General features: G+C 42.7%; 1 protein-coding gene and 3 long non-coding RNA genes across 12 annotated transcripts; 3 read left to right on the top strand and 1 right to left on the bottom strand.

Moving 5' to 3' along the window:
- Window positions 1-25723: 25723 nt before the first annotated feature.
- On the top strand, window positions 25724-37808 carry LOC308189318. Of its 2 annotated transcripts, XR_013946277.1 has the most exons (3): window positions 25724-25828; window positions 26475-26771; window positions 31882-37808. It is a non-coding gene; the product is annotated as an uncharacterized lncRNA (long non-coding RNA). The 2 variants fall into 2 exon arrangements; XR_013946278.1 differs by lacking the exon at window positions 31882-37808 and having other exon boundaries at window positions 26475-27993.
- LOC308189319 lies at window positions 25822-95400 on the bottom strand. Its single transcript, XR_013946279.1, has 3 exons — window positions 95124-95400; window positions 91151-91363; window positions 25822-26195 (listed from the first exon to the last, which is right to left on the bottom strand). It is a non-coding gene; the product is annotated as an uncharacterized lncRNA (long non-coding RNA).
- Window positions 60862-91365, top strand: LOC308189320. 7 transcript variants are annotated; one of them, XR_013946281.1, is made up of 5 exons: window positions 60862-61521; window positions 66329-73989; window positions 76446-76563; window positions 88128-88210; window positions 89334-91365. It is a non-coding gene; the product is annotated as an uncharacterized lncRNA (long non-coding RNA). The 7 variants fall into 7 exon arrangements; XR_013946280.1 differs by lacking the exon at window positions 88128-88210; XR_013946282.1 differs by lacking the exons at window positions 88128-88210; window positions 89334-91365 and adding an exon at window positions 82168-83011.
- Window positions 95401-109478: 14078 nt separating the features above from the next.
- Window positions 109479-118533, top strand: STMND1 (stathmin domain containing 1). Of its 2 annotated transcripts, none has more exons than XM_080579237.1 (4): window positions 109479-109883; window positions 110740-110920; window positions 113067-113221; window positions 117355-118533. In XM_080579237.1, the coding sequence occupies exons 1-4, from the start codon at window positions 109800-109802 to the stop codon at window positions 117625-117627; spliced, it is 693 nt and encodes a 230-aa protein (XP_080435363.1). In that variant the 5' UTR covers window positions 109479-109799; the 3' UTR covers window positions 117628-118533. The 2 variants fall into 2 exon arrangements, with proteins under 2 accessions (XP_080435363.1, XP_080435364.1); XM_080579238.1 differs by having other exon boundaries at window positions 116797-117473.
- Window positions 118534-132332: the final 13799 nt, after the last annotated feature.

Here is a 132332-nt window from a genome sequence, read left to right as displayed (position 1 = left end):
TGTGAGCCATTGCTCACCTCCCTTTCGACTTGATGGATATTGGTTGCATAACAGGCGGTAGAGATAAGGGGACTGTACCTCCACCGACATTGCCCGACACCCAGGATGTGCTACCATGTCTCAAGGTGTCACTGTGCCTCTGCAGTTCCCCTACTGAGGGCAGACACTGGGGCTCAAAATAGTCCCTCCATGGTGAATACCACAAAATTTGGAAGCGCTGGTGAAGGTACAGAAGCTGAGAAACAGCACCTGAATGTGATCTTTGCTGAACAGCCAGCACAAAGTCCCTTATTGTCCATTAAGGCAGTGCAGCCTATTGACCAAGAAGTGCAGAACTAAGCCAGAAGAAAAAGTCATCTGCAGCGGAAATGAGACGTGATTACAGACCAGGGCAGTTCAGACAACATGAATGGAGAGAGGCAGTACGGAGAGGGGCTCCAACACCTCGGTGGTGAGTGGGCCACAAGAAGCCCTGCCACCCGAGTGTTTTTATCTACTGCCGGTGCCCTGCTGAGACTGGTATGACTCCCAGCTGAATACCCTCTTGACCAAAAGATAGTCATCAATTTGACATGCAAGATGCACACTGTCTAGAAGAAACCATCTTTCAATACACCAGTTGTAGTGTCATCTACATGCATGTATTATGCAGTTAACAGTATCTGTGAAAAACGGGAGAATAAGAGGCATAAGAAGGTGGATTTTTTTTAACGTTCACATTCAGGGAAATCCGGTGATTGATGACGTATTGCGTGTGAAAAGTAATTTTACAATTATCGATTATTGCAGTCTAAGTCTTCAGTTTGTCATAAAATGACATTGTTGGTCTCATTACAGCCTCTAGTGGACAGTAGTAATCCACTTCACAGATCTGTCATACAGTTTGCTCAGATGACAAGCGTTATCAAGGTGGAGATTTCTCTGAAAGAGCACAAATGTGCCATCATTCCCATCCCATGGCAAGAAGGATTTTTCAATACAGTCAAAGGTTTGCTGGCATTGCTCTTAAGGTGCCTTGCTTTATGCTTCAGGTATTAATACTGGCTTGTAAAGAAACAGAGAACTACTGCTATTCATTTCAGTTTCAGACAGCTTTCATAAAAACTAAATTCATCTCAAATATTTTTATAACAGAAAATATTGGTTGCCATGTTTTTGGCTTAAGTAAGATGTTTTTATTCCAACTCAGAATCTGCCGACTGTCCAATCCACCTCCTGTCTATTTATAGCCTGCTAGCATTCAGATAATTTTTGCTAATGCAGTTATTTTCATTATTATTTCAGACATAGGCAGTTGATTTAAGGTATTTTAACAGCTTTAGCAAATGAGAAACTATAATTTGGATTACAGCTGGCTAATTAAGGTACGCTTTCCTCCGAGAAGTTAAACATGTACACGATCTGAACAATAACATATTTAGAATGTATTCTTTAACTTGAAGTGCCACTTGTGCGAACATAATAAGATATGACTAACATCTTTATTTTTTGTGAATTCACTTAGAAATTAGTGTATACCCTGTCAGAACAGGGATGTTGATGATGTTCTCCAGAATTCTTAACTGTGATTGTTTTCAGATGGAAGGAAATTAGAGTGGTAGGCACGGAGAACCAATGCTGTCTCTTTAAAGCCACAAATATCTCATGCAAATTAACATTTAGTGAAATGAGAGCAAAGCATTCATGAAGACTAAGCAAGTATGTAGTACTACACTGCGACTCAGACAACTCTACGGTCTAATATGCTGAGGTCCTTTGCAAGTGAATTCAAAGGAAAGGCTGCTGTTAATTTCTTTATTTTACCACACTGTGCCTAGGTATGGGTTGTGAGGTCACTGAACAAACCATAGTTTGCAGTTCCTTATCATATAGGTAATGGGATATTTACGTAAAAAAAACGTGTACCTCATCATTGTCTTGTTTTTTAAAAATAAGTACTTGAGTTGCTCTTTAAATAACAATGGCTTCAATAACTTTAAAATAACAATAGCTCCTTAGATGCAGATCTGAAATAAGATTTTTTTTTAGTTTGTTTGTTTTAAACAAGGAAAGCAATTCACCAAGGGATTAAAAAAAAAAAAAAAGACTCCTATAAAGTCTTAAAATCAGGACTGACTGACTTAGCGTTTTGAATATGTTGTCCATCAGCCCACTGACCTGGAAGGAAAAGCAGCTAACCTACCAGTGGCAGCCCTGGGATGGACCACAGCCACACCTAGCCCCAGAAGTTGTTCCAGCTATGACCAGTGAAGAATAAAAGTGCTAAGCCCTTCTCTAGAGGTGCTTAGTTGGCCTACACACCTCTCAAGTAATAACTGTTATGAGTTGTTAGGTGCTTTGTGGTCTATGGTGTCAAGATGTCTGGGGCCTCCATCCATGTCCTGGCCTCCACATAATTCCTCTGGCACTGCACTTACCCCTACAGGTGGCATGCGCAGAAGGGCCAAGTGGGAATGGAAACTCAGCTGCCGTCTTATTCCTAGAAGTGATCGCTTCATATTGGGGTCAAAGTACACCGGCAGAGAACAGAGGGGAGGCTCCATCGCGTGCAAAATTCTTGGCTTCCAGGGCTGTCAAGGCAGCGCTGTTAACGAGGATTAACATTCAACCAAAATGACGGTGAAGAACTAACGAGAATTCACCAGCCACTTTCTGGGAGAGGGCTCTTGGCTTCTGGCAGGGAGCAGCCAGAGTCCACATGGGTTGTCCCTTTAAACCATACCTGACACAGAGACTTATCTGGGAGTTCACTTGCCATTTTTTTTGGTCTGTTACAGGCGTTATGGCCTAGACAGATTAGATTAGCATCTATCATGTTAACACTGGATTGGGAAGTAACTCTTGAACTTTCTTAAGTGTCTTACCTGACTAGCTGATCAATGCTATACGTATATTGATAAGCACAGTGAGTTTTCATGGGAGGAGAAGAAGGGGCTAGAATGAGCTACCTGTTTGAACAGACCTAAGAATTGAAAACATGGGTTTTTGACACCTCAGTACTTTAATGGCCCCAACAGAGCTGTTCCAGTCTATTGAACAAATCCTTCCTACCTCATGGATCATTGACCTAACAGACCTTCAGAGCCAATAAGCTCAATCCTGCTGCCAAGCCTGCACATTTTGTCCACGCGCTAAAAATCTTTACAACATCTTTTATTGAGAAAAGGTGCAGCATATGAATAACAGCTATTTTCTGCCCTCACTGCCTCTACCTCTTCACAAAATATAACACACAAGGGCCTCGGCCTCAAAGCCCTCATGAAAATTTGGAACTGAAGTTTACCAAATTTAGCCAATATAGGCAGATCTGGGCTCCTACCTTGGTTTCAAGACAGTGATAAGTGTAAGTTGCCGTACATCCAAGACTAGAGTTATTTTGTACCTATCTTCCCACTGCACTGTCAAAAGGAGAACTAATAACTAATATAGTAGTAACCAGAAGTAGAGCGATAGTTCCAAAATATTAGTACCTTGTACACAGCAAAGGATGTTGTTTCTTCATATGTTTGTTTTTTTTGAAAAGGTATTGTATGCCACAAATGGAGACTTTGAACAGCGCATAAACTTCAAAGATTTAAGTGGGATAAATTGGGGATGAATGAATTGCTATATCCCCTTAGATTTGATCCATAGTCATGGTCAACAGGAAAATCTTCAGGCAGAGGACTGCAGACATGACAGGACAGAGAATTTTCTGGAGAGTAGGAAGTTTTCGGCCTGCAAGCCTTTGACAAACAACATAGTAAACTTATCTTTCATCCAACTACAAGGAGTATTTTATGTGTTTCTTCTGCAGGGTCATGGAGATGTGTATCCTAAGAAGCCTGAAACTTCATAATTAAAAAAAAAATTAAAAAATTGTCCTGGAAAGGCTGTGGTAGGATATCACATTAAATCAGATTTATTTCAGTGTATGTAGACTGGTTCAAAACTAGACCGGCATTGCTTTGACTTCTTATAGTCTGAGGGCAACATCTTGACCTCAGAGATCTTCCAGATCCCCCTGTTCTTTCTGTACCGTTCAGCACATGCCTTTCTACTAATGTCAATAATTGTTTCCATCTTGGATGAAATGCCTTATCATGTCTCTCTCTTTCTCCCTGCCTACTTTTTCCACAGGAGATTTTCCACCTGCCTTCCTACCTTGCATCTGCTCTCATATTGTCCTCATATGACATCATTTATTTATTTACACTTAAGGTAGTGAAAGATACCCATGCAAAGCTCTAGAGATCCTGGCACATAGCAATTACAAGAAAAATACAGCAGTGTGAAAGCAGTTTTCTCAAAAGGAACTGAGTTGGACATCCCGGTACAGGAGAAACACCTGCCTGCTGAAAGCACATCTTCAGCCTTACCTCAAAGTTTGTGTCTTTTGCCATGGGGCTTCTCCCAAAATCAAAAAAAATTAAAGCCCTTGTGAAGTGTATATACTATCACAGGGACAGACTTGCTCTTACAAGGATTTTTCTGCCATGTGGGGTCAAGAACAGCTGCGAGAGTGGTGTGGACACCTGAGGGCAGAACCATCTCTTTGCAAGCTATTTCCACACAAGAGATGCTAGTTCTGAAATGGTTCCTCACTATAGATTTATCACAGCTCATATTCTCATTTTCTTGGCACAGAAGGACCTAAGAATGGCTATACAGAGTCTATAAGACAACAGTGGTCATAAGGAGATGCTTCAGGAGGCATGGGCACCCATATACTACTTCCTCCACATACTCTCCAGCCTCTTGCTATTTTCAACTCAAGGGACATCTTGAGCAGGATGTGGTTTCTTCCTGCTTAGTAACCCTCAGTGGATTTCTCTCTCAAGACATGCAGTCTTCCCCTGAGCAGGTGTAAACTTCACATATCCACTATCTCTTACGTCACATTGCCCAGGTCGAGTCCTTGGTGCGAGATTTGTCTCTTTCTATTTGCTTCATCCAATGTTCCTGGTTCTTGCACTGAGTCAGTGGCCAGTCTCTACCCATACACTCCACGCTACCCAGAACTTCGCAGATATCTCTCATATTCCCCCTAAACCGCCCTTCCAAGAAGGAAAAGGTCTAGCCTATGCCACTGTAACACAAACTGCTCTGTTAAAGACTTCACTGCTTCTGCCGCAAATCTAACCTGGTTTTGACTCCCTCTGTCTTGGTCTTAGTCCTGTCACATGCTCACTGACTCCATTCTTCCGCCTATAGAAAAGGAATAGTAAAAATTAACCTTTTATCTTGCAAAACAGTGATGATACAGTAGAGTACAAGTATTATTACTACTAAAGCAATATAGAATACTCCCTTTTCCCAAGGCTTAGCCAAGGACTTAGAAAAGCAACAATTCCACGAATCAAGGACAACACAAAACAGTATTAATGTAAACAAAAATAAAACCATGATACTATCTACATTTTTTTCATACTTATGTAGCAACACAGGCTAAAACCCTTTCCTTTTCATAAACTACCCCTGTCAACCAACCTACTTTGGTATTAAAAATCTGAAGTGATAGGACATCTCCCACCAACCTCAGGAGATTATTTCACACACTGATATGCAGATCAGGTCTGAAAAATCTGAAATGCTACAGAAGTTGGATTACATGGTGGTTTTCCTGCCATTTAATCTGTCTCCCCTTTCTTTCCACGATAAATCCCATTTGTTAGGACAGAAACATCACGTCATTTCTCTCCCTCGTTTAGACTATCGTCAGCTAGGTGTATAAACGTGGTGTCTGCTTTAAGGCGTACAAGTTGTCCCATTGCCTCAATGATTCTGAATCACACATATAAAGTTAGCTATGTGCTTGAGGGTATGCCTTTGTGAGCAAGTTAAGGTGAGGCAATCAAGGGTGTGGATTTACAGGACACCAGCTACTCTGCAATAATTGCAGGGATAAACACCCTTTGCCTGCCAGTAAAAGCAGTGTAGGTTAGCCCAGAGACAGTCCCAGCCGAGGTCCCCTCTGCCGCCCCACAAGCACTTTGGCTGCTGTTCTCTAGCACTGCTCCTTTTGTCAGTTGCTCCCCAGCAGTAATACCATGCCCAGAAGTAACCAAGATAGCTGCATATGGACAGGAGCTGCCACTGCCCTCACTTCCAAAGTGACCCACCTGCAGGCACACTTTGTTTAATACACCACTATAATCTTGCAAACTGAAGTCCTATTTGTCTTGCTTTGCCTCCCTTGCTGTATTATGGCTCCAGCCCTTTTTTATGTTTATGTAGCCTGGTATAGTCTTTGCAGAGCTTTCATCATTTATCATATCCAAGTCCTCTAATTTTTGAACCCCTCTGTTTCCCTCTGCTGGTTAAAAATGTAAAGGGGGGTGGGTAGGGAGGGTGGGAAACAGCAAGCAATTTCTCAGATAATTCACGCATCCAAACTGTGTGTGCCCAATGTGGCAGGAGGGGGCAGCGGGGACAGCGCTCACCGCTACTGTACACCCGCGTACACCCCAAAGATGCTTCCGAGAGCCTGTAGGTGTTTTCACAAAACATGTATTCCTCACAGGGTCCTGGGCAGAGCTTATCAGCTGTACAGAAATTCCTGCACAGTTTACAATCTGGGCAAGCGTCCCAGCCCCAGTGTTGTCTCTCACTAGAGTCTCTTCAGAGTATCAGAGGTTCCCAGGAATGCTCCCAGAAGCTTTTAGCTCAGCCTGAGTCACTGCCAAGTTGATCGGTTCCTCGGAGCCGCCTGTAGCGATCATCCTGAAAACTGCAGGGGGAGAGCTTGCAGGCTCTGGAAGAGTCCCTAAAAAGCTCAACTTGTACAGGAGTCACGGTTTGGCCTCCAAAAACTGTTATCTGAACTGAGACATATTTATCACAACCTTTCACACATTTAAGGTCTCTCCAGTGCGATCACAAAATCTGCACAATTTATGTAGCTTGAAATGAAAGCCTTTTCATGGAAGTTACTCTTCTGTGATTTCCTAAGATCATTGTTTATATTCAAATAATCCCTCAGATCTATAAATGAGGATCAACGCCCCTTTCCTGTTTTAACTAGATGCTCAAATCTGTTATATGAGGCCAAGCTTCCTCCCCAGGCAGCTGACAGTACAGGCACACAGGTTATGTTGCCTGCAGTGAATGACACAGTCAAACACTCCATTATTTGGCATACCTCTTGCAACAGTTCTGTCTTGAGAAAAGATTGGACTTTTTAGAACAGCTGATTTTTCAGAAATGGCATATGATCAGTGGGGCAAAAAGGCAGATTTCTCCAGTGGTGAAATAGCGATGTTATTTTAACATATAAAATTACGATTTCCTGAAAACAAACGAAGAAATCCCAGGAACAGCAATGAATCCACTTTTGTTCATCCGCTGAAGAACCTGATATTCCTTACGTACTGTGCTTTCTTAGGATTCACCTATCTTCTTACACGTTAGCATTTTTAATGCTTTTTTACCAGACAAAATGTTCATCAAGTTTCTTAAGTTCCTTCCTCTGAATCTATTCTTGTATCTGTACTTTCCTTGAATAGCATGTTGAATTCATGTAGTTTACAGTCAACAGTTCCTATGTTCCTTATAGCTCAAAACTTCACTGAACAGAAAGGTAAGCTGGCAGCACTTACCAGCTTGAAATCTCCACTATCTGGACAACAGACCAGAAAAAAAAATAAAAAAGGGGGGGTGGGGTGGGATATGTCCTTTATTTCAGGACCTAAAACCCTGGCTGTATAACTAAAGTCTAGACTGTTAAAATGTATTGAAAATACATTTACCATGGAAATGTTTCAGCTATTAGTTATTGCACTTCACACTCTTCAAACTGTGCGGTGTTACTATTTTGTTTTGTTTTGATTTTTGTTCCTTTTAAACTAACGCCAAAGAATTTCACTCTCACCCATCGTGGTTATCAAGCTGTAATTTGCCAGCCGTGCAACTATTCATGATGTGCAACACTCTCTTCTGCTCTTCTAGGCTCCTTATCTCCGGTACACATCGATCAATAGCCCTTCTATGCTGATATTCCTGTTCGGAGCATTAGCTCACCCTCGTCAGGAATGCCCGCGTAACCTCCATCCCCTGGTGACAGTGCTCCTGCTCTGTTCCTCAAACTCCTCTACACAGACACTTGGTATGTAAATACTCCCCTTAATCTTCATCTTTTGTCTCAAGGATAACACAAAACCAAACAATAACAAAACCTCCTCTGTTTTGCATGCAGGGAGCACATGCCATTAATATTAATTAATTTATTTATTTAAAGCCGGTAAAAGAATTTGCTCTTAGGCTGGGAATGTGACTGCCAAGTTTCCTGCCTGCAATTTGTTACGGCTCAGTAGTAAACTACTCCTGAAAATAGGAATCTGAAATGGAAATACTGACGGGCCTTTTAACTACACTATAATAAGCAGGGCGCTTTACCCCGCACGCTGCACGCTGTTACACAATGGCAGCCTATCATAAGGCGCACGGAAAACAAACAGGGCCTCTCTGCATCGCGCTCCTGCCTGCAACCGGGCAGACACAGGAAGCGAAAGGGGCCGAAAGACAAAAGCCCAGAAGGTCAAGCACACCACGCCTGAGCCCGAGCCCTTCTGCTGCGCAGCCGAGCACCGGGATCCTGCAGAACTTGCACTTGAATAACTTCCCTTTGATCAGCTTGCCATGAAAAAAGAGGTGTAGCCTGCTACGTTGCTAATGGGGGTAAAGAATGAGACTTTCCCATAAGGCTTAAGCTGCAAATTAATGTACCCAGGCTTGTCCTGTTAGGCAGAACAAAGCTCCCAAAAGTGTCTGTTGCAAACGCTTCTTATCTGCTTAGAAGTGTACATTCCTTGTAATTCTCCAGATGTAAAACACACGGATGCTGAAGCCGGTTTGCATGCCATCTTTCGAGTGCCGGTTGAAAAATGTTATTTTTCACAGTTGCTGAACATTTGGAGTCCCAACAAAAGTCAGCCGAGTGCCTCCAGATTTACACCTGTGGAAGCGACAGTACCTTTGCATCTCCGTGGAAATAAAATATTGCTGTTATTTTTCACAGGGTATTTGGCAGCGAGGAAAATTACTGAATCGTACGCATGCAACAGAATCTCTGGGACCTGAACCTCACACTTCTGGTTTGTAGGACACATGCTTAAATGCCATATATTGAACTGCCACATCATGTCTATTTTTACTAATTGAGTTTACTTACTTGTGTTTGGGCACCGTACCAGCTACTCAGCAAGTCCAGGAGATTAATGTAAAAGCCTCTCTCCATTTAGAAAGTATAGGCACTCTAGATTTACAGCTGCTTATTTTGAGGGTGGCTGACTGCTGATCCCGATGTCTTTGAGTAACAGATGGTTTTCTGAGCTGCACTGATAATGAAAATGATATAATTTGCCACTTAACATTAAAATAAAGCAGAGAGGCAGAACAGAAGAAAAAGCAATGTATTCACCTTCTACAAATGGCATACCCGAGAAGAAGGAAAAAAAAAAAGCCCAGGGAAACCTGAAGGCTATCAATAGTCTTGGATATTCACATGAGGAAAAACTTGCATAAAATAACCTGGCCTGATCTGGACTGTGAAAGCATTGGCCCCTGTGATGTTAGAATTTATAGCTTTAATCTTCTTAAGAGCCGCATGGCTCTTCTCACATGCGGGGAAAACAGATTTGATGTTTCTGAGATTAAAACTACTGAGCTGAACTTTGCTTGTTATTGGCTAAAAGCATTTGGAAACCTAATAAAGCATTCCATTAAAATCTTGGCATTTTAGTAATACAAAAGATAGGCTCCTCAAAATGCAAGTCTAGGTCAAAAGAATACTTTTGAGGGGGAGATTCCAGAATTTGGATTTTAACAAAGTTTGCGATGACTTAAAAATAGATCAAGGGAAATGGAGGGTAGAATGGAACAATAAATGCTTGATGTAACTAGCAATGTGAAATGCTTTGTTATTTAAACTTTATGATATTTAAAGACATTTTTTTCATGTTCTTATACTTTTGTGAGGCCATGAATAGCTGGAAAAAGTACAACACACATCACTGACTAGCTGTGTGGTCTTTAACAGGTAACACAAGGCCTGATTTTTCAAAATGATGAGAATCCACAACCACAGCTGTGATAAATGTGAGCTTGTGAGCTGCTAGTATTCTGGGCTGTAGATGATCAGCTTTACTCTGGGAGGAAAAAAAAAAGAAAAAAAAAAAAAGCTCTGTCAAGGCTTGCTAGGCTACAATTTTAGCTGCATAGGAAGCCCACGCAGAACACAGTTAACCACCTCTATGTCAGCGCATGATTTGGTTTGATCTATGAGGATGCAAGTAACGTTTCTGCAGAAAGAAGCATAATAATCATAGCGGTGGTACAATGCTATGAGTTTAAAGCTGTAGCACGACTGAAAATGGGTGGTCTTGCCTTGCCAGAAGCGGTACAAGCTTGGGCAGTACCGTTTGGGCAAATGAGATGCAAGTGGCCTGGTGGCAGCTGCACTGCTCTGAGCCCTTGGTTTCCTCCTCCACCAAGGCAGAATGAAGAGGAGCCTCATTAACTACTGTTTTTACTGTGCTCTGCAGGAAAACAAACAAACAAGGAGAAATAAAGCCTCATAACCAAGCATAAAAGAAATAAAGGTTCATAACCAGCCCTAAAAAATGACAGGTTTCTTGCTAGGGTTTATTGAAGGGGTTTGGTTTTTTGTCACAAGGTAAACAACATTAATTCCAGCCTGCTTTGAAATGGCTTGTTCCTGTCTGTACTGGCAAAGACAACTATGCCAGAGTTTGCCTGCACATGGTTATATCTAATTCAGATCTTCTAATTGCAGTCTACTTGTAACTTGTACTGGACAAGCTGAAAGTACATAGGCTATCTTCTGGAAAGCTCCTGGCATGCCTATAGTGATGGGTGATAGAGACAATCGAAAGTCCTGAGGCAAATTTTAACCTGGATTTTATCCCACTCAGGGAACCACTGTGTTGAACCTGGATCACACAACCTGTGCAATGAATCTTACACAGGTAACACAAGCTCACACAACTGCAAATGACCCCGCAGAGTTCAATTATGCAAACCCATTTTCTGTCCTTTCTAGAGAAATTTCCCTTTACACCATTGAACATTGCAAGGTGCTCATAAAACTGGCTGGTACTGTGGCTGGTTTGCTTTATTTTTTGTGGCACTGACATATGATGAGCTAGCTACTGTAACAGATGCTATTTGACAGTGCAAAATAAAAGCGCTCAGACTTAAACTGTAAATTATAAACAATCCCTCTAACTACAAAATAAAGACTCAGAATGGGGAGCCTTGTCAACTAAGGTATTAGCAAATCAAGTTGAGGAAGACAAATTATTCACTAAAGCTAAAGTAGCTAAAATTTTATTTGGTTAACACTACTGTCATTAGAGTTCGCCTGTTCTTTGCTGTAATTAGTAGATACGAAACAGTGATTATGAGCAACACAGAGTAAAATCAGTTTTCTTGCTGTGTAAAAGCAACAGAAAGTGTTTCTATTCTTCTGTTTTACTAATTCATATTGGTAGAAGAGATGCTGTGTAAATACTTCTGGTAGGATGCCTGGCCACATCAAGACAGCCATTTCCCAAGGGATTTGATAATTATGTTTTCCCCACCAAACCACATACAGAGCCATGAATCAAAAGTGACCTTGTTGGCCCACTGGTGCTGCTGCCATGTATTTGATTACAAACTTACTGGTGCCAGTGCCAAGAAGGGGAGTTACAACATAAGCTGAAAATGAGTTCAAGCGCAGCTTTCCTCACAGAGTGTCCCTGGTAATGTGGCTGCAGAAGGCATTCAACACACAAAGATGATTTTTTTTTTAACCTTTAAACCAGATGCATTCCTTTGGTCCTCCCTATCTGTTCATGAAATCCCAATGCAAAGTTCTCCAGAAAGGTGTGTTGGGCGAGTACCCTAGGTTACAAGGTCTGCAGGAACAGCTGGAGAACTTGTAGCATTTCAAACCTAAGTCTTCTTCAGAAAAGAGGTGGAAGGCAGGCAGAGAACATGAGCAGGGGGGTCTATGCAACGCCTAGCATTGGGGCATAAGCCCGTAATTAGGTCTTGTATGTGTTAATATAAGCAAAAAAAACCTGGTTACTTTTGGACTGAGTGCAGGTCTAGACTTAAGGACACTGGATTCACGAGGGGAAGGGAGAGGAGAATGCAGTCCTACTATCAGCACCATCTGCTGCGATGACAGCTCGGTGCGTCAGTGCAGCCCTGCACTCACACCGGCGCTGACTCCTGGCGAGGCGCGGGGCTGAGCCACAGCAGGGAAGGACAGGAGAAGTGGTGGCACCTCACAGAAACCCTGGCACAAACCCGCTGGACACGGCTGCTGCATAGCATGGTGGTTCCTGCCCTAGGCAGGACTCTCAAAGTCCTCTGCACGACAAAGGCAGCCAGGTTTTAGCCCACGTGCTTACACTGCCCGCATCTCCTGCAGCACCTGGTGCTAGATCCAAGGAAAGACTCCAGTGCCAGCACCAAGCAAATGGGCACAAAGCTGAGGGAGGACTACACTGGGATGTAGACAGTTGAAGTTGCCCTTCCTAGGTCTTGACTGTACGTGTTAAGGAAGCAGGACTAACCGAACAGCTCTCCTCTGCGAGACTAATTTACCTTCTTCCTCCTCGCCAGACTGAGCGGCGATGCAGGCACCAGCCCCAGTAGCCTTGTCAGTACTGGGCTAGTTTGGGGCACACCCAGCTCAGGTGCCTGAAGAACCTCCCAGCAGTGAAATACTTAGCTCAGGAAACACAAAGGGCCAGGACCTGCCCTCCGGAGCCTGACAAAAGGGTTTCTGTGTACACCGAGGAATGGGGCTTCTCCAGCTGCATGCAGCTGGCTCAGTGGCCTTTTCCCATTTCTCTACAGAACCAGGGTACTTGTGTGCAAGTTATGAGGAAACCAGCAGCCCAGCTAGCCTGCTAGGAGACCGCAGTGAGATTGCTTTAGGTAACACAGTGAAAGGACCCCTTTCCCTGGCTGCTTCCTGGCCCCCCCAAACTGCCAAGCACCCCCACCTGGCATCCATTCGCGGAGCCTCCACGTAGCTGCCACGTGCTTGTGCTCCCCCCGGGACACCACAGGGCAGGAAGGTCCCTTAGTCCCCGCTCCTTGGAGCTGACAAGCGAGGTGAACCCGTTAGTCTCATTTTAATGCACGTGGCAAATTCACCATGCAAATCGAACGTGACTGGTGTTTGCGCCCATGATGCAAGCTAAACCCAAAACAGCAGAAGGGTCATAAAGCAGGGATTAAAGTTCAACAAGGAAGCTGATAATGAAGAAGCCTGCCCAGACTATGCCCTATTCTAGCCAGCATTACATTATCTTCTAATTTTAGAACAGCTGATTTTTTTTTTTTTCCCAGACCAGAAGTTGACAAGAGGCTGAGCAGCGCCGATGCTGTTAAATCTTTGTTTTCAGACGCCGTGTTTTCTCCACACTGCAAGAAGTTGTTTCAGCGTGTGAAATTTTACAGGAAGGCACACGCTGTTGGTGGATGCCCATACAGGGAGCTATGTAATATGTTGAAACCATCTGGCATTTTGCGGTTTTACTCTATCAGTCAGACGCACTGTCTGGAAACACAGGGCTCAAACCCAGAGTCCTTGATTCAGGTCAGATACCTGCAGATGCCCGTGGAAGTTTGGCCGGACTAAGAGCTGCAGAATAAAGCACTTAATTAGGCAGCTGAAGTTTACGATTGATTTCAAGGGCAGCTGAGTTGGAAGCCTATTACTGCTTAGGAAGTTTTAGCACATGTAATTATTACCGCATGTTTGATATAACACATGGTCTCTGTGAAATGCTCCAAAATATCATTTTAAAGACTTTTTCTGTTGCTGTTATGCTTTGTACCTTCCGACTAAGGAACAGGCTAGTTGGATCTCGATGTGAAGCTTACTGAAAACTACCACTAAAATTAATAGAGCATAGTTACAGAAGAGTATTTTATATAGAATTACTTTCTCCGGAGTCTGAACAGTGCTGCTGAAAGCAGACTCTGGGTTACGTTATTCCTGTGATCCAAATTTTTTTAACCAGCTGATGTCACTAGGGAGATTTAAAGTCTTTATAATTACAGCTCGAGGCCTGGAGGAAGAGGGGAGCAAAGACAATGAAATTATGTTTCATATGTTGATTCAGAGAGTAACCTGCAGTGGCCTGTTAACTTGCTTCATCTATCAGGAAAAGCAAATTAATTCTGTATCCAGTCGGCTTTATGAGTGGCAGCTCAATTTACTTCCCTAGTTAAGAAGGGAAGAAAGTGGCCTTTTGTCACAAACAATCGCTTCCTGCAATGCTGCCGAATAAGATGTAAAATAGGAAAAGAGCTTCCAACGTCCTACTAAGAAGTAAAATTTGTTTCTTTCATGTTCCCTCAGAGAAGGAATTCAGGTTATGCTCTGCGCTAAATTAAAGTGTTCTGCTCAGTTATGTACATGCACAGCTTTGAAAACTGTTCCTGCTTCTGGGTCAAGGGCTCTCCCTGTGGCCGGGTGCCAGCTTTATCCCTGGACTCCCATAATCCCTTGAAATAAATCAACTTTCCATTGAAATCCTCTGCCAGTTCCACTTCAGAGTAAAATGTGCTGTCTGTAGCATGATGCTCTTTTATACTTTTGTGGAAAAAAAGAAGGGAAACAATGTGGTCATTGTATACTGGACACAGTTTGACGTAATCCGCGTTGTGTATATTAAAGGCTATCTTTGTATGTTGCACTAGCCCCAGATTTCAGCGTTTATTATTAGAACTGAGAAAAATACCTTCGACCGAAGGAATGATTTGACTGCTTGAAAAGGATCCCAGCCTGCGTGCGTGTGTGCGCGCGTGCATGTGTGTGCGTGTTCCTCGTTGCTACTCTGCTCACGTGGGCTCAAGTTTGTGGATGCATTATACTACTATGACACTACTTCCTGGCCTGGGCAAATGAAGCCCTCAAAGATTTTTTTCTGTTTCCTTGTGTTTTTTTTTTTTCTCCCCCCTCTAATATCAATTTTCTTCTCTCTGTGTTATAAATGAACCTGAATACATTCACACGTTCCTGTGGAAGACTAAAAGCTGTCACTTCATTTCGGGGAACCAGGCGGCTTTAAACTCAGCTGCAAGAAAGCCCAGATGCTACTACATCTCCGGGGGAAACTTATCTATTCAGAGAGGGAGAAACTTCTGAACAATGACAACAAAATATAGCTTCAAGATGCTGCTGCCATTCTGCCGGTGCCGGGGTCAGTCCTTTGGAGAATGGGTGCCAGCCAGAAGCAGCAGCACCCTCCTTAGAAGACTGACGTTTCTGAAAAGCTCTGCTTCTCCCCACATCTCAGCAACTTTAAATGGTCTGCCAGTTAAATCAGAACAGCCTGGTGTAAAGCTTCCAATTTTCTGACAACCTTTATATTCTCTTGGCTCCTACAAGGCCCTAAAGCTGATCGTGTATAATCCTGAACTGAATGTAAAATAAATATGAAAACCTGTCATGATTTTACAGTTTTCCAAAGGATATTTCACTAAATAAAAAGAGCTGTACTTCTGGCACGCAAACGCTCCATATAAAAATCACAGTTAGTTCTTTAAAATAAAGTTATGCAGGCCGGTGCCAGACTCTGCCCTCTACGGCTCCCCTCCGAGAATGGGGCTGGGTGCTCCCATTGAGGCTGGACGGGCCAGGCAAACCCAAGCGATGGCTCTGGACCGAGCCAGGCCAGCCCCGAGGGTCCCTGCAGCCGGCCAGGGAGTGAGGAAGGTCCCAGCCCTCTCCATGCCGGGGCCCAGCCCACGCAGGCTGGCTGAAACCCGCACCAGCAATCGGTCCCGGGCACAGGGTGCAGGTATACCTCGAGCAGACTGCAGCCCAGAGCTGAGGCACTCACCCAGCCTTCATGCCCTTGCTGAGGAGAACCACAACTGCCTGTAGAAACCTCTTCTGCTAAGCCCGTATTATTTAGCTATCTACCTTAACTGAGTGTGAAGGCGTGCACTATAAGCTGCAGTGTCCGCAGCACTAGAGCACGGAAAAGAGTTTCAATCATTGACAAACTAGAGCTGATTTCAAGCTCCGCTGGCTTTTCAAGCTTCAGAAAGACTTGCACATCCAGAGCATCGCTAAAAGTCCAGACAGAGACACGTAGGTCTAGCAAAGTAGGACCCAAACACAGCAACCTGGACAGTGGACATGAGGTGCATGCAGACTAACCTGGTATCTCTTTGCCAGGTGGTAGGAAAACTAAAAGACCAGTCCTGTACGTCCTGGGATACGTCGCAGTTAAAATCACTGCGAGTTTTGTTTGCGCAGCACTGTTTGGATGAAGGAGTGTTGGGAAGGAAGAAATGGAGGAAGGGCAAGGAAACTCAAAAAGGGAAAATTTGCATCATCACTCACATGGTTTCCAGGTTTGTGTGCAGACATCTTCTGTCCAAGCCACCTTGCAGGTGTTTAGCATTACACACCTGCCTCTCTTATATTCTCCTTCTGGAACAGAGCACAGGGAGTTGCAATGAGTATAAAAACCACAGTAAGCCATACAGCCAGGCCTTTAATTTTGAATCAGACTGAGTGAAACTATCTGGTTTTCCCCTAGAAGCCCTCAGTGGATAGTTTCTTCAGTTAGCTTCACCACTTTCAGGCCTTCCCTTTAAATGGAGTGCAGCTGAACCCAAAAATTCAAAGCAAAACTCAATTGAAACCATTATGTTTCATCTGGTTACAAGTCAAAACCTCAAACCTCGTGTACACAGGGCTCAAATTATAAACCCATCAGGCTGAACCCCAAAGCTGGGCCCAGGTTTGCCCTGAGAGCCTGCAAATCTTTCAGAGAAGCTGATTCACGTTTCAAGCTCATAATGAAACGCAAACCCAAGATGGTTAGGGGACTTTTCCAAGGTCAAACAGCGAGCTAGAAGGAGAGCTAAGAGGAGAACCGCAGCCTTGGCCACTTCACTCTGCTACCAACAGAGGTAGAAACTCACTCTGCTTGAACTTCATTTTGTATAGCCTTAGCCAAGCCACTCAAAATAACCACTTTTTTTGCCTGTTAATTGTTTTAATAAGTCACATGGCGATGAATGACTAAACACTACATCATCCCTCTAAGGATTCAGCTGTGGAAAAAGCATCCATTTAGCTGCAGGGTAGTTATTACTGCATAGCTTTGATTTTGCTACACAATGCACACCCTGTTTATTGAAATGCTTATATACTGCTCTGGGTGAAATCATCATCACTTACAGGTATACTCTGAAGCTAAAAGGATGAGCTCAGACCCACTCATTTAGACCCTAAATGAGCCCTGTCCAATTGTCTGGATCTCCAGAACTCTCTGAGTTTTGGTTAATGCCCCTTTGGACATTTTTTCGTACTACCCAAATCTCTGCATCTAAAACATGGAAACAAAACTTCACGTTGAGAACACAAGTGCAGTTAAAATATCTGCCCCTCCCTGTAACTTTGCCATGGCACAAGGCTCACTTCAGAGCACCAGAATGATCTGAAGTTCAAGGCATAATTTGATGTACTCCTTTTGGACTCTAGGCCATTATGCACTGGTCACCCACTTGCGTTTTTCATATCAATAATATCAAAGCTTTAATGTGGAAGACATTTGGCAGTACAGCAAGCAACTGTTCCAGGATCTAGGCTTAATGCTGAAATACCATCAGGGCTGAGAATGTCTACATATTGCTTTCTAATAGTCCCTGCTGTTTGACACCTGGAATGGCATTAAGGAGTTCTGGCTCTGTGTGCAGAGCTTCCCAACCAGCAACTGAAACTGCTTCTACAAGATAGGAAGAAGGAGAGAGGGATTAGTGTTCAACGATTGCATCTATTTATAGCATTAAAAACATTTTTGTGGGGTGAAGGGTCAGCACTTGAAAAGTAAGGTATGGTTTACATATACACAGTAAAAAACTGAGATTCCAATACATACCTTTTTTCCACTTCAGGTTAATTACTAGTTTCCTGTACTTGCAGCTAGTTTTGCTTGCAGGCAAATTTCTCTTGAGCTCAGCAGCCAGGACTGTATCTAGGGCTAAGCTTTCCCACCATATCAGTCCAATATTAAAAGAATTTCTCTGGCTTCCTGTTAAACCAGGCACTGATTACAAAATTCTTTTGCTTACTTAGGGCCAGATTCAATAAAAATTCTGTCCAGCTTCCTCATCATGGAAGGCCACAAAAGCCTTGAAATATTTTGGTTTTGAAGCTTTCGTGGGCTCCCATAGTTTGGATACTGGGTAATGGTTCCAGTGAATGTGGTCCTCATAAAGCTTTTCAAGGTCCCACTCCATATGGACCTAACGATTTCTCTTTATTCTCTCCAGTGTGGATTACAATCCACTTCGGAGAATCTCTGATTTATGCCTCTAGCTACAAGCTAAATCCTAGAGGAATAGGTCCTTTTCCTATCAGGACACATCCTCTGCAGAACACTGACAGAGAAATTAGTGTTTCTGAAAAGAAAGCACCACTTACAAAAATCTGGTATGTTTTGCATGGAAGAACTTTATATGAATATAAGCAAATGGTAAAATCTAAAAGGAAATTCAATAAACTACTCATTATCTATATTCATATGACTAAGCTACACATGGAACGTAGCTTTTATCCTCCATAAAAAATGTACAGATGTTCTATAGAAAACTGTATGAACAAACTTTAACCTCACGACTGCTATTATTTTGTAATAAAAGGCTTACAGCATAATGTGAGCTTTTTTTAGAATGTAAGTTCCATGTGAGTAGTGTGTTGTTAATTTAATATTAATGCAATGCACCAGGAAGAAGTCTGCACAGAATCTAAAATAGAGAGAATCAGAGTGCTGCAGACAGGAGATTTGTGGCATGGATTTTATTTGTTTCAGCACTCAGCACAAAATTCATTGACCAGGATTCCCACTGTCACAGGGCATAGGATTTAACTATAGATATTTTCACATACTCGGGCACGAAGATTTTGCTGCAGCATTCCCACTGCTGTCCTGGGAATCATGTGGTTAAGTCACCTTGCGCTGCACTGAAAATTTACCTCTCGCTGTCAAGTGCATATGAATGAGCTTCTTTTTTGGTAACTGCAAAAGGAAAAAAAAATCCACTGAATAAACTTTTGAATTCCTTTTGCTGAACCATCCTTCAGGTAGCAGGTGTGAATGCCTTCACCAAATTCTTCCAGACTGCAAATGCAGTGCCTGCTTTGCTTGTGCTGCAAAGGAGTTTAAATGGGGGAGCAGAAGAGATCTCCAGTTTCATCCATACAATCTCTCTCTCCCATGTGAGCGAGTCCTCTCCTCTGCAGCGTCTGCCATTCAGAATACCTATCCTGTATTTCTCCAAGGAGTCAGTTCACTGTGAAGTGGTGAAGTAATTTATGACTTCCATTATTACAATCGCTTAGCTGCTCCCAAGCGTGTAAAAATAGCAACAATGATCTCTCCCACTTTTCCTTCCTTACCACCCCATAGGAGAAAGAGCTTGATCAATTCTGTAGGGATTACACGCGCACTTGGGTGTTTCTATAACTTGCAGGTGGAGTTTGACACTTTCTGAAAGCGATGAAGTCTACAGACATCTTATTCATTGCAGAAATACACTACCTCGTCTAGATACAACTTCTGGGAAAGCTGTGTTTCCAGAAGCTTCCTTCTCTAGCTTGACAGTTTCATTGCTCCTGTGAAGTGTACTTGCGTGCGATCATGGTCATAAAGGAACGCCCAACCTCAGAAACAGCGAAGGCCACTTCCTTGGAAGCCTTCCAGGGTCAAAACTGAAAACTTACCCTGGACTCCACATAGTGGAGCAGAGTCTCCATGCAGAGCAGAGAGAAGAAATTGGGGAAACATTCGTAAACACCAGGCCTATGTTATTCATAAACAACAGGCCTATGGCAACATGCGTGGTAAACTGGCAGACTGCTCCCATTTGTTCCAGTTTTCTAAGCATGTGATTTTAAATGCAGTTATCGCATTTTACGTGGACCGTCACAGCTGCACTGTACCCAGGAGAGCATAGAGAACAGTCTGGTCCCTGCAAAACAGATGGATCTTCCCTGTTTCTGTGCATACTCTGTGGACAGATACTAAAGCCCAAAAGTTCACAGAGGTGCAACAAACTTCAGAGGCCCTCTGCATCTGGAATATCTACAGAAGTCAAAATTTCAAAATACCCCTCTACTGTTACAGTCATCACCCAGGTCTAAACTCCTAGGAAAATTTACATGAGTTTCTCTAGAGTCATCACTTAAAATCCATTTTAGTTGAACTGACAAGAGAGACAGAGTGGACATTTTCATGCTTCAATATTAAATCGTGCCTGTTTTGGTTTAAGGGTAAGTCAGTTGAGGAGCTGATTTGGTGCTTGCAACCAAACTGGTCTTAAGCTGGTGCGATCCGTTTGGTTTACGTGTGATGCTCAGTAATGCAGCTGTTTAGTACAACTGAGACCTTAGACTTGACTGGTTTACTTCTGGCCACTTGCTCTGCAGTGCAGTGCCAACTTCACGCAGTCACTGAGACAGGGGATGGCAGTACTTACGCTTGCAATAAGGAATATGAAAACCTAGATATCATCTGTATAAAGGCAGGCCCTTTAGCTCACCATGTGATCCCCTCCCCAGCTCTCAAATGGTTCCACATACATACGGTACAAGCCTCGTCAGCTTCCAGAGAGGAGGAGTTTGGAAAGAGGAAAGCAACTCCTTGTGTCTCATCTGGCTCTGTCTTAGGAGAAAGACCAGAATGATTTCATGGAGCTTCCACTGATATGCATAGCTTCTTCACACAGGTTAGCAGCATTTGATGATCAACAGTATCGAATATCAGGAGTGATCCAACAAGTAATTGTGCACTCAAAATCGTTCTCACTGGCCAAAGTTACAAGGACAGTCTCAGTACGCTGTGCTATCCTGAAACCTCCATGATCAAGTTACTGGCTGCCTCACAGCTGATGTTAGAGATTAATTTTTGTCAACTTGATTAGCAGAGGACAGTTAGGGTTGGGGTGGTAGCTTGCAGGATCTCACTCTTTGAAAGACAGCTGTACGACTGAATCTTACCAGAGCAGATATTAACTGTGATGGAAGATTCAAATCGACGCGGAAGGACATCATCTCCATTTGCGTGTGCTCCAAATACCTTGCTTCTATACCTATTTGCCCAAATCCGGAAAGACAGCGTTACATTTCTTCTTCTGATTTATATTAAGCACTTGGGATTTTTCAGTAGAGGGTGTGCAATAAGACACCTCACACAGGAGATGTGACAAGATGAGTAGCGTCAACTGAGGTTTATAAAGCAACACTAGGGTCCTTCTGTAACGTCAGAGAATTAGGCAGCTGGCAGGGGCAAGTTCTGCGGCAGTACTTTGTGTCCATGCCTGTGTCAGGCAACATTTCTGCCACCAGCACTCATGGGATGTCTTCCTCTTCTGCTCAAGTCTTCCCTCATTTCTCAGAGGGGCTGAGGGCAGACAGAAGAGCAGGAGCTGGTGGCTAAGCATGCCTAGCAGTACTTGCATCTCCCTCTCCTCACTATGTTTTGTTGCTCCAAAGTGCTTTCTAAAACCAGAGGCAACAGAAAAGAGAAAAGAAACGTTGGGCTGGCTGGTTTTGTGCTGCTCCAACCACATCCCCTCTTTGTGATCTGCTCATTCACTGCTGATTGCTTCGAGAAGCTGATGCATCGGGTCAGTCAGTCAGACTAAGAGGGCTTATCAGGGAGGGGAAGGATTTGCCGCCTCCCTGCATCAGTGGCTGGTTCTTCCAATGCAAATAATTGCAAAAATGTCTTGAGGAGAAATATTTCCTGCGCAGTTGATGTTACCATCCATAACATGGGTACACCACGTAGGCCCAGAACTCCTCCACTCGCAGCCCTGTAACAGGGACTGGCACTGGGAATGCTCTGTTGGCTTCAGTTCCCCCAGCTGCCATCACATCTTGCATGGTCACAGGGAACAATGCAAGCGACAAGGACACCGTGCATTTTTCAGAGTCCTGCTCCCACCTTTTAAATGGGGAGATACCACATGCCCCAGAAAGCCCTGTGTATGCTATTAAAAGAAAACAGCCACCACTAAAAACAACTCAGTGCCTTCAACACCAGAAATAACAACTCATGGGGAAGCTATTTGTCTATTAACATTTTTCATTAAAGCGATCACTCCCAGCTGAGACTTATGAAAGATCCTGCCTGGCCAAAATGTCAGCCTGGTTACGGTATTTATTATCATGACTGCCAGGCCAGAAGGGCTCACTGCAGAGGATCCGGCCAGCGTGCTCAGACAGGAGCTCCTGCCTATGGGCCAGCCGCTGCACGAACAGGACTGGCAAGTGTCAGATGTCAAGTTCTTGTTTCACGGCCTGCCCTCTTCCCCTTTGACCACCCTGGATCACTGCTGCCGTTCAGCAACTGGCAAAGACCATATCAGGCAGGGTAAGCATCAGTGTTGTCCTGCTTTTAGAGCTGATAAAGGTCTTTGTCTCAGCTTTCCCTATTTTTAAACTACTCTAGCGTGGCTTTGCAGTCTCATGGCTGTCAGTCAGCAGGGGAGGGACAAGCTGGAGGATGAGGTGCACTTTCCTCAAGGTGGTCGTTGCTCCCTGTAGCCACGTGCTTCAGGAGAGGCGGCCGAAGGCATCCATAAGCTGCAAGTCTGTGATCAGGAGTCACGGGCTGGTCCTGGTGCAAAGGCAGGCTTGCACTTGGGTTTCATAATGGAGTTCATGGAAGTCAGTGGAAATTGAACTGCAGCCAAGGTGGAGAGCCATGTAGAACAGATGTCTTTACAGAGGATAAAACAAACAAAAAGAAATACTCAGAGCCCAAGTTGGAACTCTTGGCCCACAGTAAATCTGTAAAAAGCCCCAAAGTGCTCAAGAGGGAGGCTGTCCGACACACTTAAATTCCACATGTATAAAGTAAAACACATTTGCATTGCTAATTTAATAAAGGACTTCTTGACCCAAAGTCAAATGCTAGCGCAAGTCTTCTGCGTGGAACAGCTCTGATAAGCATGCTCTTTAACTCTCTCTGTGAACGCTCAGCAATGCTGCTTTTTAAAAGTTCATATGCTTTTCCTGGTGTCTGATGCTAATTATCTTATCAGATAACAGGCAGCCCTTGCTAAGTAGGTATGTAATATATTAGCCTTGGGGAGAAAAAAAAAAAAAAAAGACTTATCTTTCAAGTAGATTTGAAACTGCATATGATCTTCTGAGTCTGTGGAAACTTTCCTCTGCAGTACAGAGCTTATGTAAGGAAGGGAAAGAAGAAAAAAATCAAACCCGTACAGCTTTCAGGCTGCAGCTCTCCAGGCAGCTCCTTTCTGTTGAATTCTCTCCTCTATCAGTATTTTGGAATGACATACAGGTTAAACCATTCATCTGGCATGGAAAGCAGGTTTGGTAATTGCAAGTTTACATTACACTATAAACGGGCAGATTATAGTAAACAGATGAACTGTGTAAATAAAGCATCACCGCCTAGCCCTCCTTTGTGACTTGTATTCTGATACCACTACTGCTGCTTTTACTACAACTACTACTACTACAGCGAGGCTCCAGCTGACAGCTCCGCCTGAAACCCTTTATTCATCTCTGTTACTACTTCAGCTGCTCGGGGAGCAAAAAGGCACGGAGGGCTGATTGGCCAGAGGCTCTCTAACCTCGCGGGCCTGCCCGGGAAATCAGTATGCCGCACTCGAGAGCACAAAGATGAATTGTGAAGCCGGGGCTGGCGAAAGAACGCGCGCTGCATCTGGGAGGACGTGGAGACAGCCGGTTTTGCTCTGACAGCAGCCTCCCAGCCCGCGCATGTTTGCACACCAGCCTCGTGGCATCCTTCCAAGACAATTTGTGAACCTTGGTTCACACCATTTTCAAAGTAGGTCATACGCAGTAATCTCAGCTGAGGAGAGATACACTGTCAGCAGCAGGCACTGCAAGGAGGGTGATAGCTGTGGCCAATGAGCGGGCTGGCGCAAACGGGGAGCGTGAGAGCTACGAAAGCGCGGGGTCTGCGGCCAGCTGCAGCAAGGTGCTCGCCTTGTTCAAACAGCCGGCGGGCGAGCTCGAACAGACCCAGCCTCTTACCGTTTAGAGCTGTAAAAGGACCGACTGTTCTCCTGGACACACCACCAGCGCGGCTTAAATATTAATCTGAATGAAAATACAGTGGGAGAGGAAATCTAACCTTTACTTAGCTCTGTGTTCCTGACAGCAGGAATCGCAGCTAATTCAGAATTATGGGACTTAAATTTACCACGAGCCTTGGATTATTGCTTCCTAACACGCTCCCCTCACCTTCCCCTGCGTTGACAGACAAAATGCAGGCTCAAAGGCAGATGTATTCTTTGCAGAAAGGACTCCTAAAGCACTTTAATTTTCCTGCATTTTCCTGTATCCCTTGCTCGAGCTGTTTTAGGGGCACAGGATTAGAAGCGGGCATGTTGAAAGGTACATTTTGAAAGGTGATGTTCAGGAAAATAAATGCAAAAATGAGTATGCATACTTGTTCCCACACTGTAATGATAAAAAGATCGTCAGAGAGTCACCAGTTTAAAGCAAAAGCACGAAACTTCTCGGGCATAGGAGCTGTTAGGAATGTGTTGCCTTGCCTTTAAGCACAGCCTGCACATCATCAGAGATGACTTAACGCTAGAAAGCTGAAGGATTGCCTGAAGAGTGTGTTACAGCATTATGCAATTTAAGGAAAAAAAAAAAAAAGGTTAATTTTTAACCAGGCTCCATTTAACCTTGCTTCTGGTCAATAGTTATATGAATCTCAATGAATATGCACACCCTGAATAACTCTAATATAACACATGTGCATCATTTTTAGCACTGAAATCAACAGTGAAACAGCAGAGCTGGGCAAGCATTTGCTTTTTTTGAATCTGACAAGGAAAAGGACTGACTTTCCTCCGTTTGAAAAGTGGTGCTTTTTCCTTCTTTTCTTTCTTCCACTGTAATGCAGTAGGCTGGAAGTCTTAAATGGAAAGCAGCAAGTGATTTCTAAAGTTATCGTGCTCTGTGCAAAGAGAGAGGAGAGAGACAGCTCGTTGTGGAGTAGCAACAAAGCTTATCTCCCATCCAAGAGAGCACAGAATGACTTTCTCCTTCCTTAGGAGCGAGTTACCTGATCAATAGCTTGTCCAGGGAGTTGTGAGACATGCAGAAACATGCAACAAGGTGCTAGTTTTTATCAGGTAAAAAGGTGCTGTAATGACTTCCTATGCAAATATATAGAAAAATCCATAAATCCAGAAAGGGCTACCTCTTGGTACATAATCAAGGGAACAACTCATTCTCTAATGCAGAACACGATAATTTCCTGCCAAAATCATATTGCTTGCCCGTTATCACAAAGCTTTGACAGAAAATTAACCCACAAAAATCCCTTCTGCCATTGCCTTCCCAAAAGAAAATCCCTTTAAGAAAAATCGCAACAAAGAAAACCCCCAGACACTTCACAGTTTTTTTTTCCAAAATGACAATGAAATCTAGCTGTGGTTAGAACGGGCTCGGTTTTGTACAGTTTCACATCATGTGAGTTTTATTATTTTGCAGACTAACTTTAGCATTTTCCTAGCCAGCTGCTGGCAGTTGTCTTCTTAGGACTGAGAGCAAACTACTTCGGAAACAAATTTGGTCAAAAACCTTTTTAAAATGATACAGAAAAAAAATCTTTTGTGTTCTTTTTCTTTTCAGCTTGGATGTTACCTCTTTTTCTTTTTTTTTCCAGTCTTTGAAAGGAATGAGTCTGAAATGCTAAACAGGTCACAGAGTAATTATGCATCCACCTGAAAATTAAACACACATTCAAAGGCTTAACTAACAGCACATGCTAATTCCTAACAGGTACGTGTCACTCATTTTTTTCCATGGTTGGTCATTAGGATGTAAGCAAAACTGGATCCCATCAAACCCTGAGAAGAAATGCTGTAGTCTTTCCATGGTGTTAAAGGGAGACAGACCCCAGCAAGGCAGTGCTGTGCTCATGAAGCTGGTGGGATGCTGCAGGGCAGCCACAGCGTGTGCTGTGTCTGCCATATCCTGGTGTAGAGGCTGGGGAGGGCCTCCGAGGTTGCTGAGAGGACGACCAGCCCAGTCCAGAGGCCTGACGGAGTTCGTGTGCCTGGTCAGGTCAGCAGAGCCGCTCCTCACCTGTGTCAACCCCAGCTCAAACCCGGACAGCTGCTTTCAATGTTGTAAACCCGTGTCTCAGCTGAAAAGACAGACAAAAATGTTGGCAAATCATTTTCTGTTCAGTCCAGCGCCAAATTTATATCCTGGGACGTGCACATCTTCTTGCTCTGGCGTTACTGGATATTTTTTGTTCTCTCACTGCTTGTTGTCCCTGACCTTTCATAGCACAGGTTTGGCAGCAGTATCTCAGATGCACAAAAGGAACTGAATTTATATTTCCTTCGCAGAATTTTGTTTGGGTTAGTCATGTTTCTATGACAGTTTTCCGCGTGGTAAAAAGCATTTTTCTTTGACCTAGAGAGGGGAATGCACAGTGCTGGCAGAGGCGAAGGGACTTCAGCACAGCCTTTACGGAGGTGTGCGGTGGCACAGGAGAACAGTGAATGAACATCGCTGGTCTGTATGTGACCTGCCCACCTCCAGCTGAGGACTTGCTGTGAGCGAGCTTGAGATTTTTGGAGCAAGAGCTGCAGTACTTCAATGAACTGGCACTGGTTAAAGGAGATCTTTGGCCAACACTGAGACTGAAGATGGATTAAAGGTGGCTTAGTTCAACCTTTGCTTCCTTATGCTGAATTTCATGATATCAGCACAGGTAAGGACTGAGTGCTAAGCTATTATTTACTGCCTTTTGGATCTGCTGCTACAGTAAGTTCAAAGAGTAGCATGACCTGGCTCTTCCCAACTACCTTTGCACTTAGTAAAAGCTCAGGCTTCACAGTATGCCAAATACGTGTGGCATCAGGGAAAGAAACCCCATACATCACCTCCCAGGTGATTTTTAAATTGTGCTAAGGCTTTGCTCCTGTTTAAAAACTCAACTTTTTTTTCAAAGCTATTATTTCTGGAACACTCTAGTTGAAGTTGGAGGACTTCACGTGGTCTCTTCTGTCTATGACCAGCAGATAGCTACACAGGAGAAGATATAAAAACCAGGACTGTCACCACTGCGTGTTCTGCAGCACACGCATTTCCATCCAAGAGAAGGTTTTCCCTAACAACACCTCAATTGCACTGATGCTACTGCAGAAGTCTTAGGTGTTACCGCTTATTTCTTGTGGCTTCACAGTTCCTGTTGGCCAGAAGGAGCACCCTCTTCCAGGCCAAATGATTGAAACACATGAAAGGGAGCATCCAGTGTACACAGTAAAATTGCAGGATGCGTCCTTGTTCCATTCACCTCTTTCTCCTCTCTTCTGTCCCCTCCATTCTGCCTCTGGGAGCATTGGAATAGGCCTGATGTGGGAAGTCCAGGGAAGTCAGTGGATTTATACAGATGTAACTGAGAGCAGAAGGTAGCTAAGTGGCTTTTAGAGTCCTCTATTTCCAATTCCTAAATGTCCACTGACATTTCTGACCAACTTGCTTAGCCGACCACCAGATTAGCAGCCTTAGTTTGGTGTTTTACACCTCCTACACTCAGAATGTCAAATTATGTCATCCCACTCATGAGCCAAAAGAGCATGTCCCTCCATCCCATTCATTTGGGAGACAGGTAGCACAATGGCTGGCTCAGCCTGAAGTGCTCCATGCCTCAGGGCCATGAGTGTACCTGGACTTTTTACATCATGATCCTCTTCACCTCAACCTAACACTGCCCAGGTGTATGTACCCTTCAGTTTAAAGCACATGAGGTGTTCTTGTGTTGGCACTGAACAAAATTACATGCTAATCCTTCTGGTATTAGTCAAATGGGGCTTAAAAATTGGCTCAGATGCTTTTAAGTTGCAAGATTTCCCTGGCAAATGTGGACACTGGTCTCAGTCATGAATTCCCACAGAATCTAAGTTTTCGTTGAGAAAAAAAAAAGAAGAAAATTAAGATTTATGGCAGCAAAAATAACCTTTCCAAGCTTGAAACTGATGCAAACTGATAGAACATTGGCTTCCTGAATCTGCAGAGAAACAGCTCCCGTGCTTGTGCTGCTCCTCCATCCCCGTGCTGCCAGCCAGCACCCGCCGAGTGAGATGACCAAGGCATCGTCCCAGTCTCCTGCGGGCCCCCCACGCCACGCAGGGAAGTCCAGCAGCCCCCTGACTTCATGCTGAAGCTTGCAAAAGCTAGAACCGGGGCCAGGAACGGGCACTGGAATGATTCACGAGAGATAACGATCCTGAAGAAAGGAGGCTGGAGGAAAGGATGAGTAACAGAAATAGCTTGCTGGCTTCCTCTTCAGAGAAGCAAGGAGGGCGAGGGATGCTGAAATGAGAACACACTTTTTTTTTCCCCCCGTGGCTACCAGGAAGTTGACAGGAAAAGAAAAGCCTGCTCTGGTTCAACAGCTAGAAATGGGAGCTTCACCCTGAACAGGCACACGCTGGCTATAAAATGAACTGAATAACTGTATCTCCAAGCAGGGCCGTGCAGTCACTTCCTTGCAGGAATCCCCCAAACCCCAAGAGCTGGTAGGAGCAAGGGGCTGAGCTTTTCAGGAGGATGCTAATAGCAGCTTGTGACAGAGGTTGTTCTGCCTTCCTTGAGTGGGGGTACCTAAATCAGTCTTGCAGGTATAACTACATTTCTTGAGAACTTTTTACAGATCTAAAATCGCACCAATTCCCATATACTTGTCCAGTGAAACGGTGAACATCAGCTTGGTGATTGTTCCGCCATGTTATGCTTTTTCAATGAAAACAAGTATTATAAAAGAATAGAAAATTGATTGTTGGGATGCATTGTTATATTATTTTTTTTCATATCCTGAATACCACACATTTGACTAAATCAGGGTGCTCTACTTGCTCTTCTCTTGACCACTGTCTATTTTTTATTCACCTTAGTCAACAGGACAGGTATCTCAGCAGTCACTGGGACTCCCACAATCATTCAGAGACTTTCCTCAATGTAAATAATGTAAATTAATCCTTTTTTTTTTGATTCTATTTGATTTGGCTTAAGCCACATAATGCAGAATTCTGTCCCATCTGTCCCACTTAATTACAATAATTGCAGAACCTAAATTTGCTTCCAAACATCATTAATTAATATTATACTACAGGCTGGGTGGGTAAGGGGAGGAACTCCTCTATTTCCGATTCCTAAAAACCCCCAGCCAAACCAAAACAAGGTCTGGAAGATTTTACATTATTTTTCAATGTCAGTGTTGAAGACTTAATAACCACAGAATGTGCTCTGTGGTCTTTATTAATTTCGTATCATCAGCAAACACTGTTTGCTGGCAAACATTTTTGCTAAAAACATCTTAACTTGAATTTTCCTCCGTGCCAATGTACAGGAGACTTTGCTCCAAGTAGGAAAATCTACATCACGGGATACATAAACCCTGCATGCAGTATTTAATTAGAAATTTTTGACCAAAATTTACCAGTTACCAGTGTCTGAATTAAGCCACAGATAACATTGCTTTAGACAGAGCAATCTGAACCAAACAAATGTAACCCTATCAGGTCGCAGGCAGGGGGGAAAAAGCCATCTAGTGGACAAAAATGCAACCATACAACAGAAAATATTTTCACACACGAAGCTTTTGCTGGAGTTTTTTTTTTTCCATACTTCATCTGCAATACCACTTATCTAGGAATCCTCCAGAAGTTTCTGGGAAATCAGAGCTTACTGGAGAGCAACGACGTATTCTAAGCACGGGTTTTTGGCAGATTCTGTGATTTGCAATTGTCATAAAACTTCTCAGTGGTTTTGCTCCTCCTACCCCTCACATCGAAATTTATCAGCATATTTCTTCTTTCAATGCCGTGAGGGCCATCACTCGGCTGAATATCTTATCACTAGATTCAACACTATGTGCCAAGCAGACTGGCATTGCACAGGGTTTAAATAGCTGAGCTAATATTTAAACTTTTGTCCCCTCTGATCCCTGCAAAATAATGAGAAGAGACTTTGTGACTCTGTAAACAGACGAGCTGGACGGTGCTCGGGGAGGCTCGCGCTAAAATTATCCTGGAGGTCTGCAGGACGCGAGGTGTGGGGAGCACCACGCGGACGCTACCCCTCCAGCATCATCTCCTTTTTAACCTAAAAAGCAGTCAGAAGGGAACAAACTCTCCTCCCGACGTCGTTTGCAGCACTCACTGGCCTTTGCTGAAACGCTGCCTACCAGGGCCGTGGTGGCCTGTGCAGTGAGTTAAGCACCTGAATGTATCCCCAGCAAACCAGCCTAGCTGTGCTCGGCTCTCCTCTGCTTTCTTTTGCGCTGGTGGCCACGGGGGAACAAACGTACCAGCTTTTTAACGTAATATTCTTGGAGGCCCAGCCCCCAGGTTCACCCTCCTCTACCACAAAGTTCACAGCGTTTAGCCAGGCACTTTCAGCTAATCTTGAAGAGCAGATAATGATCAGTCATGCCCAGGCAAGCCAAAGTATTGAAGCCAAAGTATAATTTCTGTGGGATTACAGCAACCCAAACCACCATCATCAGAGACTATCCTGGGATGATGCAAGCAAACATCTGTAACTCCTGCTGCTCCAGGCGAAATACTGCAGCGGGATTAGTGACCTGGTCTAATGCTCAAACAGCAGGTTTTGTTCCCCTTCCCGCACCCCTTTTGTCTGAGCTAATATATAACCCCAGAAACCCTGGCCTTTCATTAAAAAGGAGATTAAAAAGATAATCTTTCTCCACAGCTGGTTTCAGGAGCATCCCATGCAATGACTTCTACCCAAGTCGCCTTTGCCGGGGTGAGCATTTACCAGGAGGCCATTAACCCTGCACACGCATTGGATACACCGCGTAAGCAGCAGCCACCTCCTCACGCTGCTCCTGTGTCTGCCCCAGCGTGAGGAACATCTCATGCATCACTTTTGAAGGAGCCACCTCGCCGTGCCCAGATGACCCCCGTGTCGCTGGGTCATGAGACAAGGCAACGGCAGCTCCCAAACTACCTTCCACAGACCTTCTCCGCCGCCTCTTATTCATCCCCTTCCTAATGAATCACAGCCCTTTCTCTCTCCTCTTAATAACCAAATAAGGATTTCAGGGCTTGGCCCATTCAATGCATTCTGTGTTTTAATACAGACAGGAACAGAATACAAAATACTGCCAAAAGTTAAGCAGCAGGGGCAACCTTTCTGCTATTTGCATGTCTACAGTTCCCGATTCAACAATGCCGACTTGCTGTTATGCACGACCGCAAGGCAAGGAATTCATAAACAATAATAATAACTCTCCAACTAGCCATGCAGAACTGCAGGACTGGCGCAGAGCAGGAAAAAAAAAATGCTGCTTTGCTCCTTTACAAAGCTTGCAATATAAACTTTGCACTGTCAGTTTAAAAGTTTGGCATCTGCGTCTGCAAATGGGGAGGAACCCATTTTCAGATACTTGTGAAACATAAACTTCAGCTGTTGCCAAGCTCAGAGATAGATTTGCTCCTTTTTATTTTTAAGTTTCCTGAATATGTGAAGAAACCCACAAAGCCATTTTAGAGTTGTGTAGCTATGAAAAATGTACACGCTTCTGTTTTTTTTTTTTTAAGCAGCATGCTCAATCATTGTAATTATTCCTTGAGAATGCTTTTTAAAAAACAGAACCGTGGCTATTTTTCACAGCTACAAAACCCTAAAACAGCTCTAGAGTTTTCTGTGAAACTTAACAAAAAAATTGCCTTTCAGCTAAGAACAGTAAAAATAGATCAAAAACCAATTAGCTGGCCCACATGGCAGAAGACAGGTGTGCTTTGGATGTGGTATTTATACAGAATCCAGATAATCATTTTTTCCCTTTCATACAGATTCCTGAGGACTATAAATATCACAAACATCTTTTTGCCAATGCCCGTCACATCCAGTTAAAACACTGTCCACTCGAAGAATAACCTTAGGACGCAGCCTGAAACATTTCATCCTGCCTCCTACCGAGCTCTGAAACTGAATTAACATTAAAAGCAGCAGACTGATGGGTGAATTATGGTAACAAGCCTTCAAAAGCAAAACCCAGTAAACTCCTTTAGAAAGCGCAGCCAGAGAGAAGGCTGGGAACGCTGAAACCAATTACAACTGCTTTAGTGTTACACCTGTTTAAATGAATGCCAAATCCAGCCCAGAATTATTTACATTATGTTATTAACAAAGGGACGTATGAGTAATGGGAAAACAGAAGTGGTTTATGCAAAACAGGCTCTACTGAAACCAGCTAAAAACTCCAGGTACTTGCGGCAGAAAACAAAGGCTGGGGTCAGGCGTGCTGCTCTGCCTGTCCCGGGGTCAGGCAAAGAGACTCCTGCACCTTGAGCCCCCACGGGCTGCTTGTCCCTGTGTGCCTGCCAGGGTGAATACGCACCTAACTGCCCCGTGTGCAACTCAGTTGGGATGATCTTCCTTCCCCATCTTCGATACTTGTAACAGAGGTTATTTTTTACAACTACATTGCTCAAGCAGAAACAGATTTAGGGGCTGATCAGACAAGGAAACTGTGCCAGGAGATCTGAAGCAGGATAGCCCTTTGCAGGCATACGGTGGGTGATGAGGAAATAAGGAGGCTGAGAGCATCCTTAGTAGTCTTACTAAAAAAGGAGAGATCACACCATTCTTCCAGTAACTTACAGCCCCTTCCTGCCTGCTTTCTAACATTTAAGTACCTACGTATGAGGTGGTTCCTGCTGTATAAAACACTTCATGTATGAAATCTTATGACAAGCAAGCAAAGGATGTATTTCTAAACAAATCAAACGCAAGGCTGGGAGCTAGAAGCAACTGAAGGAATTGGTCAAAATTGCAGGGATACCTGCTGGTCCTGGAGGCCTCTCCACAGCTCTTCTCGAATACCCCGACTTCACCTTGCCTTTAAATCTTGTCCAGTTCCTGAAGGTCCTGGCCAGTGGCCACTGATGGAAACTGACAGATCATCCGCAGAAGTAGGTTTTCAAAACCACTTCCTCCTCCTCACTAATCCCATCCTCTCATTGAAAATGCCAGGCCACCTCGGACAAATGACTTCGGTCACGCTTTCCTGACACTTGGTTGGAACTAAAATCCCTTTCCTCTGGATTCAGCCTTTTGTGATGCATCTACTTTAACTAGTTCAGAAATTATTTCTCAACCCAGCCGAAATTCAAGCTGTCTCCTTTGCTTTCTGCAAGCACATTCAATGGATTTGACCTTGTGATAACTATTGTCCATTCCTGTCACAGCCAGAATACACATGATTCTCTTTGAGCATTTGTTCAACTCAGCAATGTGACAGAAAAAGACATCTCTGTATTTTACACCAAAAAAAAATTTTACTAAAGGGCCCATTCCTTACAAAGAAGGTACATAACAAAGAAGAGCAAGTTTTCACAGTTCTGCTCCAGTTTCACCAGAGCAGCAAAATGAAGTGGCTGTGCCCCATCCCCATACCTAACACAAACACTTTGCAGATCAGAAAAGCCAGGATTTACAATGAACTGGACAGACTGCTGCTCCACACTAAAGCTCTTGGGAAATTAAGAACAGAAATAAAAGTTGTACAGCAAGCAGCACAGCACTGAGCACAGAAAGGCACGGTTCAGTGTTGCATTCAACGCACATCTCAGAGGACTTCGCTGGATCCTCCCTGCATCCTACAGAAACGCTCATTCCAAGAGTGGTTGAACACCGCGGAGTGACCATGGGCTCCAACAGAAGTCTGGGAGTCTGTTCCCAAGAAGCTCCCAACTGTGCTTCAAAACCCACGATGACTGCCATTTAAGGCTCTCTAGGGCTGAAAGAGCTTACACATAAGATTTTCCTCTTGCAACCAAGAACATCAGGACCCAGAAAGAGTTCCAGCTGATTTTCCAAGTAGCGAGTGACTGGCTTTCTCAAATACAGCTGCTTTCTTCATTAAAAGACTAAAAATAGTTCTGCTCCTAGCAGGCTGACTTCCTCTTAAGCATTCTGCCGTGTCCATGTGTGTATTTCATTCAGGGTTTCTGCATGTCTACGCCACTGTGATTCTATTTCAGCCTTTAAGTACATTCAAGAAATTTTTCATTTCCCTCTCCCATATTCACTCCAGATGTCCTCAACTGTCCAAAACTGTTTCATGTTAGGAGAATTTGTAGGGATATTCTGGCATTCACACTGCTCCCATCTGCTTCAGTATTTTCAGGAAAGATCAACTTTCTTCCCCAACTGTTAGCAAATGCGGACGAGTCTACAGTTTTAAAACACCCATGATTAAAGGTAGATGCTTTACTTGTATCTTGTGTGGTAAGAATAGTTAAATATGACCAGATCAGGCTTTCAATTTTTCTTCTTTGATAGATGCTGGAGTGAGAAACCTGAAGAACTGAAATATTCCATACGTCTCGGGGAACATACTGCAACTGGCAGCACACACTTCATAGTGCTGTACCAGCATGCAAGAACCCAGTTTTGACAAGATATGCTGAGTGTGAGCTGGGGGACTGTGCAAGCACACGTTGCAGTGGTCCTTTGAACACCAGTCGCCTTGTTTTCCAGAGCACAGGAGAACTGTGTACTGCTGCTGTCTTCTAGCATGCAGGGCGGATGTGAAAATCACAGAGCGGACCTTGGAAGGGAAGGATGTACCCCTGTGACTTCCCTTAATATTAAGTTAGTATATGCTTGTGTCTGCGTAGCTCCAAAGCATTCTAGATATCCCAGTTTAGATCTAAAGTAAAAGGTTGTGGCACGCTCTGTCCTGAGTGAAAATGCCCAGTGTTGGACAAAGGGCATTGAAAATTAGACAGGCACGCTGCTCAGAGAGAAATGCATTTGCTTCTACCCCAGGAAAGCTTCAAAATAGAAATATCATACCCAGCCTCTGCTTAGTATTCCCAGAAGTCAATGGAAAAGAAGTTCTTCAGGCTATGGTAACAAGTTTGTGGATATCCCATTGAATTAAAATGATGAAGCCCTTGAGACAACATACAAATTTGCTTCCTCGGGCAGATCAGCAAGAGGGCCATTCGGGATCAACTCCACGGTGTCTGAGGACCTGAAGTTCAGCAGAGCTGAATTCCCCCACTCCCATGACGGCAAGGAATCTTCAGTCCATCCCAGAACTCTTTTCTCTTTATCCACTCAGCCTCATTTTCCACACCACTTTACAACTCTGAACAGCGTACTTGGTAATGACGGGAACACCGGTTAAACAAGCAGCTTAATTCCTAAAATTCTAATCTGGAATGTATTTACTTTTCCAAAGTTTTGATTCATAAATATGACGCACTTCACTGAATCTGTCCAGGATGTAGCTGAGAAACAATAGAAACAATAGTATCCTGGTACTCAGGATATTTCTGGATAAAAAGTATTTGCATAAACATGATGAAACATGGGTAGCATCTCTGCCCATCCTTAATCTTCTTGCAAACGTAGGTGTGTTATCTAATAAATGTAAGCAGGTACAACCTTTCTAGTACAGATAAGCTGGTTGCAAATTTTTATGCCAGGGAAGATAATTAAAAGAGAACTCCAAGTTTTATTTTTAATCTTGAGTTTCAGTGATGTGAACTGATAAATGTGCCTGAGAATGCAAAGGTATCCACAAACCCTTCTAACCCTATTTACTTCTAGAAGAGTTAAGGCTGGTCACACCTCACAGTCTCAGGTCAAAAGTTGTTCTGAGGATGGTAACTGCTTTTGACTTCTTGGAGAGGAAAGGGAGAATGGAAATATGCTGGTACCCAGGTAGCATGATTTGGTAAAAAAAATAAAAATTGATAAATGGCATCTAACGCCTCCCTCAAATGTATGCTAAGTAATTCCATACAGAATAAATAGTCTTGGCCATTTTCCATGTTGCTAAAAATGCAGGTTTCAGATCCTCTTTCTTCATAAATAGGAAATAATAATTCACAAGAAAGCCAATGCAAGTAGAAAGTAAATTAATATGGCCTTGTTTTGCTCTGAACTATGTTGCTGCAATTTTATGGCAATGCCGACCAAGAACAAAACTTGGCTTGCTGTATCTTTTCCCTCTAAATGTCTTATTCTGACCATACAACTATTCTATTTTCTGGTTAAACATTATCTGGAGTGTGTTAATTTCTGCTTCAGCTAATTTAGCTACACTAAATGCAAATGCTTCCTGTACTTATGAATACAATCTGTTCGTTCATAGTGAATAGTTTTCAAAATCTGGATGAGTTAAAACAGCAACAGTATCCATGTGGGACCAATCTTCCCTGGACAACTCTTGTACTTTGATTCATAAATTCTTTCCATAGGAAGTATCTGTGGAAAATCTCCAGCACATCCAGAAACGCACAACTCTGTTGTTTGAGTTATTAGGAGTTCTTAATACTTATTGCTTCTTTCTTTATTTTTTAATTTATATAAGCATTAACCCTTGGGTTCATATGAGAATTTTTATGCCTATTTTTTATTATTATAGAATGTGTGCTTTTAATAACTGCAGTAGTTTAACACTACCACCACATGAGCCTATTAAAAGGTGACTTTCAACTCTCTAAAACCTGATTTCTGCACCTCTTCACCTGCTGCTACCATTCTGTATGTTTGATTTTGTGGAATAAAGACGCAGTTGCTCGTTTATAAAACAAACATACCATTACTTGACCAAGAGAACAGAATTTCAGGAAATCCTGAAAAAACACTCAGTCTTGTGAGATGTGAGGGTCACAGCAGTGGGAGAGCAATGGTAAACCTGCAAGCAAATGACTGAGATCCACGGTATTCGTGGTCCAATGCCATGATCCAGCACAGAGGTAAGCGTGGCTGTGGGGATGTCAGAACATGCCCAGTATTTGTCACAGTCATGGGAGGCTGAAGGGTTTGTTTCCACCCCAACGTTTGGATGTGCACGTTTGCCCAGAATGGAAAGCTTAAGCATACCTGAGTGGTTTTTTGCTCATCTCTGGCAATAAGAGCGCATGCAATTTGTCTTGCATTTCTGCCAGCACTCCTGCCCTTTACCCTAGATGTTGCAGACTCCTGGGGAAGCCTCTGTCCTTCCAGCCTTTGGTGCAGCAGTGCCAGGTGTTGCCTTGGCATGAGGAGGAGCCCTCCAGCAGCTCAGTCTGGTTCCACCAGCCTTGCTTATAACATGGTCCCCCAAAGGGAGCCAAAAGTCTTTCCTGAATTAAGGCTTAAATAAACTTTAGAAGAACTTCAGGCAACTGACATCAAATTGCAGCTAGTCAAAAAGAAAAAAAAAAAACAAAGAGCACTTATGGTCATGAGGGCCCAGGAACAAAGTTCTTAAGTCACAATGGCACCTTATTAAAATCTCGTTGGCCAAAGTGAAGAGCAACAACTTAAGGCCTTTTCACAAAGCATTTGTCCTCTGCTGTTTGCCTCTGACAGTCTCCAGTGTATTCAGTATCTCCTTTCTCTTTTTTATTGTCTTCTTCCTTCAAATGTTTTCTCTTCCTCAGGTTTCCATTCCGCAACGAGGGAGGTTCAGGGATACAAGTTAGTGCCCAGTATATGTTGCAGTCCTCATTTCTGAGCAGCATTTCTCTCGTGCTTTCTCTCATGCTTTGTGCCACTCTTACCAGGCCACTCCACTCCAGGTCCAGTAATTGCAGATACAGAATCACAGAGAATCACAGGATGGTTGAGGTGGGAAGGGACCTTTGGAGGTCATCTGGTCCAAGCCCCTGCCCAAGCAAGGCCACCCTGAGCAGGCTTCCCAGGACCACATCCAGGCAGCTTTTGAAGACCTCCAAGAAGGGAGACTCCAGGGCCTCTCTGGGCAACCTGCTCCGGTGCTTCCCGATGTTTAGACAGAACTGATTTCTCACCTCCCAGACCAAGACAAAGTTGCAGGTCGTTCTTCCTCTTAGCAGGAATGCTGCAGCAGCAGAATTCTTCGGGTAAACGTTCTGTGGGTTTCTTTTAAAAACTGAATTAGTCATGTGCAGAGTATGTCTACAATGGAACAAGGCCAGAGATAGAAGTCCTTTTTCAGCTCTAGCTATGCCAGCTGAAGAAGATGATCTTTCCAGATACTTCTCCCCCTTGCCAGAGGTTACAGCAAGCTGACCTGCTAGAGCGAGTGTGTTTCAGGCAAAATGAGTGAACTCAAGATGCTTAAACATTTACTCTTTGCACAGGCGATTTATCCTGACTACAGCAGGTTTATGAGTGGTCCCCATGATGCTGAGCCATAGGTTAGAGAGGTCAGTAACCTCTGGTGTGGGTAATAAAGTCCTCAGGTAGAAGAGCGCTATTGGTAGTAACCTTTTTGGCTGGCTAGGCAATATGCAAGAAAGAACATGTACCCACAGCACTGGACTAATATAAATATTCTTTATCATCACTACAGCTTCTTCCTTTCCCTCATGGGATTGCCCTAGCAGTATAAGCAACTTCATGCAGTATCATCTGTTCTATGCTAGGGCTGAAAACAGATCAGCTTGCTCATGCAAATCAGGCCCAGGGTTATTTGCCAGCATTTCTGAGAACACGAATGTGTAAAGATAGCAGATACACGCTTTTTCTTAAAAAGCAATACTTGGATGGCTGAACTTTAATTCCTTACAGCTTATAAATAAATAAAAACATTTAAAATCCCTTTGTAACAATTGTTCGCTGTACTTAGTTCACGTGGCATTTTTCTATAACTCTCAGTAGATCCATAGTGTCTTAGCGCAATACGAGTAGCTTTGATTTCAGAGGTAAGGAAAACTGTTAAGAAATGTCTAAGGTTACCTTCCGTTGAGCTTGCCCGTTTGTAAACATGAAAGCACACACACACATGACATTTGACTATGCCCTATACTTGCGGGCCAGTCCAAGCAAAAAGCAGGTATGACGAGTGTCCTCATTTAAGTTGTAGTCATTACCTCATGCTTCATCCCTTCTGTTGATAGCAACCTTGTCATGCAGCCAAACAAACAACAACCAGCACAAACAAAAATCGATCACTCTTGTTCTTATAGTACAGAAATGTACATAATAAAACCCATCAATTCCCGCAGAGATGTATTTTAAAACAGTTAAATTGCAGCTACAAAAGAGAGACATAAAACAAAAATAGGCTAACAGCATCTCAAGCTATTCTGCTGAGATGCCTGCAGCTGTAAATGGGTTAGTTTGGCTTTTTGAGTTATAGTTTACAGACACATCTATACAAGATTACAGTTATGAGTTACTGGTATGTACGGTTTAATGGATTTTCCTGCATGCTGGTACTGCAAGTTCCTAGTCTGGAGCTCTGCTTCTTGACAGATCTAATCAACTAATACTATGTTTTACAATCTTTTCTTGTTAGCTACTAAATTCCTGATCCTTTGACCTGAGGATGAAGTAGGGAGCGTCATACGTTTGATTTATGCAAAAACTGTCCCTATTTTTATCTGTTTGTGCTATACAGATATTTGCCTTGTGAAAGTCAAGAGGCATATGTTTCCTCTGCATTTTAGATGGATATTTTAATATCCCGATTTACATGCAATTTAAAGCACAGCTGACTATCTTGTCCTAACTTTACACATTACTGCTTCCTTGGTAGCCCATACAGAGTTTCCATTAGCTCTACAGCCAGTCCAGGGCCCTATTTTACGACCCACTTTCATGCAAATAACCATTATCAAATGATAACATATGTGAACTCTACCTCCCACAGTGACTACTTAAATTGATACTAACATTGCAAAAATAATTGAAACAACACCTTTGAATAGCATCTGCTTTTATTACTGTTTTTTAGTTCCTTGCCACTCTTACTGAGTGTCTGGCGGGATCTGTTAGCACCTTTCACTTTCATCAAACTGGACTTTCAGCGACACTGGCTCTTTGAACTGGTGACATATCTTTGCTATGGCTCTGCTCATTCATCCGTAAGAGGTGGCTCTTGAAAGCTGTCGCTAACCTGAACTCAGATTTGAGACAGTAAAACAATACACTGAACATCGGCCATAGAAATCGCCAGGGGATGTTCCCTGTGCAGAGTTCACACAACCAGGCTCAACCTGAGAAAGATGGTTTGTATTGCAGCAGGAATTTAAGTAAATAATATCTACAGCATCAAAGCAGCTTGCACCAGTTCTGTGCAAGAATGGCAGTAATACAAAAGAATGAAAAGAGTCTGATTTGGAGTTTATGTGAGGTATAAAACCTATATGCTCAATAAACAGAGCTTTTGTGAGGCACGGTGGACTACTGGAAAAATCAGTGCGAAGGACGGAATTTCCAAGGGGAGCCGAGCAGCTCCTAGCAGGGACTGCAGATGAGCACCGCCGCGCGAGTCTGATGTGGTTTTCCTGGCAGTAACCGAAGACAGGCAAATACTAGCGCTGTGAAAATTTTATCCATCTTAGTAAGTCGGTTCCTCTTTGTGCTGCTTGTCTCTGAAAAGCGCACGTTAAAGTACTGCAGAAGGCAACACATGACACCGATCGGCTTCCAACATCTGCTGTGTAGAACATGGAAAAGCACGCTACAGGATTTCTAGGGAAAGCTGCCTTGTAAGCACACAGGAAAGCTTTGCTGATTCTCTTCTGTAGGGAATTGAATTCAACTTAAATAACAGCTTTTAAAAATTAGGAAGAAGTATGTATAGAAAGCAGGAAGCTATAGAAACTTTTTTTTCTCCCCTGTGCCTTTCTAAACAGAGGAGTATTTCCATTCAACGGCAAGCAGCTGCCTTCTCCACGGCCCCATCAATCTCCATACTCGGCCTGACGAGCACCTTCCAGCGACCCCTCTGCAAGCAGGGAGCCCGCAGGTGCTCCGTCCGACCGAGCAGGGCTGTGCGCCCCAAAATGCCACATGAAGGGAATTCAGGCACAGGGGACATGGGGCTGGGGAACGGGTGGCCGAGAGGAGAGCAGAGCCGGGTGGCTGCACTACTACAGGTTTCACCAGTCAGTGCGTCAGGTTACCGCATGGTTCGGGGCGAAGCTGCAAGCGGGATAAGGCTGGAAAGGTGATCACCCCGTCGCCGTTACAAACGGGAACCGCGATGTAAACGGAGGAGGGGACAACTGCATCGTGCACAAATGGCCAGGTGGCATCCGTAGCATAGGCAAACCCTGCGGGATCAGAATCTCGCTCCCTCTGCTGACCTTATCGCCGAAGGTAAACCAGTCAGCGGGCATAAGCCCGCATGACATTGGTCTCAGCTTCCCGGTCCAGATTTCCAGGGCAAGCCGTAAATACGAGCAAAACAGATGGCTATTCCTGGCAGCCAATATTTTGCAAAGGTTCTCGGCAGGGACATCTGCGAATTCCCTGCTCGGCCCGGCAATGCAGGGGTCAGCCAGGCCCCGGGCAGCACAGCTGCACAGCAGGGCCACCGCGCCGCATCCCGCCTGGTCCCCCCCGGCGTCTGAGCACCCGCACTTCTGCACCCGCATCGCGGCTAACGCAACCATTTCTTTCCTGATAAGCATTTGATATTTATATAAGCGGAGATGAGAGAGAGAGAGAGAGAGAGAAAGAAAAAATCTGTCAGAAATAGCTTTACAGATGAGTCTTCTCATTGTCTAACAAGCTTTTCATTGTTTTTAATTTTCATTTCTCTCCATGGTTCAGGGCACTTTGAAAAAAATCTATTCAGCAGTTTCCCACTCATAATTCAAGAAAGAGAGTCATGTATTATAATAGAGATAATTAGCTTTGACTGAAAATAATAAGCTTGGCACCAAATATCCCCCCACTACTGCACAGAATAACCATTTATCGTCTTATATACTCTCCATCAAGCCTAATTACTGCAACAGTAATTACTAACCTGTTGAAAGAACAAAAGAAAATGCAACTAGCTCTGCGCTGAAACAAGGAGTACATCGCTGCTTCTAATAAGAGGCTCTTGGTTGCCCCATTTCAGAGAACATTTCCATGCCACCACTGAGAACCTCTCTCCACATGTATGTTTGTAACCCCCCAAAAAAGAAAATACATCCACAAATAGTCTGACTGCAATGGCTAGGTCCCACCCATTTGGGCCAAATTTCTGTTCTGGTAGACTGAAGGAATTCCAGCGATTTCTGGATTTCTGGGAAGTTAAGAGAGCAGCGCCTGTCCTCAGCTGCCTGCTGCGATGCTGCAGACTTCCATATGCTGGACAGCTTTGCTTGCTTACTCTTCTGACCTGCCAAACCTCTCCCTGGCTGTTATTCTGTCTCTCCTCAACAGATATGCTGCCAATCACACCAAAGCGTGACAGTAAAAAATTCAAACAAATACAGCCTTCTACATTCAAAGTATAATGCATGTTTAAAGGGTTTGAAGTATAATATTTGTCATTTATGCAGAAACGTATGGTGTTCAGCATCACTTCCCTCCCTAGTTCCACCCTTCCACTGTTGCTCCTGTCTAAAGTTCACTCTTCGAGCTTCACCTCTGACAGCTGAGTGAGCCCTAGAAAAAAGCAGTGCGGGGACAGCTACCACTTTTGCTGCTCAGGGCGTTCCCCGTGCCATAAAAGAACCGGCATTTGGGAGAGCTGTACAGCCACCCAAGAAAAGAAGAGCGAAGTGTCACCAGCTTTCCTACCTGCTGGTCTGCCCAGGTCCCTAAGTGTGATCTGTCCCTCTGTCTTTGCCAAAGGGAGCTGAGGGAACCCAGTGCCTTCCAGACACCATCAGTGCTTTTCAAAATCCGGACTGCTGAAGTTGTTACACTCATTCAATCCAGGAACTGGAACAATGCCACACGGCATATGCAAGCATTCACAGCTAATCAACCCAGCTGAAATTTCGGATATTGAATATTCTCTGGGAAACTGTTCCCAATCAATCCACAGCATGTAAACAACACAACTCTCCCACCTCCAAAACCCCCAACAAGCTGTAAAGTAATTCACTGCATAAATACAACCCAAAAATACAACCTAGAAAACCTCAGAGCCAGCAGTCTTGAGCACTCAACAAGCATGAGTTACTCTGTGCCTCAAATAATGAGACTGGTTTAAATTAGGAGAGGTTTGGTTTTTTTTTTTTTTTTTGAGTTCTTGACTTTTGCTGCTTTCATTTTGAGGCTTTAGGGACATAACATTTCAGGGCTTTTTCAACAGAATTATGAGGCCTAGAAACATCCTTTAAAAAAAAAAAGAAAAAGAACAAACTTCTAAAATCATTGCTTTCCCCACCCCGAGTCACACAATCCCCAGTTGTATGAACTTTAGGGTGAATACAACAAAGACTCCAAGGACTGTCATGCAGTGAACATGCACTGCTCGATGACATTCAGGTAGCCAGAAGGGGGCTTCCCAAAATTATGAGAATACTAACAAATGCAGAAGCCATGACACTTGTGATTATCCTATGCACAGAGAGAGGGGCACAGCATATTTTTTTAAAAAAGGAAAATGTCATAGCCTAATGACTATGTCATGAGGGACTTGAAGTTCTAGTGCAGTAGGATAAAATCACCAATGTTTTCTACAGCCTTTGCTAGGCTATAAAAAATATGTCAGTAGGTTATTAATAAAAGTAAACACATTTTTCTTTTCCAAAACCCCATTCCCTAAATGTAATTCAATATTGTGTTTTAACATTTTGTTAGTAAATTTAAGAGATGCTTGCAGCAGGTTTGGAGACTAGTAGCTATGTAAATTGTAAATGATGAGGTAGAAATCAGTAATATTTTCTTGACGAAACAACTGAGAGGCACATCTGGTCACTATCTAACAATGAAAAGGCATGAAAAGAAATTTTAATATAGCATTCACCATTTAGAATAGCACAAAATCAGCTCAGGCATCAAAAGCTAATGAAATTACTCAATTCTCCATCTTGCCCAGCACTAAAACGTTCAGTTGTGGGGTTACTCTATGTGCCATAATAAATTTCCCCTGCTAGCTGAAAAAATACAAAATCACTTCAATGGGATTTTTTAAAAACTCCCAGTTTTCCCACCTTCCTAATTTACTTCTTGTTTAGCCACTGAATTGTGTTTCTCTCTGTTCTTTTGCAAGCAGCACTAATAGCAGCTGTTCTTTGCAACTTGCAATATATTCTCTAACTGGAGCACAAAAAAATATCAGTCGTAAGTTGTAGGCATTGCTCCATCTGGAGAACGGCTATATGGGTTTTAAAAGACAACAGACCTTTAGTATGCTTAGGATTTATATAATTTTTCTTGGTACTGTCCCGGAAGTCTGCCTTCACACACTCCAAGCTAGTTGCTTTATCCTGAATGAGTCAGAGTGAAAAAGCCCACTCAGGAAAAATATCCAAAGAAAATAGTAGCAAACTGGCTAGTTAGAAGTAGGACAGGCCTATGCCAAAACCAGAATGTCAAACATATCCGAACATGGGGAATATGGACCTTCGCTTCAACAATATTCCCCATGTCTACAAGTCTCAGAAGGCTTTCTAATTTCTGTAATTATTTCTACTTGCAATTATGTTGTTTGGTCACTAGTGCCTTTTGGCGGTTTTGATGCTTTCAGGAAAGGAAGTGGTTTACTGGAGACAAAGAAAAACGGAGCATAACTCATTCTGTTTGGAGTTGTTGCTTTCCTTACTAATAAATACTTCTTTAAGCACTTTGGAGAGCCCGACCACCCTGCTTCCCAGACAGACTCCAAAGAAGTAACAGAAACGACTGTGACCTATCTCTGTGTGCGTATAAATCTGGCTTTTTGCTGAAAAGAAGATGCAAGATCCAAGACATTAAACACATGAAAAACCATCAGATCTGCATGAATCCAAGCTTTCAGTGAAAGCCAGAAGAAACATACACAAAATACAGGTTTTGTTTTCAACATGAGCACCCTCAGCATCAGATCTTTCACCTGAATTTTCTTTTCAAGACTCACACTACTATCTCTATTAAACATCTCACAGTAACTCTTCAGAATAGGTGGATTAGTTTATCTGATGCAAAGAGTTTTTACAACAGTCCTATTTTGCAGAACGAGCCACACACATAGAGTATGCCCTCTTACATATTCTCATACAGAAAGGACTATTACATACTTTCAGGCTGAGCAGCTTTTTGACTTGTGCACAAATTCTTTCCCCCCTCTTTGGAAGACTTCATTAAGGATATAAGATCAGCTGCAAATAAACGCATTACAGATAACAAAATCTCTCCAAGATATAACTGCATACACAGCTGATTCAACAGGGCACACAGAACTGTGTATCAAGAGTAACACACATTTTGTTATAGATGGAAACGAAACTTCTGGCATTCTGAGTTAATACAGATCATTTTCAGAATATTTTTACATCTAGGCTCATTATTCAGTTTGGAACTTCTTAACGATCTCACCCTCATGTGGCTTTACAACATACCCCACATGAATAATGTAATGATGAGACATGTCTCTAGGATTTTATGTGCATTCCTTCAAAAAACTTTAAATGTGGTCAGAGGTATTGTCAAACTCTATGAACAAAGCCATCATCTGGTCTGGAACTTCTTAGTCATAATAAAAAAAATAAATAACCAAGTGAATTAACATTTGCCTTTGTTAGATTCTCTTCTACATGCAAATAATGCTCCACTGTCTTTCTCTATCAGATAGATCCGCACTGTGTATAGTTTGGCTTTGGCAATGCTCGGCTGCTGCCGACCACCTGATCTATACTCACTCACTCTCTTCCTCTCCTGAGGAAAAGGTCAAACATTGGTGTGTCCTTGTTCTGGTACTCACACCGGTGCATCTTTCTTGACCTAATACTGCAGCCTTACCAATGTTTTTTGCTCTAAGTGCTGGCATCTTAAAGCAAACACTGAATGTGAGAAAGAACTGACCAGTAGGTAAGAAAATGATGGTATCCTATCAGTTTCTCCAAAGAGCAAAATGCAGTTTTCTTCCATTCTGCTTTGCTGTTTTAACCATACAGTATTTTTTGCTGGAAGCACCAAAGGAGAAATAACTGCTGCTGTAAATAGTCTGCCCACACATTTGCTGGATTATTAAAGCTCTACCTCTGTTGCAATTCACAGAGGACTCCCCGGGCTCCATCCCTCCCTTCCTTCCTCCCTCCCTCCCTCCCAGTACCACCACCATCTCATGCTATGTCCTTTTTTGTTCTCTTTGCCCAGATAGGTCCACTTGGCCAAAACTCTTGAAATCACTGTCTGCTCCTTAGCACTAAAGGTATCTCCCACACAGAACGTCCCAGAGATTAACATCAACAGTACATGGAAGACAACCAGGTCTTTATGTTTCTCTGCTCTAAACAATACAACAGTAGTCTGTCACAGGTACAAGGTTTCCATTGTCCTCTGTGAAAACATGTAATACACTCCCTTCTCTCCTCCAAATGAGAAATCGTGTGTAGCTTGAAGTTTAACTAGTCATGCCCTAAAGCAAACATGTCTTCCTCGATTAATGCACCCATATCAGCCAAGAAAGCCTGGCTCCTTTCACTGGCACTTCTTGGCTTCCAGCTGTCCTGAATGAATCATCTTATTTCACTTCTGAGTCGTTATGGATCTGCAGCTCCTTCACCTTTAGCTGTCAGTTCAGACATAAGGTCAGCCCTGCACAAAATGACCAAAACTCCTGGGCCCATCAGGTTCACAGAAACACTTCAAAAATGCATGCATCTGGATCCTTTTCTCAGTGACCAACTAACTTTTACAATTACAGAGCAAGAAGTTCATTTCACCTGAACCTGGTACCTTCCCCCCCCCCCCCAAAAAAAAAACCAACAAAAAAAACATTGTCAATAGTATAACATCTAATTACAAGCCTGTAAGTTTCCATGGTTCAGTGTACACAGTGTCTTTGTTCAAAGCCTGGGCTGCTGTGGCACAGAAAATGAATTAACACCTCTTCTCCCATGACAGTGGTTGGTCCAGGCTAACACTGACCAACACTAAATACAGTCAAGTAGTGTAGCTTGTAGTGAGTAAATAACTTCACTACTGCCAGTCCTATGACTTTCCTATGTAGGAACATCCAGGAAAACTATTTTGTACCTCCTACAGATACCATTTTGAAGGAATGCACCACAATTATGCCAGAATATCCCAATCATACAGCAACACAGGTTTGTGTTATGAGAAAGCCCTATAGACTTTTCCACAGCTTTACCAAGGGTTTCTGAATTTAGAGTCTTAACAGGTATTAAAAACTGAGTGCATGAAGGAAGCACAAAGCAGAGAGAAGACCCAGAAGTGTGTGAGCTACAGCTGGTTTGCTACACGTGACATATGCACAACTCTACACAGCGATCCCTGGAGCTGAAGTTACCTGGAGCTACTTATCGAGCGTGCAGTATTCTTGAAAAATCAGATCTACTGTAGTAACAGGGATAAAAATTTAGCCTACCTTTTCCTGTCTTTGAGGCTTCAGTTCCAGTGTGCCTAGGTCATCTCTAAAAACAGAAATTCTGCAGCTGAATCACATGAATATGTTGGAAACTTTTCAGTGAGATCACCAAAGAGAGGCAATGATCTAAGACTCCCATGCACAGATTCTGGTCAGAAGGATGCCAACCCTGCCCTGGCTATAGTGACTTGTGTGATTTAGGTGAAAGAGGGAAGAAATGGGACATTTCTCCTCCTGGAGACGAGGCAACCCAAAACATAGCCCACCTTTCGATGGTTATGGGAGAGCCTGCGGCATGCTACTCCGAAGCCCACCCAGAAGACTCCTGATGGCACCACGCTGACCCCAAGCCCTGACTGTCCCTCTTGAAGCTAAGCACAGATACTGCTTTGGAATAGGATTTGTTCCATCCATGAAGTTGAAATAAACAGCATCAGAAAACAGGGCCATCTGGAAGTAAGAGAGCTGAAACATTGTTTTTGTGCTTTTCTTGATCCCCAGAGTATTTGGGACTCCAGATGCATCAAGAAAGAAACCGGATATTTTAAGCAACCTTTTTAACCCACCGGCTAGATAGTGAGGTGGGGAAGGGGGTCGAAATGGAAACTGCCTAAGAACAAAATCCGTGAACTCTGACCTTCTGTCTGAAGAAGAAAGCTGAGTTAGATGATTTTTCTATAGATGTCATTAAGGCAGCTTTTAAGGCTACCCTATCTGAACTCCAGCTTGTACTTCAGTACTGTAAACAACCGCCTGAGGGAGAGTTAAGTGAGTGGAAGTCCAAAAAAGTAAGAAGCGCTTTCAGCAGTGGAGAATATTGATCGTAGTGAGAAACCATTTATGCCCTGAAGGGCCATCGGCTGTCACAATTTGCCTGGCTCTGGAGCCATATTTAGGTGCCTCATAGGGGTTAATTAACATATTCATTAATAGGTGGGTGGAGCTGTGTCAGTCTCCACAGATAGGCAACACAGACATCAAAATAGGCTAATTAACATAATTTGAACCTGTCTAAACTCACAATTGGTAGTAAGCACAGGAAATGCAAACATTATATCAGAGAATTGGCACAGAATTCATTTAATTCAGTGTGCTTCTAACAAGTGGCCAGAAACCCCTGTGCAATGCTCCCTGAAGTGGTCAGCTAATGAATATGAACGGCACATAGGGACAGCAGCTAATCAATGAGAGGCTCGCTCCATTTTGAGCTCACGGTCCTCTCAAATATTTTAAATCATATCAAAAGCAGTTCTGGATAATCTTTTTGTCCTTAGAAGCAGCTGCGGATGGCTCATGGCAATGTGCTCCACAGGTTTAGCACGTATTATATAAGACTGCTTCGCTTGAATCAACTTCAAATCTCCTGCATTCAATCTTTGCCTCGTACAATTAGAAAAATGAATAGCTCCATTCAGTTCAGGTTTCCATACCATTCATTAATTCATCATCAAAAAGCTGAAATTTAGTTGCAGACATGGCCTAAATTCAGAAAGATTCCTAGTACTCTGCTCAGAGAGAGAGATCTACTTCTTCCCCTCGGCGGAGCTCCCAATTGCTTAATAATGCCCAAAGGATCTGCAGTTCTTACTGGAAACGTTTTGCTACAGCACATACCACATAATTTCATCTTGTAGTTCCACTGTTAGGATGGAGACTTTAGAAGAAATAAGAATTGAGCCCCAAACCAGCAATAAGCAACGAGGGAAAAAGCTGCTAGGATCAGATATTGGGGGGCGGGAGGCAGGGGGGAGATGGAAAGGAAAGGAGAGAGCAAATGGGCCCAAAGTCAGATCCTAGCAAATGGGAATAAAATCTCACTTTGTTGGCAGGCACTTCAGTAAACAGGTTGCGTACTATACTCTGCTTCCCCACCACGCTCCAATTCAAACGCTGCTCACATACGGAGTGTGAATGTTCTTGCTCAAATCCCATAAGGTTTTTATTTCCTTTGCTTATTGACAAAACAGTAAAAACACTATGTTGAACAATTTTGCTACAAGAAAACAGCAGTTTGTCAGAACGATCGAATAAGGCATCCCTCAATGGAAAAACCACAATGCTATTAGGCAGTGGAATGTAACAGAGATAGTTCATTATATGGATACTGAGAGATGGCATTATTTTCTCTTAAAAGGTAGCGTTTATAAAAGGTACACAGTATTACAGGCATATGAAAATTACTTGAAAAGGGAGTACAGAATGATGTTGAGAGGTTAAGTGGGGTGTTCCCCTTTATCTCCTCAGACAATACAAAGCAAGCTGATACTCAAGGAAGCTGAAAGGCAGTGAATTTACCAACTACAAAAGGAATTTTTTTATTGAGTGCATGATAAATAAGCTATGAAACTTGCAGTCTTGAGACATTATTAAAGCCAAGAGCTTATCGAGATTCAAAATGAGATTTTTATATATGTACACAATAGGAAAACTGGCAGTAGCTTAGAGAGGTAGGTTCTTTTGAAGATTTACAATGAGACCTAGAAGCTAAAGTTCCACCTTCAAAACTGATTTAAGCACACGGTGATTACACCCTCATGAATAAACTTTTGCTTCCGTAATTGACTTCATCATTCAAGACTGTGCTGGGGCTAAGAGCCTCTTAACTGGAACTTACCCTACTTACTCTTGTCTGCTGCTTTGGATGGTAAATCCAGCTAGCGTTCATGTCTGCTCCTGGTTTTCTACAAACGCACGATTTCTGGTGCCCAAATCTGCTGTAACCTCAAGGAGGATGACTGAGGTGGTTATTCACTAGTAAATTCTTCTCTAAGGTACAAGTCATAGTCTCCTAAAGAGGGCAGAAAGAACTGTGTCTAAAGGCAGAGTTTGGCCTCCTAGATGTGTTGGCAACAGTCTCTGCAGCTACAAAGAGCTTTAATGGCCATTCTGGATTCTCTCTTTAATTTTTAAACTGCTTTGACAGAGAAGGCAAAAACTTGCCATGCACAAAATCACCCATAAAGTGCAATGAGACTTGAAGTAGGCAGGGAATTCAGCAAGTAGCAAATTCAACAATGGATACAGCTTTTGTTATTCCAAAGAATTTGCAAATGTACACTGAGTTCATGAGCTAGTTCCAACTAGCAATGGATATTCTATTTCAGTAAACTATTCACAGAACTGTTACTGGTAACCACCCTATTTATCAACTATCCAAGCAACTAGGACAATTCATTTTTTTGATTAAGGAGATCAGATCCCACATTTGGGAGCATCTTTTCACCACTGTCCTACCAGCTGTTCCCACTGTGCTGGGATACTCTCAGAGTCTCCTCTTTACTTTGCACAAATAAGCATTCACTAGCACAGGAACCTAGGTGCTTCCCGCTTTCAGAGCCCTAACCATCAGGTTGGGTGTTTTTCTTATTCTCTCTCCACCAAATTCAGAAAATATAATGAACATGCCCCTTCAGCCAGTAATGCCTAATAGCTTGGTAGCAGTAGTAAAACAAACAAGCAAACAACAAAAACAAAACAAAACAGAAAACAGAATTTAAAGCTTCTTACAGAAAGAAGGAAAATCTGAACTCAGGTCTCTGTGATGAGATTATGGTTGGGACAAAGCTTCAAGGTGGATATGCCTAGGTCATCTTCTGCAAGCTTTCCCACAAAACGAGAAAGAACTTCAACCGAAAAATGACAGATTTTCATGAGATTACAAACTACAAAAGTTAAGGTTTTTTTTAAAAAAAGAAAACTCAAAGCAACTTACATAGCTCTCTACAGCCAGCCCACTGTGCACTTACAGGCAGATCCCTGGTGATGCTTAACTCCAGGACTTGCACTTTTGCAGCCTTAGGAACAGGAGCTCAGTGTGCAGTGTCCCTGGGCAATACTTTCACGTTCACTGCTTGCCTGATTCTGTATCATATACTCAGGGTCAAATAAAATGGTTCCATCTACTGTTGCTGCAGGAACAGATGTGTATTGCCTTGCAATTGGTCATAAAAGGACTTATTTTTCTATTATAGACAGAGTCTCTCATCCAGAAATAGTAAATAGCTCCTTGCTGTAACCACTGTTTCCCTCTGAAACGTCAACTGGGTCAGGAGAAAAGTGTTTAAGGACAGTGACAACCAAGCCTCTCTCCTCTTACTTGTTTCTTGAATAACTGTACCATACTTTTCACTTTACCAGAGGGAATGACCATTACTCCTCCATAACTGTACAGCCCTGAACATATTGTAAATGAAAGAACATCAATGGTTCTTCTATTATACGGTGTACGGAAACAAAAAGAAAACTCTCTATATAAACAAAAAAGACAGAAGTAGCAATAAGATGACAGAGATGCTTCTGTAGGAGAGTCAGTTTTGGGTCATCATCTTGCCAGTACAAAGGGAATTGTCAGAGCACGTACACAAAGAATTAGTCCACACGGCTAATGTACTATCAGCTTTCATCTGAGCGTCATGCATGCCAGCTTGCAAAGACAAACGCAAAGAAAATTCTCTGATCATCTCTCAACAAACAGGGAAAAAAAAAAGAACATACTTACCCAACTAAGAAGCCACTGGCCCTGCTAAAATCAAAGCTGAGAAGAATCTCTTTGTGCTGAGGCTAAGCTGGGGCCCTTTTCTCCATCAAAGTGAACACAGAAAACAGATTAATGCTACTTATTTGTATCCCAGTGCTGCTAATGGGCTTGATCAATTAATGTTCATGCATTGTTTTGAAGATGTAAGTATTCTTCTGAAAGTCTGTATTCATCCCTATTGGCAGACTATTTTCAGCACTAAGATCGCTTTAAAATTGCTATATGAAATTCAATGCAATAGAGACAGAAAAGTGAATGTGATTATCTGCTGAGTATACATACAAGGAGAGTAAATGGTTTAGACATAGGTACTTATGAGAAAGATTCCATTTGCTGTTCAGAATTATATCAAAGTTTTGGCAAAAACAGGGAGATTTGCCAGAAATGGTAGCAGCAATAATTTATTGTTTGGCATTTTTATACTATGCCTCTCCACTAAACAGGCTCGCCTTGACTGAATAACCTTTGATCTGCATTTATATTCTTGTATCTTTATCTATTATGCATTACATGCACATGAAGCCAAACCTCTGATCATACAGAGATGCTATTTAGAGTACACAAAACTTCCCTGGAGGGTTTCCATTTAGAGAAAGAAGCAGATTATCATAACTCTCATGCAATGGGAAAGAGAATACAAAAGGCACAGCTATTTCCACTGCAGAGTATCAATGTCATTCCTGTGCCCCTATTTTAATATATTCAAGTACAGCAGCAGTCCTCCACAAAGAATTGGGAACAGGTTTCCAAGAACATCAGGTAGGAAATAGCTTTTGTTCTCTCTCCTGCTGTTGTCCAATTTAAACAGCAAAGAACTTCAGACCAAAATTTACAATAGCCTGTTATTCAGCTCACCTGTAGTACTACAATTAGTGATTTCAGAAGGATACACGCTGCCTTTCATTTCCAGCACGCCTGGCCTGCACTGACGGATAAAAAAGGGCACTGCAATTAAATCATACGGTAATAATTGTACAGAGCAAAACAAAGGGGAGGAACTCAACTGAAGGAAAATTGTAAAAAACACTTCCATGTCAACTCATACTGTTCACCTGTTTCCCTCAGGACAGAAGAGCAAATCTTAACAAAACACAGGTAAGAGAGAAGTCATGCTGAAACACTTCTGAGTGGGTTTTGGCAAGGGATGGGGACCAGAAGGGAAGTAGTGGACAGGAGGAGGAAGGGAGAGTTTCTGAATTTTGCCAGGTCTTATCCTTTGACGGTTAATGCTGGGTCATTTATGGGAATGCCTTTCCATGTTAGATTCTCCCTATGGGCCAGATGGGAATCACTCCAAGGGGAGTTTGTTCCAGTAAGGAGAACACTCAGACTGAGTACCTGTCTGTATTCAGCCAGCTGGAAGCCCAACCCCAAGACTGCAGAGTTGCAATTCATCCCTCCTGGAATCCATTAATACCCCTGAAGTGACATCAAAGATAATTCCTTTTTTTTTTTTTTAATAAGCAGTAACTGCTTTGCCATAACATACTTAAAAGATGTACCACCTTAGTATTTTCTTGCATTTTCATTGGGTGCTGTTTACTTTCCTTCGAGGAAGTTTGCATTCACAGTTAGACACAATGCACACAATGCATCAAACTTGTCCACTCCTATCACTTTATTTGTAAGGGTACTTGTAAATTGATCTCTAGTGGTCAGTCTGACCGAAACGCGTTACCAGAGACACCTCATTCAAGCACTGATATTAAAAAAAAAACAACTTGTTAGTTCAACTGACAAGGATAAAATCTCTGTCCTGCAAGAACCTCCAAGTCTGTGACCATTTCTGCTAGCAATTCCACCGGAGGTCAAAGGCTGATGACACCACCCCAGGACTGCTCAGATAGCACAACACTGACCCAATATGAATTTGTCGATACGGTGACCTAAGTGATCAAAAGACCAGATTGCTCTGTCTCCTGACTCCTCCAGTTGATTCTTTCCCAGTTGCAGCCAAGCACTTATGTCCGCAAGAAGTTGGGAAAACAAAAATGATCAGTTACAGGTTCTGTGCCCATATATCATGGTCTGAACTTTTGGGTAGACCTGTGCGGTATCAAGAGTTGGACTTGATGATCCTTAAGGGTCCCTTCCAACTCAGGATATTCTATGATTCTATGATATTTAATGAATGTCACCGTAGAGTGGCTGACATTAACCCAGCCTCTTCTAGCTTTTGCTGCTATCTCCTCATATTTTTGCTAGGAGTTTCTCCCATGAGTAGAGCCACAGAGCAAGGTACAGTCCTTGCATATACACATTAAGACCTCAGTGCCCACTGAACCTTGGCTGCACCCCTCTGTGCTGATTAAGCACATTAAGCATCTCTTTGGGGTGCATCACCTCAGTGGTGTGGCTTGTGGGTTTGGGCCTGATGAGGTACTTCTGGAGCCATTTGCAAATGGCTGGGGGATTAGGACCTTGATGTGAAGAAGAGGGTGTACTGATACAATAGCGCCAGAAAACCCTACAGTGCTTTGGAAGGGCTTGCTTCCCTCTCCAAAGGCTATCTAGACTCCTCCTGTGACAGGTGGCCAAAATCAGAGGGTGCAAATAAACCCACCGTTCCTGTGCAAAACAGCATGTGGCAGGACAGTTTGTCATAAAGCTTACAAACAATTCCTCCATTTTACTCTCCTGTTACCGTCACCTTCCCTCTCTTAGCACCTCTGTGAAATAGAAGTTTTTCCAGCATTTCAGACAAAAATCATATGAGATTGCTCATGAATCATGCAATTCCCCTAATCCCTAGAAAATATGGTATTGCTGAAAGAGAATCCTGACATTTGGACTACAGGTCCCATATTTTAAAGACATACCAATTTTTTTTCTCTCTCATTTAAAAACAGCAGCAACAGAACAAATGTTAGAGATCAGATTCTTCACTGCAAAGCTGTACAAAAGAGGGATACATGTTACTGGTTTAGAATAGCTGGTGTAAAGTGGTGGAAAAGGAAACATCTGGTACCTAATGAGATGTTACAAGCTTGTATTTTGCAATGAAGGTACACAAATTCGAGAGGAAAATAGACTCATAGAGCCTGAAGCCAGGAAAATCCAGCGAGCGATGGATTGATCTTTAGGCCTTCAACATCAATAGGACTATTCATGCGCTTAAACGTTACATGTGTATTTTAGCACCTGGCTGAATTAGAACCTTAGATAGCAAACTGGGAATTTGCTGCTTGTTTTCAGCCTGCAGAAAAGACAACCTATTTTGTGAGCCTCACTGATTACCCTAGTTTATAATCTCCTTAATATCATAAGTTCCACAAAGATACATTTTGTTCCCTAGAGCTCCCCAGAAATCAGCTAAGCATATGGACTGCTTGCTTACACCTACTACAGAAGGCTGAGTATTGAGGATTTATATATTTTAGTCTATGTGGTGTAAATATGTATAAATTTATATTGTGTTAATTTATGGCATACACTACAGAAGGTTTTGCGTGAGCTACATTGCATTCCTTCCCACGTTTCTGCTGAAATATTCATCTTCGGGTCTTTTTCTCCATGTTTTCCTTAGTCTCGCCACAGATGTTTGGGCAGCTTGCGTTAGAAGGGAATGTGCCTCAGAAGTACATTTAGGAATTTAGGTGATGAGAATACCAAACTCAACTGTATGGCTACAGCCTGAGAGGATTAACAGGCTTGGTGAACACTCACCAATGTCTCAGACCTGCCTTCTGATACACTGGCACGCATCGCAACGTAGCTCATCGATTCAGCACCACCAAGCCAGACACCCAGTGCACGGAGAGCTGCTGCCTCCAGCACTGCCAAACTAGTGCCTGACAAACATTGCGTTCACACACAAAACACGGATACATAAAGCTGCCGTGCCAAAAGAAGGCCTGATTCTCGCAAGAACAGGCACCTGTATATCAACAAACTGCACTCAGCAGCACCACAAGCAGTCCCTCCCATCTGCCTCCACGCAGCGCTCGAGAATGAAAAGGCATTAACGCGTCCCGCTCTCTTGGTGATCAATAAGGCTCTTGCTGCTGGCTCAATGAGAGCAAGGTCGAGCCATTGGGCCAAAGCATAACCCTTATCTCCTGCTGAGTCCTTATCACAAGTCTATCAACGCAGCCTTTGTGCACAAGGACTGGCGGTGGCCCAGGAGTCTCAGTGCCAATTCGCAGCAGTATTAAAAGCCTGCTGCCGGCCATAATGTCCAGGGAGAGGTACGAAGACATACAGAAAACTTAATTAAAGCGTGACCTAATCAAAAGAAGTGGGTCTCTACACAATGTTTATTTGCTTACATTCGAGTTGAGCATCAACACATTGCATTTCGCTGACTTACTGGAATATAAAAATGCACAACTACATGAATTGTACCAGAGGGAGTTACCTAAATAAATTAATAAATCTTATATAGCTATTTAAATCTTTCAGCTATTACGGAGTTGCAAATGCAACACATAGTACTGACAGAGAGGAATGAACAAGAGGACACATCTGCAAATATTTTCTCATACACACCTGTAAATTACCTTGAATTTTATTTTTGACCCATTTTCCTGTTCATTGTCCAAAAGCGTTTCTGTGTCCTGTATTTATGGCAACATACTGGGAGACCTGGGTTCAAAGTCCAGCACTGCTTCAGATTCTCTATCTAATTCTGGGAAAGTCACTTTCTCCTTTGAGGCCCTCTGGGAAAAAACAGGGTTGCAGACATTTTTCTCCAGTTCTTTTTGCTTTTCTGGTCTATTTTGGATAAGGGACAGATTTTAAAAGGTATTCTGATAGCTGAAGCTGTAACCAGTGTTCCTGGCAATCCCATCAGTCACTTTGCTTTGCCCTTGAGAATGACAGCCAATATCCCCTATCTCGAAGTGCCTACAGATCCTCACCAGATCTGACCCTACACTCTGGGATAGCATGTCCAACACAATTTGTACATTGCTCAGCATAGGGGTGGCAATGTTTCACAGGGTGATGCTAGAAGAGTAAAACATACAGTGGTAAAGACCCACAGATTTTAGCAGAACTTAGTTTAGTTTTACCAGATAGTTTCAGTAGTATTTATGGCGGAACTATTCTACACAATAGCAGATACACCCCAAAACTCTTTTTCAGCATTTATTTTACAGAAGGTGAATAATAATAATTTAGCAGACTAAATTTGCAGTAATTCAGTGAGGGTGCAGATTACATTACCCTGCCACATTGCTGTACAGAGGCTTACCTACATCAAACGTTTTTCTGGTTTTATTTCATAAATAGGCCAATGCAAGCCTATAGTAAAATAGTCCACAAACAAAACCACAATTTTCAGATTACAGCCACTTTTCTACCTCACCCCTGTCAGTCCAACTCTTTCCAAACCTACTGCTATGGTCCTTCTCGTGTCATACGTTGGAAGTGTCCCATAGTGGAGCCTGAAGCTGCTCAGCTCAGTAAAGTTACCAAGAGGGAACATGGGAACCTGTGCTCCCTGTTCCTACGCGCTTGTTACCTGGCTGACCCTAACTCTCTCCAACACAAAAGAGCTACACAACATTGGGAAGATGCTGCTTGGCCTAGCACAACAGAGCCAGATCCTTAGCTAGGGCCTCAAAACAGTCCTCAAAGATGAAATAAAAAATAACGCTGTTTGGAGTTCCCAGGAGGTTGATCATCCAATTCTCCTACCCCCATTTCCCCCCTCCCTTCCTCCTAGGATTTAATGACTGAAGGATTAAAAACAACAGAAGTTAGTAATCATCCTATCATTCCTTAAAGACAACAGAAAACAGTCAATGAGTGTTGATGGTTTGAATACATCAGCAGGCTGAAATATGTTCAGAGAGCATTTCAGTGAATTTAGGTGATGTGTAGAATGGTTAAAAAAAAGTCCCAAAAAACAAAGTCTGATCTTAGATAATTAACAGCAGAAACAGGGCTAAATTGAAATAAATTATTCAGTGCAAGTACTTCAGACAGCTCTTAAGAATAACACATGGATCTGTGGCACTCTTTAGGGGACTTTGTGCTTATAAACTAATTAATAGATCTGACTTCTCCATATGTAGTTTTTCCATCTGTAACAGATAAAGTATGGATAGGTTTCTTCATGTAATAGGAAAAATTAAAACTAAAGTTATTTTAGTAAGTTGTAGAATATTCTCTAACTTATTCAGAATGCGAATGTGTGAAATACCATGACAGAATGGAAATTGATTTTATAAAATGTGAGAGTGAACTACAGCGTTCTGAAACATGTGGTGTAAAGTCAAAGACATATCGCGCCGCTTCTTTCCCCTCCAACCACCGCCGAGGCATGTCACAACCTAAACGGCAGATCACAGCCAAAAGGGCAGCTAATAACATGCTCCTCACTGAGAGGAGTAAGCAAGATGGCCATGCCGAACATTTTTTCACCCTAGAATGGAAAAGTTGCACGTTCCTGCCACCCCGGTACATCGTATGGCAAGGGTTCGCTCAACCCTTCGCAAGCGCTAGTCACGAATTGGTTCGGAGACCTACCAGCCATTTTGTTTCCTGCTCTCTCGTGTCGGGTACGCGCTTGGCTCCTTGGCTTTAACCAACACAGGTGCTTCCACTCGCTTCTCGGGGGCAGCCACACAGCTGTGTGTGTAGGAAAACACTTCTCAGCATGGCAGGCCAAACAGAGCTGGCATGCAAGAGCTCAGCCAACCTTCTCGACCAGTTCAAAATCTGTCTCCAGTTATCTCATCCGCTCCAGGATCTGAACTCTGCTAGAACACAGCTGAGAAATAGCTCACTTCTATTTCAACAGATAGTGCCATTTTACAGGATTAACCTTGACACTTGGATTGCAGAGGTGGCTTCCAAAGTTTTAGCCATACCTCTGCCAGGGTCACCCCCATACATCAGCTGAATCCCATCCATGAGGGCTGACAGAGTCTCCCATGCCTCCCTCCCACCTGCAGCCAGATGGCGGTTTGGTCAGTGTGGGAAGTTGCCTTTCACACAGATGTTAGCACACGTATTTGTTTGTAAACATTAGTTATTTGTAAAGGTTACTTAACATAGGGAGCGTTAGCAGAATACAAGAGTCTTAAATTTCAGTGTTCAGAAGGCAGGAATTGTTGCTGACATCTACAACCAACTAAGTCATATCAACATTCATACAGAACCCAAACCTTTTCAGAGGCTCAGAAACTCAAGGGCAGTTTTCTACATGATGTCTTTTCTCCCCAAATGGTTCATGATTCCCATCAACAAATTGTCCAACAGTGATGCCAAGCAATGCCAGTAACCGTACCAAGAGCTAGCACCTCTCGGCCATCTCCCATCTCCTTATCCCACATCTATCTCCAGCCCACACCTCATCATCCAGCAGCCCACGTGTCTGGCCACCTCTGCTGGAAACCGCCTCTTAACCATCCCCATCCCCACAACCCGATGCCCACCAACATTCCTGCCCTAGTCTCTAAATACAATGCTTACTCAAGCGTGTTGACATCAGATCTAATTATTGACTTTAAAGAGAACATTGAGAAGGGTTTCCTTCACTTCATCTTCTGTTGCTGAACAGAAAAAACAAGCCCTGACTTCTATCCTTTAATTAGCATGAATAATGGCAAACTTCACATTGGATGAAACTCCAGGTTGTCTCCCAAAGTCAGGCCTAAATCCAAACCAAATAGTCCTAAACATTTTTGGAGGCTGTACTCAGATCCAGGAGGGATGATTTCACATCTACCCTAAACTAATTCTGCACACAAGACTGCTAAGCTATTTTCTTCTCTTTATCCTACCTTTTTTTCCTCAGACTTCGCTCCATTATAGAGGCATCCTTCCTATGACCAGAATTGCCAGGATTACCTTGTTGTCTCATTTGGGGCTTGTCAGAAATAAATCACTGAAGTGTGAGTACTTACAAAAACCAGCCATACACTCCTAGATTTTTTTTCAAACCTACATGTCTTTTTAAGATCGTTGGAAATAATTTGCTCCTGCCCTTACTTTGTGGTTACATGCATCTTCCTTTTGTCATTCCCCACGCACTTTTCACTTCAGCAAGCTAAGAAAAGAGTCTCATATGCAAAAGATCCAAATCTGTGCTATAGAAGAGCTATGAGAGCATTTCAAAAGAAGAAAACGTGGCAGTAGAAGAATATATTGAGCTCTACCACAACTCCCCAGCTATCCAGCTGGATGCTACAGGGACAGAATTAGCATGGTCTCTCACAGCACCCCTGCCTGTATAAAAAAACATTTGAGAATTAAGAAACCCTTCCAGTGTTTAATTTACTCTTCTGCTTAAGGAAACAAAAGTTTCCCTGGCAGTGTCTCTGACCTGGCCAATATCTACTATGTTAGCTAAAGAATAAAATACAACACTGGAACAAAGTTGGTGCATGCAGTTGTTCCTCTGGGGGCCAGTGCTCCTGCTGCTGAGGTGAGAGCAAATGGAGGCAATCAGATCTCCCGTTTTCCTGGCAGTTACCCTGTGTAGGCTGCTCTTATCATAGTCATCACGCAGCGAGGGGAATGCTGTTCATCACAACAACCAGCTTTCCCTACCGCTGGTATCTCTCATCTCTACCTGCTTTGATATCACATACTTTGTTATTTGCAGACGAGCAGTCAGGTCAGTCAGGATCTACGTGAACGCAGACCAAGAGCCTCTTTCCAGCCTCAGACGCTATTCACTGGCCACATTTAAAAAAAAAGAAAAGCTGTTCTCTGGAGGCTGAGCTTGTTTCCAGTGTTGTAATTTCATAGAGGTGAATCTTCCACTAACCTGGTTGGCTGACACAAATGCTACATGGAACAACAGGAGGCTTGTCAGCACTGCTCCAGCATACAAATGAACGTAACAGACGGAGAGCATTAAACTCACCTAAAGATAAAATTATGATCTTCAGTCATTGAGAAAGATGATAACTTAACCACAGGATGTATCGCAATTAGCTTCCTCAGCAGCCTACAGAAGCAATATATACAAATTACAAGATAATCTTCCGCAATTTGAAACCATTTAGGATCTTTAGCATCATATACTTGGATCAATTTAAATCTTAAAGTTGCTATCATCTTTCCTTCTTACTCAGAGATAAACATCTCCTCATTTTCTAGTGAAGCAGAGTAGATGCATTTTTTTTTTAAATCTGGCCTTGCTGTACCATTTCTTTCCTTTAAGTTAGATGGTTGAACTATAATGAACTCCACAGGACTGTGGTTGCAAAGAACCAGCAGTGCTGGCCAAGTCAATATCTGTATTAGATTGCCCCCAGCGGCAAGGAACTGTAAAAGTCTTTTGCATAGAGAGGGAAATGAAAAATTCCAATTGAGAAATAGGTCTGCTGGTGGGAAAAAATAATGCTGCATGTAGAAATCTTTAAGCTTTCATCCATTTCTAGGAAACTGGAATGGGAGGAGCAACCCTCCTACTCCTGAAAACATCTGCACTGTGGGGATATAGGGAAACTACTGCAGTACAAGCACAATTTTGGCAAATTAAAGCTTGTCAGAATCACAGCAAACTTCCCGTTGATCTAGGTCCACTTATAGTTTCACTACAGTTCTGGGCTTTTTTCTGATGTTCTTCTTTGGACGTATGCTTTAAAAATAGCTCAAGAACTTGAGGTGCTTCATTCTCTGCACAGTCTCAGAGTAGCCAAGATACTTCTTTCTATGGCCTTCTTCCCCCTCCCGCCTTGTTTTCGACTTAGCTTGGCAAAGCTGGACAAACCCCGGGACATTAAAATTCCCTTAACTGTGAGTAAGCCTTCTTTATTATGTCTTCCTTTATAAAATGGCTTGTTTGATTAATGCCTGTTTGAGAATGGAAAATTCTCTCTTCTCCTTTGCTCTCTCCGGCAATTGTTTTGTGTTTCAGCGTCTGCTTTGGCACGGGGAAAAAGCTGGACTCTGGGTTAAATCACGACCCCTTTCTGGGATCTAAGGGACTTTTGTTGTTCATTTCCACAGCACCAAGGTTTGACCCTTATTCTTAAGCTGAAGTCTCTGACAGTGACCTACCACACCATTTTAAGTCTCTGGAGCAATTGAACAAGTCCAAAGTTGCTATTTAAAATACCAGTGATTTTTCAAAAGCCTGTTTAATTCATTAGGCTTTATCCAGTCCTCTCAGTCTGGTCCAGACGAATCCAGCAAGCTGCGTTCTCTCATGCTCCCTTGTCCTCTAAGTGGCAGTACTTTTAACTTTGCTTATAGCAAGAATTTAACCCAAACCATGTTTAAAAAATAAAAATTCTTCCCTGTTGAAATCCAAGGCTGATACACGTACGTGTGATGACTTCAGAGCGACTGAATCTTTGCTATAGAAAAATGGTTATTTAAAACCTGAACAGGAGACTAATACTTCTTACAAGCTAGTTTTACTTGAGTTTATGGAAACAAATAACAGACCGGCAAACATTTATGTACTTGGCAGTGGTGGGTAGCTGTCTGGACTCACAGCCAATGAAATTAAACATTTGAGAGATTGTGATTCATGATATAATCTGATTATGAAGGTAATTACACCTCTTGTCATTGTTGACAATGTATGATTATAGAGACAAAAATCTTGGTTCTGCTAGCTGAATTTCAAGGGAGGGTATAGACAGAGGGAAGAGAGAGAGGAAGACAAAAGAAATGAAAACAACCTCTCTCTCATTTTATAAAACACTACCTGAGTCCAGAAAAAGAAGAAAAATAATCACACCCAACAAGAACATTGAAGTTTCCTTAAAATGCTAAAAAGAGATGACATTCTGGTAAAAGGCTATTTTCAATACATTTTTAAATAAACATGTAAAGGCAAATTTGAAATTTCCAGAAAACTAGAATAGAAAAAAAAAATTGAAAGAAAATCCTGAATATAACACATGGCTCCAACTTCGCAAGCAAAGTAATATATTCTAGTACATCCCACAGAGGCTTCTCTAAGACAAAAGCATATTTTTTTGAGGATTGCAGGTCAGAAGCAAGGACTGGATTCATTAACCCATGTGATTTGCAGTCTCTTAGTTCCATATGTACAGTAGCAAATATAGAGCTAAAACTGTAAGCCTTTCATATCTTCCCTGGTGTTGCTTAATCTGCATGCTCATCCTGTACTTGATGATTTTAAACTTCTCATTGCAATGAAGATTAAGTTAATTTCTCAAGTTATTACCCCATAAAATCCTGTCTTCTCAGAATTATCTTTTTTCATAATAAAATTAAAAAAAAATCCCTATTACTATAGGATGTATTTCCCAAACACTAATTGTATTTTAGATATTTTTTTGATGACAATAAACCCCAAAGTTTAAGGAGCTGGTTTCCTGTGAAACCATTTTTTGCATAACTAATTTTTCTTAAGATCGTAAGGTACCACATTAACTGGAAAATTTCAGTGACCTTACTGAAAAGGAAATTTTGATTAGTTGTGCAACTGAAGAGAAAGAGAGAGAGCCAGAAGTAATGAGGGAAAAAAAAAAAAAAAAAGTCTATAGCATGCAAAAAAAATCTCAGGATTTTAGCAGAGGAAAAGAGACTTGTGATTTTTGAGTTTTTGATTGACAAACATTGCTACAAAATGAAGGACAGAGAAGTCCTAGAAATTGCTCTAAAGAGAAATATTCTTTCATGACTTTGGAACTAATATTCCACACTGGTCCCAAAGACCCTGTGGGTCATGCTACAAAGCCTCCCTATTTACCCTGTATGACTTGCAGGAGTGGAAGGATCTCCGGCAAAAAATAAGTATTGTGGTATGGCTTGCTTTCACCTTTGGTTAAGTATTTATGATTTTATACAGAGCAGTAATTCTTTGTTTTCTTCATTGCTTTATTTATCTAAAAGACACCTCGACCCTCAGCTTGGTCTCTATATGCCCTGTAAATGAAAAAGGCATTTCAATTCTCCGTATCACCAATAATTCCTTCTAGCCCCTTGCGGATGGATGGCAGAGGTAGGAAAAAGTAAGGAGCCTAGATTATTCTCTTCTTGAAAAATGGCAATTCCTCCATTTTTTATATTGAAACTGCTCTTAACATTTTCCTTCCAAAGCCACAGTGAATCTAGTAGTTACAAAGAAGATAAAAATAGCGCCTTGAAAAGGTATCCATGTTTCCTGAACAGAAACTAGTTGTCCCTAATAAATTGCACTTGAACTTTTGAATTTTAAATGCAACTTTACACAGCCTCAAAGAAAGCATAATTGAATCTGAGATCCACAAAGCAAAGAGGGGAAAAAACAGTGCATTTATGTTCTAACCTCTGTCAATATTTTACATCTGAAAACTGCTACTGTTTTAAGCAACACTAATAGCTTTGGAAGTAGCATAGGTAGACCGTCCTCTAACTTGCATATCATTCGTATTTGGTTCATTCATAAATTTGATGCAAATTTCAGAAGCTTTAAGGAAAAGAGAGCTAGAGGTTCTGTGGAAATGTAACGAAGTGTGCTTATGATTATCAGTTTTTGGAAGAGTGAAGCTTATTGTAGGCACACATTAGCCACTTTCATACATGTATGACATAAAAGCCTGACTTAAGTCAGGCTGGAAGACAACTCGGTATTTTTTTCTAGGAATAATCTTACATCCTAACCATAGAAATGTGTGCTGCCCACAGCCAGGGACACATACAGTCCAGCAGATGCCATTCCCTTTCATGGTTGTAAACCAAAACAACAAATCATTTCAGTAAGACCATTTTCTGTTTTCTGCTTGTTCCTACAAATAAAAAAAAGGCATGGGCCTATCCCACTGTCAAACAACAAAAAAATCATTTGGGAATTTAACAATAATTTGATTTGTATTAACCAAGGCACAACATAAACATTTTCCTCAAAGCTGAAGCACAAATAGATTACACACATTTTCCATGTGCATTTTTTTGTCTGTGAGCTGCTGAGCCTGTTTTCATTAAAACAAAGAAAAAACCACTTCCTGTATGAATCAGAGTTTTGTATTCAAACTGCAGGATTCCTCATTTAATGGTTTACTTGTTGATTGAATTAATATGGATATTTAGGAAAGGTGGACCAAGTAGAAAAGCAAAGAGTAAGAAGACAGGGAATACAATGAAAATAGAAACCGGGAAGAGTAAGCAAAATAAAATAGCAGCAGAGCAAGCAGAAATGACACGAGAATTTGTACACACACACCGCCCCCATTTTTGTCAGTATGAGCTTGTGATACGCTTCCCTGCCCTGTGAAGTAAACACAAACTTCGAGGCAGGGCTATGAGAACAACCTTGTGTAAAACTAGTGTCAGAAAAATATAAAAAATCAAAGTGCATGAGCTTCAGCTGTGGTGGCTGGTCTTGGGGCTGTCAGTGTACCTCATCCAAGAACCTGCCTTAGAGAATCCAGGTGCTCACTTAGCACGTGCTTGCAGCACTTGATATTGCAGCTTTTTGTGTCAGTGAGCTACATGGTGGGCAGCCTCTTGGGAAGATGGCAGAACGGGGTGGAAAGTGGTCAGAAATGCAGGTGCCACAGCACAAGCCTGTAGCTGGGTCACCAGGACCAACATGGATCCCCATCAGGCCCTGACAGACCTGTGGGACCCTCAAGAAAGACAGCAGGAGGGTACAGACTGGCCCAAGAACCACGGCTTTGGTATCCCTGCGTATGGAGCTGAAGGGCTGAATGGCAGCTCTAGACTCATCCCAAAGCTACTGGGAGCTCCACACCGCAAGACCTCACTTGAAGGTGTCTGAGGTTTGCTGGACACCCAGGAGGTTAAGTAACTTTTGAAAATGAGACCATGGTACATCAGCTAGTCAGGATTTTCTTAACAGATAATCTTTTTCGTGTGGACTTTGTGTGATGGTCTCCTCTCAGTGTTTCTCCCCTTGCAAAAGAAATCACCCTACTGACTCAAATTTAATAGGATCTGAACTCACCACTGTTTTCTGCCAAGAAAGCAGAATCTTTTAGCTTCCTGTGCACAGGAACAGAGACGTTAAAATTAGCCACAAGCAGTATATTGCTCCCTGAATACAAGAGAAAGGTATTGCAATTTAATGCACAAAGGAAATTAGCTAAAACCATTGAATCTGCAAGCAACAGGTTTAATCAGAGTGGTTTTTGGTTTGCAGAGATACCACCATGCACACAAATGCCACACAAACAACGAAATGCGTACATTTGGGTTTTGCTTGATGAAATGAGAATCACTGCAGGGTCACAGCAGATAGCACTTTTACTAAATTCAGCATCTTATAACAGTGTTGAGATGCTTGTTTGGCCACAGAGCACGCGGCAACGCAGGGCACTTTTGCTATGTCTTTTATTGCTTCTGTTTCCGATGGTAGCGTAACCACTTCGGCTGTCAGCACCCGTTAGTACCTGTAACACTTCAGAGGCCAGGGGAGGAGCTGAGGATTTTCCACCAACTCAGGTTTTAGCTCATTTCCTAGAGTGTGGCAGACTCTAGCAAATGTTGTAAGAGGAAAAGCAGGAAGAGAAGAAAATACTACCATTGGTTTTCTCAGTCAAATGCTCGTCAAACTACCATGAGACACGGCTGCTTTCAGGCCCTACTACATGCCCAACACCTTGTTTCTGTTTCTCATTTCCAGCAGGTGGCTCCAGACCAGTAGAGAGACCTGGGTGAGCATCCAAGTTTTTTTTACCAAGCTGGGCTGGAGTCTGCCTCCATAAAATTGGGCAAGTAGGGGCTGTCTCCTTCCATCTCTGTGTGCTTATTCAACTCAGTAACCTGGCAGAAAACAAGCCCAGCTAAATGGAAGAGGTTGGAAAGGTGATGGGGACTGGAGATCACAGAACAGGAGCGTGGCGCAGCTGGGGCAGGGGTAATGGAAAGTAACAGACAGAAGGCAGGGAGTGGGGACATCCCCTGTTGCAGATAGCATGCTGTTAAATCGGCTCCGATGCTTCAAGAACCGTACTGCTGGAGTATGCAAAATCCTAGGCTTTCTCTCTCTCTCAGACAAAGCTGTACCTATTTTAAAAACACAAAATTATTTAGAACCCTGAGCAGAAGCAGAATCCTTCTGGACCAATAAGTGTTTTTTCTCTTCCTTACAGAGAAATAGCTCCACAAGCAGCAGATCCCATGAGCACCTGTCTCGGGGTTTTGTTCTGGCACAGATGCTCTGATGTCTAATAAGCACCAAGTTCTGGGTCCTGCAGCCTGCAAACCTAAGCAGTTCCTCACTCCTTCCCAGCCACCTCCTTCTGAGAACTTCACAGACACTTAATACATCCCAGGCCAGTGTCAAAATTTGGTTGAAACAGACCACGCGTTCATAAAAGACTGGTTGCATCATGTGGGAGGAGAGATTAATAATTAATACAGCCTGTCCTAATGCATAATGACTCTTTTTTTCATTAGGAAGCCTGCCTAACAGATAAACACGCTTCAGCTCAGTTAAGAACCAACAGGCCAACTTTTGCTCCTGGTTATACAGCTGTAAACCCAGAATTGCTCTGATTCATCAGCCAGCTTTAGTGGCGATGGAGGCTAATGCAGAGTGTCCAACCAGGCTGGCACAAACGTCACCTAGCTCCTGCGGTTCTCTGTCAGGTAACTGCACGTTTTTGTGGAATGACAGGGACAGCAGAGATTAAATCTTTGAACAACTCCATGCTTGTGTTTGGCAAATTAAAACATCAGGTTAGAATTCAGAGCACTGTGTGTTATAATTTTCCCTTTTTAGTAGCACACGGGAAATAAGAACATTTAAACACATTCTGGAAAAACCTGCACTCCGTTGCCTGAGGTACAGTATTTTCACAGAACATTGCTAATCCAACAAACTTCACAAAAACAAGTAAAATGAGCTTTGTTAATTGTTACATTTATTTTATTATAATTTAGCAGCAAATCTGGGTTCATTTTTTCTATCATTGTTTTATGCTCACTTTTGTATGCTATTGGATTATAACAGATTAATTTTAGTTTTCTTTCTAGCCACTTTGCATGCCCTGATGAAGTAACAAGGCTCCATTTTATTTAAAAATAGAGAAGCCTCAAAATCTTCCATAAATTTTCCATTCATGCTACAGCTTCTTAAAAAAAAATCCTAACAACATTAATGTTTGGACTTAGACTAGCTGGCAAAGCAACCTTCTCAGCAAGTGACAACACTTTTTTAGATAGTCTTCAGCCCATTTTTTTAACACTTTATAGCCCTTCATTGCTTCAAGCCCCATGTCATTTATTCTAGCTAACTAGCTGAACTCTTGCTCTTACCCCACCATTGATTACTCTGACAGAAAGCCTCCTGTTATTGCCACTGCAAGAACAAAACGCAACCTCAGGTTTAAAAAAAAAAAAAAAAAAAGCATTATGGGCCTCCCCTGTCTGCCCTTCTGTCCGTCTGTCCTTCATCAGGTGGAGTGATGGGCTTTCGTGTCACCAGCTGGAAGCCAGTCACAGGAGGCAGTGAGCCCTTCTCCCTGAAGGGTCCCAGCCTGTGTTGTCCCAGTTGCTATACTGGGCTCTACTGGGCCCAGTGGGGGGAGCAGAAGGGTGAAATGGCTGTAATTGTTGGCCCAAGGAGAACAGGCATCGGTTCCCCTCCATGTAAACACGTGTAATCCATCAGTCCTGCCTCCTAGCTGCAGGCTAAAGAAAGGACTGCTTTTATCTGCTGTTTCATTCAAATTCTTCCAATTGCAGGCATGTGGTTGTGCAAGGCACAACAGGGCCACGACACTGCCCGGTTCTACCCCTGTACAGACAACAAAAACAATTAGAAACAAAGGTGTTCTTATGCGGGATCACTTTAAAACCTATATACACTGATCACAAGTGTTCCCCCATGGACTCAGCTTTATTTTCTGCAGCACATACAGCAGGATACTTTTTCCCATGGTAATTGACATTTTGCACTAGCCTGGTTCCAACGAAATTCAATCTGATTCCTTCCTAATAACAACAGAGAGTCATCTTGGATGACAGATTTTAGCCACTAATTTAATTGATCATACTGATACAGATTTGGGGAAGTATTATTCTAGCATAGCAACACAAATCCAATCAGAAGAGCAGACCCAGAGAAAGGTGAGCGGCTCTCCTAAAAATGTGGTTTTAAAACATTCAAGCACCGTGAGAGTTATTTTGATACAGGGCAAGGAAAGAAAATCGTAAGAATGATTCAGTAAGCCTGGAAAACGCAGCAGCCAGGTTCTGCTGCCATTCCTGAAACAGATTAGCTCATTTTCCTGTTAACAGCAGCACTGAAAACTTCTTGCTCTAGGGCAGCAATGGCAGTAATTCCCCAGCACTCTGTTCATGGATCACTGTCAGCTTTTTGAATGCACTGTGGGCTATCCCAATGCCTTAAAACATTAACCTTTTAAGGCAGCATGGCTTTGCAGGACCTGGGGAGCACAGCTGAGAACCAGTGCTCTTGATAATGCGACTTCAACAGATCCCGCACGGGCTAATGACAGGGCTGCCTAAATCCAAGGTCAAGCTGTTCTGCTGACTACAATTTTGGATTTGATTTCTACAGCCGGGGCTCGTGGAAGTGTGACAAATCTGGTACCTCCTCACTTAGAGGTCACTTACGTACCAAACCACTAACTTCTGCTGTAATGCCTCGTCAGCTCAAACTGGAGTGCCCGGCCTTAGCGGCATCAGCCTTGAGGAAAGCGTCCAGCCTTACCCTGAGCGCTCTCCCGGAGTTGGATTGCACAGTAACGAGGAATTCCTGGCACCGCGGCACAGTAAACAGTTCTCCCATGTCCAGGATATAACACCAGAACAGATGATAATAAATAAGCCACTTCAACAGGGCTGTGAAAAATGATCCGTGACATATCTGTAGAGAAGCAAATGTCATCTCCGAGCAGGCTTGTCTGGATGCCTACAGGAGAGCGCACCAACTGTCTGGCTCAAATTCACAGCCCACTACTAGCGCGGCGCTGTGAGCATATTGGTGACTGACTAATCCTGCACAGCGGTTCTCTACCTACCGAGTGCTCTCTCAGGCTATTAGCGTCACAGCATATCAAACGGTCTGTCACAAACCTGTTTATCACCCCTTTCCCAAACTCAGGCAGGTATCCAGCAGCAACTGCTCAGTACAGATACGTGCACACGCAAACGCTACCTCTCTGGTAGGCTGGACCGCTGCATGTAATTCAGGGCAGAATTACAGCCCCCGTGTCTTTGGAAATCAGCACAGTCACGTGGGATTAGAAGTGCAGCTCCTTACATTAAAAGCCTCTCTTCGTGTGGCACTTGAAGAGCTATTCACAAAAGCTACCTTCAGCCTAGTGAGATCACGGCTTTCTCTACAGTCGGCGGAGAAGCAGCTCCAGTAGAGAAGAAGGTGATCCAGAGGAGAAGCCTGGCTGAACTATTCGGGTGGCCCTCCGGAGCTCCCTCTCCCTTTATTCACTGCTCTCTGGGGAGCCTTTGCAAATACCCCCTCCTTTTATGCTGCCAAAACCTAAAGCTTCATTATGAATCTCACAGTATTCAGTGTTTGTCTTGAAGACCTTTTTTCTCAAGTCATTTAGTTCTATAGTCATCTCAGCTTTTACTGAAAAAAACATACGTTAGAGCTTTGCTGTGGTGGAAAAACTAGAAAGTGGAAAACCTGAAGATTAAAAAAAAAGGTGGGGAGGGCACAAATACATCAAAAGACAAATAAAATTAAGCCAGAAATTACTGCAACTTTTTTTTTTTCTTTGTCCTCCAAACCAGACTCATGACATTTCAGGACCTAACTCGCAAATGCTTGACACTAGCAGTACTCAGCTCTGCCTTATTGCAACAGTCCAGGAAGTCGCTTGAAATTTGCAAAAGGAACACCTGCATTTGCCTTGTGTCCTGCTCCAAGGATACTTGGTAATATGTTCAATGTCTGGTTTTCTCAAATCCCCATGCGTATTAGAATTCCATACCATTAGCCATTTTAAGACAAAAACAGCTTTTTACAGTAGATTTTTTTCATAGTTTAACCCTTTTTACTACTGGCACACAAGAATTGCAGTAAATTTTCCTATAACATCCAGAGCTCTAAGGAAAAAGGCCTTCCAAAAGGTATGTTACAAAAATCTGTTAAGTCTCAAAAAACATCAAATCACAATGACAATTTCAGAAGTCATTTCAATATTTTTTTTAAGATCATATCTAAATGCTTGGATGCTGTTCAGAGACAGAAGTAGTCTTAAGTACATGCAGCCATTGGTAGCTGATGATTTTCCCACAATTAAGTTAATATTTTAGGTCTGTTACTCTTCTCCTTTACTTGGATAATTTTGGTGGGGTTCCTCTTGTATTTTAGTTATGATCGTAAGATAAAAATAGGGAAGCTGTTCCATGAGGTTAGAATAATCCGCTTTTCCAAAGGAACTGATGACATGATCTGAAGTTTACTGTAAACAGCCCAAATTTGAGGTGATGGGACTTGAGTTTGTTAGGTCTCTTCCAACTGCCTTAGACTGGACTTTTACAAATTAAGGCACATAACAAGTTAACCCTTAAATTCTCTGATAAGAAGGAACGAATGGAATTTGTGTTTAATTCATGGAAGAAACTCCCCAAGATCCCCCGTACTACGCACTGGCATTCAACCAGTAACGGTAACTTATGCAGCAGCTAGACAAGTCTCCAGCTCATGATCTGGGGACAAGGAATCGGCCCTCCGGGGAAAAGACACATGGTGCCCACACCTACGCAGCAGGCTGGAGGCAGGTAAGTCTAGACACTCTCAGCCACAATCATCTCTTTGTTTGGTAGTGCTCCAAGTTGCAACTTCAAGAGTTTTCTAGGTTTTTGTATCAACAGAGAGGAACAAAGGGATAATCAGTGCATACAGCCGTGACCTGTTTTCCTGACCCTGTGAGCCATGCACCTTAACTGTAGCACAACAGAGGGCCCCAAGGTGTGGACCACAGGGTGCAAAGGAGAGAAGAAGAGGCTGGAACAGCAGCTCTCTTTTGCCCTGTGTTCTTCACATATATATGGACTGTAGGAGACTATTACCCATACTAGTAGATGTCTCTATTAGGAAAACTGTCAATTTCCATTCACTTTAAATTTTCTTATATTAAACTATTGAACTTTCCCTTAGCCTCAACCTCTGATCCATGCTAAACATGGCTTTTCTTCTTTTTTTTTTTTGGCTCTAAGATCTAAGCAGAGAATTGATGTAATCATCTATCAACTATTCAAGCTGTATACAGGGACATGTTGTTTTCTGTTCCTTTTTTTACATATATTATGGTGAACAGCATTTTTTATTTACCCTTGAAAGGAAGACAAAGAGTCTCCCTAAGGGAAGAAAGAAATTCCTAATATGAAAATAAAGTACTGGAGAATATAGTACTGATGCATTTATAAAGTGATAGATGGACATGGCATGGAAGAAATGGTGGAAAAAAGCTTTTTCCTTGGTATCCATCCTTTGATCTTGTTGTACTGCCTGAACCCTACTGTAATCTGCTTGTGACATGTAGCAGCTTCCTTGCACACAGGTGCATGTAGGCACTTATGTGCACTCAGCAGCAAGATCTTCCCAACTGACACATAATTGGTTTATCCATATCCGTAACCTAAATTGATATTTTCCATACTGCTGCTTAATATACAAATCTGATACATACATACGCACACACACAGAGATCAAAAATAATTGCTAAATACTTGGTCTACTTATCCAAAATGAACTCCTGGCTGCTGGAGCTGTAGGACTACCTATATCCATGCTAAAGATGCCGGAAGGTTAAAGCGTGCATATTCCACATCAGACAGCCCTACTACTAAAGAAAATAAGGTAGCTCCATACATGTGGGAACATGAGTTTCAAGTCCAGGCTATAAACCTAGTGCAGAAGTCCCCCAGAGATCAGTCACTAGCTGGCTCCCAGGGTGGAATTTGGTTGCAGATTAAGCAACTTAATATGCAGTAATTATCTGAATTCCTATAATGGCCACGGGAAACCTACTCCATATAGTCAGTGATGCTTATAGAACTATTTGGCTGATATCTGAGAGGTGTCTACTCCAAGGTAAACTAAAGCATTTAGTTCCAACATCTGCATGGACTGGACTTTCATTGACTACAGTGGGAATCTGAATGGGAACATGACTCTGTGGTTCTATGAATTTATACACAAGTATCTACACTTGTCTCCAGAAACCTCAATTAAGGGTTTTAATCTGGGGCACAATTCCATTCCAAATGGTAATATATCCCTTATCTGAGGAACCCTGCATGGAAGATTACTCGCTGAGCCAGAGGCTGTGTCAGGATTATGAGACCATTAACATTTGGATGTGCACAGAGAATGAAACCTCCGGACTCACCAGTGAATGACATGCTGCAGATGTTGGCTGCACCAGTCCAAGAAGAGTAAATGCAGGAAGTTGCTCATTGCTGGACTGGACCTTCCAGAAGACTCTAAGAGGCACTCATGTGAGTAAGTATTTAAAGCAAAGTTCCTCAACATTTCCTTAGTTGCTGTGTTTGGCTGAGCTAGGTAATAGACTGACAGTCTGATCAGAAAAACAGCTACCAGTCACATATAGACCGCTTCAAGTGCGTGTTTTGGGAATATGACAGTTGCTGCTCAGGTCCGGTAAAAGACCTCACTGAATTTCTGGATGCAGCCTCAAGGACAACATCACTTTTACTTTCACGTGTACACCTCAGAATGGTATCGCATGAGACAGGGTTCAGCAGTTGAGCAGCACAGTGCATTTGGGCCTGTGATAAGTGTACACAGCAGCTCTGCACCTCGCTTACCATTGCAGCAAGACCTTCTGCAGTGGTCGTGACTGGAGGTCCCAGCTGCTGAGCAGTGCTTCAACAACTGCAGTCCCACCGAAGCACCAGGACCAGTTCTCAGAGCAGTCCAGGGATAACTACATCTAGAAACCTACATGTAAAGAGTAGAAGACATATTTGAATTAACTAGTCCCACCTATACCCTTCCCTGCCAATCCCCTTCTTGCAAGAGGAAATATCATCAGTCTACGGTACTCACAACACCCACATCCTTATTAGCATAAGAAGAAAAAAAAAAAAAGAAAGGTGGATGCCCTTCAAGGTGCCCTTCTTAAGTCTTCTGCACGTTTCTTGCTGCTCCCCTAGCCATAAGAGGCCAGCCAACCTATTTCCTTGCCCAACAATGCTACTGCAGACTCCACAGCCACTGCCTGCAAGAGCCTTTCTCCCTTCAGCGACACAGAGCCAGCCTGCAACAGTTCGATTCACTGAGCAAAAGAGAAAAATCTTCTCAGGATTGGAGGCTCCTAGGTGAGCAACTACAACAACTGATCCAAATGTTTCCCTTGTATCATGCGATCAATGAGAATGTATGTTTTCGTTTGCATTTTCACCCTTTGGTTTTCTGCATCTGGTAAATACTGGCAAAGTAAATGTTAAGATGTCAGCTCTCTCTTCTAGAAATGACTGACAGCCCCTAAGTGCTCTGGGCTTTTTATAACCAATGTGACTGACAGCTTTTAAGTGGAAGCAGTTCATGCAAGTTTCAAATGTTAGTTGTCTGCACAAATAACGTGGAATATTGGCTTTTCTTGTATCTATCTAATGGTATTTCCTTCTGCGTCGGCAGTAGCTTGAAACCTTAAGTTGTTACGGGGAAAAAAAAAGTCTGTGTTCTCAGCTCTGCACATTTCTAAAGCTCTCAGGCTAACAAAAGGAAAAGTAAACTCATGCCTGTATTTTAAGTTCTCACATTTCAAAGCAGCATAGCAGCAAGTAAGTCATTTTTCTTCACATCAGGCTTGGCTAAGAGATGACATTGGCTTGCACAGTAACATTTCTACTTAATCATTTTCAAGCAGCCTGCACCAAAAACTTTCAAGAAATCTGAAAGTATTATTATTAGCCCATCAATGCGCCCAATCAAGGCAGTTGGCAACCTTGGTACTGAGTCCAGTATCTTTCTCACCCTGTCCCTCTAAGAATTAAGGCAAAAAGATGCCCTAAATATTATGCATAACATTTAAGGTAAATACCAGAAATGCACATGCTACTTCACAAATAAAGGATGCAAAAATAGCATTGTCATCTACAGTTTTGGATTTCAAATCCAAGCACAGGTGAAAGACAAAACAGTGTAGTTAGTGCACCAACAACTGGTAATTTAAATGCATTTATTTTAAATTGCAAAAGATGAGGAATTTAAGTGCTGTTAGCATGCACGTTTCAACAGGGCTGGTAAGAGTATTTCAACTTGTAACAATTTTTCCAGCATACTACAGGAAAAAAGTCAGCCTGCTTCCCGTAGAAAATTTAAGGTTCCTTTGCACCCGGCCCCTGTGACAGAGATCAGGTGAAGGAGCCCTCCTTTGACTCTTCCATGTCTCAGCACCGCTAACAACTGTTCTCCAAGAGAAAATATCCAGGCACCGCCCAACAGCAAGGGAGAGACAGACTGAGCATCCAGGGCACGAACCAGCCAGCCAGACTCAAAATGTGCAGCACAGCAGCATCTGTCCCCAGTGCTCTTTCCCCCAGATGACGCAGCCCTGGGGCTCAGGTGAATGATGCCAGATACACAGCATGGCAGAAACACAGACCTGCTCTTCAGTTCCCCAAGATTTTCTCTTTGTTGAGCTGGATGTAAGCCTAGAAATAACCTTGGGTGCTCAGGGAGGTGAAGCTCTAGAGTCACTGAAAATGACCAGTGGGGCACAATCAAGATTTTATGATGCCATCACCATGAAAAGATCACTGAGCAGCCATTAGGATATGGAACAAACCATTCCAATCTTGTAAGTAATGCATTCCTGTTAGTGTAGAACCTTTGGTTGGTTCTCCATGAAAGAGAAACCAGTTGCACATTAAGTAATAATCCACCTCACTTTCTTGGATGTAATGCAAGATTTTTTGTATTTGCCTTTTCTTATTCAGTTACACAACATCAACAACTCATGCTTTTTTTTTTTTTTTTAAGGAATTTAAGTGGTGATCATTTATTAACTGTACAACATAATCTACCTCAGACAGTACTACAATTTCCTCTTCTTTTCAGCTTCTCATTTTTCTCAACTTTAATGCAGTTCTGTAAGATTTTCCCCTCTCCAGAGGACAGACAATAATCAGGTTAGATTGGTATCTTTATGACACTGACCTTAAAGTTCACTTCATTTTCCCTCCCATCCTCCCCAGCCTTCCTTAAGTTCTTTCTGATCCACTTTCTACTGTTGAATATCCCTAAAAAGAGAAACTGTTAGCAGATATACCATTTTACCTCAAAATTTATCTGTGTGAAAAATAAACAAATCATTGCACATCAAATAAAGAAAATTACTTTAATCTTTAGTTGCGAGTCCATTCATTTTTTTTCTTTTTATAAAGAACAAATTGCATCTTGAAAATCATACCCTGAAAAAGATTAGAAAAGGGCCGGAATGCTAGTTTTGTGTCCTTCAAAGAAAATCAAATGAACTCACTTAATACTGCTGAGAGAAATACTTTTCCAAGTTTTGGAGATCGGTGCTTTATTTACACTATATTTGGGTACTCTAAAGAGTTAAAAATATTTTTTTTATATTTCCTTTGAGTAATTGATTTGAACACGTGCAGTAACATTGATTAATCTAAGCCCCATTACCTCCTGAAAAAGAGTTCTCTTTTTATGTGTGTATTTAAGGCTACAAGTTATGTGCCAAGGAGAGCTAGACAAAGTTCTACAGAAATACAAGTTCCTTTCCTGGTTTTTCAAGACCTTGTTCTCCCCACAGATGAGCAGCAGTAAAAAGAGGAAGAAATAGGTCTGCAGCAGACTGATTAAAAAAAAGGAAAAAAAAAGAAAAAAGAAAAAAAGAATCATGAAAATGTTCTCACAAACAGCAGTTTCAGGTATTTACACTAAGCAACCTGAATTTACAATACTTTCAGTTTTAAATTCTTTCTTTCTCAAATCATTCCCTTCAGCACTAACATACACCACCTGCATTTTTAGAGGCTAGAAACCATAATTAGGTTTGCACAGTATGCATTTGCTAACATAATGACATATTCATGTATTTTACTTGCTATATTAGAAAAGATGTAGCTAGAGATGATTTATTACAGAACATTCCACTTGGCATCTGTTGGACACATTGGATACTGCCAAGTTTAGCTACACTGGAGTTTTCCCTGACTCCAACTTCTGTTCTAAGAGAATATTAGTAAAGTGAGGATTATACCGTTTGTGATGGGCATACAATGATTACAATGCAATCAGCAAGTAAGATGCTATTCTGAGACTGCTTCACTATCTGCAAATACAATTCTCAAAGAAGCCCCAGGAAATATGTCATGTGAAAAAGAAAATATAAAGACAGTTTGAGATTTTCACAGACTTCTACTTACTATAGCAGAACTGTGATTACAGAAAAGCCAGTGAGTGGCTCAGTATCAGAACATGAATTCCTGAGCCATAAGATGTGAGAATACGATGCTTAGCAAGTTCAACAATGTAGTTTCTGAAGTTGGGACTCTTGTCTGTTCCATGAGCACATAATGAAGCAGCACAACAACTTTCTAGCTAAAGTGCTCAGTAAAAAGAAAACATGCAAAGAAGTATGGTGTATATGAACATGAAGTAAAGAAATCTACCCCTGTGTTGTACTGGAGCCATGCTGCTGCTTAGGATGGTTCTTTAGGCTCCACTGTATGTGGCTTTGGAGGAATGTAGGTTTGACTAACAGGCATTTTTTCAGGTTGCTTGAATGCTGGACAAAGCTTGTTACATTTTAGTTTTATTCTTTTTGTTTGTTAGTTTTTTCTTCCATGAATCCCTTTCATTCTTCAGACTGAGCTTTATGTGGTGCAACAAAGCAGGCAGATCAGACTAGTTTCCATAAAGGCTGGTGACAACACTGCTTTCCTGCCTTATTGTGACTTTCTCACATGAAGATCTGTTGACTGTCATTTGGTATTGTTCATGGACAGTGACATTTCTGCACATTAGCAGGGTTAGAGCAAGGCTCTATGTCCTCCCTGACTCAGCTAGGAATATGTTGGTGGGACTGGAACGAGTCGGCCTATTCTGAACTGCTCAGGGACTGTGGGATTACGTGAAGAATGTCTGCAGGGTCTGAGAGACATAGTGCTTGCACTAACCTTTTTTTGGTGAATGCCTGGTGATGCGCTTAAGGTACTGCAGTAATTATATGTTGATATGGATGATCTGGACAGTTCAGTAACAAATGCTGCTAATCTATAACCTTAACACGGAAGATGATTCCTTTGCAGCCTGCTATGTTATGTAAAAGAAAGAGAGAATAAATATATAATTTAAGAAGGTATTAGAAAGCTAGGATTTCAAAACACTGATCTTCAAAATGTTTCTGCTTCCCTATTCTCTTCTGTTTTACATATCCCAGATCTGTCATATCTGTGAAAAAGGAAATAAGCGTAAAATATTCCTGTCCTTTGGGAAAATTTGAGTTAGCGTAATGTAATATTCTCTAGCTAGCCGTCAACAGCTATAACAACTCCTTAGCTGTAACAGCTTCCTGATGTACTTTCTGAGGGACTCTTTCTCGAGCTGACATATGCTAATGATGATACCTGTGCTCAAGGCCTCTAGAACTTAGGTTTTAAGTGGTAGATAACTTAAGCTCTGTTGCATTTTGACAGGTCCATGAATTATATGCAGTTAAACCCCAGTAACTGAATGCAGTGATTAATACAAGTCCAAGCTGTCTCTTTAGAGTTACATTTTCCTTACAATGCATCTCTCCATTGAAGACAGTGTTGGATTTTTTTTTTGTTGTTTTAAGGAAAATTCCTGGGGAGCTCTCAGTCCTCAGATAGTGTGAATGAGACTGGTCACACACCTCTAAGCTACAGTTCAAGGATGTGTGCAAAAGCCACAGAAGTACCACTGTATCTGGTAACAGTCAACTCGCATACTCATATCTGCCTTCAAAGCTACAAATGCTAGGAACAGGCTTTTATCTATTTATTTATCCTGTTGCTAAAGCCACAGTGGTTTATCTAAGGACATGAAAAATGTTTGTTAGTTGGATCTGTGTTGCCAGAAGTGAACTTACATTTTTCCTAGGTACCCAAAGCTGGTCTAGCAGAAGACATCAGAACCTCAAATCTTCTGAATTCTGATGAAACGCATGGCAGGTGCCAAGAAGGAGGCATATTTAAGCAGAGGGATGAGAACAGAAACAGTAGGGTAGGACAAAGTTAACAGATTGCATCTAGGAAAGCAAGAAAAGAATCACATGCTGTTCTGGATTAACAGAAAGACCACAGTCTCACTAGTTACAAGGCTAAGGAAAGTTGGGTTCAGAACAAATGTGGTGAATTAGGTAACAGAAAATGGCTCTTTGGCTCGAGTATGGAAAGGAAGAAATGCTAAGTGAAAACGCCTTCTTTGGTTAGACAAACTCTAAACTTATGTTTAGAAACCAAGCAAAGGAAGCATTTTGGTCTCAGCTGAACACTGTGCCTGTGGGCAGGCCCATTTGTTTATTTTGCTGTGAACCTTCCAACATCCCCTTTGCACAAATCATCTGGCCTTCAAACTCTCGGGCACTGTCCTCTCTTCAACCACGGCTCGCCGGCTCCTTCACAAAGCTCTAGGCCTATTATATTTCAGCTTACTTGTCATAAAGCCTAACGAGCTGTTTCAATAGCTTCCTCACACTTGAGAGTTAGTTAGCTTTTAATGCTTCCTCACCCTTACTTAAAAGGGACTGTTATTGGAAAACCTAATACATTCAATATGACAGGGCAGGGTTTACAAATCTAGTTGTCTGGTTTCTATTGACATTTAAAAACAATGTTAGTGACAAAAATATAATTATTCCTAAATGATGGAAACAAGGAGCCGGGCGTACTGAATGAACTCTTTTTGAACCTCTATTCATTTCACTTCAGATCTTGGCAGAGGTTTTGCTGGTTTCTATTTTATCCCAACCAGTTTATCCATGTTCCAGACTCTGTATGTTCTGTGGCTGTAAAGCTTTCCTGTGGAATTCACCCACTGCCACAGAATTGTGCTGGAGAAACCCAGCATGCCTCTAAAAAAATAAGGCAATTGTCTTGCTCTCACACATACAGATAAAATTGAGAGCATGCACCGAGCATATGCTGACAGAGAGCTCTCTCCATCGCTTTTCAGGCTGCCTTAAATTGCAGTTCTGAAAGGTGTGAACTACCTCATTTATCTCAGTTGGGGCTGGAAGGATTCCCCTGTTCCAGTCTGTAGAATCTGCTGATTTGTACTGTACCATGGAAATTCAGCATTTTTGCTTCTGAATTCCCTGCTTTATTGCAAGCTTGTACTTTATTTCCTTCCTCCTAGCTTTGCTGGAACACACCTAGAGCTGCCTCTTCCTCTCCTAGTGCAACAGAGACAAATTGAAACACATGAAACACCACTTAAATGTTAGAGAAAACTTTTTTTTTTTTTAACTCTGAGGATAATTAGACAGTGGCACAGGTTACCTAGAGAGGTTGTGGAGTCCCCATCCTTGGAGAAACTCAGAACACGGTTAGACAAGGTCCTGGGCAATCTGCTCTGGGCAAGCCTGCTTTGAGCAGTAGGGATGGACTAGACGATTTCATGTGGTTTCGTCCCACCTCTGCCATTCTGTGACTGAATTTCACCATGGAAGGAGATGGCTGCTCTATTGTAGCATTTGTTCTTCCTGCATGGTTCCACGGCCACCTCCTACAAACACCTCGGGACCCTAATTAATGCATACAGGTCAGGTTTGCAGGTGTCAGCTTACCAATTGATTTATCGCCCTATTGTAGCTGGGGAACGATATGACAGCAAAGCCCTAAGAAACCTTTAAAAAAACTCTCCTGACTATATGGAAGGGTGCTAACAGTTTATCCAATCTACCTGGGTAAGAGTCAGAGAGCTGTCCTTATGAAAATCTTCCATCTCCACAGCCTGAAAGCGTTTCACAGAGAGGAAGAAAGATAATGGAACAAAGTTGTGTTTTGGTGCAGAACTGCTCAGTACAGAAAGATGAGAGGGTGCTCTCAGATTTCAGAGCAGCAATGTGTCGGTGAGGAATGTGTAGGTCCACAGACAGCTATCTTGACTGGATTCATTTCGAGTTCTTCATACCTCTCAATAAGACATTCTGAGACTTGTGTAATGACAACATAAGGCACCTCTGTCCATTTGCAACTCCACATCCATTTGTTCTACCACCATTACGTTTTGCCTTATAGTCAGGTGGGATTTGTGCTGGACAGACTTAGCCACCTAAAATTTAGAAGCTTAGCATCAGCTATTCATCTGGGCTCCCCTTACAACAAATCAATTAAACAGATATCTCCTAAGAACAAGACTTCACTCTCCAGGATAAGTATTTCAGACAGGTAGAATTAACAGAGCTCTAAAGAGGGTTGTTCTCCACTGGTATTAAAGGCAACCTAGACACGCAAATTTTAGGTACCAAAAATGATTAAAAGGCATTCTGGTAAGATTACAGGTTTTGTTTGGAACAGCACTTCCTACAATGGGAACTCACCTTGTTAGTGTCTCCCCTTGCTGTCATGGTGTAAATGAGCATGTAGAGTTTTCCGTCCCAATTGATGTTTTTACGCTATCACACAACACTTTTCTTCTGGCCTGAAACAATGCAAACTGAAAAGCAGATCATCAATTAAATGCTTGAGTCTAAGGACAGTGCAAACAAATATTCTGATATCTGCTTTTGGTTGTAAATGACAAAATGAAAGCAAAGGATGGTCACCACGTTTTCCACCATCATCTCAGAAAATGCAGGTATGGATCACAAAATACTTCAGAGTCACCATCACAGCCTTCAGAGTGGACCAAAGAAAATTCAAGATATGTTTCATTAGCAGCTGAAAGTGAAATGGAAAAAAAAAAAAAAAAAACATTAAGAAATAAAAACTACCTGTGAGGTACTGTGACAGCAGAAGCTCCCAAATTGAACTAAACATGAAATTTGCTGGAAGAGTAGGACACCAGTAAGAGTCAGAAAGCTCTGGGGCTGATTTTGTCTGTTATGCACAGACTTGACTCCAGCAAATCTTTTATAACCTCTGTGCCTTTGTTTCCACATCTGTAATTCAGGTTACAACCTGCAACATTTATCCTACAAAGATACAGAAAAGCTTAAATGTTTTTTGAGATTCAAGGAGAGGCTCGAGAATTACAGTTACAAAAAGCAAGCATACTTGGGAGATTATCAATAATGCCTCCAACCACTATTTCACCATCAGGAAGGACAGCCTCCAGGCACGAGCCCGTGTAGCTGAAAGTGAAGCAACGTGCCCACAAGCTCATTGCTTCGTGGAGCCTGAAACCTCTGGTTGTTTCCAGCAGTGCACACAGACTATCTGCAGTACTGGGCTATTAATCAGTGCCTAAATGTGAAACAAAAAAAACACACGTGTCCAGCCTTCACACAGCTGCAACTTCTTCCACCTAAACCCCAGAGGTCTGATAATCTCTTTGATTTGTAGGAACAAGCGTTCCATGAGCAACTAACGCATAGAGGAATGAAGTGCAGGAGTACCCAACTGCCCACAAACACTCAGCCCATAGCAGGGCCAGGAATTCAGCCTTAAAGGACGTAGCCTCACTGAGGAATTATGCAACACGAGCAAACCAGTCACCAAGAACACCGAAGACGAGGCAAGGAAACACATTTCACTGAAGCATTTTATGTTCCTACCAGTTTAACCCTCATCTGCACACAAAGACAGTAAGAACAGTAAGGTACTTCAGCTACCCTAATAAAGCACTGCAATGTAAAACACCAAGTAAAGAAGCCCTTAACCTAGATCAGGAGACCGACTTCCTTCATACTTCCAAGAGGGAAGCTGTCGGTTTCATTAGCATTAACTAACACCACTAGGAATTTTGTCCTATTTATGGCAGGCTGTCGCATTTTCACTACCTGTGAAAAGCCGATGTAGTCAAGCCACGGGAAATACAAGAAAGTTACTGGAATTAGCAAGGGTGTATATGTTTCTGGGTTTCTAGGAAGGCTGAAGTATGAAAATTTCACAGATGTGGGGACTTTTGACAGCATTCCAGTTGAAACAAACTTGCAACAAACCCTGCGGAGAGGTTCATTCAACAGGATGAGCTAACCAAGAAAACACTCATTTCTGGCTAGTTGCATCAATATTAGCAGCAGCTGTGAACTCAGTAAACAGCTCTGTTTTCTGGTTGTCAGAGCTGCTAAAGCAGATGTGAAACTCATCAAAAATAGGTCACAAGCAGAACATGCAAGGGAATGCATCAGTATCAGAGTGATCTGAGAATAAGCAACGCTGGAATATCTCAGTAGCGTTTATCACCCCAAACCATACCTAACACCGCACGGCATCCAACAATGGGCTGCTTTCATCTGATTGTTGTGATAGGACCTTCCACATACCGCGCTGGGTGAATGAGGGTGTGGTGCTTCCAGCAGCCGAAGCATGGGACAGAAGAAGAGATACTGAATTACACTCTGCTTTCCTTTGAATTGGATTTTCTGAGAGAAGTTCTCATTCCTGTCTTTCTTCTATAATTATCCCAGACTAAGGTATCGCAACGAGCCAAACGTGGAATTTGCCTCAGTTTATTTTACCTTTGCCACTACAAACAGATTACAAGTTTGCTCTGTCCGATAGGCAGCCCTCCAGCAACAGTCAGCCCTCCATGGACAGGAATCATGGCCAACACAGCAATTACTTTTTTTTTTTCTTTTTTTTCAATAAAAAAATAAAAAGCCCACGGGACCCAATTCGTTGGAATTCCCCCATATGGAAATTCACTTGGATCTATTTCTAGGACTCTTGCAGCACTTAAAGCACTTAACTTCCTTTATTATCAGGTATATAAAGGAAGAAGATTTAACTCTAAAGGGTGCAGGCTAAGAAAAATAACGTACTTGGGCTATAACAGGACTAAACAAGGAACCTACGTGCCCTGTTATTGCCCTGCCAAGGTTCCACAGCCAGCCTTCACAGTGCAGGTGTGACTGGCTTGGGCCAAATGCCTCCGACAAGCTGAGTCGAAGTCCCATAGCCTGAAGCAGCCTGAAACACTTCCCCAGTCAGTCAGTTACCAGGTGAGGACAGACACTCTCCCTCCTCTGGTTGGTTTCACTTCCATTAGAATGGCAGGTTTTACCTCCGAGACCTAATGAGATTGGATAATCAAGCACTAATGAGAAGGAACTAGTCACACACACCCAAAAAAGAAAGCTATTGTTAGTCTGTAAGTATTAACGCCAACCCACGTTTAACTGTGAGAAAACAGGTCTTCAGGAAGGGTTCAGCAAATACACCCCTTCATGTAAGTGGCAGCAGCTCAGAAGACATTGTTTAAACACAAATGGTAAAGAGACTTTATTATTCATGTTCCAAACCAGCAGCCAGGCTTCCAGAACTTCAGAGGTAGAGAGGAAAGGGAGAGGGGAAAAAAGCTCACATCCAGCTTAAAAGGAATCCTGTAACTTGTGTTCAGTTGGAAGCCTTTGCTGAGGCAAATGCATGTACATTTCAGCATGGATTTCTTACAGCACAGAATTAAGGGTGAAACACGGTAGCTGATTGCCATGTTAAAACCAGTGACATAACTATTCATAATAATAATGTTTAACTGACAAAGACTCAAGGCTTTTTTTTTATTAAAAAAAAAGTGAGTGGCTTTTATTATTGTTGTTCATCTAAACAATACCTCAAAAATAGTCATATAGCCACAGCTGTAAATCTTGCCGGTCCAATTGTGATGCTGCACTATACTCCTTAGAACTCGTTTCTAGGAATGGAGACTGCAGAGGGAGAACAGAAAAACATTACTTTCCTATGAGGGCTTAAAAGGAGCACTTCTTTCTTTCAGAAGAAATCAGGCTACGCACTTGCCTGAGTTTCTTGGCCAGAACGCTCCCTCTCCTCCTCGTGGGGCAGCACGTTAAACACATCTAGCTGCTGCTTGTTGACTGCTGGGGGTGCTTTCATTCGAGGGGTGATGCAAGTTTGTAAAGTAGCATGGGTGGACGGAGACAGGAGCCAATTTAGGCTTTTGTTGACAAAGTGTTTGAGGAGACATTTTCTGTGCCTATAGGCTGCAGTTCAGGGGTAAGCTCTCATTTCCAAAAACTGAGTAAATAGATATAACGCAGACACACTGGATGGTAACTATTTCTGAAAATCCAACAGAAGTTCAGTTTCCAAATGTTCCATATTTGTAGGATAAAGATGAAAACTCTGATCTTTGTAGTTTGAACTTGTCTACTTGGTTTACGGTTTCTTTTTGGCCTGAACAGAACTTTTACGTTATATGAATTCTGATTTAATCCAGCAAACTCAAATAAATCCCAATGCAAACATGGGACTGTCAGCTCTCGAGGTTTGGCTCAGAGTTCGGGGCTTTTGACACTTGAACTCTGGTTTCTCAGTTGCTTTGAGATGCATTTTTGCTGGACTCAAAATGAATTCCATTAACTCCTACCCGGGATTTTTATTGACTTCAGTGACGGAGAAATCCTTCCACAAAGATAACTCATCAACCATTAGTCATCAGATCCTCTGCTACTCTCAGATACTGAGTTACCTTTTGTACTGCAATCTGTTGATAGACTGTTTAAACGGGCGCTTACCCCTACATTTCCACTAGTTGCAGCATGTTTTGAAAATTGGAAATGGCTTATTTCAACTTGCCTGCAATGATCTCTGTATGTCTGGTAGGAAGCATAAGGAAGTGAATGATTAATCACATTCTTCCTTGTAATTTAGAAGTGTCAATGAATGCCAGGAAACATTGTAATGAGTTATTTTTTTTAAAAAAAGCAATACATTGGAAGCCTGACTGTAGCTTTCAATAGAAGCAAGGTAATTACATCTAATTTGATGTTACTTTTTAAAAAACAGTATATTTAATGCACTGCCTATATTTGTGTGCAAAAGCATAAGCTAAGCACTTACACCTGTAGCACAATCATTCATCATCACAGCAATCCCAGTAGCTTTACCTCAAAATTGGTAATGAATGTGGACAGGCAGACAATTTGTCTTCCATATACATCTTTCAGCCTCCCATCTACTGTGCAGCACTGTCCTTCAAAGGCTGACTTTGGTGCAATAAGAAACTACGCTCCTACTTTTTGCCATCTTTTTGAAACACGGGATTGTGTAAAACAGTTCTGTGATGTTGTTCACAGAGTCTTTTGGACAGAGTAGAAATTTGCACCTTTGCACATTGGAAAGAACGTGCCACACCTTTGATTCCTTTATTTTGAAAGCCTCATAAGCTGCTAATTATGTACACCAAGAAGCTGTGAATGGAGGCTGAGGTTTCTCTGGAACGGTTTAGAGAGAGCGTGTTGCTCTATTGGCACGCTATGTGACATTATAGCATTTACAGAGTTCGCTTTGATTTCAACTCTAACTCACGTAATAGAGGAACTCCAAGTTCATGGGAGTGTCCATATTACAAGGGTATAGGAAATGGATAGCTAAAGTAAGTTAGGAGAAGCTGTCTTTAGAGCACCTCTTATGACTCTGTGCCTACAGAAGAGAAAGCAATTTTATTATATACGGTAACTATCACTCTTCAGCAGTCCTCGTTCCCTGAAATCAAACAGAAAGCCTGGAACAAGGAAAACTCATCCTTGGTGGAGAAGGACCAGCTTAGAGAGAGCATTTAAACTGGGCATGAACAAATCCATGGGCCTGATGGGCTGTGACCACGTGTGCTGAGGGATCTGGCTAACATCACTGTGAGGCCACTCTTAATTATCTGTGAATGGTCACAGTGACAGGGAGGGGGTCCTGAAGAGAGGAAGACAGCAAACGCCACTTGTCTTCAAGACAGCCCAAAAGGCAGATCCCATAGCATCATCACAGATAAGCTGACAAAGTATAGGCTAGATAAGGGTATAGTGAGGTGGACTGCAAATTGGCTGACTGACTGTGACAGCCCTGGCATCAGTGGCACAAAGTTCAGCTAGAGGCAAGGCACCAGTATTATATTCCAAGGGTTGATACTTGGGCTGACACTGGCTAATATCTTCATCAATGACATGCAAATTTGGACAGAGCACACCCTCAACAACTTCACAGATAATACAAAGCTGAGAGGAGTGACTGATACACCAGGGGGCTGCCCTGCCCTTCAGAAGGACCTTGGTCTGGAGAATTCCTGTGAAGCTCAGCACCAGGAAATGCAAGGCACTGCATCTCAAAGCAGGCACCAGTGCACACCTGGGGCCACCAAACTGGAATGTAGCTTTGCCAAGAAGGACTTGGAGGTCCTGCTGGACAGCAAGCTGACCACGAGCCAGCAACGCACCTTTGTGGCAAAAAAGGCCAACAGCATCCTGGGCTGCATCAGGAAAAGCACTGTCAGCAGGCTGAGGGAGGTGATCCTTGCTGTCTACACACCACTGGTGAGGCTGTACCTGCAGTGTGTGCCCAGTTCTGAGCTCTCCAGTACAAGAAAAAAAAAAAAAAGGTAAGGAATTTCTAGCATGAGTATAGTGTAGGACTGGATGATAAAGGGACTGGATATAGAAACTCTCCTATGAGAGAAGGAGAGAGCTGGGACTGGCCAGCCTGGAAGAGAGAGGGCTCAGGGGGATTGTATCTATGTGTATAAATACTGGAACAAGGGAATGAAGAGGAGGGAGCCAGGCTCTTCTCTGTAGAACCCAGCAACTGTACAAGAGGCAATGAGCAGAAATTGAAACACAGAAGGCAGCAACTGAACACAAAACTTCAAAAAAAAAAAAGGAAAAAAAAAAATCAGAGGGCGGCCAAACAAGGGGACAGGTTGCTCAGAGAGGTAGTAGAATCTCCAGCCCTGAAGATATCCCTGGAAAAAGCTAACTGGATATTGCCTTGGACAATCTGTTCTAGGTCGCCCTGCTTTGAGCATGGGTTTGACTATATGACAGATGTCTCAGCCTAAACATTTTCGTGATTCTCTAACCTCATTTTAGAGGTTAGATGTGATGATTGATCCCTGTGTTTTCTAGAACTGCTTGAAATAATGGCTGTTCAAAGCCTCATGTCCAACGTGGATTATAGATTTACATGACTTTGAGCAAACTGAGTTTTAAAGTTTATGCTTTAGAGAGCTAACAAGAAAGTTAGTACGTCAGAAGAATTTTTGCATTTTTGCACATTTATTCATAAATGCTCCAAATTAAGTAGGAGAGCACTGCTGTTACCCTCTCTGATACTTATTCTTCTATAGGGATAATATAAAAAAGTATAGACATAGCAAAACCATTCTGAAAGGTAAATTCTTCTTTATTGTATTTTAAAATTTCAATCAAAACACTTAGAAACTATTAACAAACTGATAACATTCCTCTACAAAAAATTCTGGCAAAAGCAGAAAAATAAGAATGTGTCAGGAGAGATGATTATTACCATTCTTTTAATTTCAAAGTGTTCCTAATTGGTAATCTCACTCTTTACAGAAGAGAGTTCAGTGTATTCAACTGCTTTGGCTGCAGAATTGAAGCCTACCAAACCTAACGCTGAAGTATGAATTTGGTGGATGGTAAGATTCCCCTGGGGCTCATATAGCTCCTTTAAAGCTTAGAGACCATATAACAAAGGCTGCTGAAAGACATCTCAAGCTGAATGCATCTGACCCATGTAGGTAGTCACTTAGCAAGTCCACGTTTAACACTAGTTGGTCTTAACCCTGTATCTGCTGTCATTTCAGAAATGGAAGACCAACAAGGATCAAAACTATTTTAACCGGAAACTACAAGTTTACATTAACTGAATTCGAAGTTTTAAAAGCCAGTTGCAGTGGAGAATGTCGCAGAAAGCAGTATCTGAACAAAATACAGAAGTAATAACAGGACATTTCCATGTTACAGAAATTGTATTTGCTAAAATACATTACCAAAACCCAGAATAAAGCACAAGGTAAAGGATGTTACACAACGAGAATGTAACAGGCAGATGCTAATCTAAAAGAGTCTATACAGAAATATAAGATTTTTAACCCACAGATAAAATTAAAGATTAAATGTTGGGCCTGATGGGTTTCACAGCAACAGGCCAACAGGAAAAAGAAATAACTATCTAAATGGCTAGGATGCTAAAAACTTCAACACAGGGCTTAGCAGATGACAAGAGGACAAGCCAAGTAAAATTCCAAGATGTATATATGTACATAGATATTTCAAATAGAGGGGAAAATAGCTCAGTTCTGCACATGAATAGCTGGCAGACTGAAGTGGGCTCTTCAGTCTGAGGGCCAAAGGCAGAGATGATGCCTATGTCCTCTTGGGTAAGACCTGGTTCAGACACATGGCTCCCATTCTGCAGTCCTGCTCTGCAGACCAGAACAGGGACAGCAGAGGTGGCAGAAGCAGCCTAAAATGCCAGCAGATGACCCATAGCTGAAGCACAAGTATGGTATTAGTGTTTGTTCCTGTGCGATCTCTTAAGTGTGTGTGTAGACACAGCAGGGTCAATCACGCATAGCGCTTTGTTCTGTGCCTGCTGTAACATTCTCACAACCACGGGACTGGACAACAAAATACCAGTTACACATCCAGGGGACAGCCCACAAAAGCCCATTTTCAGTTGTCCCACAAAACATTTAACTCTGACTGGGATCTGTAGGTTGGGCTGCTTACTCTGTCTCCTATTTCCTCTGGTTTCAGCAGCAACCTATTGCTGACTTCTTTCCATACTGTACGCCCTTAAGAGCCCCTCAGGGATCAAAAGGCTCAGCCTGAGCTGAAGGGAGCAGCCAGCAAATGAGGTCCACCTTCTCACACCGAGAGCCCTGCAGGGCAGCTGTGGGCAGGAGGGACTGAGAAGAGACAGATCATCATTCAGAGCTGCCAGCTTCTCCTTCTCAGCACTGGCACGTTAACAGATGTACACAGACTGGTTGTTCCGTCCAAAGAGAGCGGCAGCACTGACTTGTCACACCATCCTCAAGTCCAATTACAACCCAGTTAACATCCCCACCCACCGCCCCTGTACACGGCAGACACACCAACTTGACATCTGCTGCCTGTGAGCAAGGGAGCTTACTTCCCCTTGCTGCATACAGACGCTCCTGTTTCACACGAGATGCACAATCGATCGTATCGACTGAGGAATCTCTAAGTGCTATTCTGAATGCTCAGCCCGGACAGTGGCGGGGCGAGGTCATCATGAAGCACTCACCAGAAGCAGAGAGTAATTTTGCCCACAAGTGTCACATAAAAGGTACACACAGTTGTAAGCTTTGCTAACAGAAATCATTTTGCTTAATCTATCAATGCAGAAGGAAAAAAGTACATCAGGATTTCCTTTTTAACATGTTAGAGACTAATTGCACAGTGACAGCCTTGTTCAAGCCCTAAGCAATGCTTTACAGCACACGAGGGATGTAGATTCACTTCAATTTTATTAGGATAGTTACTTGAAATAAGGTGATTGAGGAAGAGGTTTTATCTAGGGATAAAAGCACTGCTATTTTTTCCTCCAATTTAAAATGTTGCTGTAAGGATGCCAGCCTGAAAGAACTAAGCTGTAAATAAATGTAGAAATCCTCCCAATGATTTCATAAGCATGTGCTGCAGGCATTCAGAGTAGATATAATCACTGCATGTCATGCTGGCAACTGCATGGTACTTGTATCCACTTTGGTGCAGCAAACTATGAAACGTAGATAAATTGGAGGAAATACAGAAATGGGCAATGGTGCTGACAGGGTTTAAAAACCATTAATGAAAAGGAAAGATTAAAACAATTGTTTTAGTTGGAGAAAGAAGCAAGGAGGGATGACAACATTTCCAAGAAATAAAAGGGGTTCGGGGGTGGGTTTTTTGTTGTTGTTTTCTTTTTTTTTTAAACAAAAGACTTTACATGACTTTATTCACGCACTACCTTGAGCATGATTTGCAGTAAAGAGGATTTAGTTAAACATTAGGGGGAAAACCTTTCTAACAGTAGGTATAATTAAACAGTAGAATGGGCTACTCAGGGGGTCCTGGCATCCTTCTCACTGCATGGTTTTAGGTTAGAAACTCATCTGTTGGGAGAGTTTATGTACAGATCCTGCTTAAAAACTGCGTGAGGTACTACTAAATGACTTCCTGAAGGGCACTCTGGTCTTGCACTTCAGCAGTGCTTCACAGCTTGGATAGATGTCAAATTGGCAATTATTATCCAGGTCCGTATTTCTACTATTTAGAGAGCTGGCCTCTTGAGCATTTCAGCTGCACAAACAGGTAACGCTATCTGTGTGCAACAGCCAGTATAAAGCAAACCCCTGTTTCACCCAAAAGGCTGCATTAGTGAGTGCAGTTGTTTCTTTCTCCTGCTGGACCCTGGAGTCCGAGCAAGATGCAGCACAGCCTCTAGGCAGGAGCCCACCCATACCAGCCAGCATTTGGGCATGTCCAGGGGTGCTGACCCAAGCGGATGGAGGGAAGAAGCAAGCACACGGAAAAATAAAGTTAAAAATAAAATACAAAAGGGCTACCTTTTGGTGGAATTGAGTTCAGGACATCACTCGCATCGCTTGGGCACCCTGTGGGGAGGCTCAAGCGCAGCCCCAGGTGGCAGCAGCGGCAGCACATCCTCTGGTGGCTGCGACCCACCTCGGCTGGTGGTGTCTCCTGGGGCAGGCTGCGGGGGCCCGGCTGCCTCAGCCACCATCCTGTCTGTCCCGACGGGGTGGAGAGCAAATGCGGAGCTTACCAGGGATAAATGAGATAATAAAAGAGTTAAACATTTATAAAAGGACCGAGTTTACTCCTACCACAAAAGGCAACTCAGAGCAGACATGCTGCAGTGCAACTCTGAGCAAACAACTCACTAACCCCCTCCCAAAAACCCACCAGAGGGGCAGGCGAGGCCTCATTCTGGCTGGGCCTTCCCTGACTGCAGACAAACCCTGCCAACAGTGAGAGGGGTAAGGCTGGGGCCAGAAAGCAGGGCTGAGAAGCAGAAGGAAGCATGGAAATTGTTACCTGGGAAAGGTGCTGCAGGGGGAAGCAGGGAAGCAAGACTGGGATGGCTTCATTCGCACCATTTGGGAAGGCGGCATCGATTTCTTCTTGGAAATTTCTTCTTGGAAATTGCAGAAATTGCACCGGTAGGACTCTGCTGTTCTGCACTTCCACCAGGGCTCACAGAAGGAAACACTACGACACACAGCAGCTTCCCAGCAAGCCTGCCGCACCGACGACATTACCTGCCTTTCCTTTCCCCCCAGGAACCAACAGCCCACTTACTCCTCCCTGCTCCCAAACTCCTGAAAGAGTTTTTCAAACCATATCCTGCTACCGTAAAGCTTTAATTTAATAGACAAAATATTACAAGGTGTTACTATAATCTGCTGGGACCTGTTGCCGTAAAGTGATTTTGACAATATCAAAACACTAGGAAAATTCAAGTCATTTAAGTTAAAACCAGATAGTCAAAGTGAACATTTCAATCTGAAGTTTCAGCTCTAATTTTAATTTATATCTTCTGATCATTGAAATTCAGCTCAGGCTGATTTGAAAGCCATTGGGTGCTCTCTTCTGTTCTGGGAGCGCTCCCACACCTGCCTGCAATTCCTCCTCACCGAGACCAACCACTGCTTGGTTTCTTCCTCAAAACCCATGGTCGTGAACTGCCTGCATGGGCCCATGGTAAGGGAATTTGGTCAGTTTGGTGCCAAAGGTGTTTCTCCCACCCCCAAGTCACACTGCACGCCAGTCTGTGAACTAGCTACCTGGCTGTTTTCTGTATTGACTCCCATAGGAGTGGAGGCGTGAGCCTACCAATAAGATCTGAACATCATCATCACCCCAATATGTCAGAGCATAGCTTCCCCTCAATTTAGTTTAGCTGTCTGAACAAGCACAAGCCTCACAGAATGTCCTCTGGTTACTCTAGAGACAGCTCCACAATATCAACTTCCTACAAGAAATTCAAGGGCAGGGGAATAAAACAATACAAAACCAAACTTCTAGTGATTTCCAAATTCCAACCCAACCTCCAAACTGGAGGTCACTTAGCTGAGCAAAAAGTCACTTGTTATCAGCCCTGCACGGAGAGAGAAAATAAATGCAGGTCCCCTTTGAGCACCAGAGAGAGCTGCCGACACCAGACAGTTTCTGCCTCCTGTTCAGCCGGCATCTCTGTCCGACCAAGCCTCGCTTCCCCAGGCCCAAGATCCGAGGACATATTTGGAATACCTGAGAGAGCTCTGTATTTATTTCACTCAGGAAGAGGACAGATTTCTTAGAAAGAGCTCATCTTTCCGCTTTAGCTTAATTTTTCTCATTAAAACAGTGCTTTTTCATGGCCACAACCATGTCAAGTCAAGCTGCCCACACAACCCTTCTGTAACCTGATCTAAAGGAGCTTGGGTCTGCTTCTCCCTACAGGAGAGCCAGGAGCACTGGGGAGCCACCTTATGGCTGCGAGGCCACAGGTGTCAGGCTACATTTCATGCTTTCACCACTGAAGTTGCAACCCCCATTTTGCACAGCTTACTACCTAAACACTTTGCAACAAACCCATCTCATCTCCTGCTTTCAAGGTCTTCCCAAGGAAGGTGCACTGAAAATCTGCCTGTGTACAACTTGAAAATCCACAGTTTGATTCAACCTGTTTAAGAATACCTGTGATGTGTCATGTCCCAATTCTGATTTACTCTGCATGCTTTCTGCTGAGTGCTGCCCACGTGCCTAACATAGCAAGAGGGTCCTCCCAAAGTGCAGAACCAAACAAATGCTGTTCAGATGAACAGCAGATCCAGGCAAGAAGATACGCTCTTCATTTTGGAGTTTGCTAGCAGTCTCTAACTCTAACGGCCTAACACAAGAAAAAAATAAAATAAAATGACAGCAGCTTGATCAACTCCCAGCAGGAAGAACTCCATCAGGAGAGAACTGGGGAAGGAGACAATACATGAGCCAACAGAGTGGTGGTCCTTTTACTAACCAAAGCCAGGTCCCATAGATGTTGGTTCTGACATAGAGAAGGCAGAGCTGTCTTGGCACCAAATGCCAGAGACCTTAGAGCATTCCTTCAAGTTCTCAAAAAGGGAAAAAATTCCAGTCAGATAGCTTACACACTCACAAACCTCAGCGTTTTCTAACAGCAATGCTGACTTCTGCATAGTAGATTTAAGCCCTAAGACAAGAGTCTTGCTGCTCTTATTTCCATTTACCAGATCCTTCAGAAATCATCTCAGACCTTCAGAAGTTCATGGGCCACGAGTTATATGCCTTCCCAAACACAAGTATGTGCTTCATAGCCTCAACAGCCTAGTACAACTGGGCAGGCAGGCAGAGTCAGTCTTTGGACCTTCCTCGTGACCGGCAACAATTCAACTGCATCCCTTTTATTTAATTTTTTATTTAAATGAGGTGCCCTTGTGACAGACCACGGAGGATTTGCAGAGAGGTGTCGAGTACCTGTGTAGCTCTTCCCAACACCTGTATCACGCTGGCACGGTGTCCTGCAGACAGCACCAGAGCCCATGTTATTTTGCATCCTTTGCTAGCAACCACTTGCTGGTCAGTGCAGAACATACCCCAGGGGTACGAACGGGATCTTCATGGTACAATACCCACTGGGCATTATCTAGCATTCTGTAGGCGAATCTTGGATGTCATGGATGTCATTCATTTAAGTTTGAACTTAAAATATCAATACTTGGACCTGCATGTCCGAGCATGAAATGCAGACTGATGTTATGTAATATTTACAGAAGTACATATTGTGTATAAGTGGCTGAAACAATTGGAAATTTACACACATCTCCCAGCACAGGCACATATTGAGCCTATTTTCAAACTCTATATAGCAGGAAGTTGTGTGACAAAAGACTGCTTGAGAACGAAGGGACAGAAACCAGGTTGTTCTGCACAATGCAGAACAACTGTCTTTTGCTTTTCCCAGCCACATAGCATAGCTTCTGGGACGGAATTAAAACAGACATACCCATGAATGTCAAACAATATGAACCATCATTGTTACTTCTGACATGTGCATCACAGAAGCGTCTCCTAACTTCAGAAAAAAACACTTAGAATATAGAAAAGAGTGATTCTTCTGTTCCAACAGTTTGTTTGCTGTCTTCAGGTCCTGTTTGGAACAGCCAGACTATCTAAGGCTGGTTAATAATTGGATTTCTCTGGACACCATTCTCTACAGTAGACTTCTTTCCTTTATCCTCTTACCAAAGCATTGTTGCTCCCTAGGTATTCCCAAAGCATCCATGTGCTTTCTGTCTGAACAGCTAGCAGCACTGTTCTCGGGGGCGGGACAGCCAGACAGAACATCTCTCTCTTTCCCTCTATTAGGGCACAATATTCAGCAATATTTTTTGGCTTAAAAGACAGCAGCCTTTCATTCAGACACTGATTTATCTAAGATTTGGCTAACAGTATAGAAATGCTCCTTCCCTAAAAAGTTCCTTAAAAAGCTCATGTCTGTAACATCTCAGCTCCTACCTGTTCAGCACAGGAATACCATAATGCAAGTTCTGTTCAGGGACTGGGTGGGTTGCTGCTGGAGATAGAGCCAGAATCTTCTTGTGGGAAAAGACAGCCAGAGGGAAAGCAGTTCCTGGACAACACACAGGAGCAGAGACTTCACACCCACATGTGCCCCACACACACAGCTCAGCTAGGAGATCGGAAAAGTACCCTGAGAAATACCCCTGAGAACTCATGCAGTAACGAGTCACTTTTTCTGAAGTACAGTGATACACTGCCAGCTTTTTTTCTTGTCATCCTAAGCATTTGTGGATGAAATCATTTTGAGTTGGGCAAGCAAAGTACACTTGCACATTTACTAATTACCCAGCTAATTTGTACCCTGTTCACAAACAAAAGCAGATCTCTTCCCACTACAGGAATCTCTCTCTTGTACTTCAAAATGAATACCCAGACATGTCAGGGCCACAAATCAAACTCTATCACTTGAGCAAGAGAAAGATCCCTTGGAGCCTGCCCCCAGCAAGGACACAGACCTCAGGGCTACACGGAGGAACTCTTTCAGTTTCCACAGTTTGTCCATTCAGAACCTGGAACCTGAAGGTTCACCAATATAGGCTGATGCAACTGCCCAGTGCTCCCTGTTTAGCAAATGCTGACCAGGTAACAGAAATAACCTGTTAAACAGGTGGAGGACATAATGAAAACCCTCTAAATGCCAAGTGTCTAGCCTGTATTACAACTTCTTCAGCTATGGGCCCATGGCTGCATTTCTAGTGTAGCCTAGAGTGATGCTCAGCTGTTGGGCCTGTGCTCGTATATTAGCCATGACAGGGTAAGATCCAGACGTATTCCAGCTCCCCCATACACTCACACTTGGCTTCCGTGGGCAGAAAGCTCTTGTGCACAGGTGGGAGAAGCACCACACTTCTCCCAGTTTCAGGCCATGCATCAGAGGACAGTCTTTGCAGTCTAGAAAAGGCCAGAGATTTGGCATTCAATAAGGTTTAACTGTCACCAAAGGCTTCATTTGGTCTGGGATTCCTAAAATGCTGCAACACTCCTTGAAAATATTGTAACCAGCGGTGTAGAAAGTGCTGAATAAGGATTACAGTGTGACTATAAAAGCAGAGAAGCTGCTAGGGCCAGGAGCAATGGGAGATGATGACACTCTACATGTGAAACATAACAGCGTGAGTCAGGAAAGAGCAGTGAAGAAGATGTAGATGTGCGAGATCAGGGAAATTCCTTCTCAAACAAAAGGAGAGAAAAGCAGCCCAGAGCCGTGTGAACCCTGCAAAAAACAAGTACAGAAGGGGGGGGGGGGGGGTCTGGTTCCCTACTCTCCTCCATAACCCCTCATAATCCCTTAAACATCAGAGCCACTGAAGTAATTAAGAAGAAAAACCTGCCATTAAGCATCATCTGGAATTGTGCTGTAATCATTTCTTTTTACCCTTGTTTTCCCTTCTGCAATTAAGAACTTCATTCTGCGCTGTGCTAGGATCAGTGCTTTCATTTTAAGTACGAGCGGCGCCACGAGTGACTTGAGCAAGCAGCGCCTCTAAATAGCACAGTGCCACAGACAGGCTCCTCGGGTGTCTAGAGGCACTATAAAGGCACTAGGTCGTCTCCCCATCTCACCGGCAGCACCCAGTGTGCAGATACAGATAGGTTTTCCTCTGCGGGGTGTTAACCAACACCCTCTTCTCCCCCAGCCCCTGAGCAGGAATGAGGCAGCTGCCAGGCTCCTGTCACCACAGATAGCTCGCCTGCCATCTCGTTTTCGAGAAGCAAACAAAATCCAACTCTGCCCTCCTCTGGGTAAAGCATGGGGTGTAGCGCAGGCTTATTAAATATCTCACTGCAAATCAGATCCTTTGACACAAGAGTGCTTGCAAATTAATGACATTTCGTGACACTGTCACAGATCGCTTCCTCCGTAACCTGGACGAGGCCAGCTACAAGGGAAACATTTGCCCCCAGCTTTTAGACAAGCAGCCTGTCTCTGCGTTATCAGTCTGCTCCAAAGCTTCAAGATAGTGATGGAAAGAGGGGGAGGAAGAAAAAACCCTCTACGTCTCTCCCACGCTAATTTAATACACGGTATGCTAGCTGGTAGGCTAGGCTTTTGTAGCAGAGGAGATTAACCAGGATCTGCAGTAGCACAGACAAGGACGTGCATGTGTTGTGCCACCTATAAATAGGATCTCTACTTAACAAAAACACAACCCGAACAGCCAGCTGCTAACAGCGAGACCAGAGCCTAGGCAGCAATTGAAAGGAACACTTGTTTGCTGAACAGATCTGTGCAACCTACTCATGCTTCAATTGGCACAAAACGACGTACAGACTAACGTTTGATGAGAGGTGTTAGTATTAACATTATCTCTGAACAGTCAGGAGGGAGACACACTAAGCAAGAAAAAAAGCACTTTGAAGTGGATGTTCAGAGTAGGGCTGCGAGCAGGGCTTTCCAAAAGCGAGCATTTCCCCTCCTCAGTGCCCAAATGGCAGTTTCAGCAAGAACAACAAGCAAAGCCACAAAAGCCAGTGCCATGCAAGGGGCCAGCTTTGCCCTGGAGAAATGCAGGTTTGAGTCCTATCTCAGTCACAGACTTCCTATGTGATTAGCTGCCCAACTCTTTGCTAGAGATGCAGCAGTTCCCTACCTATAGGGCTATTTCAAGGATGAACGTTTTGAAGATAGGACAAGTCAGACTATTTTCCTAGCCCTAGACACTGTCCTTCCAGAGCAGACTTGAGTCACAGCAGAGGAGTGAAGATGGAAGCTGGCATTTTGCAAAATCAGAGGCTAAGCTTTTTTCTCTGGTGATGTTATGAAGAGATGCTGGGACCGTGCTGAAATAGAGTTAAATTCTCACGAGGTATAAGAAGAGGAGAAGCAGCAGACACTTGCCAGACCATCGCTTAAAAGCTCCAGCTAAGCCAGGTCTGGCAGTTTTAAAGGGCCAGCCCCAAGAAAGGTGCACTGCAGATGCTCTACAATGAAAAAAATTGCTTGGGTTTAAGGAAGAGCCAGTGCTTCTGGAAAACACTGCTTCTGCCTTGTGCAGAGCACTGCTCAGGCAAGGCCAGGCTGGTACCTTTGTGCCGTTCTGAGTCCCGTGAGTTTGTAAGTCAGGATGTAGATCCACGAGGCCCACCTGTTTCATTTCCCAATCCAAAAAGCTTTCAATCAGTGAAACATCTGAACCCTGACGTCAGGCTGACTTCATTGAACACCCAGTCCAAAAAGCTAAGCAGGCTTACCCCTGCGCGACTGGGCTGCCAGACACACTACGTGATGGGGCCCCTCTGACCCAAAATGCAGCCTTTCTGCCAAGCCCACCCCATGTTCCTGTGCCAGACTCAGCCCGATTAAAACAGGTGGTTGACACCTGCTGACGTGACTTCAGCTCTGTGGTTAAGCCACGGCTGCTCTTTGATCCAGTTTGCATTGTCTGTGCCATGATACACGCACCCCTGGCAGACCAGCCTGGTTTTGTGTTTGAACCAACTACACGGAGATCCTACCTCGCACGAAGCAGCAGCTTTGACACCAGAATACCTGTGCAAATAAAAATAGAGCATGAATCTTCTCCTTTTTTTTTTTTTTTTAAATATGGTCAGTGACAACAATAAAAGATCTCTACAGCTCAGTAATTAAAGCCCTGGGACATTATCCGTTATCTACAGCAGTATGGATTTTATTAAACTGATTCTAGTCTCAGACCAGTCTTAAACAGCAACTCCCCATGCTTCAGTAGCAAAACTCTCCTTTGTGCAAGCAAATCCCAAATTATGCTCAGAATTTGGAAACTGTAACAAAACAAAAATTCACCAATAACTCACCAAGAAACTTAAAACACTCAAACAGGCACTGCTGAATTTAGCAATGGTAAATCCAAGCTCTGTTAGCTTTCCTTCTTCACTTTGCTTTCAGCCAGAAGTTACTGCTCCTGCACCAGGAGCAGCAAAATACCGTTCTCAGATGCAGTCTTCACAGGCAGTCTAAGACAAGGTGCTGGCTGTACGCAAAAACACAATGCTCTGAGATATCACAGCAAAACCTGCCAGGTCGTAGCTGTCAGAGCTCTCAGAGAAAACTACTAATGCCACATTGTGAAACTTACTGTAGCGCTATAATTTTAAAGGCTGAAATAAATTTTATGAAGGACAAAGTGCTCAGTCTCTCACCACTCAGCACAGACACCCTACAACTTAGGGCAAATTATGTTGTAAAGGTTTGCATAACAGAACAAGGAGCACTGAAAGCTAGAAATTCCTTTTGGAGGAAGCTAAATCTAAGTCAACATGCCTGAGAAGAAGAGCATAGGGCAGGGGGGCAATTGATGGCTGAAAGCCAGGGGACACCTTAATCCTTCTGGCTGTGAGGCTCCCACCTGGGAACTGTTTTTGACATCTAAGGATATTTTTCTTTCCCAGTGCTGCAGAGTGCATGTCAAATACCCATCAGTTCTGGAACAGGCACAGCTTGAAGTACTTTGAGAAGCTGACATTATATCAATAAGCCCATACGTTTTTCTTTGATGGCCTCAATGGGAGTCGCTTGTAAACAACAGGAGAAATTATCGTGGATGTTTGAAGGCTGAACATTTGCTTAATTTACACTAAAGAAAAACATTACTAGTACCATTACGTTGGTAATATGTTAAACTACATACAGCATTAAAGATCTTTGGTGACAGGTTCACAAACCAAGTCACAGTCCCAAATGGATTTCAGACCCATTTGCCATCTTCCTTTACAGCAACTCAGGTTCCAGAGCTCAGAACATGGCCAAATGATTTTAAATGTATTTTTCATATTTATATTGTGATTGCAGCTGAAGGTGTCTGCTCACAACACGCACAACAAGATGTCATCTCCCCTCCCAGTATCAGCCCCTTACATCGTTATAAAGACAGCAGGACAAGTTATTAAAACATTCTTGCAAGCTTTCTAAAGGCATAAAGGTGGGATCCTCACAGGTCTTTAAACTGCATCGAAATCCGTCACTTTCAATCATGATTTCATGTGAATATTTCAGTTTTCCTGAAGAAAGTCATCAAAACAGAGTAACCTGCAATTATGCTTTGCTATTACAATAACTCTACCACTTCTGCTAAGCAGAAAAATGCAGATCCTGTGTGCGCTTGCTGATTTAGACAGTCCTACATTTTGCACATATATTCTCTGATGACTGCCAAAATAGCATCCTTTAGTAGCTACCTTACCGAATTTTATGCGTTACCAACCCCAACGACAGCACACAATAACCTTTATGTTAAAATAAGTCTAGTCTGGGGTGGGGAAGAATCACACAAATGCACACCAGGAAAAGAGACAGCATAAAATAACTCCACCAAACACCAACCACACCAGTTTGAAAAGCGAGCAGTTAGGATACAAGAGGCAAGATTTTGACTGTGTTTGCATTTCGCTTTTTCCATTTACTGCAGTAAAAGGCTGTTCTGTCGCACTCACATGGCTCTTCACCAGTTATACTTGCAAAACCCAAAGTCATTTGCAGAGGGAAATCAGCAGAGCAGCTGTCAACAGAAGGGTAAATGTTATGGTCCTATTATCATCACCCAAGCAAAATGTTGACTTAGAAACTCTCGCAATCTGGCAAGGCTCACCAAAGTCTCCATACACCCACAGCAGTACTGCAAACTTTTATTGTAAGATTTCACATTAGAATTTCACCTCAGATCGACTATTCGTGTCAGAAAAACATGGGATTGATATTCTGCTTTCACGTGCAATGACAAGCCTCGTGCACACAGAGGACGGTACCTAGTCCGAGAATCAGCTAAATCTTCATCAAATGGGGTTTGAAGAGCACTCGAGCAAGAATCAAGGCTCCTGCTGTCCCTTTACACAGGGGACATTTCCAGCCCTGACACAGGACCTACCAACTTCTTAACACCTCAGCACCCACTGCTCTGGGCACACAACAGAAACAGCCCAGGCACTGCACACTTCTACAGCTGATATTCCAAGTGCTTACAGGTCCAGTACATAGCTTAAAGAGCTCTTCTTCATTGCAGCTTTTTTTTTTTTTTTAATTTTATTTTATTGTTGTGTGTGTGTGTTTTTTATTTATCTATTTTTGACTGTTCTGCAGCACAGCCTTGCTAGCTTCTTTCAAAAAAAAAAAAAAAAGGATGAAGCTGTGTCCATGCTCACCTGCTGGTATTGCTTTGTCATCTGACCCCTCCTTAGTAAATTAGAAAATTAATCTATGAAGTGAGCTGGGAAAGGGCACCATCCTGTGCTCTCCTGTGTAATGTCGCAGCACACCACTAAAAATAGCTGCTGCCTCCATTCCAGAGATGGAGGCTTCCCAGGAACAAGGCATTTCTACACTCAGTGTATACACATGATATACAGCACTCTGGTATATCACCGCTTGTCCATACATAAAATGAACAGACTTGTAGTATTTCCCCAATCTAGAAGTTATCCCAGCCATGCAGATAATATGTGTCTAGAAAACACTCTTCAGCCCATTTTATTTTCCCCTCTTGAGCTGTTGTATTTAAACTTTTTTTTTTTTTAATTTCTATCTCCACAACTGCTGAAGCAGCTCCACATTTTTACTAATCTTCTCTGAAACATACAAGAGTGAAAAATGTTTTGGAAGAAATTTTGGAACCTCTTTGGGTATTCCTGTGTTTTTGTTTTTGTTTTTTAAACACTTTAAATAGAAGCAAACAGGTTTCTGATCTCAGCTCTCACATGAACGTAGACCATTCCCCATTAAGACTGAGCAGTTGAATCGATCTATTTCTGAACAGCTTTTGCATTAGGACTCTACATAAAAGTATAGCAGAGGACTTCAGGAACTGAGCACAAACCAGAGTTAAATAAGAACTATTTAGCTAATTCTTCGACTACAGATACATGAAGTTTGTTCCCACATACTACTTTCCACCACAAGAATGTCTAAAACTCATAGCAGGCCACCACTCAATTTATGCAGACTTATGCAAACAAAGCAAGCTACAGCCCACATCCCACAACAAACCAAGACAACAGATGAAACAGGACCAGCCCTGGGCAAGGACAGACCCAGCCTGAATGCCCTCGCTCAGAAGAAGGGAAGAGGGACAGAAGCGGAGGGATACTCCCCGATAAAGGGAAAGGGCCTGCTGAATGAAGCAGTGGAAGCAGTGATTGCAAAAGGTTAACACACAAGTACATGACCATGATCCAGCTACGGTTAGAAGTGGCTGGGAGTTTGAGGGAAGTTGCCAACAAGCAGATGAGCAAAGCTGTGGCACAGCTTCTTTAGAAGCTCTAACAATTTTGTATTAAACACCTGCCAAAGCGGCATTCGGTCACTGTGCAAGAAGCATGCTTACGACGAGATGCTCGCAGCAGTGATGGAGTGCGTTTGGCAGTCGAAGGAGATGAGCAGCGCTGGCTTCACCTCGTGGCACGGCCAGCCTCCCAGCAGAAGAGAAATGCCACTAGGAACAAGCAGTTCCCTACCTCACCCCTGCTGCCTGCCAAGGGAGCATGAGAGGCCGCTGCTTTGTGTTTGCCTGTTGGAGTTCAGAAAAATAGCGCTTGAAAAGCTTTGCTCAGCACACCCTGAATTCTGCAGACAGCAGCGGAGCTCTAATTAACAGCGCAGGCCTCATCGCAGCTAACTATTTAAAAAAAATAAAAGCTAATACATGAATACTCCAATTTAATCCAGAAGGCAAAGAGATGAAACAGAGTCTGCAAGGCTTTCCCTGGAAAACAGCTATTACATGCCCCATTTCTCATTTCAGGAGCATCCTGAGCCCAAAGCGCAGCAGCTTTACATGCAGACAAGCTGAAAGCAGAATGCCAGCTTCAAACACCCACAAGGACAATTCATATCTGAGGTCCAACCAGCTTCACAAATCTCCCTCACCTCTAACATAGGAAAGCTGCAGTCAAGTCAGGCAGAGCCTCTACATTTCTGCCAGACACCTAGATTTCAGACAACAGCATTTTGGAGCCAGCTGGGGCTCCCTTGGGACAGCTGTCTTCTAGGAGTGGAGTCGTCCTGTCCCGTGGAAAGGAGCTGTAGCATCGCTTCACAGAGCGAGGCCGACGCCTGGGATTTTCCCTGCCTGCCCCAGCAGTTAGAAGTGCATGGGATCGTGGGCCCGCTTCCCACCTCTGCAGGGTGACTTCCCCCAACTGCAGTCTTACCCCGGTGGTGAGCAGAGGCTCAAGGTGGGGCTGTCTGTACACATCCACACCTCCTCCTCCACCAGCACCTCGCGTAGCTTGTTCCCAGGCACGAGGAGGCATTGCCAGGAGCTCCTGATTTATGCTCACCCTTCCTGCCACACACACACAAAGGCTGCCCTATTCTGGTTTACCCCAGCACAAGGGTACGCACTCCCAGGTTCCTGTACTCCCTCGGCAAAGCGAGTTTTGGCTTAGCCCCCAAAATCTAAAGGAAAGAGTCCAAACAAGACGTGGCATTACTCCAGCCGAGCAGGTACAGGTCTGAAGGGGTCTGAAGAGAAGGCAGGCTCAGCCTAGCAAACTGAGGTGGCGCCTCTGACCTGTTCCCGGCCCACCTGACACAGAGGCTGCCTTCCACCAACATTTACTACAAATGTTCAATGCAGATCAAAAAACACTTAATACTTAATGCTTAATTACTTAATGCTGGGGACGAGACTCTTTCCTACCCTACAATCTGCAAGGACTGTGGCATAAACACAAGGTTCCTCAGAAGACCAAAATACCCACCAATTCCCAATGTGACAACACAGATCCTACCGAGACCAACAGATACACCTGGAACTTTCACCGGCAATTTCTGGAAAGATGGAAAAGGCTGCTGCGTTTGGACAAAAACATCTCTGATACACACACTTAGTATCACACCCTAATACAGATAAAACCCCATTTAAGGCCAGCCTGAATTTTTATTTAAAAAAAAAAAAAAAGCACTATGCAAAAGCCACCGTGAACACTGTATCAAGAGAAACACAGCCTAGCATAACCTGCTCTCAACTATTAAGTAGCACCGTACCTGAGTCTTCTAGGAACAGGAATAGGCAGAAACTTTCTCTTACAAGAAAGGAAGACACCCAGTTTTGTCCAAAACTCTCACTTCCTACTTATTATTCCTATTTCCTTGAACTGTCACACGTTCATGAGAAAGCTGCAGCCCCAAAGAGACACTTGGAGTACACCTCCTCCTAATACAGGCTCAAGGAGGGATTTGGTGCTATTATAGCTGAATAGCATTCAGTCAGTTGGGGAAATTGAAACAATAACATATGCGAAGCAGCTTGAGACTTGAGGATGTGAACTATACAGAATTAGTTAACAGAATTTTTTTTCTGAAACCCACACTCTCACCATAACTTTCATTTAGTAAATCTGAATAAGAAATATATTCAATGGCAACACAATCTGCATGTGAACAGTCTGTGAAGAGAGACTAAATTCCATGAATCGATAATTTGTTTCAATTGTCCTCGTTCTGTTTACTACAGGGTGTTTGCCGAGTATTAACTTATTAATATTTTATTAACGTTGGACACCATCCATGTTAAATCTCTGCATAAGGCCAAGTGAACAAGGTGTGCATTTATTTGACTTCAAAGGGAATGGAGCATCTGTGGAAGTGTTTTCCAGACTGTGCTGGACTTTATTAGCTCTGCTGTCATAAGTTCAGAAAAATCTCCACAACAGCTAAATTTGAGACAAGAGATCCTTCATTTAATTTATCCTATCTTTTGTAAAACTTGGATTTATATAATTTTGGTATTGTGTGCAGTATTGTAGTTAACGTTAGCCTAATAGCTATGAAATATTTATTTCCATTAAAAGGTTGGCCTGTTGAATATTGACGGAGCTGCCTGAAATCTCTCCTGTTTACAACATTTGTTCTAGCTAAAGTGATTTGGAAGAATTTGCTAATCAACTGTAACTACTTCCCACCCATAAAACTGATGGAAAGAAGGGAAAAAACAGCTAGTAGGATCCAAAGACAAACACTTTTACTTATAACTCTTTAAAGAGAAATTCCGCTCTCTCCATATGGTTTTCTCTTGGCTTTTAATCATCTTTTCATTGGCTTCCAGCTGGCTGTCTCACTATCATCTAGCAGTATCACTAGCAAGACCAACTTGTTATGCTGAAGTCAGGCACAGAAAGAGGAGAGCTACAGAGCAGCACGATTGGATGCAGCAAGCTTTACGAGGGGCACATCAAGCAAAAGCAACACATGGCAGGGTCGCTTCGCTTGCCTCGGCAGAGCAGCCGCTGCTGTGTTCCCGAAACTCTGCAGCAGGTCTGTGCTGGCGCTTTTTAGGAGTGGGAGTGAAGAACAGCTACTACAATTGAAGCTCTGGGGAAATTCTGCAGGCAGAAGTGTAATTACCTGAGTGGGAATTCTGGCAGAAAACCCAAACCTCTTTCTCTCCTTAAATAGAAACAAATGCTGTGCAGTCACCATGGAGAGATTACGCACAGCGTTTGGACCACATGCAGCAATGAAATACAACACAGGCCAGAAAGCCAGCCACGGAGCTGGCTTAGCGATACACCGTCAACAGGCGGTTCTCTGGTGACTACCCAGTCAGTTGGTCTCCTTCTCCATCTTCCCCTTCCCAGTCTTCCAAATATTAAGCTTTATGCCAAAACTCAGGCTCCACACGGAAACCCAGCTCTGCAAGGTGTTCAGCCCATCTGGGAGGTGCCTAGAGCATGACCCTAACCACTGGGGTAAACTTTTACTGATGCAATGCCCTTCTGGAGGAAAATTTCAGCCCAAGCAAGTCAACTGCTTTTCCTCTAGTCTTACTGAAAGCAGCTGACTTGTTTGGGCTGAAACTTCCCCATGACCACCACCATCTGTGTGTGTTTTTAGACATTGTTTGGAAAGCTCTTGTGTCCCATTGCTCTAGGTCAAAATTCAGCAGGAGACCAGTGTTTGCCTCAAGTGCCTCCATAGCACACGCTCCATGGAGGGGAAGGCAGGGCAAGAATTTCTTGGCAGGTGTCAAACCCATTGCACGAACATGGGGAAAGTGCAGCGCACACGTGGTACAGAAGTCCAGCACTTCACACAGGGCTGCTCTTTGCCAGTCCTGTAGTTGGGCCCACCCATAAGGCGGAAGCCCTGACAAGTTCATCTGCTTCCATCCAGGTAAGATTTCAACTTGGGAACAGAACACTACAGGGAAAGAAACATTATATAGCGCCTGGCTGTGAAAATCCCCTTGGATTCAGCTAAGCCACCAGTCTTTGAAGCACAGCAGCTCTCATGTGGTTTCCAGAGGCTTTGACTTCATTTGCAAAATCTCTCTGTTTTGGTCTGCATCCAGTGTTTCTGGTTTCTAGCCACCTCATGCAGTGATGCCCATCTCCTCTTTCTCAGCCCATCATCTCTCCCTATCCCTTCCTTCTGTCCACTCCACAGCTCAGCTTGTTTTCTGTCTTCTGCCCCCTCAACCTCAGCTGCAGCCCCACCTCCCTCCTTCAGGGGATCTTTCCCCTCTGCTCCATGGTCCTTGTCTCTAGCAGCCAGCTTCTTCCTCAGGACTGCAGCAGCATCACAAGAGCACAGGAAAAATGGGAGTCTCTCTCTCCCGGCACGGGCGTGTCATGGGCTGCAGTCTTTCAGAATCCTTCTGGCCTCAAGCTCTCTCCCAAACAGCTATTTTTGTTCACCAGTAGTCAGGGCACTTCCTCCGCAGCTGCCTAACTATTCCAGCCTATTTTCAAAGAGAAGCATCAATGCTAAAAGTTCCTGAAAAATCTACCCTGTAGCTTTCTACTGTTTGAACATAATAGGGATGTTGTCAGACTAAAAATTTCAGAAATTTGCCTCTCCCCCTTCATATCTGCCAAGTTTTGTTTTGTTAATAACTTGAGCCAGCCTTCAAGCACTAGGAAAGTGTTCTTTATCCCAGTACATATCAGGCTGGTGATACTACATGAGAAACTTCCACTTACCGAGACCAACAAAAAGTTGCTCTGTATCAGGAATGCCATTATGTGGATAGTCCTTTTCTCACCTTTGCAGCAGCTCACTAATTTAAGAGCTTAAAGAGGAGACAGCTGATAAGGCTGCAGACACTGAGAGGCCTTGCCTGCCATTCAGTTCTCCAAATCATCCTGCAAGCCACTGAATAGTTTTGGATTTAAGATCCAAAAACAGCTCTGGTCATTTTAAAATATACATACATTTCAACTTCCTCCGTGTAACACAAGCAATTATGGAAACAGCTGTTTCTGATTTCATAGTGATTTTTCCCAACATGCACATCCGTGTGACTGGCTTTTGGTTTTCATTCTCACAAGACAAGGCACAGAGACCTGCACTTTTTCCCTTCCCACCACTATTAGCTTTTTCACAGCTCCTCTCTCTCCAATTACAGTGTTGCGCTTCACATATGCTATATCCCATGGGTTTTCTTGAAGGAAAATATCCTATATTTGTATGCATTGGGAACTAACACATGTCCTGGTGCATTGCTAGTAGTAAAACATGCCTATTCTTAATTTTACAGATTGATGAAAAGCTACTAAAATGAGGAAGACTTTCCATCATTCTCGGTCGGCATCAGCATGAGAGCAGTCTGCTCTTGAAAGCTTGTAGCTCCTATTGCTTGAAAACAATGGTCACCATGTCAATTTAACCACACGCACAAGAAATTCAAGGGTCTGGCTCTAAGCGTACAAACTGTGAGATCTAAGAAGGTCCTTTTCATTCCATAAATATGAACATGTGCATTTCTCATGCTACTTGTTAGATCCTGTATATCTCCTAAAAAGGAAGGCAACCGATTGATGTACCAATAATTAATTTGTAAAATATGAAACAAAGCTTACCTGGTTTCTGATTAGGCTACAACCTGTGATTTTATATTCAATCCATTTCTTTACTTTAGAAACTGAATTTCAGTTTCAGTATTTTATTCCCTTATGTTTGAAGGAACAAACAAAAGTCACCTTTTAGCAGCGACTAAAATTTCACTATTGCTTACTTATAAACAAGTTTTAGAACTGCACTATCACTGCAAGTGTTTAATCAGGAATTCAAGCAAGAAACTCAGCCTGCGCATCACATCCTGGCATGCACCAAGTAACAATCACATTTCAGCATTACCACATACGACCAAACATCTAAGAGGGGAGGAGCAACAGAACAGAAACAACAACAAACCAGCGCACCAAAAGGTTGACGTGAATTCTGTGCAAGTTCAAAGAGGACATAAGTATCAGGTCCCTGTTGGTTATTTGTAGAGATGGGGTGTGGGGGGAGAACAAGCAACAACATTTCTTGAGACTTGTTTCTCAAGAGACAGTACATTCACATTTGAGAGTTCCTGGCACCTCTAGGATGCCAGCACAGTTAGGTTTGAACAGGCATACACGTGGCTAGAGATGCTAGCTGCATCCTGGAAGTCGTATAATAACCTTAGTGCAGTGTTTTGCACAGTCAAAAAAAGGCATGCTGAGGTGGGGAAGATCACTTCAGGCTCACTGCCATGCAAATGAGTTTGTGTGGATTTCCAGCCAGACCAGCTGACAAGTTTGGGCTGCAGACAAGAGGAACGCAGAGGGCTGCCTGCAGCCATGCCTACAGAATGATCTCCTAGGCTGGAGCCATTCTCTCCGAGCACTGGGGTTCATCTGATGCTGAAAGCTCATCAACCTTACTACATGAAGTATGCATTTGTCATGTAAACATCTCAGTTTCACAAACATGGAAAAAAAATGGACAAATTTTACAGTAAGTTTTCTGATATGGAGTACAGTCACAAGCTGACATTTATCTGTTACGAGGATCTCAGGACACAAAATTTCTCATAAGCATGAGGTATTTTGAATACTTTGATTTCATACAAAGTGTCTGTTTCTGTCAACATTTGCAAAACTAAAATTTATTTCTTTTAACTATAACAATTGATGATCTCAGCCAAAGTAACCTGAGACACGACCGGTTATGATCTTCAACTGACAGCACTCCATTAACTCTGCTATCTTTTATAAAACTTCTTGGAAGCAAATCTCCAATCCCCCGTCTCCTACAAACATCTACCTCAAAGGACACACACAGAAGCAAGTGATAATCAAGAAAGCGTACAATGATTTTGGAGGACATTTAAAACATTTTCCCTAACCACAGCCAGTCCTTGTCTCCTGACTACTTTTACTCTCATTTAAAGGTTGCCTTGCTGTTTGGAATTGCAGATCCAGTGCTTATCTTTTCCAATTTCTAATGGTAATGAAGAATACTTAAGAAATCCAACCAGACACCAATGTGAGTACTTATTTTACCTGACAGTATCCTGTTCCTATAAAAAAAAAAAAAAAGCAAAAAAGCTGAAGACACTCAAGTGCCTTCAGCTGAGTTCCCACAGGAGGTTCCCTACTCCTCTCAGTGACCTGCAGAGACTTGCTGCTTCCAGACCCACATCCCCGGCTGGCACAGAAGAAACACACTCCCTCTCAACTTCAGATGAGGGTGCTTGGACAAAGATGGTGACGTCTGTATGCCAGGACACAAGAAGAAAGCCTTCTGTGGTGTTATTTATTATAGCAACAGGCCCTGGCAACAGTTGGACTCCATGGTGATAATGAATAACCAAGCTCCTAAGGAAGAGATGAGGGCATTTCTACTCCCTGGACCTGCAGCAAGGAGAAGCAGATGGTCACAGTTTCGCCATGGGCTGCAATACTTCTAACAGGGTCGCTGTAGCACAGCTGCCTCCTGAGGAGCTAGAGAAGAACCAAGAAGCCAAAAGCCAGGTAGTGACTTCTTCTAGACTCTCTATAAAGTATGTTACTAGATGTCTTAGCATGCGAGCATATAAGGATGTGTTTTTGCTGACGTAACCATAACTCATAACTTTAAGAGAAGGGTTATCACTTGGCTTAATCCAACTCTTACACTACAGAGGAAGTAGGCCCACCATTTGGTCACATGCATGACCTGATTTTATAGCACCAGAAAAGCTGCCTTTCATGGTCTCTGTCACTTAACTTATGAGAGAGGCAATTAGAGGCACTTATCTCCCACACCAGTGTGGAATTACAACACTTCAGCAAGGTGGGTTTTGCCATAAAATGTTATTATGAGGCAGGGGACTTGTATATATGCAAATACTCCATGGTACATGTGCACGACCACTTTGTGTGGTTTGCATAGTTGAGCTGGATCAAGTCCAAACACGCAGAGAAGAGACAGAAGTACATCTAGGCTCTAATCCTGCATTCTTTGTAGGTTCAAAGCCCTTGTTTAGAAGGTACATAGGTTAAGACCTTACCATGTGCTAATTTAAAACTCTCGGCGTTTAAATTCCTAACTGCTGACCCACATACAGATGGCACTTACAAGTACTGAAACAATACTCCAATATAGCCACACTGGATTATGGACACATCCAGGCTTAAGGTCATTGCTTCCTTTCCAAAATGCTATAAGAGACCCTTCATCACCATGAACATCAACCTGTGACAAAACACGGATAAGTATCAGGAACCACTATCTTCCACTCCACTTTGAACCTGTGGAATCTCTGGGACTATTTTAGACATTGCCTTCTTCTTAAACGTTTATGAATCCTCAAGGACTTCTCTCATTTCTTTTTTCATTTTCTTGTAGACTACAAGTGCCAGCTTTGCTAGAACAGGGACTGTCACCTCATGGGGTGGGGCAGCTTGGCCAGTGGGCACTTCAGAGAGAGGAAGCAAAGCTGAAGACAAGGCCAGAGCAGGAGACTCCCCTGAGGACTTTGCAGAAAGATTTACGCCTTCTCAAAAAAGAAGCAATGTGCAAAGCACAGGTAAATAGTACCTGAAGGTCACACCAGCTCCACAGGGACCCAGGAATGAATCATCATGAGAGTCTATTGCTACAGCCAGCTTCAATCCATAGTAACATTCATCCTGCGACACCACAAGGGTTGAGCTCCTAGCACTACTTTAAAGCCATGCAATAGTAGTGGAAAGTATTTCCTAACCACCGGTTATGTTCTGCAGCATGACTCAGCCCTCACTACGAGCACAGGCGGCAGGGTATACACTTTTCTTGGCAGACTCTTGGAACTGACCAAGAGAACAAACTTGCTCAGCCTTGTCCCCACAGGTCGCCCTCGCTAACAGGGATTAGGGCGCACCAGGAGCGCACACTGCCCACGCTAGTGCTGTTGGTCTGCTGCCATCACGTGGAGGGGGGTTGTTTGTCTTAAACAACAAAATAGTGAATACAATTCTCCTGACTAGCATCAGGTGTAGACAGTAAGTAAATGCCACATTACTCCTTAAGTTTACAACCAAAAGTTTCAGGGAAAGTTATTATACAGAAAAAATAATAAAAATCCCAGAAGTTGTCACAGTAATAAACAGAGATCTGCCAAGAACTTTTCTAAATTTCTTAAGAACAAGGGAACATTTAAACCCAAACTCTTCTCTAACCTTAGGATACTGATGTAGTAAGAGGATGGAAAATGGAAAAGCAACATAGTCTTTGGTGACTATGAAGTCCCCAATTTTGTAGTTTAACTCTGTTTTTCAAGTGCTACGAACAGCTTACATTTCAAACACTAAATCAAATATCTAAAGTGGCTGTTTGCTCTTTATCATAAAGAAGGGTTGCAATAAAATATTCCAAATTGAACAAAAAAGGAATAATTACTGGTGTTTGCTATTCATTACAGAGGACTTAACTCCCAGTGCCACAGAAGGACGTGATGAAAGGATTTCATTTCAGATTGAACAAAATGATTTGCTTGCTCTGAAAGCGTTTCATTTAGAGTTCCTTTTCTTCCTCCTTGCTAAAAGACAACTTCACAGGAAGCTTCTAAACAAAGTTTTTGAAATCATGCTTAAAGCTTCTGTTTCAAGACAAGAAAACCAAGATATATCAACTTCATTTTTTTTTCTGAATGCATGTATTAGTGAAACCAATACAATTTCACATCTCTTGTCAATGCTGCCTACTCATCGTGAGTTTTTATTTTTTTGCCAAGGTATGTTTTGGTGTATACTGGCTTCTGACATCTACATGTGCTGACTGACAGCTGAGCCCCAGTGCTTTTTGGTTATTTTAGGAGAGGTACAGAGTCAACTTATACAAGGTGGTAGACGTTCTGCATTTTTGTTTTACTACCCGATATAAAAGAGCCAATGTTGCCATACCCACTCTGCTTATAAAGAGTGGCAGATGTCAGATAACTGACTTTGATTTAGTCCAAGTATTCTTCATACAAAAGCTCTATTTTATGCCAGTAGAGGTTGGGCAGATGGTATAACTGTCAACTGAGGGTTGAAAGATCTGATGTGTCTTGGCAGTAAGTTATCCATTGTTTATTCATATCTAATATGGGGAAACTGAACAGCCACTCAGAAGGGTTATCAAAATAACTTGGTTTTTATTCTTAATTGCTGTTTATAAATATATAATTGTTGTATTGTTGCATTTAAGTATGATCATACGCAGTCCTTTTGTGACAAAAATCATAGACAATGAAAGCATATGAAAATTAGCATTTGTTTAACAGAAGAGCACGGTGATCCTTACAAGATGGCCTATGAATAGGCTTGTATTATCAATCCTACGTTGTCTTTCTCTAATCAGCTCACCGAACATTAGAGAACTTGAATTGTAAAGAGCTCTCCATGGCCCCTGTTTGGGAACATGCTTAGGAATTGCCTTGACAAGCCTTCGGCACATGCTTCCATGCTTTCCTGCATACGGCCCTCCAGGTGTAATTGGCCACAGTGCAAAACTGAACTCCATTTTTCCAACCACTAAAAAGCTTACTGCAATGTTTAAGCTGTGAAGAGAGCCTCAAGCAGGCCTTCTCCACTGATGTTCTCAGTATGCAACCTCTTCAATTAAACCTCTGGCACTGGAAATAGCGTTCAAACAAATCTTTGTGATCTAAGTGCTCTACATGTAATAAATTCTAATGTTTTCACTTCTTGAAGATGCACTGCTCACCAGTGAGTTCATCAGTCAATCACGGCCCTTACAAGAAATAGAGAGACAAAAATCATCAGACATTCTTGAGGAGCTGAGGATGCAGGGGATAATCAGGAGCAAAAGCACTACTGCCAGGACTGAAGAGGTGTATGAAAACAAGGTAAGCATCATTGTATAACACAGGACCTCTGCTACAGAGCTCTGACCCTTCTGTGAGCTCCCTGAGATTCACCTTCTGCACATGCAAAGCATCCAGGCATACCTCCTCTAAGATTTCACTGGCAAGTTGTTTAACAACAGAGAACTGTATTACAGGGATGTTAATACAACAGAAGTTGGCAGCAGTTTTCTTTTAGCTGTTTACAGCTTCCAGGCTTGTTTCAAATGGGTACAGAGGAGACTGTGACAGTATTAAAGGACTCCCTGGGAAATTACAAGCCATAAGCTTGTTTCTCAAGCCTGCAAAACTAGGAGAAATATCACTTCCAGGACTTAAAATTACACTTAAGTGAAGAACTCGGAAATCCTAAATATTCACATTTCTGAGAAATGTGAAATTTGCATTTGATCTCAGACTCGGAAACCATTAAAAAAAAAACAAACGTTTTGTAATCATTTTATAGAATAAGTATTTGATTAAGAAACTATTCTGAGTAATAACCTAAGACTTATTCTGGCTTCCGAATTCAAGCTTATTCTTTGTTGTCAAGCTTTGTGTTAAAGGTCAGTTGCTTCTTACAGATAGGGTTTCAAGTACAGACAGCAGGAGGGAGGAGGTCTATAAGGAGTTTGCAAGAAGTTTAATGCCATTTGTGGATGTGTCCAAAGTATGATCTTAGCACTACCTGGACACAGTGAACACAGAAACAATTCCAGCTCTAACCAAGGATGATTTTGAGTAGCTTTGCAGTTTGAGGCAACCTATTTACACATCTCTGACATTGGCCACTTACATTAAGGTAACATGGAAGCCTTCATAAAAAGGACTAAACAAGCAAATGCCACCTTGCTGTCCGGCCACTGGTGCTGCACAACACATCTCCTATTGCCATCACTTTGGAAAATGGGGCTGGAGGATATCTGAGTACAGCTTCTCCGTAGCCTTATTTCCCCACAGATTTTTCGAGTGCCTGAAGGGATTATCCCCTCTGCGGCTAGATTTAGGTAACATACTGCAGGCAGGTTTTTGTATTTTTCCCCTTCTGAGACAGGAGAGTGTCTGTTCTTTTTTCCTCCTGTATTAAAAATCTGTCTAGTATTAAATTACACAATTTTATTGACAGAAGCTCAGTCTGAGCTATTTTTCCTTGGAGAGTTTCTATATCCCTCCCCTCAGCAGAAGGAGGGTTGTGTTTTTTTCTCTTTAATATTAAAAAAAAAATCAATACAGCTTTAAAAAAAATGAGCCTTGTACTTTTTCACTAACAAAGCCAACTTTTCCAAGCAATATTTTACATTCAAGCTGGGCCCACTGCTGGGCAGCCTACAAGTGAAAACATAAATCTGTCACTAGGTGCTAACTGTTAGCTCTCCCTTAGTAGCAATAGAAAATTTGGCCTGTGCTGCCTCCTGTAAGAATAATTTATTACATTAGAACTAAAAATCCAGCAGATTACCTATGAATAGAGGGGCTAAATGTACTGAATACAGACACAGTAGAAAAGAGTTATAGCCTAACATATCCCAAATTACAACACGCAGCTATGAATTTTGAGCATTAACACATGGGTAAAGTGACACCTGAAATTTTAAAATTGACCATGTATAAGCATGAATGGCTTTGTGCTGAATTTCAGTCCAGCACTAGCTCCAATGAAGAAAAACACTCAGACTTCACCACACTACCAGAGACTAGTACAACCAGGTTTGAGATTGTTTTTACAGTAATATTGGAGATTGAGATATCCTTGCAGGAGTTTTCCCTTCCTGTTTGCAGTTCTATTCCATAGAAGTATTTGCATCCCTTAAGCCATGGTAGCATTACCCGTCTTCTCAGGATTTCCTACTGCTGCCAAAACTGTGAAACAGTTTTTCAGCCTTCAGTCTTTTGACTGTCCTTCACTTCGTCCTGAACAAAGGAACTCCGAGCAGCATAGGCTAAGATGCCTGTTTCTACACATTACTGCTCTAAAGGACCAGAACTTTTGAGAGCAACATTTTATCGGTCCAGTCTAACTGAGCCAGGAAGAGCAGTACACATCACAAGATAAACTAGACTCTACAATTTTAACAGTAGCTCTTAATAAAATTTCCAGTAGAGCCAGACTTCAACCTAAAATATAGATGGCTAGGTTTCTTTGAATTATTATGTTTTGTCCTTTTTTTTTTTTTAATTATTTTTCAAAGTAACTGCTATTTTTCTTCCAGTGCTTCAAAAAGATTTTATCTGATGTCAGATTAAGCTTTTAATAAACACTGGACACTTAATTCATTAGTGTACCAGTAGTTGTGGCATATAATCTATCAAGTACCTTTTTTCCAAGTCTACCTATGTGTATAAGCTAGAGGGTAACCAAAAGGACCCAAAGCTAGTTTCAAATAGAGCAGTCTACAGGAATTTGATCCACTTACCATGAGTTAGCATTTACAAAAGATGTACAAAGGTTATTTTAGCTTTTCCATTGCTGTCAGCTTTCAATGTGGGTTCCTTGATCTCCCACAACTATTTAGCTCAAAGATAAGTTATTTGCTCAGCTTATATAGACACAGAACAACCCAGAAAGCAGCCTGTTTGCTAAATACCCTGCTTAGTTTGGACATATAGGGAAGAATTCTCAATATATTTCTTTCTGTACAGTCCACTTTTTTATCTTGGGTAAGAAAATGACAAGCTCAGTATTTGATACCTTCCCACTTTGGGCTTTCATTAGAGTGCCCTTTGTCATTAGAAAAGAGGTGGTGCTTTTTTTTCTTTTTTTTTTCCCCAAAGGGGAAGAAAAAAAAAGAAGTCTTTTGTTTCTTTTTTATGATGATTGAACATTACTTTGTTTAGACTTTTTGGTGTGTCATCTGCATCCAAAATGTCTTCTTTGTATATCAGGTTTCTTCCTACTGATTCATGCTCTGCCTTCATCTCACTAAATGAGTCATCCTCTACACTATTTGCAGCACTTAACACTTCTGGCAGTGAGGCCTGACTTCTAAGGTTATTTATGGCAGCAGAAGTCTGGGGAGCAGGTAACTCAGGAGACTTATAAACAGGACAGTGAGTATTTCACCATAGGTCCTTGGTTTGAGTTCAACACTACTAAAACTGCTTATGATACGGACAGCAGTAGACTTCAGCTTCTTGGATGGTCAAATAATCACCGCACCCTTCCAGCAGTAAGTGCTGCCCTCAGCAGCAGAGATCTAGGAGTGGGCTGCTCATTTGCATGCAGTAGAGGCCAGCAGTATCATGATTATGAAGCTCTACCAAAATCATTCTTAAATCTCTTCATTAGTAGTAAAGTAACTTCCCTAAACACCCATGGCCTCATTACCAAATTCCCACATCTGGTGGGCATACAGCAACATTGCAGGCTTCAGACGCATCACTCACTAGAAAATGGGAATTCTCACTGCAAACACTCACTCATGAGTGAACACTGAGGATATTAGCACATTATTTCCAGGCTTCTTTTGGTATCAGAGTACATCACCTCTGTGCAGGGGAAAAGAAAGCAGAAGGTAAGCAGCAAAGTGTCATTCCAACATCAAAATCCACTCTGCTGAAAACTTTCTATGTCTCTACAGAAAGATGCCCTGGAAGAGACATTGAAGAAGCCACCAGCTAGGCTAGAAAAAATTTGGTTTGAAAACAAGTACATGATTTTACAGAAAAGGACATGAAGATTTTTACTGAACAGAAAAAACAGGTCATCTGATTCTGCTATGTATTCTCCAGCATTTGCTTCACCACCTAAAATCCTCTGCTTTTTATAAACTGACTTAATGCAGACAGTTTATGTGCAAGGTACTACCAAAATCTGACCAGTGGCAGCACAGTGGATCCTGTATTTATCTAATAGGTGTCAAAAGGCCATACAGATAGTTTACTTTTTCTGAAAGCTGAAAGATTATCCTAAAACTATGCATAGGAGAGGAGCCTCTGGAGCAGTTTTTCCTGTAATAAAGCGATGTATCTTCTATGGACACCAGAATAAATCGGCTAAGTTCAGTGCTAACTGGAGTAGTATTCTGATCACATTTGGGTTAAAAAAAAAAAACAAACTATTGCACGTGTTTCATGCCATCTTCCATGTCCTTCCATCCCTCTTTACAAAGCAATGGGGTCTCTCTGTTTTGTTTTAGATTAGGGAAGAGGAACTGAGCAATACAGCACAACACACTGCATTATTTCCAGCAACTGCCCACCAAACTACAGGTGAACAGACTGAGAAGGACTGCACAAGTTGCGGAAGTCATGGAAGGACAGACAACCCTCAACCCTCACCTTTAGATGAGGAGCCTGGTGTACTGATAATGGAAATACCTGCAGGAGAAGCCACAAATGATTACACTGAGGGCTCTACCATTGAGTCTGATATAAGTTACAACTGCATCAATGAAACAATCTGGATCTAAGCTGTCTTGAAAAAAGGGAACCTCTATGCTCCCTACAACTGTCTTTTCCTGGAGCATAAGTAGACAATTTATCTCGAGGGGACAGCTGAGCCCTGCTACCACCTATTTCATCTGGGGAAACTGAATCTAATTTTAAGTTCTTACACACTAGTTGAAAGAAAAAACAAATAAGAAAATCGAGGAAGAGATAAATTAGTGACCAGCCTGTCTGCTCTTTAAGTCTCTAAGTTTGAGCACATACACATTACCATGGTTCTATTAAATTTACTTTATTAAGTTTAGCTCACTTCTTGGATGGCCACATAGAAAGATCCCCTTTTCCTAGGCAGCAGAGAACCGGAGGTTGGAAATACATTGTAATCACTCAGAAAGGCAGACATGTATGGGGAAAAGAAAAAAACAAAATGAACAGCTGCAAGGATTTGGGGTAGAAGAACATGATGGGACCCTAAGCATACGAACAATGAGTTTTAACTCACTGTGCAGGGCAGCTGGCAGAGAGGTGAGAGCTTCAGATAGCAAGGCAACAACAAGCCACAGGAATGTCTGTGCTTACAAGGAAAGGACAGAACAAGTAATGGAAATACAACAGAGAAAACAATTAATTGGTTGAGATATATAGTGTATACGTGAGTTATCACTATGTATAGGAAGAAGATGCCTATTTTCATAACAGAGCAATGCAGTTGGTCAGTCTTTTGAATGCCCCACGCCCAACCTCCAACATGCACACAACATTTACTGTAGCCAGCTCTTCCAAAAGCTGGAAGTAAAACAATGGTGGCATTTGTGTTCTACCTGTTACCAGCCCTACCACCCCCTTCTGGTTTGTCTCTAAATATGCCCAGTCCCCACTTCCATTTGTGCCACAGGCTGTACCCACTTCCCTCCCTCATCAATCCCACACCACGCTCACCTCTGCTCTGAAGCTGGCTTTTTTATTTCTTTACCTCCAGCTACAGATACCACATCTTCCTTTCCACCTTCCAAGCCATGAAGTTCAGCTGCAGTACAGGACCTCTCTTCTCTTAAATCACAGGCCAGGTACTGTAGAACAGGAGAAGGTAGCCCTTAATTTTTATAGTCTCATGGTAGTTCTCCCTATCACTCACAAGAAGAAAGAGGTTTTTCTGTTTCCTTTTCTCTTATTAGACTTGTGCTAAATCATTATGGGGAGGAGCAAGAGCTCAGCTCTTAACCAGCTGGGATCCCACCTAAGAAGCTGAGTGAGGAAACCCATCAGAAAGGGACTAGTACTTCAGTCTAGCTCCAGGTCTGGCCAAGCTGGTTGTTTTTACGGAAAAAAAAAAAAAAGTGACACTTTAACAAACAAAAATGGAGCTGAAAATTATCCTGTACTGCCTGGAAAGAACAGTAAAAATACAGAGGAAAAAGTGAGAAATATTTAGAAAACAGAACTTTGCTCACCTGACTTGAAATTATCTAACAATCTGATAGATGGGAGAAGTAAGACATCTCAGGATATGTTCTTACCACACAGTTAACCCAGGCTGTTTGCTGATTTTTGTCTCAGGTACTTTAAGCTAAGGCTACCTAGCCAGGCTTGGAATAAAAACTTGTCTATGTGCATATATTACCCATACAGACTGTTCTACCAAGCTAATTTACCTCCTTTTGTAGTGAATGTAAAGACTAAGTTACTGAATTACTAATGGTCACCCAAAGCCTTCCCACAGCTTCAGAAGGTCAAACTACTGCCTGTCCCCAGCCAATGCCATTTCTTCTACTATTTCCCAGGTGAGGATTTAGCTCCCTGCAGCACAAAGTCCTAGAAGGCCTTGTGATACAGACAGAGAAGCACAGCAGTAGGCAGCCTGGTATATGCGTTGTCAAGGGGTGGTTGTGTTGTCTGGCTCACCCTGCTAGACCAGCACGAGTAACATCCTGAGTCTTCTCTAGGATGAACTTTTCTCTTGAGCTTCTCCAGAGGGCAAGACGTTTTGTGAAACTAAGATTGAACTGGCTGAGCAACTGGATGATTCCTATCCTTGGCATTCAGGGACCTCTACATCTTTGCTCTAAACCCCTCAGATGTCTCTGTGAGAGGTTATGATCCTTTGTCTCAGGCAATATGTGCAGGGAGGCATTTGGAGCCTCCGGCTCACACAATAAAGAAACGGTCAGAGTAGGAAGCTGCAACACGTAGTCAAACTCCTCTGCGTGCAGGGCTCCGTGGGGAGCATATGCTAAGCCCTGCACAGCCCAGCAGCTCCTCTGCTGCTCCAGGTCTCTCTGAGGTAGCTACAGCTGATCTGCATGTCACAGCGATGAGCTACCTGCATCTAATGCACATGGGGGAAGGTTTTGGTGTCATGAGACCAACATGACATGAGAGTAACTACAGGGGGGCAAGAAAATGGAACCGAAATGGGTGAGCATGCCCACCCAGTGCAACACACCTGCTGCCCAGGCCTGCCCGTGCCAGGCGCTTTCCCCAGGGTTGTACTGGACTTCCAGCAGGAAAGGCAGCTGGCCAGCATGCTGGCTGGCAGAGGAAGCACAGAGGGTAGCACAGCCTGCCATGTGGACAGGTTTGTCCCTTTTGCCAAGTCTCAGCTCTTGTGGACCAACCAAACCATGTGTGCAGGTTGGTGGCTCCATGCACTGCCTCAGCAGGGCCTAAAATTTGGCCCTTCGTATCACAGAATCACTGAATATCCTGAGTTGGATGGGACCCACAGGCATCATCGAGTCCAACTCCTGGCTCCACACAGGACTACCTAAAAATCAAGCCATATGTCTGACAGAATTGTCCAAATGCTTCTTCAACTCCAGCTGACTCAGTGACTGGGAACCTGTCCCAGTGCCCGACCACCCTCTGGGTGCAGAACCTTTCCCTAACACCCACCCTGTCCCAGCCCCATGCCGTTCCCTCGGGTCCTGTCGCTGTCCCCAGAGAGCAGAGCTCAGCGCCTGCCCCTCCGCTCCCCTCGTGAGGCAGCCGCAGGCCGCCATGCGGGCTAGGCGCTCGCCCTTCCTGCCTGAGGCGCCGCCATTTCACCGCCCTCCTCCGTCCCCAGCAGGTGTCACCCTGCCCCGCGCCACGGCCATGGGCGGCGTTTGCAGCCTGCCGGCCGCCTGCCCCCGAGCAAGGGAGCTAAGCAGGTGCCTCGGCATCTCCAGCGGAGAGATCAGGTGCTTATTTATGTATTTGTCCGGGTTTTTTTGTTGTTTTTGTTTTTGTTGTTTTTGTTGTTGTTTTTCCCAAGAATTTCTGAACAGGAAAACGTACCAATCAATTTCAATATTGAAATGAATGGCCCTTTCAGTCACGGTTTCCTAAGATACTTAGCTAAAAGAAAGATGTGGATTCCTTTACACAGTCACAAGGAAGAATGAGAATGTCAGGAAGAGAAATTAAAAGGAAATAAAATTATGGGTATATTACCAGTTAGCTTTTTTTCTTTGCCACAGGAAGCCACACTAGCCATTTCTCTAACAGCCACGTTTTGCTCTGACAGGGGTTTGCATCTGTCTGAGGGGAAGGAAATAACATGTGTTTGTTTTCATGTGAATGCACAGTCAGGTCTTTTGGAGACTGACACCTGTGTTTGTCTGGCGAGTTCATTCCTGGGCAGGTAAGAGTGCTGCTGTAGTTCCTTTTTTGATGTGGTCAGAGCTGCTCCCTCCATGGCTGTGTTTCTTTTCCCCTAGCATAGGATTTTGTACCTTTATCTTGCCTTCCTCATGTTCCTCGGGCGCTGTTCTTCTCTCTGACCCAGTTCTCTTTCCCTCCAGCATACAGAGTCACAAGTCTTTACCTTGTCCCTGCTGCACTGCAATTCTCTATATGCTGGAGGAGAATGTTATGTTTAAAATACTAATCCTTTCTGCTGGACCACCAAAATTCTCCCATTTCAAGGTGGTGTGCGAACATCTGGGGCAAACAGCTTTCTCACAAAAGGGAAGGCACAACGGACCACTACACCCTATGACTCCAGGGAGAAAGGAAATACACACCTGGACCAAGAGGGGCAATCTGAAATGAACCCTTCGTGTTCAGTAGATAGGAGGAGCTGGCAGGAACTGAGATGATTCCGATTTTGCAGTGTTTGAACTCGACATCCAAACCGTAGCATCTTGCATAAGCCTCTGTTTTGTAAACAGCCTGTAGTGCTCAGCCAGCATGCCGCAGCAGCGCTCAGAAGCTGTCTCTTGTGAAGCTGCACTGTTTCCTAATTTGCTTCATGCACACTTCTAATGCCACCTGGAATGATGAAACTAAAGTCAGTCCTTAAAGTTTTATACAGGCTTTGTTGTAGCTGTCTGCCTCTTTAAATGTACCTAAGACCAAGCCAAATTATTACATGGTGGGGGTAAAATTGTGCTACAAAACACGATGCTTTGGCATGAATTCAGACATCTTAATGCCAGGAAGGGCCGTTAAATAATGTCATCTGACCTCCTACATATACAGAACATTGCATTTAGTTACTGAGTGTAGTACTAAGGGTACAGAGGGATCTAAATGAAAAATCTGAATCAGGGCCCTTCAACCTCTCTTCTTTTTTCTACGTTTATTTGACATTTCAAAACAACTTGGCTGCTTTTCAAGTGCTGTCAGAAGTGCTGTTTCCCTTTGAGGAGCCAGTAAGTTCTAATTTCAGGCAGCTCGTGAAGAGAAACCATCATTTCTCTTCCCAGCACTGGCCCAGCAACTACTGAGAAGAGACGTTAGTGATTGCATAAGCAGCTACTGAAGAAATCCCAACTGGTAGAAGACTCCCAGGTCTTAATGCACAAGGGGAAGTCTGGGGGCAGAGGGAAAACAGAGAGGGCAGGATTCATGAGGAGGGAGGGCTGGATACTGGAATGCTTTAGGACATAGAAGTCTCTGCTGCGCAACCCCTCCCAGAATAGGAATAACAAAAATATTTCCCTCCTTCTCCTTTTGAAAAAAATCAAAGCGTTTGATAAAACAAAGACACAACTTTTACAAAGTAAAAACGGTAACAATCGCACGCAGCAGGGACTCAGTTTAGCTCAGAGAATTCCCTCTCTTTCCCTGTTGTCTTGCAGATTAGGAAGGCACAGGATAAAGAGATCTTGTCAGGGATATTAATGGAGCTCTCCTGCCGAGATAGCGTACATAAGCTCCGGTTCCAGCCTCCCTGTTGCCATGAAGCAGCTAGCTCCGGAGATGTGTTTCCAAACAAGTTGATAGAGGCTATCTCGGGGACGGTGAGGACAGAGCAGGGTATGAATGTCCTACCCGGCTGCGTGACCCACAAGTGCCCTCACTCACGGCTACCCCATTAACGCTTCTGCCTGGGATTTTATTTTGTGGAGTGATTTGTTCTGAAATAAAGACCTGACGGATATACAAGCAGCAGAATGGGCTTCCTCTCTACAAGCACTTTCCCACTCCACTTTGTTTTCTCTTGTTTCTTCAGGGTTTTGTCTTTAACAGGCCATTTCTTATTCTCAATACTTGACATCTCTGGCAGGTGCTAGGTCCATTCTTCCTCTCTGGCAGTTTTAGGGCAAGAATTGCTTTTGTTTTGGGTGAGAGTAAAGTGAGAGAAAGAAAACGAGGAAGATAAACAAATAAATTCAGAAAGAGTTTTACAAAGACAGAATAGAGAAAAATGTCTCCGTTCCAGGTGAGAGTATTTAGTGTGTTGTGGCAACACGTAGTGCCTGGCTACTATAGTATGCTGATATGACTGCTCCCTTTGTTTTGATCCTATTTATATTTTGGAAGATAGTAAGGCCAGCTAGTGATATAGAAGTTGATGATTATTAGCAATGACATCTCTATGAGCTACTTAGACTAGAGTCATACTTAAAAATCAAATGTATAGATCCAGCTGCAGAATTGCAAAATGTAGAAAGTAATATAAGACACTAAAAATTTCTTTCTGACGTTGAACTCTCGCGTGGTTGTGAGAGCCATCACCTTTCCTGTTACACTGCCTGGATGCCTAGAGCTAGAAACAAGAACTATTACAGTAGGAGTTACAGAGCCAAAGCTCTCAGGCTAGGACTGCAAGGGATCAAAATTCTCAGTAACACAGCATTACACTGTGGCTTCATCTACACTTTGGGAAAACTATGCCTAGGCCAAATGGAAAGGAACACCAGCAACCATCTTATTAAATTCTCTCTTCACCAAAACACGTGTGCATCTGTACATGGGAGTGGTCCTTGATCCAGAATATCTTCTGAATTGTGATTGGGAGCTGCCTGGGAAGTGATAGTCGGCCAAAGTGAAAACTAACAGAGACAATTCTGACAAAGTAATTTCTGATAATTCAGTTTATATTCAGAAACCTTCCTTGCCACTGTTTAAAATTCTAGAGTGGACACTATGTGAAACTATGTTTTCCCCACATTTCTGACCACTGCCATATTCCATCTTCTATCCTCCATATCATGTCCCTTTGAGTACACTGCCAAGAGACTTAATTATTCCATGATTTGACACTTACTGGGTATAAATAAGCTATTTTAGTTTAAAAATAGTCATATTAAATACAAAATTCCTTAAACTGGATCCAAAAGTCTTGACATAAATACTGTGCTTTCATCACCACAATCCTAGCGATCGATATGTCTCATGCTTTTTATTCCTTTTCCCCTAAATGTTCCTGAAGGATCACCCCTTTGCAAAGGCAGTTCAGCCTGCCTTTGGGAACACTTGTTCGCTGCAGCAGGTTGGCAGGCAGAAGAGAGGCTGGTAAAAGAGAAGGCTTTCTAACAGGTAGCCCTCATGAGCAAGGGAAGCCAGTGGAAAAGAAGTGCTCCCTAGCAGTTAAGCTGCTCCTTGCCATATCCATGCCTCTCCTAGGATATTAGAGTTCAGAAGAAAAAGATACTTCATGATCCTATAAGATACAAGCACTAGATGGAGCAGCGGGCAAACTTCTGGACTCTTTCATTGCTTATATTCAACCCATGAAGTTACCAGATAGCCCACGTGGAATCTGAGCTGTCAAGCTAACTCCAGATCAGTATTTTGTAAAGATGCAGGCATGCCTTCTGTAGGGCTCCCATCTGAAACTATTAGGCTGTGTTACAAGGCATTTTGGATTCAGTACAATTACTGCTGATAAATAACTGGAGGCCACATTCTTAGATGTTTGTACCTACTTCTTTGCCTAACAGTGTTAACCAAGGTATACTCCTTTTCAAGATTTTCGCTAAAAATCTATAATTCCAACGTCATTAGACTGCTGAAGCTTCAGTCAACATAAACAAAAGAAGACATTTTTGTTTAACAACGGTACATCACACCTTGTATGCCTTATAGAAATATTGCAGCTTTGTCATAGCTGGTGATCTACAGAGATTCTGGGCCTCCCTTTTGTTTGAAGATTTCCATTTGAAAAACACACTTTAGAAAACTCAAAATGTGTACAGGGCAGTGGGAAATTTTCTTAAGGCACCTATTTTGAGTTCCAGGCATTTCTCCAGCTGGAGAAAAAGTTACCTTGTTGGAGGGGAAAAAGTATATTGTTAGATAACAGCCTCATGATTCTTAAGGTAACTCGGAGGGAGAGTGAGGACTGATGTATATAGCTTTTAATCATTTGGGAATGCCACTGTGAAATTTGGCTTTCTTTAAAGAACAAAAAATAGAAAAGGAGAGAGGATATTTCCACCTCTTCCCTTGACAAAAACAATCTTTGTAATGTCAACCAACAGCTAGTACTGAGCTTATCACTCCTTCCACTGTGCCCTGCTCTCCCACCTCTGTTCCCTGTTCTGGCTTCTCAAGCTAACACCCTTTGGAGCTGACTGAATAATGGACTTTTCACTTCAGGGTCTGCATCAGATAAATGAAAAAAGATCATGTGGGTTGGATAAGGAATTATTCAATTTAGCTTCAAGACCCTAGATTTTAAACCTCATTGTAAAAATGAAAGAGGGTCACTTTTAAAATGAAAAGTTAAACTAGTTTGTTTCTAAACTACACTTATCAGTTCCTACCCTTTCTCACTTTTTCCCCTATAGACTATTTATCAAAATTGATAGCACCCTAGTTTGCCAAATTCATGGCAAATGGTTTTAGTTTTCCAGAGACTAAAGATGTTCCTTGCTAGATTACTAAGGAAACAATGATAGAGTATAAAAAAATTATTTAAGAGATATTTGAAAAATTACTCATGTCAGCAGGTGGGTATAGACTTATATACAAACATTTATATTATCAGAAAGCTGATGGCAACCCCGAATTCTTCTCCTAGTTTTTCTTCCTTACTCTTCCCTTTTTCTAATGTGCTTCCTAAATTCATCCAATGAACTTAGAATCCATCGGTCTTAGTTTATGCCTAGTGCATGCTCCCAAGAGGCAGGAAAGGATTACAGCTTGCTTAGGAGGACTTGAAAAAATGTTTCATTTATGCATGTAAAGCTGTTTGTTAACTAAATTTAAGCATCAGCAGGCTAATGGCTGTTGTCTGATTGCAGAAACAATTTATTTTATATTTTAAGACCCAATGTAGCATCATGCTACATCTCTCCCCAGCCCCAGCAGCATCTTTCGAGAGATGTGTCAGTGATTTCTGCTGCAAGGAAGCATTCCTTGCCCTAACATTGTCATTCCCAGCCCTAACAATAATTACTGCCTCATTCACCTTGTTCGCATTCTTGCCCTGACCATTGTGGTCACGGCTAACAGCAGCAGCAGAAGTGATGCTCAGGCAGCACATAGTGGTCAGATAGCTCATCCAGCACAGGTACCACAGACGGGCACTGAGGAGGACAAACTAGCTGAGACAGATAGACTTCTCTGTCTGTACCCATAAGCTGGCCCTGAACTGAGGTGTGATGGCGGTATATGCTAACGTGACAGCAGACATATTTTCGTAGTATATGCAATGTATCCATGCTAAAACCTAGCCAGGGGAGGTTTGAAAATATGCAAAGGAATGCTAACATCACACCTTAAATCCTACTCCAGATACATGCCAAAAAGCACTATTAACCTGAGCGCCAAAAGCACTTGGTGTTGGAAGGAAATCCCATGCAGAAGTGGTTAGATTCACAGAAAAAGACCTCAGGTTATACAAATCTGAACATCAGTGTTGATCAAGAATGGAAACATCACTGTCACATAATGGGGAAAAGTAACTTGCAGGTGGTAATGAACACTGGTAGCATTTTTGAGGATAATTACTCTGAGGTTGAATTTAGTAATGGTAATCACTGAGAGCGTTCTAAAGAAGAGAGGAGTACAGGATGTTAGCAGAGAAGTTTTAAGTTTGTCACTATTTTAATAATGATTTGTAGAACACATTAATAATCATTTGTATTTGTATAGAGGCTTTCGTCAAAGTCTCGCTACAGAAAGACCTAGCTGATTTTATGGAAAGAACTGCACAAATTTTGTGGACATGCACAATAAATACCAAACCACTTTCACCCACTTTTCCATTGGCTATACAGGAGACAAATCCATTTTCCATGATATCACTTGTCTGCAAAATTGCAGACCCAGATGGAAACAGGATTATGCTAACGCAGTGACGACATACACCACATTCTGTGTTTGCTTAACACGCACATTGTTGTAGTGTGCTCCTATTTCAAATGGCGATGCTCTGAATTATGGTAAGGTACTTTAACTAAAGCTTTTCTACGTGAAGAACAAGTTTAACATTTCTTGAACTTGAAAGCCATGCACTTATTTAGCAATGTGTTATTTCACTTGGTGGAATAACAAAGAGTAGAAGCAAAACCAGGCTGCTTGCACTTTCTGGCATCCTTTGTAGTGCTGTCATCAAAGTGATGCTGTGGCAAGAGGGATAGCTCAAGCACATCACCAAGCTTTGAAACAATCTATGCCATTACATGAAAGTTTCCATGAAGCCCCAGCGACTGTATAATTGTCAAATGTGAATTGGTTAAAAATGCAGTATTTCCAATAATGCCACTGCAAAAAGTGTGAAATTTTGTCCACTCCTCCTCCTCAAGCAATAATAAAACCAAAGTACAAAATCCCCATGCAACAGCAGGTGAGAGAGAGCCACAAGACAGAGTAAAACACTGCTGAACAACGAAGTAATGATGATCTCGTATTAAAAGTTCAGATTCAGTGCATCCTGGAATAAGAATATACTAAAATAACCCATGGATTCATTTTCTGGTAACACGAAATGTAACTTATTTCCATGTTTTCACTATGGCCATCTACTCAATGGAGTCAAAATGATTTGGCTAACTGCTGTCAGCTCTGTCCTATAATTGTCAGGAGACAACAGTGCTTTTCTCCCAAAGGGCGGCAGCGTGTGCAAAGCAGGAGGATTTGAGCTTTGCTCCTCTTTTCTTTTCTTCTTCTTTTTTCTTTTTAAACTCTGCTTTGCTTAGGGAGAGCAAAACAGCTGTTGTACTATTGTGATCCTGCCAGAAGGCTGTGATGCTGGAGAACGCAGGCTGAAGCTCCGTCAGTTTGTACCTAGCAACATGTACACTCTGCATTTCATATTAGCTAGTTTAATATGATTATGGGACTTTGTTTTCTCACCACTGGAGCATATTTTTTATTTCAGAAGAGGAGCACAGGTATTGCTGTTCTGCCTAGATGACTCTTGGGAACTTTCTTTAACATCTAAAGCCGTTTTCTGGCAACCAACTTGTTCTCTAACAACAACAGACTGGGAGTTTTGATAGATCCATTTAGTCTTTTGAGAAACAACTAAATTCTGTGGGTTAACTTGTCTTCTTTTACCATCTAAGGAATATTGGCAGGCTGCAACCATTTTCCTCTGTTAGCCCTTGAAATGATTCTTCATGCTTTTGTCACATAATTAAAATTAGATTATTGCAACTCCCTGCTGGCTGGCCTTAGAGCTTTGTAAACACTCCAGCTGGCCCATAGGTTCGTAGTGAAAAGGATGCTCTAAGCATATTCTTTCTTTGTCCTCTCTTCTCTCATCTGCGTTGAAATCACTGCACTTGCTAACTGCCAGCAGAATGTATTTGGTTATTGCTTTCTAAGGGCAGTAAACATAATGTCAGAGACATTATGTGCCAAAGTCTCTCTCAAGCTTTGCTTGAAAGAGTCTGCATGCAAGAGCTTTCAATCTATTTTCTCTTTGTCGGTGAGGTCTCTCTCTGCTGAAAAGGAGAAGGGAAAGAAGGGGGAGGGAACAGAGGAGCACAGGCTCCCTTAACACCACATTCAAATGGAAAACGCATATAGCTACATGATTTCAAAACCAGGGGCTGTCTTTCACTGACTACCATGTAAACACCATGGATGTTATGCAGTTACTTCTCCTATGACAAAATGACTCAATTTCCCTTCAAAAGATGAAAGCCATTTTGAAATAACAGCATCTGCCACTACAGCTAGGCTTTCTGAGTTCAGTAGGCTGCTTCCCTGGCTGACTTCTTTTTATGTCACATTTGCTTATGGACCATTACTCCCACATTCACATCCAACCAGTCCTGTCTTATAAATCTTGTATGTAACACTGTGATTGTGTGAGATCTGCTTGATGAGCTTGTACGGATTATTGTACTAAAGTTCTCAAGAGCCTGAATGACTAATTGTTAAGGAGAGAGAACAATGCAGGGAGAATAGCGCTTTAAAAGTAAGCAATACTAATGGCATAGCTTGTGTTTGGACATGATTGTTCGTCTGTCACATGTGCAGATCATCTCTTAGTGTCCTCTGGTTTTATGGGCCTATAACTTCTCAGCTCTGTGATCAGCTAGTGAATAAGCACTTATTTTGCTGGAGGAGAATTACTAAGGGTGAAGATGCACAAACAGGCAGTAGAGCTGGCTGTATTGAATTCCCTGTAACTATCGCCCTCATCGCCTTCACTGAGCCAAGAGTACATTTCTTGGGATCAAGTTTTAACGTAGTCTTGGCCAGGCAGTGTTATGAAATGGTGACTATGGATGCAGAACCACCATAGTAAGATTGTAAAACAGGAATGTTCCCTTTTTTGTGTTTCACATTGTCACTCATATTAATGATTTATGTTCCAGAACAGTAAGTTCTCTGGCCAGTCACTTTTTCTGCGCATCCTGCTCCCTAGTCCTTTGGGCACCGATATTTAGTTGTGCGGTGCTGTTACTAGCCAGGGCCTTGATTTTAAATCCTCTGGATGTGTTTCCAGAATGGCTACTCCCCCATCCAGCTGAAAGTAGGAGAGCTGCAGGTCTTTGGCAGCTCTACAAATCAAGACTGCAGCTCCTAGAAGAAGTCTGAAAACAGTTGATTCTCACACTCAGCTTCCTGCCACGGTGCAGTTTGTGACTGCTGGCAGCCGCAACATAACATAAGCTCGGTTTCTTCTTTTCCTGCTCCATTGGGGCTTTTCCTAACATAAATATGTTACCGTGTGTAAGCAAGTGCACAGCACCCCGGCTAACGCAGAGAACAGATCTCCTATGACAGAGAGAGCATTTGCAGGGCTCTGCTGCCTTCCCAGTGCAAACATCTCCTCTGGGGACCTGCTCCACTGCACTGCTGGCATGCCACTGCCTTTGAGCAGGGATGGTGCCAGCCTCCCAGACAGCCGTGAGTACGCGATGCCAAGACACCATGTATCAGGGCCTGTGCATGTGTCAAGGACAGGTTTCCCAGCCTGAAATGTCAAAGCAACTGTTTTTCCCTCAGGAGGTGCATTTGTCTCCGCGGTGAAGAAAACGTATTATCACAAGTGTTGCCTTTCAGCTCAGAGCTGGGTACAGACTAAACAGGCACTGAATCCAGCAAAGTTTCAGCATCCCCCTCTTCAGAAACATTCAGATCTTCAGACGATTTTTTTTCTTCCAGCAACCAGCCTGCTTCCAAAAGGAGCGAGCTGAATACTGACCAACGCAATCTGTGCCTCCAGACTTCACATGTCAATTACTTGGAAAGCAACACTTAACATTTCTTCTACCAAGGATGACTCTCAAACCTAGCATCCTTGTTAGCCATTTTCAAATGTTTTCTGGTCATGACCCCATTTCAGACTGGGACTCCACTTCTGGTGAGCCCTTGACCCCAAATATCGGCACGGAAAAATGGCTTCTAACTGTGCTCTGTACTTTGCTCCTAACTTTACAAACCCTACGCAGAGACGAAATTCCTAGTTTCAGACCAAGGGATGTGGAGCATGGCAGCTTGCTTCAGCCAGCTGCTGGAGGCTCACAGAGGGCTGCGCCATGCTGCTGCTGCTGCTGAAGGCCTGAAGGCATGACGAAAGCTCAGCTGAGAGCTGCTCGTGACCACACACCAGCTCCGTTCTGGGTCTCAGCTCTTGACTCCGGTTGAATTAGTTCCTGATGCAAGCTGAAGGAGCTACGACCTGTGGTGTAGTTAACAGTTGAAGCTTACGCCATGGTACGATGGCTCAGAAATGCAGGCTTGTGGAATAGAAAATGTAGAAGGTTACGTAGAAGGAGGTGGATACTTTGCCGCTGGATTAAAATTGCGCAAGGAGAAAATCTCCAGTTATCTTTCACAAGTAACTTCACATTAATTCTACTGTGTTGCTGTGATCATGTTTCTCTCTTTCAAAGTAACAGGAGGGAGGATAGTGTGGGTTCTTTCATTTCTTTTTTTTAAAACAAAATTAGGACATGTGGGCAGTGACTCAACCAAAGCCTCACATCCCTAATAGAAGCCTGCCTGACCATAACTTGAATATTCCAATTTTCATTCACAGGCGAAGACTTATCTATTGTCCAAGTATTTTTACTCGCTCTTAATCAAAATACAAATTCTAGTTTAACTTAAAATAGACACATCAGAAACACTTGACATGACCTGCATGCCTGTCAACAAGTGATAATCAAATTTCCGTGCCATACTAAAGTTAACCAGGAGACATCTCTCTTTTTTTTTTCTTTTTTTTCTCTTTTTTTTTTTTAAAGAAAAAAATACAGCCTATCTGGCTTCCATATTATATTGAATTTCTGAAACACAATGGGAGTTTTTCTTTTATGCAAAGGACTTAAAAGGAGTAGGAGCAGTTAAAGGGATGTCTGCTGAAGCTGGGACGAGGGTAGGAGGCACACTTCTTTTTGAAACAGCATACACACAGTGTTACTGAAACTTAAAGAGCAGAGGGGGAATTATTTCTTTGCTTTTTCTGTTTATTTATCATGTAAATTCAGTTTCCCTTGTATAAATATTTAGCTTCTCCCTTTCTCTCTGAAAATCAAACAGCAGCAGGGGTAGAAAAGCACGGAATGCAATCGTAAAATTGGCATCGCTGTAGATTTGTGCAGGTTTGGGAGCTGAAACAGCTTTTAATGCATTTGTTATGAAATTACAAAAGTTCTTTACAAACGCACTGGGAAGAAATAACGCAGTTCCAAAAGGAAACTTCAGAGAGAGAAATTTTGTTTGAAAGAAAACAGTGATAATGCAGTAATGTTCTTCAGAAGAAGGGAAGATAAAGGTGTAAATAAGGAGAAGTTATTCCAGTCACTTTCAGCATAGGCTTCCTCTGGAAGCCGTTGCCAAAATCCGAGAGCATGTCCCAGCAATATAAACAAATAGGCCTGTGCAGTATGTGGTTAAAATTATCAATGTCTCACTAGCTTGTGATCCAGACTAAGCAGGGCATTAAAAAATCCCAAAGAGCACAGCATCTTCTATTCCTGAAGAGACCGAAAGGGTACACTGACATAACAGTTTCCAACAGCTGTCATAACAGCGTGCACGGGGTCATGCTGGAGCTGATGGACAACAGCCTCGTGCACACAGAGCGCTGGAGCCACGCTTCGTGGGG

This window comes from Anser brachyrhynchus, assembly GCF_964034855.1.
Source record: "Anser brachyrhynchus genome assembly, chromosome: 2".
Classification (NCBI taxonomy): Eukaryota; Metazoa; Chordata; class Aves; order Anseriformes; family Anatidae; genus Anser; species Anser brachyrhynchus.
The sequence above is the reverse complement of the archived record's forward strand: the minus strand, read 5'-3'. Positions and strand labels throughout refer to the sequence as shown.

Bases quoted from the DNA above. Each gene is read 5' to 3' on its own strand.
- STMND1 (XM_080579237.1), top strand. From the start codon at position 109,800: ATGGGCTGCAATACTTCTAACAGGGTCGCTGTAGCACAGCTGCCTCCT. The intron at 110,921-113,066 runs GTAAATAGTACC...CACTTCTTGAAG, and splicing joins AAGCAATGTGCAAAGCACAG to ATGCACTGCTCACCAGTGAG. The intron at 113,222-117,354 runs GTAAGCATCATT...GTTTTGTTTTAG, and splicing joins AAGAGGTGTATGAAAACAAG to ATTAGGGAAGAGGAACTGAG.